General features: G+C 43.6%; 1 protein-coding gene across 1 annotated transcript; it reads right to left on the bottom strand.

Moving 5' to 3' along the window:
* Positions 1 to 396: 396 nt before the first annotated feature.
* Positions 397 to 111,267, bottom strand: LOC149468491 (uncharacterized). Its single transcript, XM_089670121.1, has 5 exons — positions 111,099 to 111,267; positions 9,735 to 9,910; positions 9,038 to 9,371; positions 8,571 to 8,833; positions 397 to 606 (listed from the first exon to the last, which is right to left on the bottom strand). The coding sequence occupies exons 1-5, from the start codon at positions 111,265 to 111,267 to the stop codon at positions 397 to 399; spliced, it is 1,152 nt and encodes a 383-aa protein (XP_089526247.1).
* Between the last annotated feature and the right edge of the window lie 32,912 nt (positions 111,268 to 144,179).

Raw genomic sequence — 144,179 nt, forward strand, 5'->3', positions numbered from 1 at the left:
GAGGCAGGTCCTGGAGAATATCAGTTAGCACCTGAAAGGACACTTTGAGAAAGAATCCAGACCCACTGTTACAAGGTGGAGAATCTGGAAAAAAGGTGAGAACTCTTTCAAGTGTGCGCACTTGGTTCTGGTCAGTCTTAACTAGGAAAAGGTCTTTGTCCATGTCTCCCAAAGGTTCATATGCAGAGCCCTGTATAGGTTTGTTCTTGGGCAATTGTTTTGTTCAAATGTTACCTGATGTACCATGACATTTGCAGTACAGAAGGTCAATCAAGTGCTCACTCTACATGAATGACGTGACAGTGTTCTTGCGCTGACCAGCATTCCATCAGTTTGCTTGTCCAGACCCACAATGACTTCATCCAAGCTTTGGGGGTAAAAATCAACTGCAGGAAGTCAGAGTCTACGTCCATTTCCTTTAACATCAGAGTGGCTTACATCAAAATCCTTGGAATCTGGTTTGTTGCTGAGAGCGCAGCTTTGAAACCAAAAATTTAGCCTCTGGAATATCCAAGGTCTCACCATTAAAGGAAAGACCATTTCTTTGTAGCGAGTTCTCCCTGTGTTGCAGTACTTTGCCCAGGCCTGGTGCCCCAAGGTCAACACCTGTAAGACCATCACCAGGACAGTGTTTTATATCATCTCATCATATCATCAAGGGGCTCAAAGATGGACAGAGTAAAGTGGGTACTCGTGATCAAGGAGCCCTTCAAAGGTTGTAAGAGCGTTCCCAACATCGCTAATCAATTAAGGGTGTTCTTTGCTTGCAAGTGCATCCACAGGTCTTTGATTAAATTATGGACTCTGGTGGCAACTTCTGGTTCCTTTTTTTTCTCCTGCCCCTTTGGAGGTTCCTTGGATGAGACAGCACCAGCCCCTGTAACTGGACACTCCTTGGTTTCACTTAGTTTTAACTTAAAAATAAAACATGTTTTGGGGGTCAGACCCCCCCCCCCTTTTTTTTTCAGGGATTCACTTAAAACAAGAAACTTGAATGGTCTCAAAATAGAGCTTTTCTGTGTGAACCTGTGTAGGGAATTTAATTGCTAGATTAGGAGAGTTACTGGCCAACAGGTGCATAAGCAGGTGTTGATTGCTCTGACAGTTACTACTGACCGGTAACTCTCCTAATCCAATGTAGCGCTACCCCTGCAGGAGCCACTTGGTAATTTGGGTTCTTTGTTCTGTGCCTTCATTCCAAGAACAGCCTCAGCCCCTCTGACAAACCTGGTTTAATAAAGTTTACTGGAAACAGCTATAAGAACTTGAGTACAGATACCTTTAACTTTGCTTTGAAGTAGTACCAGGAAATAAATACAAGACTGTTTAGTGGTAAATTAACTTTGTATTGGTATAATAAATGAGCACACCGAAGGTAGGTTGAGACTCAGTTCAGTAGATGGCATAATCACTATGCCAAGGTAACTTAGAATAGAGTTCTATACTACTAGACTGGAATTAACTCATGAATCAGCAAAATCAGCAAGAAACAGTGCATACAAGCCTTAACTGCAATGTAAGATAATAGTACTATAACTAGTTTAGCGTGCACTCTAGAAATATGGCTAGAATACAGTGCAATGCTCCCTGAGAGGTACCTCTTAGCATAAGCAATAGGTAAAGGTCTCTGTGTAGCAGCTGTAAAGGGGCAGTCTTCAGTCAAAATCTCCAGCTAGCTAGTGTTGAGGCCCAGTTGTACAGTTGGTGCACATGAGTACAGTCCTAGTCACATCTGAAGGTAACAAATTTGGCTACTAGATGGCTGTATGGTAAGTTCCTAAAGGGCTTAGTCACTCTATAGCAGTGGGTAGTAAATCCCCACAGCAGCAACTCACCATCTGATCACACACCGCAATTAGTCCACTTTGTGCTCTGCACCCTGGTAACTCTATCGGCACCCCTGAACTCAGAACTCTGGATTATGCTCAGGCCACCAATATGCAGCAGTGATAGTGCACTCTCTGGTCCCCCTCATGGCAAGAGGACATTATGTCCTGTACAACTCAGCAAACTGCATTTATTTCCCCTCCCAGAAATCTCTCTGGGGAATGTAGTTCAAAAGCTTTCAATCACCACAGCATATTCTCTCCTCCAGACTTCCCACAGTGCATTGCTGCCTGATTCAGTCTAGTGAACTCTTCCTGCTCAGCATCTCCCTCCTTTTGCTGAAACAGCTGTTAACCAATTAGGCACCACAAGGCAGCAGCTGCAGCCAGTGTTTCTCTCACTTTCCATTCTTAGAAAAGCACCTGGCTGCACCAGTAATAGCTTCCCTATGTATATTAATACAAGAAAGCCATATTTTGAGTCCATTTAGGGGTCCTTTTTTTTAAATGAAGCCCTGATGAAGGGTTTTATTTTTCTGACCCCAAAACACATTGATTTTTGCTAGCGTAAACCAGTAAATGAATTTGGACTCCATTTTCCTTTGGTTTGATCTGGTGCTCTTTCCATTGGTGCATTTTTTTTTTTTGAGGGGGGGGGACCTGCTGGGTACGAACTGAAGGGTAGCTCTGTCTGTTGTGAGCAGCCTAACCTCAGAATGTTTTTGTCCTCTCATTAACTCACACCAAAGTCCCACTGCCTCTTGGATGTTTTTTTCTTTATTAGAGCAAAATATGTCTGGCATAGATATGGTTTCATGCCGTGTCATGCATGAGAGAAACCTGTGCAAATACAGGCCTGCCGCTTCTACATCATCCACGAAGAAACCGCTTTGCACATCTTCTGGCAGTGCTCCTTTGCATAAGACCAGTTACGGCCCTGGAACATGAATGCAAAGACTTTGTACTGCAAGCAGCCATCATACACCTTAGGGAATTGCATGGACTATTTTGTGGTCCATTTAGACAAAAGGACATAGATGGTGCCTGACGGGTGATGTGTTCCTTAATGATGCACAGGACAGTACCTCATCTACCACAGCAAGAGGATATTGATTGAGGACTATCGCAGACTGGTCCACAGTCTCAGAGTCTATAACCTTCCATTTTTGTTGTTTAAATAGCAGAAAAAATGCATGAAAAATGTATCCCTTAAAATCATATGGAACTCTTCACAATGCAGGTACATTTTGGCACATTGCAATGTTTTGCTGGCTGGAAAATAAAAAGAGTTGGAGATTTGAGTAGAAAGTGAAAAACAGTTTTGCTTTTGACTGCTGGTGCTTGTAGTGGTTTTATTTTCTTCTTTGGGGTCTTGCTAGCAGCTTTTACTTTTTTAAAATCACTTTTTTGTCACTTTTTAAATAGCATTTTTCCCCTTTCTTTCCTTTAGTCTGCTAATTAAGGGGATGGTTTAATTGGTCACAGGTGCTATAGGTATTACATAACTTTCTGTAGAGCTCACTCTGAGCTTGCTCGTTCTTGAGCTTGCCTGTATTTTGTTTAATGGACCTTTGATCAAGTGGACATTTGATCAAGTGGAGTTAAAAAAAAAAACAAAGTTGAAAACAGGAGTCTTTTAACCTGTAAGTGACAACTGATATTTCCTGTTAGTAATAATGATATTGTAACTTGGATAATGAGTGCTAGCAGGGTTGAAGGTTTTGTGCAGTGCACAGTGTGTCACATACATGCAACAATGAAGCAACAGCTCCGGGACTGATACCGCTGCAACAGATGTGCGCGGGTTGCCTTTCTGGAAGCTCGTGTTAGAAATCTGGAGGAGCAAGTTGCAACACTGGGCAGAACCGACAACCTTGAAAGGGGTCTTCTGCTCCCTGAGCAGGTAGCTAATGGGATTGATGTGAAGGGTGAAGGGGCTAGTCAGGATTATCAGTAGGAAGATGGTTTACTGTAGTGAGACGGAGTGGTAGGGGCACACAGAAAAGGAAGGCTGGCCCTGGGTTTGAGCACCCAAACAGATTTGCCAAGTTGGGAGAAGATGTGGGGATGGCAAGCTCAGGGGTAGCAGCCCAGGATGTCACTACTATCCTAACAGCCAGGAGAGCAGACCATCTGGGAGAGGTGGCAAGGGTAGTGTAAGAAGGCCTAGACAGTTGGTAGTAGGGGATTCTAGAATCAGAAAGACTGATAGAATAATTTGCCACCAGGATCGCCTCAACCGAATGGTTTGCTGTCTCCCTGGTGCCAGGGTTCGGCATGTGGTGGACCGGGTTGATAAATTACTGGGAGGGGCTGGGCATGACCCAGCTGTCTTGGTCCATGTTGGAACCACTTAAAGAATACATGGAAGGTGGAGGCTCCTTAAGAATCAATTTAAAGAACTAGGCTGCAAGTTGAAGGGACAGACCTCCAAGGTGATATTCTCTGAAATATTACCTGTGCCATACGCAACACAGGACAGACTGAGATTAGAGCACTGAATGCATGGCTAAAGACCTGGTGTAAGAGAGAAGGATTTGGGTTTGGGTCTAGAGCACTGAGCTGACTTTTCATTGGGGTACAATCTATATGCTAGAGATGGTTTGCACCTAAATGGAATGCTGTGCTGGGGGAGGGGTTTATGGGATAGCTGGAGGAGTATTTAAACTAGGATCGAGGGGGAAGGGAGAATTAGATTATAATGGGGCAGACATGGTAGAATAGGGAAAGATGGAGGAAGGGCTATGGCAGGTGAAAAGAAGGTTCCCATGTTACAAACAACCATTGGAATTCTTTCCATTTGTATGAAAATAAAAAATGTGCAAAATACGTGTGCAAAAGGTGTCAATGGATTAAAGTGTTTGTTCACCAATGCCAGAAGTCTGCCAAGAAAAATAGCCAAGTTGGAAGCTTTGGTGCATGAACAGAACTATGATTTACTTGGTATTGCTGAATCTTGACTTCATTCTTCACGTGACTGAGCCATTAATATTCCTGGCTATACTTTCTTTAGGAAAGACAGGGTAAAATGGTGGTGGTGTCTTTCTCAATGTGAGAAGTGATATCAAAGCTAGTTTGAAAGAGGACCTAGTTGATGGAGAGTGTAATGAGGCTGAAGCATTATAGGTGGAACTGCACATGGGCGTGCATACTACAAAGGTAATCGTTGGGAGTTTGTTATAAGCCACCCAGTGTTAATGAGGAGGTGGCGACTGAGCGCCTTGCACAGATCGAAAGGGCTGGGAGAGTGATAATAATGGAGGCATGCTATCCTCGTTTAAACATTACAAAGAATATAACAGAATATGTGAAAAGAAAATCAAGGCCGCAAAAATTGAAAAGGAACGACAGAATGCAAAAGATAGCAGGACAAACCCAAAAAAATTCTTCAAATATATTAATAGTACAAAGGTCTGGTCCGAGCATTTAGGCCCTTTACAAAATAATCTAGAGTGGTTGACTGGGGACAAAGAGAAGGCAAATGAAATACCTTCTTCAGCTCTGTGTATACAAAAGGAGCATGGGGGAGCTCTTGTCCATAATGGGCATGGTATTGACACAGCTCCAGAGGATCCACATTGGCTCACAATTGATATGATCCAGAAATATTTAGACAGAATAAAAGGTAAATAAAGCACCTGGACCGGTTAAAGTGGTTGTAAACCTAAAAAACACAAATCTAATCCTACAATCAAAGAGATTTTACCTTTACTAAGCATTTGAGCTTAGCTTGGTATCTTGAAGCAATCTCTCTTTCTCCAGAAATCCTCCCTGTTCTTCTGAACAAAATAAATCCGACACGAGCAGAAAAATGGTGTCCCCACTCCTTCTCCTGTAAGTGACAGACTGTGCTGAAGATGACAGCAGCATGAGCCTCCATGTAATACACTGCAAAGGGATGGGGGAACGGGTGTCCTCTCCCTGCTGGTCTCTGTCTTCACAAGATCGAGAACTTAGCACTAGTGATTTATGACATAGATCGGCATCACTTCAGTAATGCTGTAATTATCTAGGCAAGTCTGCTGACAGCTGATTATTGTCCTGCAATTTTTCTTATAAAATTTTGCAAATAAATATTTCATCATAAATTTTGGCTAAAATTTATTCAGTTATCTTTTTAGTAAAAAAAAAAAAAAAAATTAGTTTATAACCAAAAATTATAATTTAAATTTTTTTTTACATTTTTATATTATTTATGGGGTTTTTTTTACTTACTGTTACCCTAGCAGTACAGTGTCATCATGGTGACACTTTACTACTTGTGGGGGGGTGATGAAGATTTTTTTTTTTTTTATAGACTGATTGCTTTTACGCCCATAAAGGCTGTAAAAAACAATAATTTCTCCTTCTCTCTGGCTGCATTCTTTCAGCCATTGAGAAATACTGTGTGAGCTGTGATTGGTCACAGCTTGTCGCATGGTACAAGGCTGTTGTGAACAGAAGTGACATCTTGCTTACTACTTTGCATGTGATCACTTATTGGCCCATCAGTGATCACATGATTGGCACCTCGGACAGAGGTTCCGTATGATGATCGGTGTTCCACTGTGTCCAGAGGACACAGGGGGCACCGGATTGCGGTGCTGCGCGCTCCCAGGGAGCGAGCACAAGCAGGGGGCAGGGAGGCCATTTATAAACAGCCACCCGACCCTGCACTACCACCATCCGTCCGTTTATATACAATGGCCGGACGGGAGGTGGTTAAAGAATTGAGCTCTGTCATTTCAAAGCCATTGTTTCTAATTTTTAGGGACTCTTTAATGACTGGCATAGCACCTTCAGATTGGCGCAAGGCCAATGTGGTGTCTATATTTAAAAAAGGATCAAAATCTTCACCAAATAATTATAGACCTGTTAGTTTAACTTCTATAGCTGGGAAGATATTGGAGAGTTTAATAAAAGACCACATAGATGAGTTCTTGCTGGGAAAAAAATATTTTAAGCAACAGACAGCATGGATTCATGAAAGACAGATGTTGTCAAACAAATCTGATTTCTTTTTATGAGGAGGTGAGCAAAACCTTGGACAGTGGGGTGGCGGTGGTATACTTGGATTTTGCAAAAGCGTTTTACACAGTTCCCCACACACGGCTAATGTGTAAGGTAAAGTCTACGGGCTTGGAAAAATCCGTATGTAAAATGGATAGAAAACTGGCTAAAAGATCGTATTCAGAGCGTAGTGGTTAATGATTTGTACTTTGAATGGTCTAGGGTTGTCAGTGGTGTACCCCAAGGTTCAGTGTTGGGACCCTTAGTTTTTAATATATTTATAAACGATATAGGGTCTGGGATTAAAAATACCATGTCAGTCTTTGCAGATGACACCAAGCTTTGCAGTGGAATGTCTTTACAGGATGTCTTCAACTTACAAGCCAACCTCAATGCACTGTTTAATTGGGCAACTATGTGGCAAATGAGGTTTAAAGTTGATAAATTGAAGGTTATGCAATTGGGGGCTAAGATTATGCATGCAACATACATACTAGGGGGAAATCAATGGAGGAGAAGGATCTGGGGGTTCTGGTAGATCACAAGCTTAATAATGGCATGCAATGCCAAGCTGTGGTTTCTAAAGTGAGCAAAATCCTCTTTTATTAAAAGAGGCATAGACTCCAGAGAGAGATATCATATTACCCATGTAGATTGCTTTAAAAAGGCCTGGATTCTTTCCTAGATACACATTATAACTGGATACTAACATTTATAGGTAAAGTTGATCCAGGGAATATCCTGTTGCCTCAGGGGATTAGGAAGGAATTTTTTCCCCTACAGGAGCAAATTGAATCATACTTTGCCCCTTTTTTTGCCTTCCTCTGGATCAATTGTGGGTATAGTTTTATAACTTTTTTTTTTTTTTAATGGCTGAACTAGATGGACTTTTGTCTCCTTTCAGCCAGATTAACTATGTAACTATGCAGGTGCTCTGCACTTTGAAAAGTCTCGCCTGCTGCATCTTTGGTGGAGTTTTTGAAAAGCACCTTCCATTTTAAGTCAAAGGGAACGCATAAAAAGTGCATCAATGTGAAAAGGGTCCTTAAAGCAGAACTACACCCCCATCCTTGTTCAAAATTGGCACATTTAATTTGTGCGGGGGGTGGTGAGAGCAGGTCCTAAGACTGCGGGACCATGCACAAGGCGCAGAGAGGCTTGCACAGTGGGCAGCTGGCTGTACAGCCGCAAGCAGTCACAGTGTCACGGTGTGAGGTCAGGTTTAGAGATGAATTGCTACAGCAGTGTAAGGCTTACCTGAAACCAGCAGGATAGGTACACCAGCGGGTCACCCTGGGAATGACGCAGGCTCACCTGAGGTGCGGGGTCTAAGTATCCACCAGTCTTCACCAGAGCTCCTAATGGCTGCGTGTGAATACCAGGTCGCAGTCTCAGGATCACCCCACCAGGGAAAGGGCACGCTGGAAACCAATAGCGGATCGAACAGTTCAGGGATAAGACAAAAGCGGAGTCAGTCACAAGCCAAAGGTCGGTCAACCGATATAGACGGCAGCAGTAAGGATGAGCGGGATATTGGCTGGAAGGCACAATAATCTGGCAAGGAGGAAGTGTATGGACATGGCTTTTATGAGGAAGTTCATGGGAGGAGCAAGGAGTTCAAGGTTCATCAGAAAACAAGGCACAAGGCAGGATAGATCAGGCAGAGTGTTTTCCAGCATCCCAGGTAGCTCAGTGAGAAGAGTTACTGCCTAACACAGTAGAAGTCCCAGGTTCAAGTCCAGGCCCTAACATTACTCCCCTCCTCCCAGGACGTCCTCTGGACATCTTAGGGCCAGGTTTGTGAGAAATCCTCTGGTGGAATTCTTTTGTTAATCTATAGGCGTGAACATTCTCCTCAGGCTCCCAAGAATTTTCTTCTGGTCCATATCCTTCCCATTGAACCAGATATTGTAATTTGTTCCTAAAGATCCTGGAATCAAGAATTTTCTCCACCACAAATTCTTCTTCACCTTGTACCTCAACAGGTGGAGGAGGTGGAAAAATTCTTCCAGGGAAAGGATTTTCATGAAACGGTTTGAGTAGTGATATGTGAAAAACAGGGTGAATCCTCATACTGTCAGGAAGTTTTAAGCGAAAGGTGACCGGGTTGATTTGCGCAGAAATCTGAAAGGGACCCACAAACTTTTTACCCAACTTAGCAGATGGCACATGCACCTTCAAATTCTTCGTTGATAACCAAACTTTGTCACCCACATGAAACGTAGGAAGTGCTCTCCGGTGTCTGTCAGCAGCCTTTTTGTAATATTCCTGAGCTTCCCTCAAAGTCTCAATCAATTTCTCCTGAATCTCCTGCAATGTAGTTTGTCTGTTGGTAACAGCAGGAATTGGAGTTGTGATAGGGAGATCAGGAATAAAAACTGGATGATAACCGGTGTTTAAGTAAAAGGGACTTTGAGAAGTGGAACTATGTTTAGAATTGTTGTATGCAAACTCTGCAGTGGGAAGACAGTCCACCCAGTCATCCTGAAGATAAGTGACAAAGCATCGAAGATACTGTTCCATTGTTTGATTAGTTCTCTCAGTCTGACCATTAGACTGGGGATGAAAAGCAGAAGACAGATTGATTGTAACACCTAAGGCTGAGCAAAAGCTTTTCCAGAATTTTGAAGTAAACTGCACACCTCTGTCAGACACCACATCATCAGGGATTCCATGCAGTTTTAAAGACTTCTCGAACCATCAGTTCAGCAGTCTGTTCAGTAGTGGGCACCACCTTAACTGGAACAAAATGGGCCATTTTTTGTGAGACGGTCAACAACTACCAAAATGGTGGACATTCCCTTTGAGGGAGGTAAATTCACCACACAGTCCATAGAAATAGACCCCCATGGTCTTGATGGAACAGGGAGTGGCTGAAGCAACCCCAAAAGGAGAGGCTTGGGGATTTTTATTGCGTGCACAGGTCAAGCATGAGGCCACATAGCGTTTGACATCTTTCTTGTACCCCAACCACCAAAAGGAACGTGATAACAGTTCTTCAGTCTTAGAAACTCCAAAATGCCCAGCAAGTTTGGAATCATGAACCAACTTGAGAGCTTCCACCCAAACAAATTCAGGTACATAAAGATGATGTCCTTGAATCCAAAAGCCATTCTGTAAGTCAGGTTAATGTCCTTAGGTGGATGATTGAGAAGTGGGTCATTCTCATACCCCTCTTTAAGAAGATTCAAGAATGCCTTAGGACTTGTGGCCCCTAGAAAGTTCTTTTGAGGCAGTATTGTGCATTCAGAGTGATTCTCCTGGAGAGGCCCAGACGACATCTGTGATAAGGCATCAGCCTTACCGTTTCTTGACCCAGGTCAATATGAGATAATAAAATTGAACCTGGAAAAGAACAGTGACCAACGTGCCTGTCTACAAGACAATCTCTTGGCAGAGCGGATGAATTCTAGATTTTTATGATCAGTGAAGACAGTCACAGGATGCTTAGCCCCTTCCAACAGATGCCTCCATTCGGAAAAAGCTTCCTTAAGTGCCAGCAACTTCCCAATGTCATAATTCTTTTCAGCTGATGACATCAAAAGGAGAAAAATATGCACAGGGATGAAGCTGCATTTTTTTCTCCTCATCGCTGAGAAATGATAGCTCCCACGGCAGAGTCTGAGGCATCCACTTCCACAATAAAAGGTAGCTCAGGATCTGGATGTACCAATATTGGTGCAGAAGTGAAAAGAGTCTTTAGCTTACTAAAAGCAGTTTGCGCCTCAGTTGACCATGCAAAGGGCACTCCTTTCTTTGTCAGCTGTGTAATTGGTGCTATTACATTAGAAAAGTTCCTTAAGAATTTCCTATAAAAGTTGGAAAATCCAATAAATCATTGTATTTCCTTAACATTTCCAGGGGCAGTCCAATCCACCACTGCCTTGATCTTTTCGGGATCCATGCTCACTCCTTCTGAAGAAACTATATATCCCAAGAACTGGATCTGGGTCTGTTCAAACTCACACTTCTCCAGTTTGATGTAAAGTCGGTTCATCCTTAACCTTTTGAATACAGTTCAGACATGCTTGCGATGCTCCTCCAGGTTGTCCGAAAAGATGAGAATATCGTCCAGATAGGCAATAACAAACTGGTCCAACAGATCTCAAAAAACATCATTGATGAAGTGCTGAAAAGTCGCAGGAGCATTGCATAGGCCAAAAGGCATAACTAGGGACTCGAAGTGTCCATATCTGGTTCTAAAGGCAGTCTTCCATTCATATCCTTGACGCATGTGTACCAGGTTATATGCCCCCCGTAAGTCAAGTTTTGTGAAGACTTTGGCAGAGCAGAGTCTTTCCAGCATTTCCGCGATTAAAGGGAGTGGGTAACGGTTTTTAACAGTGATTTTATTCAAGCCCCTAAAATCAATGCATGGACGCAAAGTGGAGTCCTTTTTCTCAACAAAGAACAGGGCTGCCCCTGCAGGAGATGTTGAGGGTCTGATAAAGCCCTTCTCCAAATTCTCATCAAGCCACTCCCTTAGCACCTTTAATTCAGGTTCTGATAAATTGATAATGCGGCTGATTGGTATTTCTGCTCCTGGAAGCAGTTCAATAGGACAATTGTATGGACGATGAGGAGGTAATTGATCCGCATTATTTTTATCACAGACGTCTTGAAACTCATGGTATTGTGGAGGCAGGTTGTTATATGACTGTGTAGTTACCATATCAGCCTGTGATTCCCTGATTGGTAGAGAACTTGTGCCACATGGTTTCCAACAATGTTCCTCGCAATGGGTGGGGGGGGGGGGGGGAGATAGAATGTAAAATTTACAGTCCGCGCTCCCCAGTTGATGGAGGGATTATGGGTAGAAAACCAAGGGATGCCCAGGATGACAGGAAATTTAGGTGATGTAATTAGAGATGAGCGAATCGAACCAGGCGAACCGGAATTCGAGTCGAATTTCAGGAAATATTCGAACATTTCCCGATCAGCCGGCAAAAGTGTCCCTGCAGTGAGCTCCGCTATTTCTGACAGTTCTCTGACAGAAGGAACACATGTTTAGCGGTTGAAACATTGTATCTATTAGTTTACATTTAGGATACAGATGTTTCAACCACTGTTCATGTGAAGAAGCTGTGAGAGAACTGTCAGAAATAGAGGAACTCTGCACATACACTTTTTGCCGGCTTGGAATTATTCTTCTTTTCATCCTACTTCTTCTTCTTCTTCTTCTTCATCCTCATCCTCATCCTCTTCTTCTGAGGATGAGGATGAGGATGAAGAAGAAGAAGAAGCAGTAGGATGAAAATAAGAATAATTCCAAGCCGGCAAAAAGTGTATGTGCAGAGTTCCTCTATTCTGCAGATACACTTAGAGGAGCTCTGCACATACACTTTTTGCCTGTTTGGAATTAATCTTATTTTCATCCTACTTCTTCTTCTTCTTCTTCTTCTTTATCCTCATCCTCAGAAGAAGAAGAAGAGGATGAAGAAGAAGAAGAAGAAGTAGGATGAAAATAAGAATAATTGCAAGCCGGCAAAAAGTGTATGTGCAGAGTTCCTCTATTCTGCAGATACACTTAGAGGAGCTCTGCACATACACTTTTTGCCGGCTTGGAATTAATTTTATTTTCATCCTACTTCTTCTTCTTCTTCTTCTTCTTCATCCTCATCCTCATCCTCAGAAGAAGAAGAAGAGGATGAGGATGAGGATGAAGAAGAAGAAGAAGAAGAAGAAGAAGTAGGATGAAAATAAGAATAATTCCAAGCCGGCAAAAAGTGTATGTGCAGAGCTCCTCTAAGTGTATCTGCAGAGCTCCTCTAAGTGTATCTGCAGAATAGAGGAACTCTGCACATACACTTTTTGCCGGAAACCGCTGTATGGAGGGAATGTCATGGAACTGTCAGAAATAGACTATTAATGACAGTTCTGGGACTGTCCTTCCATACAGCGGTTGAAACATTGTATGTATTTGTTTCCATAAATGGATCCATTTATGGAAACAAATACATACAATGTTTCAACCGCTGTATGGAAGGACAGTCCCAGAACTGTCATAAATAGTCTATTTCTGACAGTTCTATGACATTCCCTCCATACAGCGGTTGAAACAGCTGTATGGAGTGAATGTCCCAGAACTGTCAGAAATAGACTATTTCTGACAGTTCTGGGACATTCACTCCATACAGCGGTTGAAACATTGTATCTATTTTTTTCCATAAATGACATTCTGCAGATACACTTAGAGGAGCGCTGCAGATACACTTTTTGCCGGCTTGGAATTATTCTTATTTTCATCCTACTTCTTCTTTTTCTTCTTATGAGGATGAGGATGAAGAAGAAGAAGTAGGATGAAAATAAGATTAATTCCAAGCCGGCAAAAAGTGTATCTGCAGCGCTCCTCTAAGTGTATTTGCAGAATGTCATTTATGGAAAAAAATAGATACAATGTTTCAACCGCTGTATGGAAGGACAGTCCCAGAACTGTCATAAATAGTCTATTTCCGACAGTTCTGGGACATTCACTCCATACAGCTGTTTCAACCGCTGTATGGAGGGAATGTCATAGAACTGTCAGAAATAGACTATTAATGACAGTTCTGGGACTGTCCTTCCATACAGCGGTTGAAACATTGTATCTATTTGTTTCCATAAATGGATCCATTTATGGAAACAAATACATACAATGTTTCAACCGCTGCATGGAAGGACAGTCCCAGAACTGTCATTAATAGTCTATTTCTGACAGTTCCATGACATTCCCTCCATACAGCGGTTGAAACAGCTGTATGGAGTGAATGTCCCAGAACTGTCAGAAATAGACAGAAACTGTCACAGAACTGTCCTTCTTCTCATCCTTCTTCTTCTCATCCTTCTTCTCATCCTTCTCCTTCTTCTCATCCTTCTCCTTCTTCTCATCCTTCTCCTTCTTCTCATCCTTCTCCTTCTTCTCATCCTTCTCCTTCTCCTTCTTCTCATCCTTCTCCTTCTTCTCATCCTTCTCCTTCTCCTTCTTCTCATCCTTCTCCTTCTTCTCATCCTTCTCCTTCTTCTCATCCTTCTCCTTCTCCTTCTTCTCATCCTTCTCCTTCTCCTTCTTCTCATCCTTCTCCTTCTCCTTCTTCTCATCCTTCTCCTTCTCCTCATCCTTCTCCTTCTCCTTCTTCTCATCCTTCTCCTTCTCCTTCTTCTCATCCTTCTCCTTCTCCTCATCCTTCTCCTTCTCCTTCTTCTCATCCTTCTCCTTCTTCTCATCCTTCTCCTTCTCCATCTTCTCATCCTTCTCCTTTTCCTTCTTCTCATCCTTCTCCTTTTCCTTCTTCTCATCCTTCTCCTTCTGCTTCTCCTTCTCCTTCTCCTTCTTCTCATCCTTCTCCTTCTTCTCATCCTTCTCCTTCTTCTCATCCTTCTCCTTCTCCTTCTTCTCATCCTTCTCCTTCTTCTCATCCTTCTCCTTCTTCTCATCCTTCTCCTTCTCCTCATCCTTCTCCTTCTCCTTCTTCTCATCCTTCTCCTTCTCCTTCTTCTCATCCTTCTCCTTCTCCTTCTTCTCATCCTTCTCCTTCTCCATCTTCTCATCCTTCTCCTTCTCCTTCTTCTCATCCTTCTCCTTCTTCTCATCCTTCTCCTTCTCCTTCTTCTCATCCTTCTCCTTCTTCTCATCCTTCTCCTTCTCCTTCTTCTCATCCTTCTCCTTCTCCTTCTTCTCATCCTTCTCCTTCTCCTTCTTCTCATCCTTCTCCTTCTTCTCATCCTTCTCCTTCTCCTTCTCTTTCCTCATCTCCAAGGGCATTTAAATTAAAGGTACAGTGTTCTGCACTAATTTAAAGGCTCTCTGAAGCCTAGAAACCCTTTTTATAAGTCATCTTCGTAGCGAAGAAATTCGCATCGAATCGAATTTCACACTGGAATTCGCCGAATCAGCCGAATCGAATTTTTGAGAAATTCGCTCATCTCTAGATGTAATCAGCTGAAAGTTGATGGTCTCAAAATTGTCAGCCTGAAATTGGAGTACCAGAGGAACGGTTTCATGAGTATCTGGTCCTGATGATAAAGGTGAACCATCAACCATCTCCATATCAATAGGAGCATATTTGTTTCTTCTGAGAATATTATTGTTGTGGGCAAACTCTATGTCCATAAAAGTTTCCCCCAGCCCCAGAGTCCAGCATAGAAGAACAAGGAATTTCATAGCCCTCAGTAAAAAGTTTGATAGGGACAACAAAATGAGACTGTTTAGGACCAACTTTATTTTCTTCATGGATCAATGGGGAAATAGACTGGGTAATTGGATTTATGCATTCAGGCAGGATAACACCAGTCGCAGCAATTGTTCTTTTGACTTTATTGGGGCAATTAACTGCGTAATGCCCAGAGTCCCCACAATATAAACATAACGTCTCCAAATGTCTTCTCTCTTTCTCTTGAGTAGAAATGGATCTTTTAATAGCATCTACCTGCATAGGGGTTCAGGTGTGTTAGGATCTGAAGAAATGTTTAGATCCTTCTGACTGAACTGATTAGCAGAGAAATGCATGCCACCATTACTTCCAAACATTCCCAATCTCTCCTTTCTGTAAGTCTCTGGTCAATCCGAATGCATAATTGGATGAACTGCTCAAGATCGTTAGGAGTCTCTACTCTGGCGAGCTCATCCTTCACCTGTTCAGAGAGCCCTTGCCGGTATAGCGTCAAGATGAGTACCCCCATGAAGATGTGTATCCCTGACGCATCTGCGCATGTCACGGTTTTCGGCAGACGTAGACGATCGCCGATCACCATCCATAGCACAGAACTGACATAGTTAAGCAATTCATTATTATTAATTATTATGATAATTATTAATTAGTTAAGAAAATTAAGAAATTGTAACGAAGGGGTTATTTCAAGAAGGTCAGATGCAGCAGTTCAGTAACCGATTGATCGTGACTGAAACTGTGACATGCGCAGATGTGTCAGGGATACACATCTTCATGGGGGTACTCATCTTGCCGCTACACCGGAACTGACTCTTTTGCGCTGCTGGGTTCCAGGTGGTATCTGAGATCCATCGTCGAAATTCAGTTGTATACTCTGCAACAGGGCGTCTACCCTGAAATACAGACAAGAGTCCTCCTGCGTTGAAAGGAAGTCTACCTACTGAAAGCTGCCAGCACTTAAACTGATACCCAAACAGTGTGTACAATAATCATAAATAGTGCAGCGCTTGAAGCAATACTACGAGCAATACAAAAACTGTGCTCACATACAAATGTGTCAATATTAAATAATATAAATAATATGTTAAATTATTGAATAAAATATATCTTAAATATATAGTGCCACTCAAAAATAATCTCTTGACAATAGTGCCCACACTGTAAAAAAAAAAAAAATATGAGGATAATTTAAACAGTGCTTTAAGTGTAATAAAGTGACCACACTTCAAATACCACTCAAATAATCAAACAAAATGTCCATGAAATAATCCACAGGTGATATAAAATTCATGCAATGTGCAAAATAGTGCTTGTATTCCGTGAGCGTGTCCACACTCTTCACCTACTAAGGCTAAATTGCCTCCTCACCTCCTCCAAGTGACCCCTAAGGGCCAGACAGCTTTCAGGATCACCCTGGATCCCTATTTCCTGACAGCAAGTACCTCTCCTCACAATGTGGATCTCTTAGGGGACTCCCATTACCCCAGACCGGAAGCTTCTGAAGAATAATTGCTCACCAACCAAGTGAGCCAAAAAAGGAGTCCTCTAAGTGTAGTATTTTAGCCAAGATTCTTTATTATTAGTAAACAGAAAAGAAGAACCCACTCACATGTTCCCGCAGTCCTCCTTCCTCACCAATATGTGGGTGTACTGCATGTAAAGGAACTTCCTGGGTATACGAAGATGGCGGCTGGCGCCAGAAGTGCGTCACCGCGTACCGGAAGCTGCGTAATAGCGTAATTTTGGTTATTTTGATTATTTGAGTGGTATTTGAAGTGTGGTCACTTTATTACACTTAAAGCACTGTTTAAATTATCCTCCTTTGTAGGGGGCTGCTATTATTTTATTTATTTTTTTACTGTGTGGGCACTATTGTCAAGAGATTATTTTTGAGTGGCACTATATATTTAAGATATATTTTATTCAATGATTTAACATATTATTTATATTATTTAATATTGACACATTTGTATGTGAGCACAGTTTTTGTATTGCACGTAGTATTGCTTCAAGCGCTGCACTATTTAGGGCGTCTACCCTCCCACAAAGTATGCAGCTTTGCTTCAGCGGTAGCGCAGCGGTTGGGATCATCCAAGACCTGGTTCATTGTAGTCACAAAAGTCTCAAAGCTGTTTAACATTGCGTTGTCTTGCTCTATATAAAGGAGAGGCCCAAGCTAGGGCTTCCTCAGTCAAGAGGTTTATAACAAATAATACCTTCTGTCTCTCAGAATTTAATGCAGCAGGTTGCATCTGGAAATAAATGTGGCATTGGTTAAGGAAACCCCTGTAGTGGCAGCGGTCTCCATTGAACTTGAGTGTATTAGCAACATCGCGGGAACATAAGTCCAGCAATCGTCTCTGCAGAGCATGGATCTCATCCTGTTGCCCCTCTACTACACTTTGCAGTTCAGAAAATTTCTTTTGGTAGGTAACATCAAACTCTTGCAGCTCTGAAATTTGCTGCCTAACAGGAGTCATGGCATTTGCTATAGCGGCCTCCATGTTTGGGCCAGATTATTCTGTCACGGTGTGAGGTCAGGTTCAGAGACCAATTGCTACAGTAGTGTAGGGCTTACCTGAAACCAGCAGGATAGGTACACCAGCGGGTCACCCTGGGAATGACGCAGGCTCACCTGAGGTGCAGGGTCTAAGTATCCACCGGTCTTCACCAGCGCTCCTAATGGTGGAGATGGATTTGGCTGCGTGTGAATACCAGGTCGCAGTCTCAGGATCACCCCACCAGGGAAAGGGCAAGCTGGAAACCAACAGCGGATTGAACAGTTCAGGGATAAGACAAAAGCGGAGTCAGTCACAAGCCAAAGGTCGGTCATAAACAATATAGACGGCAGCAGTAAGGATGAGCGGGATATTGGCTGGAAGGCACAATAATCTGCCAAGGAGGAAGTGTATGGACATGGCTTTTATGAGGAAGTTCATGGGAGGAGCAAGGAGTTCAAGGTTCATCAGAAAACAAAGCACAACACAGGATTGTCCAATAGATCAGGCAGAGTGGTGTTCAGCATCCCAGGTAGCTCAGCGAGAAGAGTTACTGCCTGACACAGTAGAAGTCCCAGGTTCAAGTCCAGGCCCTGACACACAGTCAGCTGCCAACAAAAAATAGATGCCAGGGACTGAAGAATGGTGAAGAAACTGACTCGAGTGAGCACGGTGCTGGATCCCTGGACGGATGAGAGACTGTTTTTTAAAAGTCAGCAGCTACAGTTTTTGTTGTCACAAATGGGAATGAAGAACCGCTTCAAGCTAAACAAAAGCTCATCAAAAACTGATCAGTGTGAAAGGGCTCTTATGCTCCATTGGCCAACTGCACATCCAGAACTGTTGGATTTCAGCACAGATAAAGCCATTGATTTCAAATTTCATCCAACTGTTTCAGGCTTTCTTGCCATTATCTGTGTTCTGTGTGGAATTTATAAAGGGAGGGCTTGACGACCTATAAAATAGTATAACTTTCTAGGTTATGGTGAGATGGACTGAAAGCAACCAAAGGGCTCTCCTCTAGGGCCCCTTTCACATGAGCATCATCTGTTCAGTCACGTTGTTTTCAAAGAAGAAACAGATTCAGTTTAGATCAATTTTCAGTTCGGTTTATGCCAGTTTACTTCAGTTTTCACTTCCATTTATTTCAGTTCAGTTTACATCAGTTTTTGCATGTGTTTTACTTAGTTGTTGCAGAGACCAATCAGAGGTGACAAAAGTATAAACAATACATTTTCTTGCCTAAAATAGGCATAAATGGAATGGATGGCATCTATTTACATCCATTCTATTCCATTTCAACGAATCTGTATGTTCCTTTGTCCATTTAAAAAAACAAACCGGAATGGACACGGATGTAAACGTATGGTAAACCGATGATGATCCATTCACATTTGTTGGTCCATAGAAATACATTGCTCTCCATTTTTCAACCATCACGGATGGATGAAAACCAGACGGTCCGACCATGTGAAAGGCCCCAAATGGCCTAAATGGCAAAGAGAAACCTTCCCTCTGCAGAAAGTAAGGATGCTACTGGAACTCTAGACTTTGAGTGCAGGCTCAGCAGGCAATGTCTGTTAGGAATTATTAAACACTGTCTAATATCCGATTTCTGTGGTGAATTGTGAGTACTACACAGTGTAGAGTCTCTGAAAGGGGAAACTGTATGCTGAGAGAAGGATAAGAGAAGACCTGTGTGTGATGAAAATGGCCACCCCCTGCTGAAAGATCAATATGTGCTGGGGTTGGATTTCACTGGGTAGGACCAATCTGTGCAAATCTCAGCAAAATTCACAGCTGGAGGGAGAACCACCCAATGCCACATGGCAAAGTAAAAGTAAAACTTAAGCAATATATTATTATGTTTATAGAAACAATAACTATAACAAAGCTAAGGCATGCCATATACAACTTTTTTTTGGCTACTTCAGGTGCTGCACAAAGCCAATCCACTATGGAGTTGAAAAGCATTCACATTGGGTTTAGAAAATATTTTGTTTAATCTTTTGGGCACATGTTTAGAAAATAAATGAAATTATACTGTACCAGTTCTGGTGGTCTTTGCCGTGACATTTGCAGTGACCACCAGCCTTTATTTCACTGTCGCTGCATCACCCCAGTGGTCCAACATAGGTAGGTCAGCTGCACCATTTGAGGAGGATCTGTTCATGTAGCTTTTTTCTAGGGTGTGGTAAACAACTTTGACAACCAGGATAATTTATTTGTGAAAAGCACAGAGCTCTACTTTTTCTCCAAAAGGAAAGAAAGTTGATAAAGTTCCCAGAATTTGCACACTACATATTATGAACAAGCAGTACAAATAATTTCAAACAAACATTACCTCCTATTGATATAAGTATTGTGAAAACACAACAATCTCACTGCCCACATATAAGAAAAATATATTTGAAATATATTTTAAAGATATTCTTCCCAAATATATTGACATATATTTGAAATACTACAATTTTGTCCATATTCTATATATATATATATATATATATATATATATATATATATATATATATATATATAAATAAATACATACACTATGTTCAAATGCATTTTTATTACAATATACATATGAAAAATATTTTTAAAAATACATTTTCAAATATACCGTTAGTCTTTCTAAGCGGTCAAAAAACCTGTTACCCCACTTTGAAGTCTTTATTGTCATATTTGAGAATTAGTTACTTGAGAGTACAAGCAGCTAGAGAAGCAGACATGGCTTGTGGTAAATCTCTTTCTTAGCCTTTTAGTAATATGTAAATTGTTTAATCTCCTTTCCTACCCTCCACTGTAAGTTATTGTCCTCCTGCCAAATACCCCAAGACCTACAGTACTTTCTACTATCTCTCTCTCTCTCTCTCTCTAGTTTAGGGTAATGGCAATTTGATGTAAATTGATCTGGTGCAATTGCACTGTCTCTTCCCCCTGAGTGGTACAATACTGCATGTGTACCCCATGCTCTAAGCATGCGCAGAGGGTTACTGTGCTTATGCATACTGCCTCTTCCTCTTTGGATTCAAGATGCTGGCTGAGCAACAGCTACTGGTTTCCTGTCTGAGGGCATATTGATAGCGGTTCACATTTGCAAATCCTGGCACAGTGGCCTTCAGCTGCTTGCAGTGAGGCATCCCTCTCCTGCCTTACTGCTATGGAAGTTGTGAGTATCCTTCTGGCTACAATTTATTCACAAGTATGGCGGCCCATGCACAGAGATAAGGGGTCATTTGGGTTCAATAGGTCAAACTCAGGCTTTAGTTCCCTTTGGGGTTGTAATACATCTGTGCAGGGCTCTAATAACTTCTGCTCTGATGGTTGCCCCATTCTGACTCTCTCCCTTCTGGCTATTTGGCCAGCCATTGGCCACACAAGCCTCATCCTTTTCTTTTAGAGAGGAACTTTCTGCTATAATGTTAGGGTTCACTGGAAGGTTTCCTGGCCTTTTTAGGCTCTGGACAACAGGGTCATGGCAATGCCCTTTCAACCTCCTCTTCTGCAAAGTCTTTGACTTTGTCCTTGAGCCAGACACAGCACAAAAAGGAGGAAGTGTCAGCTGAGGTGGACTCTATGCCTTCAGGATGATAAACCTGCTAAAGATATTTCCCCTGAACTCAAGCAGACTGTTGCTACACTTATTGAAGCTGTACACTCTTGTTTAGCATTGAAGCTGTTTGAATATGCTCCCTCAACGGTTTGCAGCATAGGGTGCTATATGCCCAGTTTCACTCCTGATCCAACTCAACATTCTGAGCATGTGGGACAAACAGACTTGGTCCTTGAATCACCCTATGCTTCTGAATCCCAAGGCCAGAATCTTCCTGACATGGTGGATTTTCAACTTGGTGCTGGAGTTAAGCCTTTTCTTCCACAGCTAGAAGTTCTCATGACAGATGCCAGTCTGCTGGGCTGGGGAGCAGACCTGAACACCTTTTCGGTGCAGAGGACTTTGTTGGAAAAAGCTCAACTTTCAATCAGCATTCTTGAGCTCCAAGTGGTTTGGTTATCCCTTCAATGTTGGACTGCTCTATTGTGAGGACATCCAACAAGGATCCAGTCTTGCAATGCCAAAACCATGGCCTACATCAATCACCAAGGAGGCACCAGAAGTCGTGCTGCTCTAAGGACATAGGGCTAAATCTTCTTGTGGGCAGAACTTCATGTTACGGCCATGTCTGCCATCCACATCTCAAGTAAAGATAAGTGACAGGTCAACTTCCTTAATGATCAATGTCTGCTTCAGGGGAATTAGCGCTCTATTCAGAGGTCTTTCAAGCCGTTTGCCACAGGTGGAAAATGTCAGCTTTGGATCTCCTGTTGTCCAGATTTAAAAAAAAATGGGATAGGTTTGTTGCTAGGTCCGGGGATCCTCGGGCCTTTACAGTACATGATCTGGTGATGTCGTGGAATCAGTTTAACCTGTTCTTTGCTTTTCTGCATATTCAGATTCTTCCTTGTCTACTTTAAAAGATTGAGATCCGCATTGCACTGAATTTGCTCAGGCAAACATGGTACTCAGTCACATTCAAGCTCATGACAGAGGGTCCTTCAAGATCATCTGGACCTCCTGTCCCAAGGGCCAGTGTTCCATCCTGCTTCTTGGTCACTGGTGTCACTTGTAGTTTACATAGCTGTGATGAGCCCAGTAAGGCTTTCCACTAGCTGAGTGATTGTCAGAGCTTAATTAGGATTGAGTGAATGTGATGGAAAAAAATGAAAACCTAAAAATGAGGCTGAAGATATATAAATCAATCAAACGTACAATATACATCTAATCTCAATTATTATTAAAAATATGCAGACAGTGAAAAAGCAATACGGATTGTAATGTGGGGTTGTTAATTCTCATGGTAGATACCTTGTTTAGTGAAGTCCACGTCAGATGGAACTGTTTAAGGGCCTGGCAGCCCACTATTATTAAAAGGAAAATGGTAAGTCCATAAAACATAAGGTATCCCTCACAGGGTTTTTTTACAGCTAAAGATACAAATAAAAAATGCTAGCCTACCTGGTTCTTAAGCTTTCACTCACCTTTAATCACAGTACGTCTGCCCTTTACGCTGTAGTCACCCAGACTACAGGTTCTTCAATGCAGATTGTAGCAATTGTGCATACAGAGATGGACGCGGTCACCCATCTTGCTAAGGATCCTCCATCTTGTATCATTTCTACTCCCAAACCAGCCTCCCTCCAATGTCTCCTCTCCATCAGGAATGTGGTCTGGATGATGCCAGAGATCACAGGCTCAGCGGGAGAGCTTAAAGGTTATAAATCCCACTAGCTGGTGCCCGGGTGTCTGTTAGCTTCTCAATCTGCGATATCGTAAAGCCATAAACCAAGTCCTTCACTGAGCTTCAAAGACATTCCAGATAAGCTGTAAAACAGACATCACATTCAAAATCCGCTTTTCCCTATGATTTCATATCTTGGAATATGAAAGACTTACAAGGAGACCAGGCATATATTCAGATAGGTCGCTTTAATACAAGTCGCCTGATATATTACACTCCCTAGCTGAAATCTACAAGAGAGCAGAAAATGATATCTCCTTAACTTTCTCAAGCAGGTATGTCATATTTCATATCTTGATGTTCAGCAGATGCTTCTGCATATTAATCTACTAGTGGCTAGGCTGCTACATGTACCGAGGGTAAGTTATGGGTTATGATAGAAACTTGGAGGGATTTTGGTTCTAGCTGGGGTCTCTGCCTCCAAAACCCTCCCCAAATGAGGCGATTGGTTTTCTGCTTCAAGGAGACACCCTGCTGAGTTCCTAGAAAGGCTGTTATGCTTGGAGCAGAAAGTTAAGTTAAGTGGAGAAGGTTGTGCTGAAGTTGAAGAATCCTCCCTTTTAACATCGGAACTAACTTTGGGAGATAAGGCTCCCTTTTGGCTCCGCAAACTTGATCTGCTTAACCCAGAACTTTTGGCAAGTACGCTATCTCTCCAAATTTCTTTCTGTTATCTTTTGCTGTGTTATTGCTCTCTGTATATATATATATATATATATATATATATATATATATATGTATAGGCTACACCCTTTTGACCGTTTAGTAATAAATCTTAATTTCTGATAGTGTTGAACTGTTTCTAAAGCTCTTTAATGCAAACTAAGAACCCCTGTCCCTGAAGAGCGCTACTGTGTGTTTTAAACATCTGCATACATCTATCTGCGGTGACATTGTGTATACAAACAATTATTCAGACATCATAGTGTTATTGCTCATATTGCCGAGTTTCCTCTTTCTCTGTATAAAAAGGAGGTGGTGGCAGTGTGAAGGGTTAATTGCGTAATTAACCTGGCCCAGTAACAATCGCTCGCAGGCTGCAGGTACACAGATTGTGGTCCATTAGCTGGAAAATCTTTGTGCAGGGTGCAGCTGGGCGTGGTATTGTTACGCACGTAACAGCGCAGTTTTAGATTGGCTAGTCCTTCGGTCACGAGTTTGGTGAGAAGGGCTGGGGTCTGACGCTGCGATCGTCACACAGATGGCTTCACTCTAGCATACACAGCTCCTCTGCCTTAGTCCTCAGGCCTTTATCTGTGTCTCACTCTAATGCACACATCTCTTCTCTGGCTCCAGGAAAGGGTTTGGAGTCCTCTTGACTCCTGGATGAGAGACACTCCTGTCTCTCTTGGGTGGAGCTCTGAGGTATTTCCAAACCTCTATTATAAGGCCTGTGTGCACCTGAACACACACCCTGCTGGTCCTCCACAAAACCCGGACTTTAGGTTGGAGATACCGTCCAAGACACTGTAATCTTTAAACTATGGAGCTTCATCCAGGAATACCAAAACGTGGAGAAAGCTGCAAAAGTTGTTTTCTCCACAGAGGAAATGGAAAAAAAGGTTAAGGGGACATGGATTACTGGTTTTACACTTGTCTTGGTTTCTTTGTACCATTATTTGTGCAAAAAATGGTATTGGGCTGTATATAAAAACTGAAATGGTAAAAGTTATGACTTATGACATAAAAGTCTATAACAAAAATAATCAGTTGGAGACATAGAATCTGTTGTGTTTGTTAAAATTTCTTCAACTATACTGTGGAATAAGCTTTAAACAAAACCCAAAATGAAGACAGAGAAAAAGGGGTATATAAAGTAAGCTATAGATAAGAAATGGTATGATTAGCGGTTAATGAGACATACACATGACAGAAAAACATGATGGGCAGAGGGAAACAAGCAAATAAGCACAAAACTGACAAGACATGCAAAACGGGCGATAAGTGAACATTCTTAGAGTTAACAGTTGAATAAACTAATATCCTGAAAACAATTTTCGGGGGGAATGGGAACTAAAAAGTGTTAACTAATAATATTTTTGTTGAAGATGAAAACATAATAGGTGTCTTCCATTCCCAGGCTTGGATTGCAACTATGTGTTGCATTAAAGCAGTGTTTCTCAACTCCAGTCCTCATGGACCCCCAACAGGTCATGTCTTCAGGATTTCCCTCAGATGAAACAGCTGTGGTAATTACTAAGGCAGTGAAACTGATCAAATCACCTGTGCAAAATAATGGAAATCCTGAAAACATGACCTGTTGGGGGTCCATGAGGACTGGAATTGAGAAACACTGCATTAAAGTGACACTAAACTCTAGTTTAAAAAAAAATAAAAATTCGATTCAAGTATACATTTCAAAAAGTACATTCTATTGCTCTCAGTCTACTCCAAATCTAAGGTTTTTTTTTTTTTTGCTGCTGCGATTCAACTCCCGAAGTGGAAAGTGGATTATGAACTATGGGATGTATAGTGTGCATAGAGCAGGGCACATGACTGCAACTTAGGTACACTACTTCTTCCAAATAGTAGTGAGAGGGAAAGAGGAGGTTTGAGAGGTCATTGAGGATATTACAAGGAGGCAGAAAAAGACAGTAAGAAACTATTTCATGGCAAACAGATTACAGGGCCACTAAGCAGTATATGTGTAAGGATTATTTTTGGGGGAATCATTTAGTGCCACTTTAAAGAATTCTGGGCAAAATGATTATCTTCCCATGCAGTGGGGCTGGGCCCACACTGAATGGGTTAACTGCTCATTTTGTCTAGGGGTTTAGAAAGCAAAGATATACTTACCTAATCCGCCGATCTACAGAGCGCAAGACTGGTCCCTGTCGCTTCTGCCCCGACACACGCTGGCAGTCTTGTGAATGGGCTGTTCCTGATGTCATCATGCCCATAGACCAGCTCTGGACATGAGGATGGCAGGAACAGTCAACCGCTTGACATGGGGGAGCTGGAGGATCAGAGGATTGGGTAAGTACAGCTTTTCCCTGAGCCCCTGGACCAAACGAGTACTTAACCCATGCAGTGTGAGTACAGCCCCACTGCATGGGAAAATAAGAGTTTTGACCAGAGTTCTGCTTTAAGATTGTTAATCGATAAGCTTACATTTGCAATAATTTCTAGTACCATTTCCTATGTAAATTCCCCAGTGGTTCTCATCTGTGCAGATTGGAGTTCTCACTTTTTTTTCAAAGAGTAATTTACTATATAGTCATAAAACAGCAAAAACCTCTACTACATTTCTTGCACATCAAATATAAGCGTTCTTTTATGAGTTAACCACGTGATTAGTTTTTAGGAGAGAACTAGATCCTCCAGAACGCCAATGGGACACATCATTTGCAGAGGTGGGATAAAGTGTCAGCTGCGATGCATGCCTATTATCTGGTATCCTATGATCTGGTATCCAAATACCACCCAAAACGTACTCTCCACTCCTCACAAGACCTCCTACTCTCTAGTTCCCTGGTCTCCTCCTCCCATGCCCGTCTCCAGGACTTCTCCAGGGCTTCCCCCATCCTCTGGAACTCCCTACCCCAATCCATCAGACTTTCACCAACTCGCCTCACCTTTAGGCGCACTCTGAAAACCCATCTCTTCAGGGAAGCCTACCCCGCCCTCAGCTAATTACTGAACTCCTCCACTCTTCCTACCACTCCATCCCCCACAGCTATTTCCTCCTGTACCACTATCCCCTCCCTCCTAGATTGTAAGCTCCAAGGAGCAGGGCCCTCGAACCCCTCGTGTATTGAATCGTATTGTTACTGTACTGTCTTGTGTACTGTCTCCCATTATAATGTACAGCGCTGAGCAAACTGTTGGCGCTATATAAATCTTGTATAATAATAATATTATAAAAGGTAGCATTAAGGGAAAGGAAGAAAGCTGGGAAGAGGAGTGGAGAACAGCAAAGTGGAAAGGAGGGGTTGGAGGAAAAAGTAGAGAACAGCCAGCAGTTTCAGGAGTAGTCACAAGGGAATGTTAAATTTGTGGCTGTATGCAGGGACAGAAAGTAGCTCCGTGCAGATGCTACAAAGTCCCTATATAGATTTTGATATGCCATTTTTAAAATTGCAACAAAGATGCTAAAAAGTCCTTATATAGATTTTGATATGCCATTTTTAAAATTGAAAAAAACGAATTCTGTATGGATACTGAGCTTGAGATGGTAGAAGACCAGATAAAGGTAAATTAACATACTGTACTTACAAAATCTTTGAAATTCCTGTACTGTAGATGTTTTATGTAGACAATGTAAAAGTGTGTTTATCTTTTTAATACCACAGGACTAGAAGGTTCTAATTCCAGTTAGACAACATATCAGAAAGGGTGCATGAAGATTGAGGTATGGCAATATACTGGAGACAGTGTGGTGAAAAGAATTTATAAGGGGTAAGAGACCATACTGTATGTGTGTGTGTATGTACTTACATGTGTACTGGTGGTGTGGGTTAGAGATGAGCACAACAGGAACACAGTGGTAAAAAAAAGGAAGCAAACCAACAGTAAAGAAAAAACAAAGCATTATAATGGGAGGTGAGTTGTGCAAGAATAAATTGGATGACTCTGTTGTTACCATGATGTAACATGCTAACTACAACACTGAATACACAGAGAAGATTTAACCATGCTCTACTGTTTTTTTGTAGCAATGCATTAAATTAGTTAACCACTTGCCCCCCTTCCTGACCAGGCCATTTTTTGCGCTACGTTGCTGTGTTACTTTAACTAACAATTGCGCAGTCATGCATCGCTGCACCCAAGTAAAATTTACGTCCTTTTTTTCCCACGAATTGAGCTTTCTTTCGGGGGTATTTGATCGCCTGTGCATTTTTTATTTTGTGCGCTATAAAAAAAAAGACAGACAATTTTGAGAAAAAAACAATATTTTTAACTTTTTGCTATTAAACATGTCCAGTAAAAAAATGGAAAAAAATCAAATTTCATCATAAATTTAGGTCAAAATGTATGCTGCTACATGTCTTTACTAAAAAAAATCCCAATATGTGTAATTAATTGGTTTACGTGAAAGTTTTAGCATTTACATGGTGGTATAGATACTGGAATTTTTTTTTTTACTAGTAATGGTGGTGATCAGTGATTTATAGCGGGACTGAGGCGAGCATTCTGACAGTGGGGGGAACTAACTTGGTGTCACTGACATCCCCAGTGACACCAATACAGTGATCAGTGCTAAAAAAAAAAAAAAAAAAGCACTGACACTGTACTAATGGCACTGGGCAGGAAGGGGTTAACATGAGGGGTGATCAAAGGTTTAACTGTGTGCTGTTTCACTGTAAGCTGTGTGTGTGCTTCACTGGAATCACACTGCTTTGGATGGCTGTGCTCTGCAGTGTGCACAAGCTGACAGGGAGAACTATATTGTTTACATACAGTTCTCCTCCCCATCAGAGATGCTCGGTAATCACTGGGCGCCGGTGAGTAATCACCAACCAGGACCTGGTGATTGACAGCCGCGAATGGTGGCGCGGGTAGGGAGCACGCGCGCCCCCTACCCGGAATTGCAAAATCACGTATATATACGTGATTTTGCGGCGCACCTGTGCAGTATATCTGCTATAAGGCAGTCGGGATGCGGTTAAAGGACTGATATTGCATAAACACTTTACAGGGGTAGGAAGCATGAACTGTCAGAAACACATGCATAAACAGAAGAAAGAAATACTCCATGTCAAAGTAAAGTGAACTTGTAATAAGGAAGCATGGAGGATGCCATTGCTGACCTCTCCCCTTCTAGCTGTCCTACTAATCCTGTAGTTTTATAACATTATTTTCTAGGTAACTGTCCCAGAATGCAGAGTAAGGCTGGCCATACATTACACAATTTATTAAAACCATATAATATGAGGTCAAACCTAAACACTTTCAATGTGTATGCAATCAGGCAGGCCCTTGTACTACAGACTGTAGTTGAAGGTAAAGCTAAAGGAAATTGAATAAGAAAATTGTATCATGTTTGACCAGCCTTAGGCTGTACATAGACGACTTGTTCAGCTGATTGAAAAAAATAAACAACACTTTCATCTATCCACACAAGAGAAGTGGATAGAGGAAATCTCACCCCCTGGGACATCAAACTGTCAAAGTGACTCCTCCGCTTTCAGAATACACTGATCAGTGGCTGAAGCTGCTGTTCGACAAAAGTTTTTCAGCATTCCAGATTACCAACGTCAATCTAATGATCGATTTCTGAGGAAGAGGGACGACCATACATGGTTGGAATATCAGCCAGTCCCTTCCAGGGGCGGACTGACAACTCATGGGGCCCCCGGGCAATAGGGAATCATGGGACCCCTGTGTCCTTGCCCAAACTCAAAAAAGCCTATGAAAAAGGTACCAAGGGCATCTCATGTGGCCCCCTACTGACCCCGGACCCTCGAGTTTCCAAATGGTCAGTCCACCCCTGGTCCTTTCTGAACTGGTTGAATCCATCTTTAGCAAGGTTAAGTATGCAGATTCAGTGTTGTGGCTTCATTCTTATCTTCATGTTTGTTGCAGGTCAGTGTCTAAAAGTACTAAAACCAGGCTACATTTTCAAAAAAGATAAACAATGGCAGCCTCCATATTTCTCCCAGTACAGCCTCCATTTAAACAAACTGGTGCAGAATTGCAAATTAGAACATTTGAGGGGAAAAATACACACACACACAGACACGCACGCTTCATGAACCTTCACCAGCTGTCTGCAGGTGATTAATCGGGCAGATTTGCCATTTAATGCGAGGCCTCTGTAAGCAGGGTAGTTGGTAAAGGAGACATGTACAGTTGCAAGAAAAAGTATGTGAACCCCTTGGGATTACGTGGAGTTTTGCATGAATTGGGCATAAAATGTGCTCTGAACGTCATCTAAGTCACAACAATAGAAGAACACAGTCTGCTGAACATAATACTACACAAACATTAGATGTTGCCATGGTTTAATTGCACATAACATGTAAACATTCACAGTGCAGGGAGGAAAAAGTATGTGAACCCCTAGCTTAATGACTTCTCCCAGAGCTATTTAGAGCCAGGAGTGAGCCAACCTTGACTCCAATCAGTGTGATGATATTGGATGTGTTGCTGACAGCTGTCCTGCCCTTAAAAAACACACACCTGCTTTGGGTTTACTGGTTTCAAGAAGTACTGTCTGATGTGAGCCATGCCTCGCAGAAAAGAGCTCTCAGAAGACCTACGATCAATAATTGTTGACTTGCATGAAGCTGGAAAGGGTTACAAAAGTATCTCCAAAAGCCTTGATGTTCATGTGTCCACAGTAAGACAGACTGTCTACAAATGGAGAAAGTTTAGCACTGTTGCTACTCTCCCTAGGTGTGGTCGTCCTGTAAAAATGACTGCAAGAGCACAGCGCAGAATGCTGCATGAGGTAAAGAAGAATCCCAGAGTGTCAGCTAAAGACCTACAGAAATCTCTGGCACATGCTAACATTTTTGTTGACACATCTACAATAAGGAAAACATTAAACAAGAATGGAGTACATGGGAGGACACCACGGAGGAAGCCATTGCTGTCCAAAAGGAATATTATAGCATTATTATATATTATATGTTATAATATTATTATATTATAACAGCACAGAATACGCCTTCTGGAGTGGCCCAGTCAGAGTCCTGACCTCAACCCGATTGAAATGCTGTGGCATGACCTTAAGAGAGCGATTCACACCAGACATCCCAAGAATATTGCCACACTGAAACAGTTTTGTGAAGAGGAGTGGTCCAAAATTACTCCAGATCGTTGTGCAGGTCTGATCTGCAACTACAGGAAACGTTTGGTTGAGGTTATTGCTGCCAAAGGAGGGTCAAACTGTTATTAAGTCCAAAGGTTCACATACTTTTTCCTCCCTGCACTGTGAATGTTTACATATTATGTGCAATTAAACCATGGCAACATCTAATGTTTGTGTAGTATTATGTTCAGCAGACTGTGTTCTTCTATGGTTGTGACTTAGATGACGTTCAGAGCACATTTTATGCCCAATTCATGCAAAACTCCACGTAATCCCAAGGGGTTCACATACTTTTTCTTGCAACTGTATATATGGTAGGCACATTCTTCTAAAAGTTTCAATCCAAAAACAGAAAAATGTATTATTATTCTCATAATTTTCCTTTCAGGGTGCCTAAACATGCTAGCATACATATGATAATAGCCCTGCCCTTCAACCACCCACAGGACTAGTGCTACTTATAAATGTTTCCTTCAAGCCTAGCACCGTCATTCTCTTGAACAGGGGTCTCCAAACTATGGCTCTCCAGCTGTTGAAGTACTACAAGTCCCATCATGCCTCTGCCTCTAGGAGTCTTGCCTGTGGCTGTCAGAGTCTTGCAAGGCCTCATTGGACTTGCAGTTCCTCAACACATGGAGGGACATAGTTTGGAGACCCCTGCTCTTGAATAACAAACAACAAAGGTGGAACATTGTATGCTGCCATGTTTAGACACCAGAAAAAGAAAATTAAATCATCTATTGATACAGTTTCCCTTTTTTCAAGAGCCAACATCGCAGCAAACATATGGTCAATAACTAGTCAGTAGGGAATAATGCTGACATATTTAATGAACAGTAGAACTGAAAGAAAAAGGAACAGATTTGCTACTGAATTTTATGGAAGCCAAGGCTGCAGGGTCCACATTGTAATAAAACACAAAAGATATGATGACCAACTGGCCGCTTGACAAATTCTTTCAGGAGGTATGCTGGCAAATGCTGTCCACCACGCTATCTTTACTCTGAATGTGCAGTGAGCACTTGCAGATTTCTTAGTGGGGATTTATGCCTGTAGAAATCTTGCCACATCCAAATTATGAAGACTATAGGTGTCAGGCAGATGTTTTAAGAATTGTGGTACCCAGTTTTGGTTTATGATAACTAGAAGCCACTTTGAAGATGAATTAAAGTGATATTAAAGGCTTAAATTTAAAAAAAGAAAAACACATCGTACTTAACTGCTGTGTGCAGTGGCTTTGCATAGAGCAGCCCTGATCCTCCTCTTCTCGGGTCCCTCGCTGGCGCTCCTGGCCCCTCCCTCCAAGCAGCTTGCTATAGGCGCACCCGATGCTCCATGTGGCCGCACTCCCTCTCTCTTCTCATTGGCTCACTGTCTGTGATTGACAGCAGCCAATGGCTCTTGGGATTGCTGAGACTCCAGTGCACATCACTGGAAAGAGAGGGAGCTTAGGTGAGTATTAGGGGGGCTGGGGGAGCTGCTGCACAGAGAAGGTTTTTTACCTTCATGCATAGAATGCATGAAGGTAAGAAACCTTGAGCCTTTACAACCACTTTAATTACTTAGTTAAAGAGTTACTTTGTCAGAAATAAAACATGATCTAGGGCTTTTTGCAACCAAAAGAGTAGATTTAAGAGATTCTGCAGACTGCAGTGATTACCACCAAAATTAATGTTTTAAATGAAAAGTTGCACGGGAAACCTGACCACACCAGACTAAAAAAAGGGTTGGCCAGAAGATTCAAGACAAGAGGCAAATGCTGTTGCGTGAAGTAATTTATTCTGGGAGGCCTCTGTTTCAGGGCACACAATAAGGTATCTTCTGCTCATCTGAAGTTTTTCATCAATGAAATGGCTGACACTTGGACCTCTAAAGTGCAGAGCTAGACCAGCTTGCAGGAAGTTTAGAAATCGGGTCTTCTGAGGATCAAGTGCATCAAAATTCTTTGCCACAGCCAAACCTGGTCCATACTCTGTGGCAAACAACTCACATTGCCCCTGAGCAAAGTGCCAGAGCACCCTAAGGCAGATAGACACCTTCTCTCGAACCTCCAGGCCCTAAAAAGCAGTTAATACAAATGCAGGAGGAAAACTTGGTCTTAAGATAACGTTTAAGAAATTGTAAGAGTGATTGGAGAACAGAAACTAAACTGACTCCTATAGTGATGGTGAAAAAACAGTCCTAGTGACTGATAATAGAGCGTGTTTTACCAAATATATATAGACATATAAGGTGCACTTAATACATGTACATATATATATATATATATATATATATACACACCTACACAAATCTCATAAAGTGAATAAAAACAAACTCGTGTGCAAAAGTGAACTCAAATTAGTGCAATAATATACACACAATATAAATTTCCATGCGTTTTTAAAGTCCAACTTTCAATAATCACACTCCAGTGAACAAAATAACTGATATCCATGTGAAAAAACGTGAATTGATAGCTGTATAGAAAATCATCCGATCACCGGCTGAATGAGCCTCTCACCTTACAGACTCGACCCTTGCGAGTCAAAGCGTTTATACAGGATCCCTCTCACAGATCCTCCAGGTTAGTATCACTCCAAATGACAGCTCCCAATATATGCGGATCTCCCTATTAGTATAAATCAAGGCTCCTACCACATGCTTTTGGATGTTATCTGCATGGATGTACAGGGTAAGAAAAGGTGTACCAAGATGGCCGCCACGCTGGAAATACGTCACTACGTCGGGCCTACGCGTTGCGTCACAGTACCATGTGACTTCCTCAGAGCCCTTGGCTCTGCAGACAGTTGGCGACTTCTGTGCATGCGCTGACCCCACTCTGTCATTTTACATGGCCTACCACTTTGTGGCTGAGTTGCTGTTGTTCCCAGTTGTTTCCACTTTGTTATAATATCACTAACAGTTGACCATGGAATATTTAGTAGCAAGGAAATTTCACGGATGGACTTATTGCACAGGTGGCAACCTATCATGGTACCACAGCTGAATTCACTGAGCTCCTGAGAGTGACCCATTCTTTCACAAATGTTTGTAGAAGTCTGCATGCCTAGGTGCTTGAATGTATATACCTGTGGCCATGGAGGTGATTGGAACACATGAATCCAATGATGTGGAGGAGTGTCCCAGTACTTTTGGCAATATAATGTATGTTTTTATGTTTGCTGTGTTTCCTGTTTGCTGGTGTTTGGATGGATTTTGGTTTCACTGTAAATAAATCTTACTCTAAATATATCTGGTCTGGTCTCAGTTTCCTAAGTGTAGCCACACAAATCTGGCCATCCCTGCTGCTGATTCCTGACAACATCCAAGAGAGGCTAATCTGGGTTGGACACTACCTGACTGGTGGTAGATAAAGCAGCCCGTAGTTGATTCTTTTTTTTATTCGACCAGCAGGTTGAGTGAAAAAAAATTATTTGATTCCCCAATCCACACACTCGTGTATAGAGGAGGCTATAGCCTGCAGCAAAAATCCGACAGATTGGTTGTACAGAAGTTAATCGGTAGATCAACTTCTGTACAACCACCCTGCCCATACATGGACCTAAATTCATCTGGCTCCTGCTGAACAGGTCGAATTTCAGCAAGATACTAGTCTGTGCAAATTGAAGACAAAAAAGAGGAGGAGGATACCATGTCTGAATTTAGGGGCTTAGCTACTGTACTACCACATGTATGTAGACATGTTGACTCCAGGAGAATGTTCTTTTAGTTTTGGATACAGTGGGGACTGGTTAAAACTCCATCATGTGGTTCTTTTTTTTTTTCTTGCTGCCTGCGAGAGGAATTCCCCTTGTAGACAGTAGTCCCTGGAAAGGGTGTACCCTCACCTCTTGCTCAAGAGACAAGTGTAAAATGTTGGCTTCCCCATTACTTCATGTCTAATACCCTGTGAATACCTTGTAAAACAACCCATTCAGTTTAAAATAGAAATGCAAGGCAAAACATTTGTGTAACACATTTTGTGCTAGAAACTGAACACGCTGGGATGGATGTGCTCTCATGCCTAGCATGATCAAATTGAAATAGGAAAGCAGGGCGACTGGCAGAATCACCAGGTATTTCACATAAAAGAAGCAATACAAAAAGAACAGGAAAGTATTTAACATGAATACATGGTACAACAGGCATATATCAGAAATATGAAATGTTGGGATAAAATTTTCTTTAAGCAAACTGGTTCCCAAAGTTATATTAACTGCTTGCCATCTGCCCACAGTGCATATACTGTGGGCGAGCAGCACAGTCAGGCTGACTCATGTACATGATACAGCTTGTTCTGGGTTTGGGGCATGTGCATGTGCAATACCTGCTGTCACTACTGTAGCTGCAGAGAAATTTTGTCAGCATGTCCCAGCCAATGATTTATGCTGTAGCGAATCACAGCACAGTTTACAATCACACCAAGTTCTATACACAGATCAGTAATCTGGCTGTTTTCTCCCTACAAAGCAGTGGGAAAAAACAGCTAGATCTCTTACACACAATACACTTGTTAAGCACACAGTTAACCCCTTGATTGGCCCTCAATGTTAACCCCTTCCCAGCCAGTGTTATTAGTATAGTGTCAGTGTACATTATCATCACTTATTACTGTATTAGTGTCACTATTGATGTCAGTTAGTGTACCTCTCAGCGGAGGTCTGTTAACGTCTGATTGCCCTCCACACTATATGTCGCTGATTACCACCATTACCAGTAAAGCATCATAGCTGCGTAAATTCCATTATATATATATACCATTGTTTGTAGACGCTGTAACTTTCACACAAACCAATTAATATACATGTATTGGTCTTTTCTGTTATCAAAGACGTAGCACAATAGCACAATACAATTTATGAAGAAATCAGATTTTTTTTAATTGGATATGTTTTGTAGCACAGTACTGAATAGCAAAAAAAATGCCTTGGTTATGAAGGTGGGTAAAACTTTCCGGAGGTCAAGTGGTTAAAGAAAAAATCTAGGAATAGTTGCTTCAACAATTGTTGCTCCAACCTCACTCTCACTTTATAGGGTTTTTCTTTATAATTATGTTAGGGTATTATTTAAAGGCAGCAGGACTTGGACCTATGACCTCAGCTACTTGGCAACCAAGAGTCACAATTTTGCATGTAGGGGATATGTGCAGTGTTCTGTCAAAAGCATATACAGTATTGTGAAAAAGTCTTAGGCAGGTGTGAAAAAAACTTAAGAATGCTTTCAGAAATACAAATGTTAATGGTTTATTTTTATCAGTTAAAAAAATGGAAAGTAAATGAACAGAAAAGAAATCCAAATCAAATCAATATTTGGTGTTACCACCCTTTGCCTTCAAATCAGCATTAATTCTTCTAGGTACACATGCACACAGTTTTTGAAGGAATTCAGCAGGTAGGTCTGTGGATGTAGGCTGCCTCAAATCCTTCTGTCTCTTCATGTAAACCCAGACAGACTCGATGATACAGAGATCAGGGCTCTTTAGGGGCCAAATCATTACTTCCAGGACTCCTTGTTCCTCTTTACACTGAAGATAGCTCTTAGAACTGGTTCACACCGAATGTGACTTTGAAATTGCGCTACTTCAGCTGAAGTGGCATAATTTCAAAGCAGCTGGTCAGTGCAATTTCATATGCGGCTTGCTGACATCTTAAGAGACATAGTCATGCGCTGGAGTGACTGTGGTGTAAAACCAAATCCCAGCAAGCATTCACCCTATATAAATCTGCTTTCTTAAAATACAATTCCTCCCTCCATGCTGTCAAACAAGCTTACTTTGTCACTTTTATTAATACCTTGTCAACCAGTCCTCGTCATCTCTTCTCTACTTTTACCTCTCTACTTTCTCCACCTCCACCTCCACCCAGTAACTCACTCGCTGCTCACGAGATTGTCAATCATTTAAAAAACAAGATTGGTGCAATTCGTAGGGGCATCTCTACTAACAGACATCTATCCCACTTAGCATATCTTATACTAAACCAACCGCAACACTTTCCTCTTTTAACCTTGCTACTACTGAAGAGGTCATTAAAGTTTTCTCAGAAGCCCATCTCACCACCTGCCCCCTGGATCCTATCCCCTCACAAATACTACAGTCACCCTCTTCTTCTATCCTATGCTCCCTCACTCACATCTTCAATCTCTTCCTCTCTAATGGTGCCTTCCCCACCCCTCTAAAGTATGAACAGATAACTTCCATACTTAATTAGCTCTCACTGGACCCCACCAATCTGAACAACGTAAGACCCATCTCTCTGCTCCTGTTTACCTCTAAACTCTTAGAACGCTTAGTCTACAATCTCCTAAGCTCCTGCCTCACTGACAACAATCTTCTTGACCCTTTACAGTCTGGTTTTCACTCACTACACTCCACTGAAACTGCCCTTGTAAAACTCACTAATGATTTACTAACTGCTAAAACCAATGCCCACTACTCCATACTCTTACTACTTGACCTCTCCATGGTTTTTGATACTGTTGACCATCCCCTCCTCCTCAAAAAACTCAACTCTCTTGGCCTTCAAGACTCTGCTCTCTCCTGGTTCTCCTACCTATCGCAGACCTCCTTAAGCATTACCTATAACTCTGTCTCCTCCACTCCTCTTTCTGTAGGGGTCCCTCAAGGTTCAGTCTTTGGACTTCTTCTCATCTCCATCTACACCTCCTCCCTTGCTCACTTGATAAACTCCCATGGCTTTAAGTACCATCTCTATGCTGATAACACACAAATCTATCTTTCTGCCCCTCACCTCACCCCTTCAGTCTCCTCTCCCATTACTAACCTACTAAGTGACATATCAGCATGGATGTCACTTCACTTCCTCAAACTAAATGTTTCTAAAACTGAGTTCATACTATTCCCTCCAGCTGTGACCCCTCCCCTGACTTCTTCATTAAGATCAATAATTCAGTCATCAGTCCCTCCCCTCATGCCAGGGTACTAGGTGTAATCCTAGACTCCCATCTGTCCTTTCAGCCCTGAATCCAATCACTGTCCAAATCTTGTAGATTTCACCTCCACAACATCTCCAAGATACACCCATTTTTAACCACTGAAACCACTAAGCAACTTATTCACTCCCTTGTTATCTCTCGCCTTGACTATTGTAACTCCCCCCTCATTGGCCTACCTAATCGTAGGCTATCCCCTCTTCAGTCTATCATGAATGCTGCTGCCAGACTCATCCACCTTACTAAACCATTCCATATCTGCCATCCCTCTCTGCCAATCCCTCCACTGGCTTCCCATTGCCCAACAAATAAAAGTCAAAACATTAACAATAACATATAAAGTCATTTACAACTCTGCCCCAAATTACATCACCGATCTTGTCTCCAAATATCACCCAAACCGTCCTCTCCGCTCCTCACACGACCTCCCGCTCTCTAGCTCCCTTGTCTCCTCTTCCCATGCTCATCTCCAAGACTTCTCCAGAGCCTCCCCAATTCTCTGGAACTCTCTACCCCAATCTATCCATCGCCTACTCTGCCCACTTTTAGGCGATCTCTGAATATCTATCTCTTCAGGGAAGCCTATCCTGCCTTCAGCTAATAACCAAATATTCTATCTCTCCTATCAGTTCATCCCCCACAGTTATTACCATTTGTACCGCCAGCCCCTCCCCCTTTTTAGATTTTAAGCGCCAAGGAGCAGGGCCCTCCTGAACCTCTTGTATTGAACGGTATCATTGCTGTATTGTCTCTCTTTATATTGTAAAGTGCTGAGCAAACTGTTGGCTCTATATAAATCCTGTATTATAATAAATCCTAATAATAATCCTAAATAATCCTAAATAATAATCTGTGCAACTTCATGCACAGATGTCAATGCAAGTTGCACATAAAATCACCATAAATAGTGTAGGAACTTTATTCAGAATTGGTGCAAGTTGGATTTGCACCGATTTGAACAGTTCCATAAGCACAAATAGTGTGTGACTTGTCATGCGATTTTGAACTGTCAAATGAACTGATTTTGTTTGTCAAATTGCATAATAAATTGCATTGGTGTGAATGGGGGCTTCATAACATTTGCTGTATGTTTGGGGTCGTTTGTCTGCTGCAGAATAAATTTGGGGCCAATCACACGCCTCCCTGATGGTATGGCATGATGAATAAGTGTTTGCCTGTATTTCTTAGCATTGAGGACACAATTGATACTGACCAAATCTCCAACTTCATGTGCATAAATGCAGCCCCAAACTTACAAGGCCAGTTTTCCTTTGATAATATAGAAAAAATAGGAGATGTTCAAATTTAGCACCAAATGAAGGCCCATTACATACAGTTTCACATGATGATTAGCGCTGCAATTCTTTATAAATGCACCCCTCAGTAGTCGCAAAGATATGTACAGTTTTACTAACGCATGCCAAAGTTGCAAAACTGGGTTCTGGCCAGGGGCGGACTGACAACTCATGGGGCCCCTGTGGGCTTGCCCAAACTCAAAAAATCCTATGAAAAAGGTACCAGGGGCATTTCATGGGGCCCCCTACTGACCCCGTGCCCTCAGGCAGTGCCTGAGTTTTACAAATGGTCAGTCCGCCCCTGGTTCAGGCAATAAAGCAGACCTTCACCCCCCAGAGTCACTGAGGTTGATTTACACCCCGGTCACACCGATCCAACTTTGAAATCATGTGACTTCCAGTGGAATCACATGATTTCAAAGTCGTATGGTATTTCGACTTGCAAGACATCTGCGGCTTGCAAGACACAGATGTCTATGCAAGTGGCACCTGAAGTAGTGCATGCACTACTTTAGAAATCGGTGCGGCTCCGACCAAGTCACAATTGTACCGTGTCACGAAACCGACCCAGACTGCGCTTGAGTACTACCATTAGAATACCGTTTCCCCATCCGAACACCGACAACAGACACCACAGCTGACCATACAAGACTAGAGGACACCAGTCTTGATGTAAACTAGGAGGTAGACTAGTTTATTTGAACACGGGTACAAGATATATACACTCCGGGAACAATCCTCCTCCCTGCATAATGACACAGGGCGGGGCAATCTACATTAAGTAACAAGAGACACACAGGTATTGAAACTTCACACAGGCAGACAGTCCCATCAGAAGGGAGGGCTGCTGGAGACACCACCCCACACACTAAGCTAATACACAAACACATACATCCCATAATAGTTTGCTCCCAAGTCAAACAATAGAACAATGGGATGCAGCCACATAACATTAAACAATCAACAACCCCCACACAATATTAGGACAGATCACCCTGTACCCCTAACAGGCACAGGGTGATTTACACATAACAGGGATATGGGGAGCTGAGACAGGGGTCTCCCCACCTCTCCAAAGTGAGCTGGGTTCCATGGGCCCCCCACCCAAAGTGACTCCTGTCACACACCAATATGACTGCTTTAATTATGGACAATAGGGTGTGACTTGCCTTGCGATTTGCAAGTCGCATGGCGTGGCAAATTGCATGCACGTTGCACCCAGTGTGACCAGGGTCTTACTGGAGAGTGGACAATCTGGAGCAGCAGTGCATGGTAGCCAATCAGCTTCTAACTTCAGCTTGTTGAATTAGGCTTACTGTTCCTCCCTGCTCTCCTCCCCTTCACCTCTTTTTTAACTTAACTTTTTTTTCGGCTGACTCTGCCCTTCCCCCACGGTTCACACCTAGGCAAAGAGTAAGACACAGAGCGATCCGTGATGGGCAGAGCTGATGCAAGTTATCCTGGGCCAGAGGCAGCCAGCCAAGGAGGATAAAGATGGCAGATGACCAGTGCTGTCACACCTGAGCAGTGGATTGCAGCAAGACAAAGCTGGATCCCCTGGGCAGGTGAGTATGATTTGAGTGCTGCATAACAAGGATGAAGGGGGATACAAATTTCAGAGAGATGATGTTCCTTTTTAAGGTTTATTTTACTTTCATCATTAGTGGTTATAATTAAAGTGTTACTAAACCCAGAACCCTACATTCACTATATCTGGCCTCCCACAATACACAGAACATGGAAATGCAATTATTTTAGTAAAGATAAACTGCTAAGTACCTTTTCTCATCAGAAGTTAGAGCAGTCTTGTAACTTCTATCAGTGTCCAGCCGAGCACTGGTTAAAGCTTGTAGGACGAGTTTTCATTCTGTTCTAGGAGGATGCATGACCCCTGACCTCTGTCTGGACAGTGCTGATTGGCCCTGTGCTGATCACATGCACTCTCCTAAGAAAAAAAACCTCTCTAGCAATTCACACCAAACTGAGCATGTGCAGAGTGACTCCACACAATATGTATTATCAGGAGATAAGAGTGGGACACTGGAAGAAGGGGAGGATCAGAGAAGTCAGGATCAAACAGCGGTTTTACACAATGCAGAGGATTAACCGCTTAGGTTCCACAGTGAGTATAACAAGCATGCTTTACTGCATATACAGACTGATTTTACTGTTGTGTGTTTAGTAACACTTTAAGGCTGTGCTATGCCTATTTATCAATTGATAATGAGTATAAACAGGGTTGACATCAAGTGATGCCCTGTCAAAAAATCCCTTTTATTCCAAAGCAAATGCAAATTTTTTTCTGTGCCCAGTGCATCTGCATTCTATTATATATTTACACCATTGCTGCTATATACAGTACATCAAGAGTCCATGTAGCAAAACATATAGCACCGTTGGCAGCTACATTAAATATGAAAATACCACAATGTATACAGTGGCAAACATTGCTCTGTGCTGCATGAAAATGTTTTGTGGTACAACGCATGGCTGCAAAAGATGCCTTATACAGCTGTGTTCAAAATAATAGCAGTGTGTTGAAAAAAGTGAATAAAGCTCAAAATCCTTGTAATAGCTTTTATTTCCATACACACAAATGCATTGGGAACACTACACATTCTATTCCAAATCAAAACATGAAGATAAATATATCAAATTTGTGTTGTTCCTCTAAAAAAATGAAGAAAAGTGAATATTAGACTGTTCAAAAAAAAATCAGTGTTTGTATTCTTCTTTACAAACTCAAACATTCACTATATAAACTGAAAAATGTTTGAAGATTTTGCTTTCCTTTGAATCACTTAATTAATATTTAGTTGTATAAGCACTGTTTCTGAGAACTGCTGTACATCTGTGTTGCATGGAGTCAACCAACTTCTGGCACCTGTGAACAGGTATTTCAGCCCAGGATGATTGGACTACATTCCACAGTTCTTCTCTATTTCTTGGTTTTGCCTCAGAAACTGCATTTTTGATGTCACCCCACAAGTTTTCTATTGGATTAAGATCCGGGTTTGGGCTGGCCACTCCATAACGTCAATCTTGTTGGTCTGGAACCAAGATGTTGCACGTTTACTGGTGTGTTTGGGGTCGTTGTCTTGTTGGAACACCCATTTCAAGGGCATTTCCTCTTCAGCATAAGGCAGCATGACCTCTTCGTATTCTGATGTATTCAAACTGATCCATGATCCCTGGTATGCGATAAATAGGCCCAACATCGTAGTATGAGAAACATCCCCATATCATGATGCTTGCGCAACCATGCTTCACTGTCTTCACAGTGTACTGTGGCTTGAATTCAGTGTTTGGGGGTCGTCTGACAAACTGTCTCCGGCCACTAGACCCAAAAAGAACAATCTTAGTTTCATCAGTCCACAAACTGTTGCGCCATTTCTCTTTAAGCCAGTCAATGTGCTCTTTGGCAAATTGTCACCTCTTCAGCACGTCTTTTTTTCAACAGTGGGACTTTGCGGGGGCTTCTTGCAGATAGCTTGGCTTCATATAGGCGTCTTCTAATTGTAACAGTACTCACAGGTAACTTTAGACCTTCTTTGATCTTCCTGGAGCTGATTGTTGGCTGAGTCCTTGCCATTTTGGCTATTCTTCTATCCATTTGAATGGTAGTTTTTTGCTTTCTTCAGCATCTTTCAGGTTTTGGTTGCCATTTTAAAGCATTTGCAATCATTTTAGCTGAGCAGCCTATCATGTTCTGCACTTCTTTATATGTTTTCCCCTCTCCAATCAACTTTTTAATCAAGGTACGCTGTTCTTCTGAACAATGTCTGGAACGACCCATTTTCCGCCGAATTTCAGAGAGAAATGCACTGTAACCAGCATGTACTACATTTGCTGCCTTCCTTCCTTAAATAAGGGCGATAATTGCCACCTGTTTTGCAAAGAATGAATGACCTCACTAATAGAACTCAACACTGCTATTATTTTGGACATGCCCCTTTCAATTAGTGATTCAATTACACAGAATCAGCAGCATGCATGTCATGACTGTTGGGTCTGTTGGATTTCTATTACTCTACTACACCTGCTAGTAAATTATTTGCCATATAGAAATATCATTTCTACCAAAAACAGTGATTGATCAGGTTAGTGATGTCTGACTGCTATTATTTTGAACACAACTGTATATGCAGGAAAAGAATATGCTATGCTCTTGCTCAAGAAGATAAAGCACTGCAAAATCATTGTACAGTGCCAGAAGCCACCCAGCATGAAAGGTTGCATCTCCAAAATGCAACTGCATGAGTCTGTGAGAAGGAAGATGTAAGAACCAACCACGCAGAAAGATCACTTTGTGGAGTTCCTTTTACAAAAACATGCACATTCATTTCAGCCGAGCATGCCTGTTCATGCAGTGAATGAAGATGAAACACATGGCAAAACGGTCCTGCAGAGGGTCAGATGAATAAAAAGAATAGAGAAAAGTCACTAAGCTAAGATTTGTTGCTTTAGAGATGTGCAGGGTATTGATGTTGCATCTAAATGTTGAACAACCCCCTTAGGAGTCACTGAGTTTTGGGTCCCCCTACAGCTCTGCACAACCAGGAAACATGCATTTTCTGCCACACCTGCACACTGGAGACAGTAAACAGTCCTCGAGCTTGGCTTTGTGATTTTATTAGAGGGGTTTAGAACTTAAATGAGGTTGACAGGTGTATGGGATGCCCAAGGAAACTGAACTGTGAGGACAAACTCCTTAGCAACTAAGTCCATGGACAAAAAGTCTCTCCTTTAACCACTTGCCTACTGGGCACTTATACTTTCATGCCCAGGCCTATTTTCAGCTTTCAGCACTGTCGCACTTTGAATGACAATTGCGCGGTCATGCAACACTGTACCTATATGAAGTTTTTATCATTTTTTTTAACACAAATAGAGCTTTCTTTTGGTGGTATTTACTCACTGCTGGGTGTTTTATTTTTTGCGCTATAAACAAAAAAAGAGCAAACAATTTGAAGATAAAAAAGTTTTTCTTTGTTTTTATTATAACACTTTGCAAACAGGTAATTTTTCTACCTCACTGATGTGCATTGATGAGGCTGCACTGATAGGCAGCATTGATGGGCACTGATGAGCTGGCACTGATGATGCTGCACTGATATGCAACATGATGAGCACTGATGGGTGGTACTGACTGGCATCACTGCTGGGCACTGATGGGTGGCAATGCTGGGCACAGGTGGGTGGCACTACTAGGCACTGATGGGCACAGGTGGGTGGCACTTCTTTGCACAGTTGGGTGGCACTGGTGGGTGGCACTGCTGGGCACTGATCATCAAGGCACTGATTATCGCTGCCGATCCGTCCTCTGACAATTGCCGGTTGTCACAGAGTGAGAAAAGTGCAGCCAATAACCGGCATCTGCATTTACCCGGTGATCTGCTGTGTCATTGGACACAGCTGATCACATGGTAAAAGGCTGCTGTAATTGGTCTTTTACCACATCACGTCATTCAGCTATAGTGCAGTTGGCAAGTGGTCAAAGAACTCTTCAGCTATCTGGTGTACCTCCTCAGACCCCAGATGAATCCTCCTCTTCACCCAACTGACTGAGGGTATCCCTGGGCAAGGGGACCCAGAAACTGCCAACTTAAGAAACAGTCCAAGATGAGCAGATAGCTGGGTTCTCCACCTGACTGCCCTTTCCCCTTATCCAGCCCAGGGGGTGTAAGTTTACACTGTCCTTTCTGATAGCTCAATGGGTAGGAGGCTGCCTTCAGGCCTTTTTCTGGGCTGGCTCCTATTCCTGCAGTTCAGGCTGTCCTTCCCAGAAGGCAGTGGTACAGTGGAGACTCCCTTGCCCGGCACAAGCCTGCAGGTAGGCTCCATCCCTGAACCCCTCCCAGGCTCAACATTCTAGCCTTCACTCTATCTTCCACCCTACTGATCAGGCTCTCTCATACCAAAGCTTTTTTGGCTGTATTTCGTTGTGTAGTTCATTCTGCACTCCTGTGGCCCGTTTTCAGCTGACAGCAGACTGAAGTCCGCTGTTGGCTGACATCACTCAGCTAGTCCAGTCTGGTGAAAGATCCCGACTTCAAAGTCGGGATCCACCCCAGAATCCGGAGCAGCACCTGGCTCAGACTCTCAGTGAAGCGCTGAGATCCTGAAACAGCCACTCCCACCCCCACCACAGCACAGCACTCCAGTAAGCATGGGGGGGGACAGAGCAGACAGAGGTGTCTGACAATCCCGTTCTCTGCTCAGAGCAGCTGTGAGAACTCAGCGATCATGTGATTGCTGAGTTTTTACCCTTAGGGCGGGGGGGGGGGTACATGCAGCATCGAGCTGATGCTGCATCCACCTAGGTAAGTATAACTGGGTTAAAAAAGCCCTACTTTTTTAAGGGCTGTCCTAGCCTCATGCCAAGTCTCCTGCTTGTGCATTGGCCACGATTCCTTAAATTATGCAGATCAGCCCCTCCTCACCCCCACCCACTGACTTCTAGAAACTTCACCAGCACCTAGAGCAGGGGGAGGTATCAGGAAACTGACCTGCACAGCCCTCAGTCCTGACCTAAAATAACCTGGCTGACTCATCCCAGGCTTCTACTCATCCTCTACCTAAAAAAACTAACTAGCACCCCCTAGCTAAACTTAAGGGGCGCAGTAAATCTTCATGCACGGGGCCATATACAGGGGCTGTACAGCGTGCAGAGAGATGCTGAAATGCATTAGAGAGTGATCTGAACATGGTTATGCACCAAGGTCGTACACCATGCAGAGTCTGCGTAATGATATTCATGGGGAAATCTACCATTGCGTACAGCCACCTATTGAGATTAATTAGAAGAGGTGGCTGTATGCAGTTGTGCGTGGAGGGTCGCATAAAGCATCTGCATGTGCAATGATGTATGCTCTGAATGCAGATAGTGTGTGTTCAGAGCATATATCAGTGTGTATGCGGGTGCTTTATGCAAGCCCAGGCACACAACCATATACTACGGCCTCTTCTAATGCATCTCAGTGGGTGGCACCTTGTCCCAGAAATTTCATTACGCAGGCTCTGCATGCTGTACAGTCCCTGTAAGGCTGAGTGCATGAAGCCCTAAAGAGATCACCTTAACCAAGTTTTCGCAGAAACCGTTGTCAAGAAAAAAAGTAAATCAAGTTCAAGCCTGTGTGACATCATTGCCCTAACAAGGAAGAAAGTATGCTTCGAAGTCTCTTGAGTGAATGGGGTTTGCTGGTAAAATGAATCATGGCTTTCAGACAAACCCTGACTCAGAGTAAACCAATTCGATTTCCCTTGAATTATCTCATCCCTGCATTCTGAGTATGATATGCAAACGTGTTAACAGGATAGAAAAATGGATGTGATTGTGAGAGCTAATTTCCTACACTGTTAGAACATAAATTAAACTGTAAAGCCACAATAAACCAAATCAATAGATCAAAGGCATACACTGGAACACATAACTAGCAACTTCAGTTTTCTAGATGCCCGGTCAAGTGTCTGGCAAATACATAGAGAACTCCATTCTCGCAATATTTACCATATTGTAAAAAAGGTATCACCTTATCGGTGTAGCCGGCAATGTGAATGATCTATTAGCATATTTTAGTTTTGGATTTTAAAAAGGTTTGTGAAAGCCTATGATACGCAGCATATACAAACTGTGCTTACTGATCACTGTCCAGCAGGCAAAATATGGGAGCTATTAAATCTCTCAAAGGACAACCTTGCTTTTAATAAAGATGGCCTTTAAGTAAACCCCCAAGCCCAAAGTTTAGTTAAAATTTAATTGCTGCTCTCAAGTTCCTCACTTTGGTGCCCTGCCTGGCCGTCCACATCCCTGGCTAGGGTCCACCATGTGACCATGCATACGGACCATTAATCAGACTAATAAGGTGGCAGTCTGCACATGTACTACACTCAGGATAGAATGACTTGGATGTAAAGACTTCACAGCACCCAGCAAGACCACACAGTGAAGAACTCAGAAGCAGAGGTGAAAATAAGTATTTGATTATGCTACCTACCTTTAAGGATGTGGGTGGAATTTTATTTAAAAGAGAAGTATGGGATGGCTTTTTTGCCCCAGATATACTTACCTAGGTGGATGCAGCATCGGTCCAATGCTGCATCTGTCCCCTGCCGGCTCCAAGGAAGGACCCCCATGTTTGACAGGTAAGAAGAGATATAATTTGTGACCTGGAATGCTACATAACAATGGATTAAGGTAAGTATTTAAGCCTGCATTTTCTTGAAAAGGCAAGACAAAGTAAAGGAGATCTATGCATTGCTGTGCTGGAGTAGAGAAATGGCATTGCATCAACAGGTCAGCTGCTTGTGCTCTCAACTGCCTCCACTGCCTATGGGAAAAAAACAGCTGCAATGATGGGCCATCCGGCATGCCTTAGTCATACAAAAATTTAGAAGTACCGGTATGTAACATATGCAAGCTCAAAAGCACAACAGGACTATAGGGCCAGTAACTGCCTTGCATGAGAGATTTCTGAAAGGTTCCAGCTTCCAGGTCATGTAATGTCGATTATCCCAAATACTTAAACAGCCATGTCTACAGCCCATCAAGTTTACTACTGTATGTCCTCACTTCAGAAGGACATATACTAAGTTTACTACAGTATATAAACTTCAAGGATTTTAGCAAACTTTGCAGATCCAAACACTGAACCGTCATTATTCTTTTAGTTGTATGGCACTTTGTAGAAAGAAATCACCACATTTGAATCTCCCAGTGCAGTAAGTCTACAGCTGACCATACACTCCTTGTCTGAATGACAGATTCTTCCATCTACACAAAAGAGGCAAAAGAGGTGAATGGAGGAATCCCCCCACCAGGACATTGTATTCTGAGAGCAATACCCACAGCTGTCAGAAAACACTGATCAGCAGCTGCAGTTGATGACTAGCTTAAAGCAAAACTAAAGGGAGGATACTCACCCTGCCAATACTCCCTCAGTAGTGCCAGCATCTTCTCCTGTGTCCTGGGTTTTGGCCATCTTCATTGGCCAGCATGGAATGACGTCTCTCTGCATGAGCAGGAGCTAGTAATCCCAGCACACAAAATTGTCCCGACAGCTGTAAACTGAGCTGCGCATGCGCAGCTCAGCTTACAGCTTATAGATCACTGTGAGCTGGCAGGTAGGTATGTTTTATTGCAGAAGAGACATTGCGTTTTCCTTCTGCAATAAAATACTTGCCTGGTCACAGTGTATCATAGCAGAACTTTAGTTTTGTTCCACTTTAAGGACATACTGGAATGTTAAATGTGCAGGCTTATAGGCAATTAAAGAACTAGACAGAAACTACATATAGTTGTCTATGCTTGCAATGAAGAGACATTATTTTGTTTAGTAGTTATAGAAAAATGTAGCAGATTAGTTACACCTTGTATGAAATGTTAACATTGGCCCCAAGGAGCTCTTGCACAGCATATTTGCACAATATGAAACATTATAGCATACATTACATATCGCCCTCCTCCAGAAATGTGATGTCTGCAAGCCCCTTTGTCATTCTGTTGCTGCCAACACCATTAATATTTACTTTATTTATTTCAGGTGCAGATATAGAGCTGTCAATTTACATAGTGGTTTACATATATATTTTACATTCACATCAGTCCTTAACCCTCAAGGGGTGTACAATCTAAGGTCCCTAACTCACATTCATACATACATGTACTAGGGACAATTTAGACAGGAGCCAATTAACCTACCAGCATGTCTTTGGAGTATGGGAGGAAACCGGAGTACCCGGAGGAAACCCATGCAGGCACAGGGAGAACATGCAAACGCCAGACAAGTGGTGCCGTGGCTGGAATTTGAACCAATGGCCTTAGTAATGCCAGGCAGCAGTGCTATCTATTTAGCCACTGTGCTGCCCCAAATATTTAAAGTTACCTGTTATCACAAAATATAGGGATGCCTTTTCTGATTTCTTTCTAAAATACATATCTTTCTGTTGTGCTGACCGTTAGGATTTAAACATTTATATTTACAGACTCAGAAACAGGGGCGGACTGACCAATTGGAAACTCGGGCACTGCTCGAGGGCCCGGGGTCAGTAGGGGGCCCCATGAGATGCCCCTGGTACCTTTTTCATAGGCTTTTTTGAGTTTGGGCAAGGACATGGGCCCCATGATCCCCTATTGCCTGGGGGCCCCAGGAGTTGTCAGTCCGCCCCTGCTCAGAAATAGTTACCAGGACAGGAAAGTCAAAAGTACTTACCTGCATACATGTTCTGGTTCACTGGCTCAGCCAGGCTAGAATAACTTTATGAGGACTTAATGTTAGTTGTACAGTATGTTTATATCAGGACAGTTGTCCTTCATAGTAGAACTAAAGAGAAAACTTTTTTTTTTTTCATTTTGGATAGGGTAAGTGGGAGGCTCTAGCCCAGGGGTGGGCAAACTTTTTGACTTGAGGGCCGCAATGGGTTCATATATTGGACCCGGGGGCCGGACCAAGAGTAGATGAATGATGTGTATGTGTCATCCATAGTAAGTATAGTAATATTCCCCCATAGTAAGCATAGTAATTAATCCCCCATATAGTAATTCATCCCCCATAGTAATTCATCCCCCATATAGTAATTCATCCCCCATAGTAATTCATCCCCCATAGTAATTCATCCCCCATATAGTAATTCATCTCCCCTATAGTAATTCATTCCCCATATTAATTCATCCCTCATATAGTATTTCATCCCCCATAGTACTATTCCCACCCAAGTAGTAAGCCAAGTCCCCCCTGTGTCAATTCACTTACCTTTGCTCCGCGCGTTCCTCTCGCCGTGTTCCCGCGCCGTTCCGGTCTTCAGGGCGGACTGTGAGAGGAGCCTAGCTCCCCTCACGTTCGTCACGCTGCCCCGCCTACACACATCCTGACAGCCACCCTGACAGTATCACGCTCCACGGGCCGGATTAAAAGGTCCACCGGGCCGTATACGGCCCGCGGGCCGTAGTTTGCCCATTGCTGCTCTAGCCCCTCTCAGGTTTTTTTTTGTCCATCTCTGTCCCATTGCGGCCATTTCCATTCAATTCCTGTCCCATACCCAAAACAGAAAGTGAGAGAAAAAAACCCTAAAGTGAGGGAATCCCAGGGTGTTCACCAGGGTCACCAGAACTAGTGTCTCCATTGGAAGATTTCCTCTCTATTACTTTTCTGGGGACAACCCAAAATTTGGGATTTTCTTTTACTTTCTCTTTTGATGAGAACAATAAATAAGACATATAAAGAGAGTAAATCTCCCTAACGAGAGCCCAGACCACAATAAAAACCTGGTAGATGTTCTAATCCCTCTGTACTCTATCCAAAACTAAAAAAAAAAAAACACTTAGTTTTGATTCTTCTCAAGTTTTTGTGGCTTGTTCAAGAGTGACATCATGTGGTTGCATAAAACTACAACAGCCGATAGCTAAACCAGGTGTAGTGGTGTAAAAATGCAATGAAATACATACATATATACTGTATACAATATATATATTTGTGTAAAATGTTGAAAGTGTGTCAGAATACAATGTGGGGCATTCCTCCATCAACCTGATATGTGTGGATAGAGTAATCTGCATTTTTTTCCAGCCTGCTGGTTTAATGAAAAAAAAAAAAGTGATATCTATGGCCAGCTTTGCTACATTCAGCTGTATCAACAATATGGTTCTTTGGATAGTTATGAACGTTCGCAGCTTTGGGATTGGGAAGGGAAGTAAAGGTATAGGGAAAGGAAAGAAAGGGCAAAGAGTGATAAAAGAGAAAAATGGCAACATCTAATAGTGTCATTAAATCCGAGTACTATTGACATGAAATTCCTGTTCACCAATAGTGTCCTAAATAGGGCTATGACCCGGCATGGTTTTGGCAAGAAAGAAGTTCAACTAGCAGACATAGTAGGTCCCCTGGAATACATCTAACCAGAGTGCCTGAATATATATGTAGCACTACACCCTAAAGAGTATTTTTGGGTTTCCTGTCTGTTCTGAGCCTGATTTGGAAACACAGCCCTACTGACACCACCGTTAGACCCTGACCAGGGGAAGCCCCTGGCCCTGAAACACAAAGTAATCACACAGTTTAAGGTGAACAAACCAGTACTCTGATCATATTGAGATCAAAGTAAAAATAGTAGAAACGCAAAAGAAATAACAGTAAACGTAAAAAAGTTAGAAAAAAAAACATGCCAAATGATCAAGCACAGTGCCACTTTAGAACAAACCCAAAATTGTCCTGCAGGACCAGAGTTTAAACTCCAATGCCTGCACTGAAATATCTTTCCCAAAATGAGCTAAATTAGGCTAAGAATAATTTGGGCTAACTCACTTTAGCGTTCTCAATGATTGGGAACAGGGTTTAACTCTAAAAGTGGATATGTAAATAATAATGTCCGCTATCACTCCAGGATATATTTAAAAAAACAAAAACCTCGTCTGCACACTTGTTGGGGCCCTAGTTGGTGCAGATTAAGGTTGAGATCCTTTTTATTTGAGTGCAAATTTCCTGAAGAAGAAAAGGCACAGTAGTAGGAAAACTTCCCCTGACTGATGGTAGGGAAACTAGAAAGGTTCCCTTTGTGGAAGTAAGAGAAGGCAAATATTGATATAGATGAGGAAGGGGCAGAAGTAGATTCCAGAAGGATTTGTATTCCAATAAGTAGAAAATTGGCTTGATGAAGCTAGTACCTTTACAGCTATAATGTATTGGAGTTGAGGAATTAACAGCGTTACTGTCCACAAAGACATCTGTGCTGCAGGAGGAGTCCTGCGTTCAGAGCAATGGAGGAGGCAAGGACACTAAAGTTATAGGCCACAGTACTGAATTGGGCTAAGAAGTCTGTGTTTCAAGTGGTAGACTGTAATGCAAAGTGTACTGAACTGAAGTAACTGAAAAAACAGCAGGACATCTGGTAACTGAAGACGATTTGGGTTGTGGAACCCTCTCACCAAGTCTGTAGTCTTAGCAGAGTGAAGAACAGCCTCTTGGTTGGGGGCCCCCTTGTCCTCTTGGTCCTTTTGAGAACAAAAAGACACTGGTCACAATTCCATGATCTGTCACAATCTGTCTACTTGCAGGGCCGACTCTCCTGCTTGTCAGCAACACCAATGATCTGTAATCCTTCATTCCAGCTCTCCGATGCGAGCCGATCCAGCCACGGCCCTCTGCAGCAGCTTCCAGCACACTTTCTCCTCCCTTCCTAGGATGTTCCCAGGCTTTTGATTATAAAGGCTCCCGCCACTTCACCAGCTCTTTTGGGAAATGTAGTCTACTTTCAGCCTTTCCAGGCACAACAGTTCTGCCTTCAGCATACAAGCTCAACAATGCTTTGCTATACTCAAGTCTTTTTTTAGCTAAACTGTGAAAACACCACCATCTTGTGGTCAATCAACATCCAGAAAACAGTAACAGTGCAGTGTGCTACATATAAGACCTTGATATCTAGATTTCACAAACTAAATAGAACATTAAATGCTTTAATTGTAACAAACTAAACAAAACATTACCAAAGTAACAAAGTATTGATAGATTTGTTGTGAATACTCTGCAGTCCTGCACTCTAGTGGTTAGACCAGTATTGCTATATATTAAAAATATTCAGGGCACAGACTGGAGTCCTTGAGAGATACATAAATGGCATCGTTATAATAAGATAGATCCAGAGAATGTATTAATTATTATTTGTGTTAGAGATCCTATTTACTTTTTTGGGTGGGAAAGCATCAGGCCTACCTATAGGATAATTACTGCAGTTACATAGTTTGCTTTTGTGTGAAAAAACTGATTGTATAGAAATATAAATGAATTGCAATACCCATCTTGTTAATGATCTTTTTTAATAAAATACATTTTGATTAACTTTCTTCTGTCCACTTGAAGAAACAAAGTTGCACTTCTATGTTATTGGACTTCTAGGGTGCACTCACATTTGGCACAGTTAAACTGAACTTTGATTGTCCCCCCTACCCCACTGGTCTGAACTCACACTGGGCTATAAGCATGTGACCATACTTACATCGTCACCTCTGCTAACCAGACCACAGTAATCTCTGCTCCTGTGCTTAGGGATATAAAGAGAGTTCTGTTCTCAGGCACTGTCTGCACTCACATTGAAGAAAACTGTATTAGATTACAAGTGAACTGTGCCCAGGACCACCTCTTTGAAGTGGTCCTGAGCATGGTACCCTTAACTGTTCCCAGCACGGTTCAGTGCACTTACACTATATACAGTCAGGTCCATAAATATTGGGACATCGACACAATTCTAACATTTTTGGCTCTATACACCACCACAATGGATTTGAAATGAAACGAACAAGATGTGCTTTAACTGCAGACTGTCATCTTTAATTTGAGGGTATTTACATCCAAATCAGGTGAACGGTGTAGGAATTACAACAGTTTGCATATGTGCCTCCCACTCGTTAAGGGACCAAAAGTAATGGAACAATTGGCTTCTCAGCTGTTCCATGGCCAGGTGTGTGTTATTCCCTCATTATCCCAATTACAATGAGCAGATAAAAGGTCCAGAGTTCATTTCAAGTGTGCTATTTGCATTTGGAATCTGTTGCTGTCAACTCTCAAGATGAGATCCAAAGAGCTGTCACTATCAGTTAAGCAAGCCATCATTAGGCTGAAAAAACAAAACAAACCCATCAGAGAGATAGCAAAAACATTAGACATGGCCAAAACAACTGTTTGGAACATTCTTAAAAAGAAGGAACGCACCGGTGAGCTCAGCAACGCCAAAAGACCCGGAAGACCACGGAAAACAACTGTGGTGGATGACCGAAGAATTCTTTCCCTGATGAAGAAAACACCCTTCACAACAGTTGGCCAGATCAAGAACACTCTCCAGTAGGTAGGTGTATGTGTGTCAAAGTCAACAATCAAGAGAAGACTTCACCAGAGTGAATACAGAGGGTTCACCACAAGATGTAAACCATTGGTGAGCCTCAAAAACAGGAAGGCCAGATTAGAGTTTGTCAAACGACATCTAAAAAAGCCTTCACAGTTCTGGAACAACATCCTATGGACAGATGAGACCAAGATCAACTTGTACCAAAGTGATGGGAAGAGAAGAGTATGGAGAAGGAAAGGAACTGCTCATGATCCTAAGCATACCACCTCATCAGTGAAGCATGGTGGTGGTAGTGTCATGGCGTGGGCATGTATGGCTGCCAATGGAACTAGTTCTCTTGTATTTATTGATGATGTGACTGCTGACAAAAGCAGCAGGATGAATTCTGAAGTGTTTCGGGCAATATTATCTGCTCATATTCAGACAAATGCTTCATAACTCATTGGACGCCGCTTCTCATTGCAGATGGACAATGACCCAGAGCATACTGCAAAAGCAACCAAAGAGTTTTTTAAGGGAAAGAAGTGGAATGTTATGCAATGGCCAAGTCAATCACCTGACCTGAGTCCGATTGAGTATGCATTTCACTTGCTGAAGACAAAACTGAAGGGAAAATGCCCCAAGAACAAGCAGGAACTGAAGACAGTTGCAATAGAGGCCTGGCAGAGCATCACCAGGGATGAAACCCAGCGTCTGGTGATGTCTATGCATTCCAGACTTCAGGCTGTAATTGACTGCAAAGGATTTGCAACCAAGTATTAAAAAGGGAAAGTTTGATTTATGATTATTATTTTGTCCCATTACTTTTGGTCCCTTAACAAGTGGGAGGCACATATGCAAACTGTTGTAATTCCTACCCCGTTCACCTGATTTGGATGTAAATATCCTCAATTTAAAGCTGACAGTCTGCAGTTAAAGCACATCTTGTTCGTTTCATTTCAAATCCATTGTGGTGGTGTATAGAGCCAAAAATGTTAGACTTGTGTCCATGTCCCAATATTTATGGACCTGACTGTATATATATATATATATATATATATATATATATATATATATATATATATACTGGACTTCCAATGTAAGAGCACCTATAGTTTCTGAGATAATTAAGATGTTAAACTGCTATGGTGGTAAAAGTGATATGGTAAAGGGAAGGCACTGTATGATGCTTCTGTATATACATTACATCATAGACACAAACTATGACACCAAGCTATATTCCCACTCTGTCCTCAAAGGAGTTTGACAGCAGCATAGAAACATTTGAGGCTGCTAAAACTACCTTAAAATGGCCTCATCTTAGGTTAGATTGGGTTGCTGCTGCTGCTGCTGCTGTACATAAGCCAGACTCAATGTACAAGGAAAAAACAATACAGCAACCAAATGTGTCCTGCTTCTGCCAGTATGGTCTCTCTATGGTCTGTAAAAAGTGTGCTGTTCTATAACACTATTTACAATTGTAAGGCATCCCTTAAAACTGGTAGTTTAATTTTGTGCATTTTAAATGTTCGCCTCAAAGCTGAAACAAAAGGACCTCTCCAAGCTCTCTGTTTTTGGCAGTGTTTCCCAAGGGTTTTAATTGACAATAGTTGGGTTATTGGCCCCATAAAAGGAACAAATAGAGTTTCAAGATTTACCTCCCCATAGACTTCAGTGGTTTTTGGAAAAAGGTTTGGATTTTCCAAAATTTGATTTAGCTGGCTGCAGATCAAAATCAGGAAGATTTGATTACCACCAGTTTCAACATTCAAAACCAACACCACTACACAAGCCTACTACCACCAGACACGAACATATGCAACACCAACATTAGCAGATGCAGAAGACATAACAGGATGCAAGGTGCAGTTTTAGGTGTTTTCTGTTTTCCCTTTATAGCATCTATAACCTTGTTTCTGTACAGCAGTAAACCTACTGTATATCCTTTATACATACCAAAGAATTGCTAATGAAATCCACAGCCACACACTTTGGCTGCATACACCAAACTGGTCAGGATCTACCCACAGAACCAATTCTTACTGTTGAAATAATATTTACTGATATTTCCAAATGGGAAAGAGAAAAAATGTATCAGGAAACAATCTCTGGTCGACCTTCTTCCACAAAAGGAAACCAACTTGTAATAAGAAATTGTGACCAAGTGGACCAAGTGTGACCAAGTGACCACGTGTGCAGTAACTGATAATAGACATCTTTAAGCTTAGCTCCACATCTCAAGCTGAGCTTTCTGTCTACTGTACCAGTAAACACTTCTGAGGTTTTCACAGAAGTCTCCACCATTCCCATGCAAGATGGCACAGATCGGCACACAGGGAAAGCAAAAAATAAAGCTTAAATCCATCACTAAGACCCTTGCAAGGTCTTCAGCAGCATTGTGCACTTCTACAGCAGTGGAAACATTTTAAATACATATAGTAACCATGATGATTAACCTGGACCCTAAGAAACCCACCTTTGGAGATCTAACAGAGAAAGCTTGACACCGGTACTGACCATTTACCTTGTAATCTGGCCAACCAAATCTGATCAACGTGACCTACCCACCCTACCTGAGACAAAATAGGGCTTTAATTAACCTATTGTCCAGGAGGTATCTACAGTACAGCCATTAAAATATAACTAAAAGCAAAAATCTTTTAGAGAGTGTTTAGAACACCTGTTAGATTTTATTGCTGTCTGTGCCTGTGTCTATTCATCCTTTCTATTAGTCCTGTTTACCACTAACATTGAAAGTGAAAGAAAATCCCAGGTTCTGGGTTGACATCAGGACAGTAATAGAGAGGAAATCTAAAGGGAACACTAGTGTTGGTGACCCCGATGACACCCAAGGTTCCTTCACTTGGAGGGATTTCTTCTCATCTCCTGTTTTGGCTATGGGACAGAAAGTGAAGGGAAATCTCCCCAATAGGACACAGATGGTAAAAAAGGGGTTAACCACTTGCCGACCGCAGATAGCCGAATGACGGCTTTACCGTGGCTGCCCATTTGCACCATGTTGCCAGGCCCTGTGCCCCACTTTTAAAACTCAGGAGGCCAGGCCATTTTTGCAATTTTTCCATTGTTTTTTTAATTTTTCATTTACAGCTTTCAAAGTTTGTTAACCACTTGCCAACCACAGATAGCCGAATGACGGCTTCACCGTGACTGTTCTGAGAGGGCCAGTTCCTATGGACACAGCTGATCACGTGATGTGGTAAAAGGCCAATCATAGCGGCCTTTTACCACGTGATTAGCCGTGTCCAATGATACAGCAGATCACCGGTAAATGCAGTTGCCGGTTATCGTCTGCACTTTCCTCACACTGTCACAGCGTGAGGAAAGTACTGCCGACAAACTTCAATTGTCACAAGATAGATTGGCACCGATCATCAGCGCACTGCTGATCAGTGCCCTGATGATCAGTGCCCAACAGTGCCACCCACCAGTGCCGCCCATCTGTGCCCAGCAGTGCCACCCACCTGTGCCCAGCAGTGCCTTGTAATGTCACCCACCTGTGCCCAGCAGTACCACCCACCAGAGCCCAGCAGTGCCACCCATCAGTTTTGCCCATCAGTACTGCCCAGCAGTGCCACCCATCAGTGCCCAGCAGTGCTGCTAGTCAGTGCCGCTAGTCAGTGCCGCCTATCAGTGCCCATCATTGTTGCCTATCAGTGCCAGCTCATCAGTGCCACCTATCAGTGCCACCTCATCAGTGCCCAGCAGTGCCGCCAGTCAGTGCCGCCTATCAGTGCCCATTATTATTGCATATCAGTGCCAGCTCATCAGTGCCGCCTATCAATGCCACCTATCAGTACCTGTCAGTGCTGCCTATCAGTGCCCATCAGTGCAGCCTCATCAATGCACATTAGTGAAAGAGAAAAATTACCTGTTTGCAAAATGTTATAATAGAAACAAAGAAAAACTTTTTTATTTTCTTGTATTTTTGCTCTTTTTTTTGTTGTTTATAGTGCAAAAAATAAAACACCCAGCGGTGAGTACATACCACCAAAAGAAATCTCTAATTGTGTGAACAAAATTATAAAAATTTCATATGGGTGCAGTGTTGCATGACCACGCAATTGTCATTCAAAATGCGACAGTGCTGAAAGCTGAAAATTGGCCTGGGCAGGAAGTGTCTGGTATGCAAGTGGTTAAAGACCCCCCAAACCATTTATTTTCTGAAAGCATAGGACCAATAGGTGCAGCTGATTTTTTAGGCTCCGTGAAATTTACTAAAATCTTTATCAAAATAATATTTTGTCTAAAAATACACTAAAATCATAACAAATATTTATAAAATTTAAATTGCGCTTTTTTGCGAAGCTGTGAAATTCAAAGACATGCAAAACTGTAAATAATGAAATTTATTTACAAAATTTGGAGCTGATCATTTTTCATTGAGTTTGTAAAAGACCCCCCAAACCATACATTTTCTAAAAGAACATGACCTGTAGGAAAAAAAATATGGGGAGAGTGGTCTGAACAACTGGGGGGATCTATATGCAGAGTTAAATTCCCCTGTGGCTCCCCTGCAGCACCCAAATCCAAAGGAAGGGGAGAGGAGAAGAAGACGGCAGCTGGTCAGCTGAAAGTAGTTTTTTAGGTCAGTACGCCGAACTTACCGCATTCAAATCTGATAGGAAACTGAATCCAGACAGATTTTCCACCTTAAAAATTTAAGGAGCTCTTGTAGATGCCTGGTATCAGACAGGGTGCAATCTCCTTTCTCAACATGGTTCTTGTATCAAACTTCATAAGGAGAGCAAGAAGAGGAAAATTACCAACATGGTGGCCATTCTTACATACAATAAACTATGTCTAGGACTCCGGAGGTGCCTCCCATTTATATACAATCAGACGCAAGAGATGAGGAAGGAAAGAGGCCCTCTGGGTGGGGCAACTGTTTGATAGCTGTGGATATGTTACAGAATGTTGTGCTGTTCCATAGAGTTACTGTCTAGACATGTGCTTTTTGTATCATTCCAAATTGAAGTTCGAATTTACAAATACAACAGTAACAAGTTTCAATGAATCTGAATCAAACATTAACATAATTAATTTGTTTCATGAATGAAATTAATGATTCAAATTCATTCAATAGTAGCTGGTTGCTAAGGAACAGCATTGCAGTGTCCTTAACAACTATGACTCATCTGCTGTCAGCGGGATTCCCACTGACAGCACAATATAAACAAACCAGTCCCGACATTAAAACATTAAAAAAAAAATAGGTGGGGGTTGTCGGGTCTGGTATGGATTTTAAGGGGAATCCCATGCCAAAAAAAAAAAGAGAAAAAAAAAGGCGAAGGGTACCCCCCAAAAGCCTTACCAGATCCTTATCCAAGCATGCAGCTCGGCAGGTCAGGTAAAATAAAAAAAAAAAAATTGTGTGGGGATCCCTCTAAAATCCGTATCAGGCCCTTTGGTCTTGTATGGATTTTAAGGGGAACCCCATTAAAAAAAAAAAAAAAACAACAAAACTTAGTATGGGGTCCCCACCTAAATCCATACCAGACCCTTATCGGAGCATGCAGCCCGGCAGGCCAGGAAAGGCGGGTAACGAGCGAGTACCCCCCCCCCCTCCTGAACTATATCAGGCCACATGCCCTCAACATGGGGGTGTGCTTTGGGAAAGGGGGGATTCCCTCCCAAAGCACATGTTGATGGGGACAAGGGCCTCTTCCCCACAACCCTGGGTGGTGGTTGTGGGGGTGTGTGGGTGGGGGGGCTTAACAGAATCTGGAAGCCTTCATTAACAAATGGGCCCCCAGATCCCACCCCCCATGTGAATGAATGTGGGGTACACTGTACCCCTACACATTCACCAAAAAAGTGTAAAAAATAAATAAAAACAAAGAGACAGTTTTTGACAAGTCTTTTATTTAAAAAAAACCCAATGTCACCTGAAGTAAACCACTATGAAGAAAAAAAAAACAAGTCCACACTTTTCACTTGCCTCCTGGCGTCTGACATCTCCAATTCCCATCGATGGTAAATAAGCAGAGGGGCGTGGTCACAGATGACAGCAGTCACCGCCGACTGACAGTTCCAGTACCCAGTGACAATGGTAAATAAACAAAGGGGCAGGGTCATCTGTCATCAGACCCCCACAAACACCTAGGGTTGTAGGGAAGAGACCCTTGTCCCTATCAAAATGGGGACAAGGTGCTTTGAGGGGGAAACCCCCCTACTCCAAAGCACCCCCCATGTTGAGGGCATGTGGCCTGGTATGGTTCAGGAGGGGGGAGCTCACTTGTTATGCCCCTTTCTTGACCTACTGGGCTGCATGCTTAGATAAGGGTTTGGTATGGATTTTGGGGGGGGATCCAAAGTTTTTTTTTTTTTTAATTTTGGCGTGTTTTAAAAAAAAAACTGCTGATGAGTCGTGGTTGTTAAGGATGTCATTTTTTAATCAAAAACGAATAAATTAAACTAAATGAATTTAGTTACAAAAGCAACTAAACTAAATTAGTAATTTAAGAAAACAGAACAATTTTTTTTTTGTTCTGGAAATGTCTATTAATGTCTTTAAATGGATAGATATCATGTGCAACTTTCTTGAGGGGAATGCGATACTGTATATAGCAAGTATAAAAAACTTAAAGGATGTTCAGTAGGGTTGAAGATACACTCCAAATGCAGCATTCACTCAGGTATCCCAGAGGGCCTCTTTTCTTCCTCCTCTATTGCGTGTGAGGTTGAAAATGGATGGGAGGCAGCTCCTGAGTCCTGCAAGCAGTTGATTGTATGAAAGAACGGCCAACAAGTTGATAATTTCCCTCTCCCTGCTCCTCTGATATACTGTAACTTGATATGTGAAGAACGTTGAGAATGGAGACTTCTGTGAATTTTTAAGAAAAATGACCCTTGGATTAATCGATACATGTTTTCTATAGAATAAGGGGCTGCCTGTTTAGAGGGTAGTCTCCCCAAGGAGAAAGAGCATTTCTTAAATAATTTTATTTTCCATGTTCTGATGAAAAATGTGCCATATATTTTTGTATAAATAAGTATGGTAATATTTTATTTCTTGAAGTCTTGAGTAAATGTAAGCACCTAAACGTCCTGCTGAGCCAATTTGGCACTTGTATTTGGATAGTATACCTAAGGGGTGGCGTTGTTTTTTTAATTGTTTTGGCAGCAATACATAACTTTGTCTTCTATTTTAAATAAATAGGACCTTTAAGCTCCTTAGTCCTAATTTCTTACCATCAATCCTCTTTATTTACACCCTTCCTTAACCCCTTTGTGAAGTTTTTTGATGCTGTATCTATGCCCCGATGGCTCTACACAGAGAACTGAGCAATCAAACACCGCAATAGCTCAGTTCTCCCCCACCCTGCTCTGAGCAGGGAGCTGTAACTGTCAGTCATCGGCTCTCTTCTTTGCCCCCCCAGCACTCACTGGAGCTCTAGGCTGCAGAGGGGTCGGAAGCAGCTGGCTCAGGCTCTTGGGAGATCGCTGAGAGGCTGATCCAGGTACCGGTCCAGGCTTCTGGGCAGATCCCGACCATTTGGTTGGGAACTTTTTAGAGCCTGGACCAGCTCTGTGACGTCAGCCAACAGCGGGCTGAAAACGGGTCACAGGAGTGCAGAATGAACTGCAGTACTGTGAACCATAAGAGAAGTATAGCCAAAATAGCTTTGGCTATACATCTACTTTCATTAACATTCTCACTGCGAGGAGCATTTTACATACAGTATGGATTTAAAGAATAATTCCAGGCATGGCTATATTCAGGGGTGTATTTACCACAAGGCAAACAAGGCATTTGCCTAGGGTGGCATTTTTCAGGGGAGGCAGCACTGCCCTTCAGAAGAAGGGATGGAAGAAGGGACACATGCAGCATGGGGACCTGGTGGGTTCCGAGAGAGGCTGCAGGTTTCATGACGGTGTAGGCACAACCCGACTTTCATTCCTGGTGATGTCCGGTGCTGTGAAGGTGAGTGCCTTTCTCTCTCCTGCCATGGGGGATGGTGGTTGGAGTATGGGGGCAGTGGTAGTGGAATGCTCTCTTGGGTGGGAGGCAGGGATGTTGTTGGTCAATGTCAGGCTCTTTGCGGTGGGCAACGATTTTTGTGTTGCCTAGGGCAGCACAAAACCCAAATACTCCACTTGCTATATTATACAAAGTTACATTGGTTCAGCTTGGAACAGCTTGGCAGCCTAGTGGGGAAAGACGAGGTGGGTTTTATCTTCACATGCCAAGCCAATGAAAATATCAGAACAATCATTTTACTGACACATACTACACCCTGTTCCAAATTATTATGCAAATTCTATTTAAGTGTCACAAAGATGCAATGTTTTGTTTTTCAGTTTAACTCATGGATGGCATTGTGTGTCAGGGCTCTTTTGATCACTGAAAACAATCTCGGACACCTGTGATAATTAGATTGGCAGGTGAGCCCAATTTAAGGAAAAACTACTAAAGGAGGGTGTTCCACAATATTAAGCAGAGCACCATTTTCAAGCAATGTGGGGAAGAAAAAGGATCTCTCTGCTGCCGAAAAGAGTGAAATAGTTCAATGCCTTGGACGAGGTATGAAAACATTAGATATTTCACGAAAACCTAAGCGTGATCATCGCACTATTAAGAGATTTGTGGCTGATTCAGAGCACAGACGGGTTCATGCAGATAAAGGCACATTGAGGAAGATTTCTGCCAGATCCATGCATCGGATCAAGAGAGCAGCTGCTAAAATACCATTACATAGCAGCAAACAGATATTTGAAGCTGCTGGTGCCTCTGTAGTCCCACGGACATCAAGGTGTAGAGTCCTCCAGAGTCTTGCAACTGTGCATAAACCTTCTATTCGGCCACCACTAACCAATGTTCACAAGCAGAAACGGCTGCATTGGGCAAAAAAATACATGAAGACTAATTTTCACACAGTCCTGTTCACTGATGAGTGCCGTGCAACCCTGGATGGTCCAGACGGATGGAGTAGTGGATGGTTGGTGGACGGCCAGGCTAAAATACCATTACATAGCAGCAAACAGATATTTGAAGCTGCTGGTGCCTCTGTAGTCCCACGGACATCAAGGTGTGGAGTCCTCCAGAGTCTTGCAACTGTGCATAAACCTTCTATTCGGCCACCACTAACCAATGTTCACAAGCAGAAACGGCTGCATTGGGCAAAAAAATACATGAAGACTAATTTTCACACAGTCCTGTTCACTGATGAGTGCCGTGCAACCCTGGATGGTCCAGACGGATGGAGTAGTGGATGGTTGGTGGACGGCCACCCTGTTCCAATAAGGCTGCGACGTCAGCAAGGATGTGGTGGAGTCATGTTTTGGGCAGGAATCATGAGAACAGAGCTGGTTGGCCCCGTTAGGGTCCCCAAAGGTGTAAAGATGACCTCTGCAAAGTATATGGAGTTTGTGACTGACCACTTTCTTCCCTGGTACAGAAGGAAGAACTATGCTTTCCGTAATAAACTCATCTTCATGCATGACAATGCACCATCTCATGCTGCAAAGAATACCTCTGCATCAATGGCTGTTATGGGGATAAAAGGAGAGAAAGTCATGGTGTGGCCTCCATCCTCCCCTGACCTCAATCCTATTGAGAACCTTCGGAGCATCCTCAAGCAAAAGATCTGTGAGGGTGGAAGGCAGTTTACATCCAAACAGCAGCTCTGGGAGGCTATTCTGACAAACAAATTCAAGCAGAAACTGTCCAAAAACTCACAAGTTCAATGGATGCAAGACTTGTGAAGCTGCTATCAAATAAGGGGTCCTATGTTACAATGTAACGTGAACTGTTAATATGTTTAAAAGTTAAAATGTTGTTAAAAGTTTGATTGAAATAGCTTTTGATTTCAGTAAATATGCTGCAAACACAACAAATGACAATTTTCAGTTCTTTACAACCTATAAAGTGTTTTGAAACTTACTGTGCTTAATAATTTGGAACAGTGCATTGTAAGTTTTTTATGTTTAAAAAAAATACTGTTTTCATTAGGAGGTTTGTTCAATAAAATTTGAATTGTACTCTTAATAGTTGATAACATGAGAATTATGCTGACTGTTATTTACATCAATTATTTAGGTAAATGAGAAAAATATAATTTGCATAATAATTTGGAACAGGGTATATATAGCCAGAAAAAGGGATATCCTCTTCATGCTGCATTCAATAGACATAAGAAAATCATTAGACTCCTTCTCCAACTAATATCGAAAGTCTTTTGTGAGGTAGTCAGGTTTTAAATCTGCACCCTTTAACATTATTGCTTCTTTTCCTTTGAATACGAAAAAAAAGCCTAAAATTATTGGCCTTGAGCTAGCTCAGTTGCATCAATTGTAACTATTTACAGATGATATCCTGCTTTTAGTCATGAATCTAACCACATTGCTCTCTAATTTCCTAGACACCCTGCACAACTTTGCAAATATTTCCCCTTTGCAAATAAAGCCCTGATCTCTCCAAAAGGAGTACCTGTCACTGCCCAAGTTATCACAAGGGATGTGGTTCATCCCATGTGATAGTAATAAAGTTGAATGGAGAAAAAAAAGTTTATCAATAAATCTAAAAAATGTAAAGCACCCCTGTTCCCCTGACCACACAAGCAAGTGCAAATGCACAAGTAGGTTACACAGGCATATATATATATGGGGATTGCACCACACATTTGCTATATCACCACGAATGGCAGAGCGACTGCAATAATTCTAGCAATGGAGCCAATGTTTACCTCCAGACTAGTAACCTGTAAAGGCTTTTAAAGCTTCACCAATGGAGATTTTTGTTACCATAGTTTGTCATCATTTCACTGGCATACAAAATTTTAAATCTTGACATGTTTGTTATCTATTTACTCAGTGCAGCAGCATCCAGGGCCATGGATAAGGGGGTACCACCAGTCTTCCTGTACAGGGCCCAGGTCAGAAGGGGGGACCAGGCTAATCGGATGAGGGCAGGAAGGGTGATCGGCATGGAGCGGTAGGGGGGCAATTACTGTAACCGATCCCCTGTGTGGATCTCTCTGCAGCAGCTGAATGCTGGCTTCTTCTCCTCCCCCTCTCACTGGTTTTCAGCTGCTGCAGAAGGAGCCATACAGGGGATGGGTTCCAGTAATTGCCCCCCGCCACACCCATCACCCTCCTTGTGCACCATAGGTTTCCTCCTTCAGGATGGAGAGTGGGGGAAGGTTCCACTAAATATGTCACATTTACCAGCCCCCTCCTTTCCTGAATGGCCACAATGAGTGATTGGTACTTATCACTCACTGTGTTCATTTATAACTAAAGCATAGTAAACTGTTGGGGGGGTTTGGAGAGGGGGGGGGGTCAGGTTGGCTGTATGGGGCCCCGTGATTTCTAACAGCAGCCCCGGCAGCATCTTTTATATTTTCCCAAAAACTGGGTATTATATTTTGCTTGTGTGCACTAAATTTATTTAGGTGCATTTTTTCAGAAAATTTGCATTTGATCAATGGCTGTGCAAATAATGTGTGACATAAAAAAACTGCAATGAACACCATTTAATTCTCCAGTGGCTATGCCCATGTTTGGGGTTCTAAGTAATTTTCTAGCAAAATAATGCTAACTTTAACATGAATGTAAAAAATGTCAAAATTGGCCAGGACAGCAAGTGGTTAAAGGATAAGTTCACCTTTGGGAACATGTTACATGTTCCACCTGTTTTTAGGGGGGAACATGTAATATGTTCCCAATGCTGCAGCCACTGAAAACACCCACCCATGACAGAAGTACGGCAAGAAGTTCTTTGTGCAAGCTGTCACTTTTTAAAAACAGCAACCCTGTTTTTTGTCCTTGTTCCCCTAATGAAGCTTGATATGTGAAGAACACTGAGAAAGGAGACTGCAAGGTAATGCCGCTGGACTAATAGATACATGTTTTGTATAGAGTAAGGGGCTGCCCGCTTAGGGGGTAGTCTCCCCAAGGAGGAAAAGTGCTTGATGTTCTGATGAAACATGTATATTTTAAAACTTCCTTACAGGGCTATAGCCGAAAGATGGCTACAGCGTGGCTGTTTTGTTCCGGGAGGACGTTCAAGGACGTCTGCCGCGAAACCACACTCCCTTTCAGTCATAGCTGATTCCCATATTGCGGTAAAGGGCCAATCACAACAGCCCTTTACCATGTGATCAGCTGTGTCTAATCACAGCTGGCCACAATGTAAACAGACTTGCAGGTTTTGTCACTCGCTGTCACAGTGTCAGGAATCTAGGAATGACCAGAAAGGTGTGGACTGACACAGGGAAACGCAGGTTTCAGGTATAGTATAATAATACAGTTTATTATTAGCCACCCACATATATATATATATATATATATATATATATATATATATATATATATATATATAAACGCACAGTGAACAAACCAACCTTCCACTAATCTTAGTAGGTGCAGGAACACAGGCGTAGTCAGGGCTGGAGAGGTGGAAAGGTCAAGCCGGCCGTAGGGTTCTGTAATGACCGTTTGGTGGTACCTCTAGTGGTCCCCAGGACAGGATTCCCCAGGGCGCGGAGTCTAAGTCCCAGTCTGCTTATTCACCAGGGCCCCTGATGGTGGGGATGGACTTGGAGCAGACAGGAACCAGGTCGCGGCCCCTGAGTACACCTGCTAGTGGTAGAGGGATCCGCCAGAGGTATGTGCAGGTACGGCTGGATCCGTGCAGGATGGATGGATGGCAGAGTAGTTAGCGTGGTCAGACGGGCCAAGTCAGCAACGTGCGGGCAGCAAGGTACCAAAGGAGCTGGCAGAGAATGGTCAAGGTCACAAGACGGGTTCAGTAACTCACGGGCAGCACGGTACAGGGGGATCAGACAAAAGGATGGTCAGGCAAGCCAGGGGTTCAACAGGAGACGGTCAGCAGAGGTCAGGATCAAGCCGGGTCAGCAACGAAGCAGGAACACAGGATACCAGGTACAGAGGCTCATGGGAAAACATACACCAAGGCCCAGAGCACAGGCCTGGTCATGCCTTAAATACAGCTTTCTGCAATCAGCCCCAATTTGGCTGATTGCACGTGTGAGCTTCTGGCTGCTGAGAGCACCCGCTGGTCAGCTCTGGTACTGCAGCCCACACGGCAGATGAGTCCCACCACCAGTGCTGAGTCCATTCCTGACACACAGCGTGAGGAGAAGAGAGGTGGTAACCAGCAAGTGTTACAGGGGCATCTACACAGATAATCAGGGCCCTATCAGTGATGCCTATCAGTCCCGCTTCATCAGTGCCCATCAGTGCAGCTTATCAGCACACATCAGTGAAAGAGAAAAACTACTTATTTGCAAAACTGTATAACAGAAACAAAGAAAAGGGGATATTTTTTCTAAATTTTTGGTCTTTTTTCATTTGTTTGGGAAAAAATAAAAAACCCAGTGGTGATTAACCGCCTCCCACCTGCCATATAAGGAAATGATGGGCGGGCATTGGTTCTTTCATTCTGGGAGGAAGTCAAAAGATGTCCTCCCACTCTAGCTGCACAAGCGCACCCCCGGGGTAGCGCAGCATCGTGATCAGTGGTGCGCTGTGTTCCTGGGACACAGTAAAGAGCTGATGATACAGGCTCTACCATGTGATCAGCTGTGTCCAATCACAGCTGTACACATGTAAATAAGAAATGCTGGTTATCGGTTCTCCTTTCCTCATGCTGACAGCACAGAGAGGAAAGCTGGTAAGCAGCATTTCTCAGATGGGATATCTACACTAAAAATCAGGGCACTGATCATCAGTGCCTTGATTATCAGTGCAGCCCCATCAGTACTGCCTTTCAGTGCCCATAATTGCAGCCTGTCGGTGCCCATCAATGCCGCATACCAGTGCACATCAATGCCACATAGTGCACATCAGTGCTGCCTGTCATAGCCATATATGAGTATTGCCTTTCAGTGCCCATTAGTGATGCCTGTCAGTACCCATCAGTTCCGCCTATCAGTGCCATCTATCAGTGCTGCCCATCAGTTCCGCCTATCAGTACCGCTTATCGGTGCCCATCAGTGCAGCGTCATTAGCGCACATCAGTGAAGGAGAAAAATTACTTATTTACAAAATTTTGTAACAGAAACAAAGAACTTTTTTTTTCAAACTTTTCAGTCTTTTTTAGTTTGCTTAGCAAAAAATAAACCCCCCCCAGTGGTGAGTAAATACCACCAAAAGAAAGCTCTATCTGTCTCAAAAAAAAGGATAAATTTTTTGATTGGGTACAGTGTTCCATGAACACACAATTGTCATTTAACCACTTGCCATCCTGAGAATTTTCTCCCCTCATGACCAGGCCTCTTTTTGCTATACAGCGCTGGACTATTTCAACTGATAATTTCGCAGTCATGCAATGCTGCACCCAAACAAAATGTATGTCCTTTTTTTCAGACAAATAGAGCTTTCTTTTGGTGGTATTTTATCACCTGTGCGCATTTTAGTTTTCGCGCTATAAACAAAAAAATACCGAAAATTTTGAAGAAAAATTATATTTTTACTTTCGACTATAAAAAATATATGGTAAACTCAAAGTTAGTCATAAATTTAGGCCAACATATTTTCTGCTACATGTTTTTGGTAAAAAAAATCCAAAGTGTATATTGATTGCTTTGTGTGAAAGTTATAGCGTCTACAAACTATGGCATAGATACTGCAATTTACACCATTTTTTGCTATACAGCGCTGTACTAGTTTAAGTGACAATTGCGCGGTCATGCAATATGTTACATAAATGAAATTTATGTCCTTTTAATTCACACAAATAGAGCTTTCTTTTGGTGGTATTTGATCACCTGTGAGCTTTTTATTTTTGGCATTATAAACAAAAAAATACGAAAATTTTGAAAAACAAAACAATATTTTCCCATTTATGTCATAAAAAATATCCAAAAAACTAAAATTTTGTCATAAATTTAGGGCAAAATGTATTCTGCTACATGTTTTTGGTTAAAAAAATCCCAATAAGTGTATATTGATTGCTTTGTGTGAAAGTTATAGCATCTACCAACTATGGTATAGATAATGGGATTTACACAGCTTTTACTTTCTTACACCCCCAAATGACCCCTTTTTGGAAAATAGATACCCTAAGCTATCTGCTGAGCGGCATATTGAGTCCATGAAAGATTTTTTGTCCACAAATTTTTGGAAAATAGTAAAAACATTTTTTCTTATTTTTTTCCACAAGTGTTTGTAAAATGATAAAAAAGTATTTTCTTTTTTTTTACACAAGTTGTCATTTAAATTATATATTTCTCGCACAAGCCATGGGTATATGTGGAATTACACACCAAAATACATTTTGCTACTTCTACCGAGTATGGGGATACCACATGTGTGAGACTTTTTGGGAGCCTAGCCACATACAGGAGCCTGAAATCCAATGACCACTTTGAAAGCCTGAAGGTGCGTAACTTCCTAATTTCACTTCCTCACTACCTATCACAGTTTCGGAGGCCCTGAAATGCCAGGATAGCACCAAAGCCCCAAAAATTACCCCTTTTTTGAAAGTAGACACCCCAAGGAATTTAAAAAGAGGCATGGTGAGTATTTTGCAGATCTAATTTTTTCTCACAAGGTTTTGAAATATTAAAAAAAAAAGAAAAAATATGTTTTTGTTTTCTTTCTTCATTTTCCAAAAACTTGTGGCAACAAACAAGATCTGCAAAATACTCACTATGCTTCTTATCAAATTCCTTGGGGTGTCTACTTTCCAAAAAGGGGTCATTTGGGGGGTTTTGTGGTATTCTGGCATTTCAGGGCCTCCTGTGATAGGTAGTCAGGAAGTATAATGAGGAAATAAAGCCCTTTAAAAGCCTGAAGGTGCTTATTGGATTTTGGGGTCCTGTACTTGGCTAGACTGCCAAAAAGTCTCTCGCATGTAGTACCTCCATACTTGGGAGAAGTAGCAGAATGTATTTTGGGGAGTAATTCCACATATACCCATGGCATGTGTGAGCAATAAATCATTTAAGTGACAATTTTGTGTAAAAAAAAATTTTTTTTTTACATTTTTCAAAAATTTGTGGTAAAAAAATAAATTCTTCTATTGACTCAACATGCCTCTCAGCAAATAGTTTGGGGTGTCTACTTTCCAAAAATGGGCCATTTTGGGGGGGGTGGGGGCATTTTATGCCCAGCATTAGAAGTTTATGCCACACATCATTCACTCTTCTAATCACCTGAAGACCAAGCCTTTTCTGACACTTTTTTGTTCACATGAAAAAAGCGAGGGTTATTTTGATTGTTTTATTATTTTTACACTGTCCCTTTAATTTTTTATGTTAATCACTTTTAATGCTATCACAGGGAATGCAAATATCCCCTATAACTTCAATGGGCATTGTCAAATATTCTTTTTTAAGAAATCTGGGGTCTATTAGACTCTAGATATCTCCTCTGCCCTTACATTATCTAATCAAACCAAGATCGGTGTGATCAGATGCTTTCCCAATTTACAAATGGCGCTGTTTATATCCTGTGAAACTGAAGTGATGAAATGCTTGTAGCTTCTGATTTCTTAGACTATAGAGATGATTGGCATCATTCTGGTCTCCAATCAGCTATATGGTCAGCTGGCAGAAACACCGGCTGCATTCTCAGGTTCCCCCGATGGCACAGGACTGGCCGAGAAGGCCGTGGAAGGCAGCAGGGGAGTGGGGTCATCATATCCCGATGCTTGTAAAACCAATCCAGCAGATAATTAGCCACTAGGATTGCTTTTACATGAAAGCTGATTGCTGGCTGAAAAAAACAATACCAGGATTATGCCTGCAGCTGTAGGCATCATCCTGGTATAACCATTCAAAGTCCAGTGATATACCAGTATGTCGCTGGTCCTTGGGTGTATATGCTATGTTCTTTTTTTTTATGCAGCTTCTGGGCTGATTGAAAAAAAGAGAAGAAATCTCTGCCAGAAAAAGTGTGTGGTATGCCCATTAGAGATGAGCGAATCGAACATGGCGAAGTGGAATTTGTTTCGAAGATCAGGAAAAATTCGATTCGCGCCGAATCCGAAAATTAGCAAACTTCGGATGCACGAATCGAATTTTCCCAAAAATGGCGGCGACATGTGTGGCGACGGAGCGGGGATCTCTGGGAAGGCGCGCAGACAAGGCGCGCTGACCCATAATGCATTCATTCATGACATGTGATCGCATTAGCCAATCAGCAGCCAGCCAGCCAGCCAGCACTGTGTAATGGTGGAGCTATAAATTGCGGCCATCTTACAATTCTCCATTAGCCTCCGGTCATTCAAGAGAGACAGACCTGTCTGTATTAGGGACAGAGTTAGGGCCAGAGAGACTTTAGGGTCACAGAATCGTTACTTAGGGACACAGAATCGTTACTTAGGGACACAGAATCGTTACTCAGGGACACAGAATTGTTACTCAGGGACACAGAATTGTTACTCAGGGACACAGATTCGTTACTCAGGGACAGACACAGAATTGTTACTCAGGGACACAGAATTGTTACTGAGGGACACAGAATCGTTACTCAGGGACACAGAATTGTTACTCAGGGACACAGAATCGTTACTCAGGGACACAGAATTGTTACTCAGGGACACAGAATTGTTACTCAGGGACAGACACAGAATTGTTACTCAGGGACACAGAATTGTTACTCAGGGACACAGAATTGTTACTGAGGGACACAGAATCGTTACTCAGGGACACAGAATTGTTACTCAGGGACACAAAATTGTTACTCAGGGACAGACACAGAATTGTTACTCAGGGACACAGAATTGTTACTCAGGGACACAGAATTGTTACTGAGGGACACAGAATCGTTACTCAGGGACACAGAATTGTTACTCAGGGACACAGAATCGTTACTCAGGGACACAGAATCGTTATTCAGGGACACAGAATTGTTACTCAGGGACACAGAATCGTTACTCAGGGACACAGAATCGTTACTCAGGGACACAGAATCGTTACTCAGGGACACAGAATTGTTACTCAGGGACACAGAATTGTTACTCAGGGACAGACACAGAATTGTTACTCAGGGACACAGAATTGTTACTGAGGGACACAGAATCGTTACTCAGGGACACAGAATTGTTACTCAGGGACACAGAATTGTTACTCAGGGACAGACACAGAATTGTTACTCAGGGACACAGAATTGTTACTCAGGGACACAGAATCGTTACTGAGGGACACAGAATCGTTACTGAGGGACACAGAATTGTTACTCAGGGACACAGAATTGTTACTCAGGGACACAGAATCATTACTGAGGGACACAGAATCGTTACTGAGGGACACAGAATTGTTACTTAGGGACACAGAATTGTTACTCAGGGACACAGAATTGTTACTCAGGGACAGACACAGAATTGTTACTCAGGGACACAGAATTGTTACTCAGGGACACAGAATCGTTACTGAGGGACACAGAATCGTTACTCAGGGACACAGAATTGTTACTCAGGGACACAGAATTGTTACTCAGGGACACAGAATCATTACTGAGGGACACAGAATCGTTACTCAGGGACACAGAATTGTTACTCAGGGACACAGAATTGTTACTCAGGGACACAGAATCATTACTGAGGGACACAGAATCGTTACTCAGGGACACAGAATCGTTACTCAGGGACACAGAATTGTTACTGAGGGACACAGAATCATTACTGAGGGACACAGAATCGTTACTGAGGGACACAGAATCGTTACTCAGGGACACAGAATCGTTACTCAGGGACACAGAATTGTTACTCAGGGACACAGAATTGTTACTGAGGGACACATAATTGTTACTCAGGGACACATAATTGTTACTCAGGGACACAGAATTGTTACTCAGGGACACAGAATTGTTACTGAGGGACACAGAATCGTTACTGAGGGACACATAATCGTTACTCAGGGACACATAATTGTTACTCAGGGACACAGAATTGTTACTCAGGGACACAGAATTGTTACTGAGGGACACAGAATCGTTACTGAGGGACACAGAATCGTTACTCAGGGACACAGAATCGTTACTCAGGGACACAGAATCGTTACTCAGGGACACAGAATTGTTACTGAGCGACACAGAATCGTTACTGAGGGACACAGAATTGTTACTCAGGGACACAGAATTGTTACTCAGGGACACAGAATCGTTACTCAGGGACACAGAATTGTTACTCAGGGACACAGAATCGTTACTCAGGGACACAGAATCGTTGAATTAAAGAGTATGTCAGACAACACGCAGAGGAGTGGCAGAGGAGGCTATGTTTCAGGAGCGAGCAGACGTGGCAGCAGAGGAAGGGGTCGAGGCAGCACTAGTCGCAGCCAGAGGCCAGGGCTCCCGGTGTCATCCAGCGGTCGTGTCTCCACCGACAACCCTGCCGTCATCGATTGGTTGGCTCGGTCGTCTTCCTCTTCCCAGGTCACCTCTGACACCTACAGCCAACGGTCGGTGGGTACGTCAGACACAACCGTTAGTTGGCATGGCCCGGGAGCAAGCCCACTGAAATCACGTGTCCTCTACCTGCCCCTGTCCTTTGGTGTTCCCTCACCAAGCGAAGTATCGCATGCTGTGGGCTCAGCCCCTCTGTACAGTGAGGAAGAGCTAACAGAGGGCGGTCAGGAACGAAGGGAGACATCCGCCTCTTCAGCAGCCAGGCGAAGAAGTACTGGCGAGGAGAGTGGCTCGGTAGCCGGTCTAGAGACAGGTCTGTCTCCTGACCCACACGCAGCCGAGGGGGCTAGTAGTGAGGCGGAGACCCTAATTGATGATGATGAGGCTGATTGCACTTGGCAGCCTCGTCGTCATCAGGCTATTGCTTCCGCATCATCAGGAGAAGAGGGTGCCAGCTTGGCAGCGAGCAAAACAGTCGGTGGGTTGCCCAGGAGGCAGCAGGGTCGCAGCAGTGTCAGTGGAGGCAAACGGCCACGGAGTAGAGCACCAGCTCCACTGCAGCCTACCACCACGGCCAGTGGTGCCCGTGTGCACGGAGGAAGTAGCAGTCAGCCAGTGAGGAGTAGCGGGGGCAAAGTTTCCTACTCGGCGGTGTGGCAATTTTTCGTCAAGCCGCCCGAGGAAGTAAACGTAGCCGTATGTCGACTATGTGGCCAGAAAGTCAAGCGTGGCCAGGGGGCCCATGTTGGGACTACAGCGTTGCGTCAGCATATGCAGCGTCGCCATTCGGTGGCCTGGGAAAACCGTGATAAAGATACGGCGGTTCTGCCTGCCCCAGCCCCCGCTCCATCACCCGCTCCGTTACTTGCTCCGTCACCCGACGTCAATCGCCCTCTATCAGCCAGTCAAGGCTCCAACACCTCTGCTGAGGGGAGTTGTCGCTCGTTGGCATCTTCCGCTCGTTCAGATGCTCCTTCTCCTGCTACTCCTCTTCACGGATTCCGTCAGCAGTCTTTCTTGGAATCCGTTTCCAAGAGACAACAGTTTGCGAGCACGCACCCGACGGTGCAGAAGCTGAACGTCCTCCTGTCCAAGTTGCTGGTGCTGCAGTCCCTCCCTTTCCAAGTGGTGGACTCAGCACCTTTCCGAGAAATGATGGCTTGTGCCGCGCCGTGGTGGAGAGTGCCAAGCCGGCATTTCTTCGCCAAAAAGGCAGTGCCAGCCCTGCATTCACATGTAGAAGAGATGGTGGGCCAATCTTTGAGCATGTCGGTCTCTGCCAAAGTGCACGGCAGCGCCGACGTGTGGAGCTGTAACTACGGTCAGGGACAGTACATGTCATTTACGGCCCACTGGGTGAACGTGGTGCCGGCACAGCCGCACCAGCAACTTGGACAGGTCACGCCACTTTTGCCTCCACGTTTGCACGTCCTTGGTCCAGCAAAGATGTCCGCCTCTACCACCTCTTCTTCCGCCGTGTCCTCAGCCGCCACCCCCGTGCCAAGTCCCATTACCCGATGTGCAGGGCGCAACGGTGTCACGCTGTGCTGCACCTGGTATGCCTTGGCGAACGTAGTCACACAGGGGAGGAACTTCTGAGTGTAATGAACAGAGAAATCGACAGATGGCTGTCTCCACGCAAACTGAAAATCGGAGCCATGTTGACCGACAATGGAAAGAACGTGGTGTCTGCTCTGCGTCAAGGAAGGTTGTGCCATGCGCCATGCATGGCTCACGTGTTCAATCTGGTTGTCAAGTGGTTCCTAAAATCCACCATCCCACTGCAAGACATCCTTAAAATGTCACGTAAACTTTGCATGCATTTCAGCCATTCCTACACCGCAAAGCACACCCTCCTTGAGCTGCAGCGGCAGAACGGAATTCCACAGCATCGCCTGATCTGCGACGTTGCAACAAGGTGGAATTCAACCCTACATATGTTAGACCGCCTTTACGAACAGCGAAAGGCCATCACCGATTTCCTGATGTTACAAGCGGATAAAGGTACTCCCCTGTGTTACTTAGATGTCAGCCATTGGCAGCTCATGCGTGACACCTGCCGCTTGCTCAGGCCCTTTGAGGAGGCCACGCTATTCGTGAGTCGGCAGGACTATGGGATGAACGACGTCATTCCTCTGTTGCACGTCCTGGAACAAATGCTGTTAACAATGGCTGGTCAGGGTGCGGTAGACGTGGCGCACAGATCTCAACGCCACATGACCCCTGTGGGGGCAGGACAGGAAGAAGAGGAGGAGGTAGAGGAGGACATTGGTGCTCAGGAATTATTGAGTGAAATGGGTGGTTTTTCCACTCAGCAGACAGGAGTGGAGGAGCAGGAGCATCTGGTAGAGGAGGAGGAGGAGACAGAGGACCCAGACGCACCGTGGCAGTATGCTGTGGAGATGGAGGCAGGGAGTCCCTCGCATTCCTTGGCACAAATGGCCCATAGCATGCTCGGTTGCTTGCGTAGCGACAGCCGAATAATAACCATCAGACAGAGGGATGACTTTTGGCTGTCCACCTTGTTGGACCCTCACTACCGTTCAAAAATGGTGGCCTTTTTCACACCTGCTGAGAGGGAGGCCAAAATAACGTACTATAAAAACCACCTATGTAGTCAGTTGGTCTCTGCCTTTCTGCGCCAATGTCCATCCTCAGACACTGTGGGCCCTGTGCGCTCGCGTTCCGCTGCCATGGCAGCAGGGGAGGGGTGGGGTGGTAGGAGCAGTGGCAGCTCCACCAGCAGCGGCTGCCTCAGTCTGCAGTCGATGATGAGTAGCTTTCTTCACCAGCGTAGTGAGGAAACTACTAACCAGCCGCAGCAGCAGCAGCATCAGGTGGACCTGGAGCAGGACCTCAAACAACAGGCTTGGGCCTACTTGGACAGCACCCTGCCAACCGAGGTAGACAATCCCCTTGACTACTGGGCAACGAAACTTGACCTTTTGCCCCAACTAGCTGAATTTGCCCTTGAAAGGCTGTCATGCCCGGCCAGTAGCGTGGCATCGGAGCGCGTGTTTAGTGCGGCAGGAGGTATTGTAACTCCGCGGAGGACACGACTGTCCACCCAAAGTGTGGAGAGACTCACGTTTGTGAAAATGAATCAGGCGTGGATTAGTCTGGATTTCAAACCACCAGTTCCTGACACAACTGACTAAATCCGCCATGAATCATGCCCCAAACATGTTATTATTTTTAACATAGGCCTCTGTATGGCCTTCAATTTAAGCTGCTTACGCTTCGCCACTCTGCCATGGGCCCCTGTACCGCCTCCTCTTGCTGCTGCCAGGTCCAGAGTGTGTCATGGGTCCCTGTACGGCCTCCCATTGCTGCTGTCTCCATCGCCACACTCTGCCATGTGCCACTTTCAGGTCTCCTCACACTGCTGGTGGGTTCCATTTTGTCATAGGGTGCTGGCAGATTACGGGCCTCCCATTGCTGCTGCCAGGCCCCTAATCTGCCATGGGCCCCCGTACCGACTCCTCATGCTGCTACCAGGCCCGTAATCTGTCATGGGCCCCTGTACCGCCTCCTCATGCTGCTGCCAGGTCCAGAGTGTGTCATGGGTCCCTGTACGGCCTCCCATTGCTGCTGTCTCCATCGCCACACTCTGCCATGTGCCACTTTCAGGTCTCCTCACACTGCTGGTGGGTTCCATTTTGTCATAGGGTGCTGTATGGCCTCCCATTGCTGCTGCCAGGCCCGTAATCTGCCATGGGCCCCCGTACCGACTCCTCATGCTGCTGCCAGGCCCGTAATCTGTCATGGGCCCCTGTACCGCCTCCTCATGCTGCTGCCAGGTCCAGAGTGTGTCATGGGTCCCTGTACGGCCTCCCATTGCTGCTGTCTCCATCGCCACACTCTGCCATGTGCCACTTTCAGGTCTCCTCACACTGCTGGTGGGTTCCATTTTTTCATAGGGTGCTGTATGGCCTCCCATTGCTGCTGCCTCCACCGCCACACTGTGGCTCCACACTCTGGTTTTGGCCCCGTGACTGCCCAAATGAGTGAAGTGTGCGGTGATTCTAAGATCGACGGCACTCATCTGCATGTCATACTGACTGACAGTATTATTTCTCTTCCCCAGCAGACTCCAAGGGCATTTAAATTAAAGGTACAGTGTTCTGCACTAATATAAAGGCTCTCTGAAGCCTAGAAACACCCTTTTTATAAGTTAAATTCGCAGCGAATATATTCGACTCGAATCGAATTTATTCCGCGAATTCGCCGAATCAGCCGAATCGAATTTTTGAATAATTCGCTCATCTCTAATGCCCATCATTAGAATATGATGAAGTCACGTGTTAGCGTGATGTAACGCGTGGGACGTGGTGAAGTAATTTCTGGTCGTGCTGATGTAATTTCCAGCGTGGACGCCATCTTGGGACTCCAATAGACATCAATGTAAAGTACACCCACAGCATGTAGCTACGCACAGAGCCGATGTAAAGCCAGTTACATGTGAGTGGGACTTGTATTACCTTAGTATTTAATAATAAAACATTATTACATTATGGGAGCATCTTCCTTTCTTTCTCTGGCTGTATGAGGATTGGCTATTTCCCGGATATCTCTGCGGAGGCTGCTTGTGGTGCCTTTTTCCACCAGTGAGGGGGATTGACTCTGCATTGGACCTTGTGCTTGTGGGAAGGGGTCCAGGTTCCAGAACGGTGCGGTACTATTTGAAAAAGTGCTTTGACCCTGTGGGGTCGCTTCATGGAGGTGAGGGGGCATTTCATTCAGTGCAGGATTTCCTATGTGTAACAGTTCATATACGTATATCCACTAAGGACTACAAAACACCTCCACCATTTAGGTGGTTTTGGACTTTAAGTTTATTTTGGATGAGATTCACTTTACAAATTGGATATCATTTTATATGATTTTTGTTTTTTTGTGTCACGGAATCACGTATATATCACTTATTTCCAATTTTTATCCCCGCATTTGGGGTCACGTTAAGCAGTTTATTTGTCGATCCTTTTTTTTATAATTATAGGCTGTGTGGCTTATAAACGCTTCACTACATACAAAGATTCTATTAGTGTCACTTAGCCACTAAGTTTCACTTTATCCCCACTGCAGAATTTGGATGTTGCATTTTCGATTATGTTGTGTTATACTAGCTTTGTGTTTTTTTTCATGATTAACCACTTTTTCAAATTTTTTTCTTCACTTATGAGCACTACAAGTGTTTTTTCGAGTAGTTTTCTTGGCAATTACCAGTTTGGCATGGAATATACCTGTAGGTATATTTTCTACATCACTAGTCATTTGTGCAATTTAGCACAGAAGTGGTGGGATTTTATTTTATCACTCATTTGGCACTTATTAAGGATTGTCACTTATAAATCACCGATTTAGGGTGTACTTAGGTTACACCTTAGATATATTTTGGGGGTTTCATATATGATTTTGCACATTCACGGTCAAATTCAGGGCCACCTCGAGGACGACAGAGTGTATTATCGTTGAAATATATAAAACACATTATACTCTCATATCTATGCCTGGCCATGACAGCAGAGAACACGGGCATATGATGAATTGGGTCTGTGGACCAATACAAAAGTAATTATTTTTTTTAGTAATGCCCATGTTGAGGGTTAGGCCCCCCAAAAATGTAAATTTCGAAAACCGTAATGGGTTCCCATGCAAATGGTGTGGCAAGGTTTGAATTTGGGTTGACGGCGATAAATTGTTGTGCATTTAAATTGCTTTGATCCACAATCAATGCATACAGATCTTCCGTGAAAAACAGCTCCAAGAAAATCAAGGTGAGTAGTTAAATTTTCTGTTTCCACCTGAATTCCGGGTTGGGCAGTGAATGGGGGAAGTACAGGTGCTGCAGAATATGTGGGCTGCCAATCAGGATTTGCAAGCACATCCGGAAAGATACTAGGGGCTCTACGGGCCTGTGTGCGAATTCTAGGTGGTTGCAGGACAATACTTGTGCTCGCCACCACACCAGCTTGTACTGCACTTATGGGACTCGCCACGTCACCAAGTGATATTACAGTGCTGGTGTGTAAAAGACCAGGATGTACTAAGCCGCTGGTGCTCGCCAGTTCACCAAAAAGTAGAGCGGCACTAGGATTGGCACGCTGCTGCATATGAGAGTCATAAAAATTTACCGGCAAGTGCTAGCAGAGATCAGGTCTGATTCTGTGAACACTGTAGTTTTGTGTGCAATGCATCAAGTGACAGTGACCTACTGACACTGCAATTGTTGGCAGAGAAGGGGGGGAGTAAGCGTAGGGGCTACACGCAGGTGCTGGCAGGTGCTGGGTCTGATCCTGCTAACGCTGTGTTTTTGGGGACACTATACTAATGTGAACGCTGGTATAGTGCTGATCTGATCAAAGATATTGATCCGTTCAGACACTATACTATGGAGGTTTATTGTGTATGAGCGTGTTCCTGGCAATCAAAGGGTTAAATGTGATTACTGGTGTACTGATGGGCAATCTGATGCTGTCTGGGAGGGGAGTGAAAACCACGGGTGCACGAATCACGTATAATTACGTGATTTTGCGCACCTGTGCCTCCTTCTGCTATAGGGTGGTCAGGAAGCGGTTAAAGAAGCGGTTTGTGCTACGGCACTGCGTCACTTTAACTGACAATTGCGCGGTCATGCAACAATGCATTCAAATGAAATGTACGTCCTTTTTTTCCCACGAATTGAGCTTTCTTTCTGTGGTATTTGATCGCCTGTGCGTTTTAAATTTTTTGTGCTATAAAAAAATAGACCGACAATTTTGAGAAAAAAACAATATTTTGGACTTTTTGCTATTAAACATGTCCAGTAAAAAAAATTAAAAATTAAATTTCATCATAAAGTTAGTCCAAAATGTATTCTGCAACATGTCTTTGCAAAAAAAAAATCCCAATACGTGTAAATTAATTGGTTTAAGTGAGAGTTATAGCATTTACAAATGGTGGTATAGATACTGGAATTTTTATTTTTATACCAATAATGGCAGCGATCAGCGACTTATGGCTGCGATCAGTGGCTTATAGCAGGACTGCAGGACTGCGGCGGACATTCTGACACTGGGGGGGAACTGACTTGGTGTCGCTGACATCCCCAGGGACAACAATACAGTGATCAGTGCTAAAAAAAAGCACTGACACTGTACTAATGGCACTGGGCAAGAATGGGTTAACATGAGGGACAATCAAAGGGTTAACTGTGTGATGGAAATGTTTTACTAGGGGGCGGGGGGCTGTGCTTCACTGTAAACACACTGATCTGGATGGTTGTGCACAGCCATCCAGAGCAGTGTGCCCAAACTAACAGGGAGGAGGACTGTTGGTAAACAAAGCAGCCCTCCTCCCTGTCGGTCATCGGTGGTAATCACCAGGCACCGGCGGGTAATCACCAGCCGGGAACTGGTGATTAACACCCGCAGTGCCCCCTACCTGGACATGCAAAATAACGTTTGTATACATGATTTTGCGCACAGGGGCCGCCCTGTAGCAGTATATCTGCTATAGGACGGTCCTTAAGCTGTTAAAGTGCGACAGCACTGAAAGCTAAAATTGGCTTGGGCAGGAAGGTGGTAAAAGTGCCCAGTAGTAAAGTGGTTAAATACAACCAAAAGAAAGCGCTGTCTCAAAAAAATGCAAAAGATTTCACATGGGTACAGTGTTGCATGACCGCACAATTGTTATTCAAAGTACGACAGCGCTGAAAGCTAAAAATTGGCCGGGGCAGGAAGGCAAGTGGTTAAACAAAATGTATAAATAAATATGGTAAGATTTTATTTTTTTGGAGTCTTGAGCAAATGTAAGCAGCTTAAGGTCCTACTGAGCCAATTTGGCACTTGTATTTGGTGAGTATACCTAAGGGGTAGTGGTGCATTTGGCAGCACTACAAAACTTTGTCTTCTACTAAACTGTTTACTAAAGTAAACAGGATCTTTGTATCTGCTTGAAGCACAGGTTGTGCTCCTTAGTCCCAATTTCTTACCATCAGTTCTTTATTTACACCCTTCCTTAACCTATTTGTGACCAAAGTCTTTTGAAGCTTAAATGCCCAGATCAGGTTTATCAGTGTTGGAATACTTAGTTCACATGATAATACTTCTATGACTAATTTCTCTGATTGCCATTAAAGCGGAGTTCCACTCAACCTATCAAAAAATAAAAGTCAGCAGCTACAAAAACTGTAGCTGCTGACTTTTAAAAAACAGCCACTAACCTGTCCCTCGGTCCCGTGGTGTGTCCCCCGCAGCTTGTTTCACCGGCCGTCCTGTATTCCAGGAGGCCGGCATCTTCAGTGTGGGCACCTGGCTGTGGTAGCTTGCGGCTTCACAGCTGGGTACCTACTGCTCATGCGTGAGTAGCGCTGTGCTTTGTGAGTGGTCCTGTAGTCTTCTAGGACCTGTCACGTGTCCCAAAAAGACTACAGGGAGGGAGGGAGGACACCTTCCGCTTCCGATCGCCTCGGCAATCGGACCGGAAGTGGGAGCGGGTACCTGTCAAATTCGTGTACCAGCTCCCCCCCCCCCCACTCCCCAAAGGTGCCAATCCTTAATGGGGACCGGGGGAGCAGTCCTTAAAGCAGAACTTCCCCTTTTGGGTGGAGCGCCGCTTAAAGCCCACGGTCACATCAAAGCCGATTTTGAAATCGTGCGACTTACAGTGAAGTCGCAGGATTTAAAAATCGGGTGACCTGCCCTGCAAATCGCAACAAAAGTAGTGCACGCACTACTTTAGAAATTGGTGCTGCTCTGACCAAGTCAGAACCGCACCAATATGAAAGCTCTAATAACGGGCAATAAGGTGCGACTTGGCATACGATTTGCAAATTGCATGCCAAGTCGCACCGGATGTGACCAGGGTGTAAGTCTGAGAACTAGGAACACCAACAGTTGCACATTCCCAGTTCTCTGCTGAGAATTTGATTAAAGGATATGTTCACCTTTTGCACAAAAATAATAAATGCACATATTTTTTAAAGGAAAAAAATTTTGCATTTATTATTTTTGTCCAAAGCAGCCTGGAAAGCATTGCACCAGCGATCAGTAGATTGTTGATGCATTCAAGTCTCCTGCAGAGCTGTCAGAATATCTGCTTGCTGTACGGGATGTACGAGTGAGCAGATATACTGACAGGAAGCTTCAATAAACTATCACGGCGCTCCACAGTGCCATGGAAGTTCATTGAAAACTATAAGCTGATAGCTGCTAAGACTGTTGGGACTCTGAATGAATGATGTGGCGGTGTCCCCGCACAGACGCTGTTTTCAAATCTGACAGATAGCATGGGGAAACGTCTCCCTGTATTATCTGTCAGAGGGCGGGGAGAGCAGCGGGCGGCAGCTGCAGCATTGAGAACATGTAACATGTTCCAGCCTAAATATAGGTGGAACATGTAACATGTTCCCAAAGGTGAACTTATCCTTGAGTCCTCAAGCACATGGGATGTTTTGATAACGCTGGTAACGTTAGCTGTGTAAAGTCACGGTAAAAACGTGAGTTTTTCAGCTTTCTTGCATTAGCGTTTAGTGGCGTTTTGCCGCGTCTACCGTGTTTTTCTGTGTTTGCGGTTTTTAGCGGTTTTTAGTGTTTACTTTATTAAAAAGAATTTTTGGTAAATAAAAACACCCAAAAACGTCGGGTTTTACCGCGTTTTGCCACTTTTTTCAACGTTAGAGTGTTTTTACAGCTAAAAAAACTCCTCTAAAAAACCCGACTAAAAAACGTCCCTGTCAAAAAACTTTGATTACAGTCATTGTGTGCATGGACACATAGGATAACATGGTGGGGATTTACTGGCTGTAGAAAAAAACGTCAAAAGCCAAAAACAGCAGCTGTAAAAATGTCCAGTGTACATGAGGACTTAATGCTCTCGCTGCATTTTACATTCGTATTTAACCACCTCCCGCCCGCCATATAGTACAATGACGGGTGCAAGGCGGTGCTCTCATACTCGGAGGACATCATATGACGTTGTCCCATTCTAACCGCGCATGCACCGCATTCCTGTGCAAATCACATGCAAATTCTGTGCAGTGCGATTTGAGCCATACATTTGGATACATTTTGTATGGCTCAAACCGCACCAAAAAGGTGCAGGGCCCTTTTTTTTGGTCCACACTAGAATCGGATCGCATGGGTATTCACACTCATGCGATCCGATTCTGCACAACGCACCACATTTTGCGAACCAATTTCAGGGTGTTGTTAACTTAACATACAGTCCCGCAGCGCTTCACATGAATGGGGTGCGATTATGATGCGGTGCAGAATTCGCACAGAAACCGGTGCAAACTCTGCACCGCATCAGTGTGAACCCAGGCAGCTCGCAGAGAGGTCAATCAAGCCGCATGTAGGATTAAGGGCTTCCTGCCCACTTTTATTAAACAGGCAAAAATAAAGCAAAAGTTCAACATAAGACCGATTGCACACACAGGGGTAAAGATCACAGTCCAAAATAATGATTCAGCACAAACAGCTGTTAAGTTTCCTGGCTTGCAAATAGACCGCACAGGTCTGTTTCAGTCCTGCAGACATGTTGCCTCACAGCCTGCTTGTCTCCTTTCTCGGCACCCACACTGATTAACCCAGGGAGAACAAATTATTACCCCAGGTGGGGAGCAAGCTGTGGCCAGTGCTTAACCCCTTGCGTCCTGCCACAGACCTCCCACTGCCACCCATTTACCTTATGAACCTCCAAATCCATGGTGACAGATACACTCCATCCACAATTGACAGGGGCTGTTTGTCACAATAGTCATGCCTGGAATTATTCTTTATAAGTTGTATCATGGTCATGAAGGGGTTAAGGAAAAACTCCACTTTGGTTAAATAAAGTTCATCTAGGATATACAGTATAATTGTTAGACAAGCTATTTTGTAATTTCATGTTATTGATCTTTACATCTTAATTTGTAGCAACTGCCAAAAAATGTTGCTTCCTATCTTTGATAGCATTTCTTCCTTAACCTCTTTACGCCGACGCCTCCCAGCCCTTTAAGGGGTTTCAGATGCCAGGAGGCGGGGCAAGGTTATAGGGTCATGTGACCACCGTGATTCACTGTCATGGCGGTCACGTGATCGGAAAAGGTCCGCAAGGGGAGATCAGGACCTTTCCGTGAGACACCGACATATTGTGGCAGCACCCAAATATTCCCCTTTAAACTTTAACATTTCTAACAGCCTGTTTGCAAGGCCATCAGCTCACTTCCCCCCTCCCTTATTTCCTGTGTAACAATGTGTTCCAGTCTGCACCTGGTACCCTTATGTTCAGCTGAAGAGAGTTTATCTATCTGTGAAACCACAAGGTCATATTCTGCACAGAATGTCTTTTGAATGTACAGAAAGTGAAAGAGGAACTATATGCATTGTGACATAATTGCTGATATGTATACCCTGCGAGATTCTTTTTAAGGGAATTAGCTTGCAAACACGAGTCCTTGCTAAGTCTCAACCAGCGCTGGTTAATAAAAGGTTTGTTTTCCTCAAGTTCATGTCCGGAGTTTTATCTGGTATTCCCAAAGTTGCTACTACAATATGTGCTGGGAGTGCGCACTCTCAGTACATATGTGTTTTCAAATGATATGCAAATATGCGGCCGCTTGGCGTCAAGGCCCAGCCGCCGAGAGGCCACATATTTGCGTACGGTCGGTGTCAAGGGGTTAAAGCAGAGTTCCACCCAAAAGCTTTTCTACCTCCTCACTCCCTCTCCTGCCACATTTGGCACCTTTTTGGGAGGGAGGGGCGAGGTACCCACTCCCACTTCTGACTGAGTTCATTGTGGCAAACTGAGTCAAAAGTTCAGCACCCCACCCCCGTAGCCCTCTGAGACAGCCAGTTTCCCTTAGTCAAGATGGCGACACCAGCACCTGACAGCCGATTAAAGAATTGGTGTGGGGACACAGCTTGATGCCTGGACAGGTAAGTGCCCTACTAGTAACACAGTATTTGTAGCTGCTGACTTTTAATTTTTTTTTTGGGAGGTGGCAAGGACCAGAACTCCGCTTTAGGTGATTGCCTCACTGTTTATTTCCAGAATTCTGCACATGGCTAAAGGTGAAAGCTTAGAAATCTTCCACATTTCCAGAACTGTCTGTTCATTTACTAAAGTGAACTTTTCATCTTTGATAATTATTTGGTCATGCATCTACAGACATGGTGGGACACAATGTTCTCATACTAAAGCACTGGGACTGTGTGCATCCCTTCCACTCCTGGACTTCTAATGCACAGCACTTCATGGAGGGGCCTGTAGCAGATCTCTGTAAACACACCTGACAGCACTGTGATCGCCTGACCTGCCAGTTCGAAGGCCTGGGCAAAACTATTACAGCTCTGTCCTGTCTCTTTATGCAGCACTGGATCATTGTTAGAGTGATCTATTACTGGCTGATCGCAGCCAGCAATAGATCACTATTAGAAGTGATCTGTTGCTACGCAGCTGCTTGGGGAAGAGGTTGTGGGTGGAGCTTAGGCACCCTAGTGGGGGACACTAAGAACTGCACTCTCTAATTGCCTGGGTTCTTGAAGTCATGAAAAATCAGCATTAAGGCATAACTCCAGACTTAAGCAGGTCATACATGGGTAGAAAATCGAAAACATTGTTTGTTCTGTAATCCGATACCATTGATTTAGAAAATCGGTCGATTTTCACAAATTTTCAGCATTCCCGATAAACAAAATGGGGAGGAACCACGAAAATCGGCCGATGCCATTGCTCCACTAAAAGAGCGAAAATCGGCTGATTATTCTTAGGTCTGATTTTCTAACGAAAAATCGTTCTAAAATCGACCCATGTATGGCCAGCCTTAGAAGCGAACCACAATGAAAACAGTTAACCCTCTAGCAACCCATAGCTAACTTGCAGTACTGTTAACACTAAGCATTCTAGACACTATTACAGTTAGAGAACACCACTTCCCCATGTGTGCAGCATGTAAGAACCAGTACAGCAGGCCTTTACCGAAGTCCACCAACCAAGCAATTCCTGTCGCCTCACTCCCAGTGACATGTCCACAGTTACTAGCAGATACAGGAAAAGAACTTTACTCTGTAACTACTATGTGCTAGTAAGTAATCAAATGCAGTACAGTACACTCAGAAACAGGAAATTAGGAAACAGCAAGAGTGTGTGTAAAATGTAGCACTCTCTATATTGTATTATGGATTACGTTTTTGATAAAGATAAATGAAGCAGCCCATAGATGATTAAATTTTTTTTCGTTCAACATGCTGACCTGATTCCCCCATCAACACATTCAAGGTGGATGGGGGAATTCTCCCCAGCAGTGCTGATCATTGTATTCTGACAGTGGGAAGACTTCCATGCTGTCAGAATACAATAATCAGCACTGCTGGCTATAGCATATAATCGCTGAACAAGCAACCACAATTCAACAAAGCAATCATACAAAGCTCAACCGGCCGAATTTTAATCCATGTATGGCAGGCTTAAGTGTAGGAATGCAGTATTGGACCCACTATTCCATACCCTATAAGCAATTTAGATATTTTCTTTACAACAAATCAGGTACCGGAAAATATATTAATATTTTGGACGCTGATAAGGTATATAAATGTGTCTAAGGTCTGTCTACTTTACTAATAAAGTGCTTATCACTCAGAGGTATGCAGCTTACTGATAAGCCGCATCTGTCCTTACAATAAAGATTTCCTGATAAGTGATAAGATTCCAAAGTTTTCCTGGGAGGTGTCCACAGGGATCACTGACACCAAAGCTCATTCATTTGTAAACAAGTATTATTTATGCTTCAAACTTCGACCAAAATTGAACTCATCCCAGAGGATCATAGCACAAGTCTGTCAGTTCTAACAATGCAGGTACATGTTAAAATGAATGCAAAGGCAAAATTAAAAAATATGCACTACATCTCCGCAGTCATGCACATTTTCCCATGTTTTCCTATAACCGGCCTGTAAAACCCCTTCATTACCAGATTTTTCAGTTTTTAGTGCAGTAACAGTTTGATTAACAACTACACTGTTACAGTGAGGAACAGAAGTATTTGAACACCCTGCGATTTTGCAAGTTCTCCCACTTAGAAATCATGGAGGGGTCTGAAATTCACATTGTAGGTGCATTCCCACTCTGAGAGACAGAATTAAAAAAAAATTCAGGAAATCACATTGTATGATTTTTAAAGAATTTATTTGTCTTGCACTGCTGAACATAAGTATTTGAACACCTGAGAAAATCAGTGTTAATATTTGGTACAGAAGCCTTTGTTTGCAATTGCAGAGGTCAAACATTTCCTGTAGTTCTTGACCAGGTTTGCACACACTGCAACAGGGATTTTGGCCCTCTCCTCCACACAGATCTCCTCTAGATCTGTCAGGTTTTGGGGCTGTCGCTGATCAATACGGAGTTTCAGCTCCAAAGATGTTCTATTGGATTTAGGTCTGGAGACTGGCTAGGCCACTCCAGAACCTTGATATCTTCTTACGGAGCCACTCCTTGGTTATCCTGGCTGTGTGCTTCAGGTCGTTGTCATGTTGGAAGACCCAGCCACGACCCATCTTCAATGCTCTGACTGAGGGAAGGAGGTTGTTGCTCAAAATCTCACAATAAATGGCCCCATTCATCCTCTCCTTAATACAGTGCAGTCGTCATGTCCCCTTAGCAGAAAAGCACCCCCAAAGCATGATGTTGCAACCCCCATGATTCACAGTAGGGATGGTGTTCTTGGGATGCAACTCATCCTTCTTTTTCCTCCAAACACGACGAGTGAAGATTAGACCAAAAAGTTCTACTTTGGTCTCATCTGACCACATGACTTTCTCCCATGCCTCCTCTGGATCATCCAGGTGGTCAATGGCAAACTTCAGACGGGCCTGGACATGTGATGACTTGAGCAGGGGAACCTTCCGTGCAATGCATGTTTGGAAACCATGACGGCGTAGTGTTCTACCGATAGTGACCTTGGAAACTGTGGTCCCAGCTCTCTTCATGTCATTGACCAGCTCCCCCCTTGTAGTTCTGGGCTGATTCCTCACCTTTCTTATCATCAGTGATACCCCACGAGGTGAGATCTTGCATGGAGTCCCAGTCCGAGGGAGACTGACAGTCGTCTTTAGCCTCTTCCATTTTCTAACAATTGCTCCAACAGTTGATCTATTTTCATGAAGCTGCTTGGCAATTGCCCCGTAGCCCTTTCCAGCCTTGTGGAGGTCCAAAATTTTGTCTCTGGTGTCTTTTGACAGCTCTTTGGTCTTGCCCATGGTAGTAGTTGGTGTCTGACTGACTGAGGGGTGGACAGGTGTCTTTAAAGAGCTCAGACAGGTGCTACTAAGTTAGATTAATGAGTGGAGTAGAGGTGGACTTTTTAAAGGCACACTAACAGGTCTTTGAGAGCCAGAATTCTTGCTGTTTCTTAGGTGTTCAAATACTTATGTTCAGCAGTGCAAGACAAATAAATTCTTTAAAAATCATACAATGTGATTTCCTGAATTTTTTTTTTAATTCTGTCTCTCAGAGTGGGAATGCACCTACAATGTGAATTTCAGACCCCTCCATGATTTCTAAGTGGGAGAACTTGCAAAATCGCAGGGTGTTCAAATACTTCTGTTCCTCACTGTATGTATCACTGTACCCAAGTGAAATTTAGATCATTTTTTAGACCGTTAGAGCTTTCTTCAGGTGGTTTGTAATAATCACTGCGTTTTTTTATTGTTTACAGTAAAAAAGAAAAAAATACTAAAAAAAATAATAATAATAATAATAAAAAAACAGTTTCACTTACTTTCCGTACTGTTATAAAACAGCAAGTAAAAATGGCAGGATAGTACAAACACCAAAAAAAAAAAGAAAAAAGAAATGAACCCCTGCAGGATAATGTCATAATGTGCTAGCATGTACCGCATACTAGCACATTATGACAGACTTACCTTCAAGCATAGCCTTCCAGCCCTGTCACCGCTGCTGGGGCTTCCATCTTCACCTGGTCTTTCTTCCAGATTCGCGGGCTTCAACCGTTTAATTAGCTGACCTGCAAGGATGTCACTCCCTCGCATGCACACGGGAGTCACGGCCATAGCACAGAGCTCTGAATGGACAGCACTGTCCATTCAGAAAGCAGTGCGCATGCGCCAGTGATGTCACCAGCTAAAGTAAATATCTCTTAAATGGTGCAAGTTTAGGAGATATTTACTGTACCCAGGGCAGAAACCATGGTAAACTGTGTTATTTTGTGGGAATTGGGGGGGGGGGGTTGCCAGGTTGGCTGTATGGGGCCCATGGTTTGGAGGGCCTTGTCAGGTTGGCAATATGGGGCCCCATACAGCCAACCTGACAACCCCCCCCCCCAATTCCCACAAAATAACACAGGTTACTATGCTTCAATTATGAATGAACACGGTGTTTGATTGGTACCAATTGCTCATTGTGTTCATTCAGGAAGGGAAGGGGCTGGTAAATGTGACATATTTACCAGATCCTTCCCCCACTCTCCATTCTGAAGGATCCTATTGTATGCTTGCAGCTGCCGATGGGAAAGGGAGGAGGAAACATTACAGGGATGGGGCAGCAGTGGGAAATGTATGTATTGGGTGGGTGATGGATGCATCGGGGATGGGGCAATTATTGTAACTGTTTCCCTGTATTGCTCTCTCTGCAGCAGCTGGAAGCCAGGGAAGGAAAGGAGAAGAAGCCAGCATTCAGCTGCTGCAGAGAAAGTCATACAGGGGATCAGTTCCAGTAAATGCCCCCCCCCCCACCATGCCGATCAATCTCCTTGCCCACATCCAATTCCCCCAGCTGCCTGGGCCCCCTTGCTGGCCTGGGACCCATACAGGACTGCTGGTAGCCCCTTATCCACAGCCCTGACTGTACCTATTGGTAAACCTTATTATAGGCTTACTTGTAGGTGTGAATCAAAAGGTGGACTTTACTACAGCTTTAAATATGACCCCTTTTTTGGAAAATAAACAACCCAAGGTGATCTATTTTTTCCCACAAACTGGAAAAGAGGAAAATGATAGTATTGTGGAGGTTAAAACATACAGCTTGGTGATGGTGAACTAGATACAATAAATGTACAGGTCAATTATCAGATGTGCAGGATATGGGAAGTAAAGGGGTTAATTTACAAGACACTGCTGGTGTGGTACAGAGCTGCTCAGATTGGCTCTGAATGCAGGGTCTATAAACAGAGCCCTCTGAAGATGGGCAATTAATAGGCACACTTGCCACCTGAGGGCATTTTAAATGACCTTCCGACATAGATGTCCACCATTCCACCTTTTTTACAATATGGCTGTAGTACAGTGGTTAAATACCCTGGAAATGCATAAAAATACCTGTTCAACTGCCAGAAATACACTCAGTCCTATTGTAGGCTTAGCATAGCATTTATGTGGACTACATGGTGTCAGCTCTTCCAAGTTTTCTTTTGCTAAACAGACCATCCTCTATCATATTCTCCACAATATGATGACTAATTATTCTGTGGTCCCAAGATAACAACTAGAAGGACTACATAAACTGCTTGGGACAACAAAGGAAGTATGCACAAGACAGAGGAAATATCTGAATTTCTGACATGATCATCAGGTAGGTAGTGAGATTTTGCATCATGGATACTCACCTAATAAAACAACACATTCAGATTCATTCACATTCATATAGAAAATAAAGGCAAAACATTTGCGTGTAGATAAAAAAAAAAAATTTGCGAATACCTTTTTTCCACTTTTTTCAGATTTCAGTATTTTGCAGATCTCATTTTTTCTCACAAGGTTTTGAAATATAAAAAAAGAATAGAGAAAATATGTTTTTGGTTTCTTTCTTCATTTTCCAAAAAAATGTGCCAACAAATGAGATCTGCAAAATACTTACCATGCTTCTTATCAAATTTCTTGGGGTGTCTACTTTCCAAAAAGGGGTCATTTGGAGGGGGGGGGGGGGTTTGGTGCTATTCTGGCCTCCGAAACTGTGATAGGTAATCTGGAAGTGTAATGAGGAAATAAAGTCCTTTAAAAGCCTGAAGGTGCTTATTGGATTTTGGGGTCCTGTACTTGGCTAGACTGCCAAAACGTCTCTCACGTGTGGTACCCCCATACTTAGGAGAAGTAGCAGAATGTATTTTGGGGAGTAATTCCACATATACCCATGGCATGTGTGAGCAGTAAATCATTTAAGTGACAATTTTGTGTGAAAAGGAAAAAAAATTTCCAAAAAATTGTGGTAAAAAAATAAATTCTATTGATTCAACATGCCTCTCAGCAAATAGTTTGGGGTGTCTACTTTCCAAAAAGGGGTCGTTTTGGGGGTGGGGGCATTTTATGCCCAGCATTAGAAGTTTATGTCACACATCACTCACTCTTCTAACCACCTGAAGATCAAGCCTTTTCTGACACTTTTTGTTCACATGAAAAAAATCTGTATTTTTTTCTAGGAAATTACTTTAAACCCCCAAACATTATATATTTTTTTAAAGCAAACACCCTAGTGAATAAAATGGTGGGTACTACAGTTTTTTTATGGCACATAGTACTCGCGCCGCAATTTTTCAAAAGCAATTTAAAAAAAAATATATATACTTTTTTTACTTTTAATGCACACAAACACAATATATTGGCCAGTTAAGATATAAAAGATGATGGTATGCCGAGTAAATAGATGCCAAACATGACATGCTTTAAAAGTGCGCATGCACCATGCAATGGCGACATACATACATTTTTAATCCATAGGCAACACTTTAAAAGCTACCATTTTAGATTTACAGAGGAGGTCTAGTGTTAGAATTACTGCACTTGATCTGACGTTCACGGCGATACCTCACATGTATGGTATGGTATAACCGCTGTTTACATACCGGCACAGGGTAAACGCTTGTGCACACAGGTGTGCGTGCATGGGAGGGGTGAGTTTTTTTGTTTTTTTAAGTTATTTTGATTTTTTTTTTTTTTTCCACTGTACCTTTCATTTTTTTTTTGATCACTTTTAATGCTATCACAGGGAATGCAAATATCCCCTATAACTTCAATGGGCATTGTCATATATTCTTTTTTGAGAAATCTGGGGTCTGTCAGACTCTGGATATCTCCACTGCCCTTACATTATCTAATCAAACCAAGATCGGTGTGATCAGATGCTTTCCCAATTTACAAATGGCGCTGTTTATATCCTGCGAAACTGAAGTGATGAAATGCTTGTAGCTTTCGAATTCTTAGGCTATAGGCACCACTCTGGTCTTCAATCAGTTCTATGGTCAGCTGGCAGAAACACCGGCTGCATTCTCAGGTTCCCCCGATGGCATGGGACTGCCCCAGAAGGCCGTTGAAGGCAGCGGGGGAGGGGGGGGCATCATATCCCGCTGCTTCTAAAAGCAATCCTACAGCTAATTAGCCACTAGGATTGCTTTTACATGAAAGCCGATCGCCGGCTGAAAAAAACAATACCAGGATGATGTCTGCAGCTGTAGACATCATCCTGGTGTTACCATTCAAAGTCCAGTGATGTACCAGTACGTCGTTGGTCCTTGTTGGGTGTATATGCGAAGTTCTTTTTTTTTGTATGCAGCTTGTGTGCTGAATGAAAAAAAAGAGAAAAATCTCAGCCAGAAAAAGTGTGTGGTATGCCCACCATTAGAATATTCCTCCCTGCATCCACCCACTTCTAATGGTGGGCACACATTAGGTCACACTTTGCCACATGCGCCAGTTCCAAGATTGTACAAATGTCTAAATAGTGGCACGGTTGAATAAAAATTGTCCACGTATAAGTGGTACCCCATATGGAAAAAGGATGACACCAAGTCCCAAACTATCTTGCCACTACTCCCCATGTAGTCTTGGCATCCGGGGGGCTCCACATGACTATCTTTTCCCTCGTAAATCCGAAACTTATCAGTATAGCCTGTTGTCTTCCCACAGGTCTTCTACATCTTGACCCCATATCTGGCACGCTTGCAGGGGAGAAATTGTTTGAACGCAAGGCGGCCAGAAAAATTAATCAGGGACTCATCAACGCAGATGTTTTGCTGGGGAGTATAGACATCTGCAAATTTTAGGTTAAGGTGATTTGTGAGGGACTGAATTTTGTGGAGCCAATCAAATTCAGGGTCACCCTGAGGATGACAGAGTGTATTGTCGTTGAAATGCATAAAACACATTATACTCTCATATCTATGCCTGGCCATGGCAGCAGAGAACACGGGATATGATGAATCAGGTCGGTGGACCAATACAACCGCAATTCATTTCTTTTAGTAATGCCCATGTTGAGGGTTAGGCCCCAAAAAATGTAAATTCAGAAACCGTAATGAGCTTCCATGCGACTGGTCTGGCAAGGTTTTGAATTTGGGTTGGCGGCGATAAATTGTTGTGCATATAAATTGCTTTGATCCACAATCAACGCATACAGATATTCCGTGAAAAACAGCTCCAAAAATCAAGGGGAGTAGTTAAATTTGTTATTTTCACCTGAATTTAGGGTTGGGCAGTGAATGGGGGAAGTACGGGTGCTGCAGAATTTGTGGGCTGTCAATTGGGATTTGCAAGCACATCCAGAAGGATACTAGGAGCTCTATGGGCCTGTGTGCGAATTCTTGGTGGCTGCGGGACAATACTTGTGCTGGCCACCGCACCGGCTTGTACTGGACTTATGGGACTCGCCACGTCACCAAGTCATGCTGCAGTGCTGGAGACAATACAGCAACAATACAGTTCAATACAAGAGGGTTAGGAAGGCCCTGATCCTGGGAGCTTACAATCTAAGAGATATGTGAAAGACCAAGATGTACTAGACCGCTGGTGCTCGCCAGTTCACCAAAAGGTAGCGCGGCACTAGTACTGGCACTCTGCTGCATATGAGAGTCATCAAAATTTACTGACAAGTGCTAACAGAGATCAGGCCTGATTCTGCGAACACTGCGGTTTTGTGTGCAATGTATCAAGTGACAGTGACCTACTGACACTGCACTTGCTGAGGGAGAAGGGGTGGTAAGCGTAGGGGCTAAACGCAGGTGTTGGCAGGTGCCGGGGCTGATCCCGCTAACGCTGCATTTTTGGGGATGCTAAACTAATGTGAACGCTGGTATAGTGCTGATCTGATCAAAGATATTGATCCGTTCAGATACTATAGTAGCAATGGAGGTTTATTGTGCATGAACGTTCTCCTGGCAGTCAAGCGGTTAAATGTGATGACTGGTGTACTGGCGGGCAATCTGACGCTATCTGGGAGGGGAGAGAAAACCACGGGAGCACAAATCATGTATATATATATATATGTAATTTTGCGCACCCATGCTGTCCTGTAGCAGTATTTCTGCTGTAGGGTGGTCAGGAAGCGGTTACAGAAGCGGTTTGTGTTACGTCGCTGCGTTAATTTAACTGACAAATGAGCGGTCATGCAACACTGCACCCAAATTAAATTTACGTCCTTTTTTTACCACGAATTGAACTTTCTTTTGGTGGTATTTGATCACCTGTGCGTTTTTTATTTTTTGCGCTATAAAAAAAAAGGCTGACAATTTTGAGAAAAAAAACAATATTTTGGACTTTTTGCTATAAAACATGTCCAGTAAAAAAAATGTAAAAATCAAATTTCATCATAAATTTCGGCCAAAATGTATTCTGCGACGTCTTTGCTAAAAAAAAATCCCAATACGTGTAAATTAATTGGTTTACATGAACGTTATAGCGTCTACAAATGGCGGGAAAGATACTGGGATTTTTTTTTATACTAATAATGGCAGCGATCAGCGACTTATGGAGGGGACAAGCGATTTATGACAGTGATCAGCGACTTATGGCGGGACTGCGGCAGACATTTTGACACTGGGGGGGAACTGATTTGGGGTCACTGACAGTGACACCAATACAGTGATGAGTGCAAAAAAAACACTGACACTATACTAATGGCACTGGGGAGGAAGGGGTTAACTTATTTTAGGCAATCAAAGGGTTAACTGTGTGAGGGGAGTGTTTTGCTAGTCGGCAGGGGTGTATACTTCACAGGAACACACTGATCCCGAGAGCTAAACTCTGCTCTCGGGAACAGTGTGTTAGGAACTGACAGGGAGCAGAGCTGCATTGTAAACAATGCAGCTGTGCTCCGTGTCACTGTTTGCCGGCAATCGCTGAGACCCGGCGGGTAATGACTGGCCAGCACCCAGTGATTGATAACTGCGGCTGCGATCAGCGGCACAGGTAGGGTGGTCGTGCGCCTCGCGCGTGCCGCTACCTGTTTTGCAAAATCACATTTTAAACGTGATTTTGCGCAGAGGTGCCGCCCTGCAGCCGGTTTTATACAGTGGCTGGTCGGCGAGCAGTTAAAGAATGTTTTCACTACTAAAATACCGCATGACTTAACTGCTTCCCTACCGCCCTATAGCAGATATACTGCTACAAGGCAGCACGGGTGCGCAAAATCACGTATATATACATGATTTTGCATTTCTGCGGTCACAGCTGTCTATCATCGGGTCCTGTCCGGTGATTACTCACCGGCACCCGGTGATTGCCAAGCATCTCTGACAGGGAGGAGAACTGTCTGTAAACAAAACAGTTCTCCTCCCTGTCAGCTTGTGCATACTGCCATACAAAACAGTGTGCTTACAGTGAAGCCCACGGTCACAGACACAAGTAAAACACACACAGCACACAGTTAACCCTTTGATCGCCCCTCATGTTAACCCTTTCCTGCCCAGTGCCATTAGCACAGTGGCAGTGCTTTTTTTAGCACTGATCACTGTATTGGTTTCACTGGGGAGGTCAGTGACACCAAGTCAGTCCCCCCCAGTGTCAGAATGCCCGCTGCAGTCCCGCTATAAGTCGCTGATCACTGCCATTACTAGTAAAAATTAACAAAAAAAATCCCAGTATATACCATTTGTAAACACTATAACTTTCACATAAACCAATTTATTTAATGGGATTTTTTTTAGCAAAGACATTTTGATTTTTTTTAATAGCAAAAAGTCAAATATATTGTTTTTTTCTCAAAATTGTCGGTCTTTTTTTTTTATAGTGCAAAAAATAAAAACTACACAGGAGATCAAATACCACCAAAAGAAAGCTCAATTTGTGGGAAAAAAAGGGACGTAAATTTCATTTAGGCATGACCGTGCAATTGTCAGTTAAAGTAACGCAAAAAATGGCCTGGTCAGGAAGGGGGGTAAATCCTCTGGACGGCAAGTGGTTAATAATATAACTCATGTTGTATTTTAGTAGCTAAGTGGTATCTTACCACATAATCAGATACGGTAAGATACAGCTCAGTAGGTTGTCCCTTTCGGTAGATTCGAATGTTCGACTGTGCTCACCAATCTTTTTGTTTTTGGCAGACTGCACAAGCCCCCCAAAATAATAGCAGCAGTGATTAATTTGTATTTATTAGAATATTAATAGAGTATAAACATTGGATTAATTATAATGTGCATAGATGGATCATTATATGCAACTGAGTTTTGTTTGTTTTTTTGTTTTTTTTTACCAATAGCAGATGAATTATAATGTGCATAGATGGATCATTATATGCAACTGATTTTTGTTTGTTTTTTTGGTTTTTTTTTTACCAATAGCAGATAAATTATAATGTGCATAGATGGATCATTATATGCAACTGATTTTTGTTTGTTTTTTTTTGCTTTTTTTTTTTTACCAATACCAGATGAATTATAATGTGCATAGATGGATCATTATATGGAACTGATTTTTTTTTTTTTTTTCCAATACCAGTCTCACTACATATAAAATTGTATACTGTGTGTTCAGCATACGTGATAGGAACTGCAGCTTATCAGACAATACCAGAAAAAAACATCTCTTTGTGACACATAGGAATCCAGCTGTCTATGAAGACTATAAAAAAAAAATATATATATACACATGTTCACACTTTTTTATTATTATTATACAGGATTTATATAGCACCAACAGTTTGCTCAGCGCTTTACAATATAATGGAAGACAATACAGCAACAATACAGTTCAATACAAGAAGGTTAGGAGGGCCCTGCTCCTTGGAGCTTACAATCTAAGAATCCTAATTTACAGCAAAAAAATAGTTGCTAAAAATGTTGCCAGAAACTCCATATACAGCAGAATATTACATAAGAATATAAAATAGTAATAATAATGACAATTTATATAACAAAAACATAAGACGTAAGACAGATAAAGCTATCTTATAATGATTAGATAGTCTTGTTTAATAATTACACAGATAAGTGCAAAGTGTCAAAGCCAATAGATATCAGGACAACACAGGGTAAATGATCAGGCTACCTGTGTGTTATATACCTTCTGCCTTTCAAATCCATTTGGGAAATGACTACTATGGCTTTGTTTTTAAATCATTTCCAGTTTAATTAATCCCTGTGAAACTCTGTACTGTATTTGATGTGGATGTGACTAGGTTTTAACTCCCAATTCCATTGATCCTACTTAATTTTTTTCTTAATGTTGGACATAGTGGAGTAAGGTAATGACCTCTGTTGGATTTTACTGCAGTCTGTTTTCCGGCTAGGGAGATTTTCCCACTAGGGAGATTTACTTACATTCTATGTGCACAGTAAGCGAAGCAGGATCTTTTAAAAATGGCAGAGACAGCAATCAACACACTTTTTTTCAGGAGAGTGAGCCTGGGTTCACACTGATGCGGTCCAGAATTAGCATCATTTTCTGTGCGAATTCCGCACAGAATCGCACCCCGTTCGTGCAAACTGCTGCCGGTGTGTATGTTAACAACACCCCAAAATTGGTCCGCAAAACGCTGTGAAATGTGCAGAATCGGATCGCATAGGTGTGAATACCCATGCGATCCGATTCTAGTGTGGACCATTTTTTGGTGTGGGTGCGGTGCGATTAGAGCCATACAAAATATATGGCTCCAATCTCACCACACACAAACAACATGTGATTTGCACAGGAATGCTGAGCGGTTCCTGTGCGAATCACATGCGATGTACCGCACCGCATATATGTGAACCCAGGCTGAGGGTTTAGAAACCCTATCAGGTTCTTTATTGTCCTCCGTGTACCCATTAGTGAGAGCCTTCTTACATCCTGTGTGATCAATGAGACAATAAGTGCCCAGTCATACCGTGTGCGGGCGGCTTGCCATGCGATCTGGCATGCGATTTGCCATGCCATGCGAGTTTTAAATCTATTGTCTGCAATTAAACCAGTCATATCAGTGAGATTCCGACTTGGTTGGAGTCACACCGATTTCTAAAGTAGTGCATGTACTACTTCAGGTGCTACTTGCATAGACAACTGTGTCTTGCAAGCCGCAGATGTCTTCCAAGTCGCTCCTCAAGTTGGAATGACATCCTACTTTGAAAGCTTGTGACTTCACTGGAAGTCGCATGCTTTCAGAGTGGGATTGGTGTGACCGGGGACTAAGTGAGAGAAAATATTGCCAGGAACTGAGATTTGTATTTATAATTAAAGCATTTTGGCTTTAATTTGTTGTATTATTATTGAAGCTAGCAGTACATTATACAATTTTCTTGTTCAATTTCCTTTAGATTTACCTTCAACGATGTAATGCAAGGGCCTGATTGAGTACAACTTGAAAGTGTTTCGATTTGACCTCATATTATATAGTTTTGTTAAATCTAAAGAAAAATTGAACAAGAAATTTGTATAGTGTATGGCCAGCCATCACAATAATGGAATTTGGATGAAAAACAGTCCATTCAGCTCTATCCTTGTCTAATTAAAATATACCTGTTAAGCATCAACCCACCCATGTGAGCTAGTTATTTATCACTAGTATGCTGCCATGGAGGCACCAGATGGAAAACTGTTTCATACTTGGCAGCTAATAATAATATAATCCATGGCAGCATACGCTCCTACCCTTGGCATTCTATTTTACAATGAATGCTGGCGTGGGGGGGGGGGGGGCAGTGTTTCTTTCTTTTACGCTTCTCACAGGTCCTAAAGAGGAATTGAGGTGGAACTGCCATAGAAGTGCCAGGAAAGCCCACTGTCAAATGACGTCACAAAGCCAGTCCAGGCTCTGCAGGGATCCTGACAATAATGTCAGGATCTGCCCAGATTAATGACTGGCAGCTGGCTCAGCTTCTCAGCACACTGCTGAGAGCCTGAACCAGCCACTCCCACCCCTCCACAGCCTAGTGTTCCAGGGAGTTTTGGAGGAGCAGAGCAGAGAGTGAAGACTGACAGTCACCACTCTGTGCTCAGAGCGGTCCCAAAAACTGAGCAATGAGCGGTCTTTGATCACTTATGTTGCAGGGTAGAGCCGGCAGGGGACCACTGAAGCTCGGAGCATTGCTGCAGCCATCTAGGTATGTACAGTATATCTATTTTATTTGGATTCTGCATTTCTGTTTTAAGACCACAATATTTGCCGGTAAATACCCAAATCCGCAACATCACTCCAAACCAGGGGCGGACTGACAACTCATGGGGCCCCTGTGTCCTTGCCCAAGCTCAAAAAAGCCTATGAAAAAGGTACCAGGGGCATCTCATGGGGCCCCCTACTGACCCCGGGCCCTCGGGCAGTGCCCGAGTTTCCAAATGGTCAGTCCGCCCCTGCTCCAAACCACCGCTGCTCATCAATTAAGATCTGTTAGGGTGCTGGATCCTTTAGCCCCTCTCTGCCTTCACAGAAATGTAGAGAAAGTTGACAGTGGCATTCCATCTTAATGTGTTACTAAACCCACAACAGTAAAATCAGTCTGTATATGCAGTAAAGCATGCTTATTATACTCACTGTGGAACCTAAGGGGTTAATCCTCTGCATTGTGTGAAAAGGCTGTTTGATCTTTTCTTCTCTGCCCCTCCTTTAGTTCAAATGCCCAGGCTGAAAAGACAGAGTGAACCATACCCTTCTGCACATGCTCAGTTTAGTGTGTATTGCTAGAGAGGTTTTTTTTTTTTCTTGGGAGAGTGCATGTGATCAGTACAGCGCCAACCAGCACTGTCCAGACAGAGGTCAGAGGATTTCCATCCTCCTAGAGAAAACTCCTCCAACAAGCTTTAACCAGAGCTCAGCTGAAGTCACAAGACTGCTCTAACTGCTGATGAGAACAGATATTTAGCAGTTTATATTTACTAAAATAATTGCATTTCCATGTTCTGTGTACTGTGGGAGACCAGATATAGTGAATGCAGGGGCAGGGGTTTAGTAACACTTTAAATTCTTTATATTGCTTTCTTCTATGGAAGCCATACTTTCTCCACCCAACATACCAGATGCATTTCATCCCTAAGCCTAGGTTCACTCCTATGCAGTTTGCGTTTGATCCGGTTCTGCGGTGCTTTTTGCATTTTTGCACATGCATTTTAACGCATTTTTTAATGTGTTTTTGATGCGTCTTGCATTTTTTTCCCCCAACTTGTTGCTGGGTAGATTATGTGTCAAAAACGCACTACATGCATTTCTGCAGCATCTCCATGGGAGTCTATTCAACCCAAAATGCAACGTTTTGCATCTAAAAAAGTCCCTGACCCTTTCCAAAAAAACGCAACAGGTGAAAACGCGGAGATGTGAACCTGTCCTATAGGAAATCATGTTAAATGGACTGTAGTGCATTTCTGCAAAACACAACAGAAAATGCTTATTATTATTATTATACAGGATTTATATAGCGCCAACAGTTTTCTCAGCGCTTTACAATATAAAGGGAGACAATACAGCAACAATACAGTTCAATACAAGAGGGTTAGGAGGGCCTGATCCTGGGAGCTTACAATCTAGGAGTTTCGGTGTGAATTTATACTAAGGGCTTGCTCACAGGGATTAAAGCAGTTACCTGATATACCTAATGTAAATAAATGTGTTCACTTTGGATTTTAGAAATAACCCAATATGAAGAATTTAAAATGAAGTGCAAATTTCAGTACTTTTTTTTATAATATTTGATGGCCATTTTTTCTTATTCTATTTATCAGGTTTTACAGAGTAAGAGAATTGATAACAAAGGTCCGCAGGACTGTCAACAGTGGTAGAGAAGGTAAATGATTCTCTCATTTCTTAGCCCTTTCCTGAATCTCCTTAGCAAAAACAGTTTGACCACTTGACCAGTGGAAGGATTTATCCCCTTCCTGACCAAGCCATATTTTGCTATGCCGCAATGCACTACTTTAACGGACAATTGCGCAGTCCTGCAAAGCTGTACCCAAACAAAATTGATCATTTTTTTCCACACAAATAGAGCTTTCTTTTGGTTGTATTTGATCACCACTGTTTTTTTTTTAATTGTGGTCAATATAAACAAAAAAGTGTGAGAATTCTGAAAAAAAAAATATTTTTTTTTAATTTCTGTTACAAAACATGTCCCATAAAAAAATTTTTAAAAATCAAATCTCTTCATAAATTTGACGTGGACGTGAGTAGCAGCAGGGAAATTGGTCTGAGGTTGTTGAGGTCAGTGGGGTCCAGGGAGGGCTTTTTGAGTATGGGGGTGATGTGCGCATGTTTTAGGGGGGAGGGGAAGACGCTAGTAGAGAGGGAGAGATTGAAGATGTGGGTAAGGGAGCGGATGAGGGAAGAGGGGGGTGACCGGAGGAGTTGAGAGGGGATAGGGTCCAGGGGGCAGGTAGTGAGGCGGGCTTCTGAGAAGACTCTGGTGACTTCCTCAGTGGTAGTAGGGCTGAAGGAGTGCAGTGATGGGGGGGTTACGGTAGGCAGGGCCTTGGGTGTGGTGGGGGGCAGTGCCGTTGCGAGGTCAGAGGAGGGGAGAGATGAGGGGGTGATGGAAGGGGGGAGGCTAGATGGGGAGGTAGATTGCAAGTTGACTATGTCCTTGCGGATTGCGTCAATCTTGTTGTGGAGATGAGTGGCAATCTCGTGGGCGGCAAGTGAGGTACTGAGTGGAGGAGGGGGGGGGGAGAGCAGGGAGTTGAAGATGGAGAAGAGTCGGCGAGGGCAGGTGGAGAGGGTGTTGATCAGGTCAACGAAGTAGGCCTGCTTGGCGGCGTGGAGGGAGGAGGTGTAGGTGAGGAAGGCAGATTTGTAGAGGGAGAATGCATGAGGGGACCTGGTTTTGCGCCATAGTCTCTCCAGCGCATGACTGCGACGTTTGAGGCATTTAGTATGGTCGTTCTGCCATGGTTGGAGCGGTCTGGGTTTGATGTTGCGTGTGGTTGGGGGTGCCAGAGAGTCTAGGGTAGCTGATAGTGAGTCGCTGTACGCGGTGGTGGCTAGGTCAGGACATGACAGTGGAAGGATGCTGTCGTGTAGGCGGTCGGCAGCCGAGTGGAGGGGGGCCGGGTGCAGGTTGCGGAGGTTGCGGCTGGTGATGGTTTGGCGCACTGGGGGGGGGGGAGTTAGGGGAAGGGGAGATGGAGAACGTGAGGAGGTGGTGGTCGGAGAGAGGGAAGGGGGTGTTAGTGAAGTGGTTAAGGGTACAGAGGTGGGAGAAGACGAGGTCCAGGGTGTTCCCATTGATGTGGGTGGAGGATTGAGTGTATTGTGTGAGCGCGAAGGAGGTGGTTAGGTGGAGGAGTTGGGAGGTAGCTGGGGTGTTGTCGTTGATGGGGATGTTGAAGTCCCCGAGGATGATGGTCGGAATAATGACTGTGATCAGTGATTTATAACGGGACTGCAATAGTGCACTGAGCAGACTGACACTAACTGATTCTGGGGGGAACTGAATAAGTCCCTGGTCACAACTGGATGTGAATTGGCATGCGGTTTTGCATGCCATGCGACTTACAAATCGCATGCCAAATCACAGCCTATTGTCCGTAATTAGAGTGGTCATATTTTGAAAGTAGCACATGCACTACTTTTGATGCGATTTGCATAGACATCTGTATCAGATGTCTTGCAAATTGCAACTGAAATCGGCATGTCATCCGACTTTGAAATCTTGCAACTTCACTGTAAGTCGTATAATTTCAAAGTAGGGTTTGATGTGACCAGAGTGTAACTGCCACTGACATCACCAGTGACATTAATACCCCAGTCACATCAAAGCCGATTTTAAAATCGTGTGAGTCGCACGATTTCAAAATTGAGTGACCTGCCGATTTCATTGCGATTTGCAAGACATCTGACACAGATGTCTATGCAAATCGTAACAAAAGTAGTGCATGAACCGTACCGATATGACCACTGTTATAGTGGACAATAGGTTGTGACTTGGAATACGATTTGCAAGTCGCAGTGCATGCAAATTGCATGCCAAGTCGCACCCGATGTGACTGGGGTGTTAGAGCAGTCATGTACTACTTTAAAAATCGGTTTGGCTCCGACCAAGTCGGAACCGCACCGATATGACTGCTCTAACACCCCGGTCACATCGGGTGCAACTTGGCATGTGATTTGCATACCCTGCGACTTGCAAATCATATGCCAAGTCGCACCCTATTGTCCGCTATTAGAAGGGTCATATTGGTGTGGTTCCGACTTGGTCGGATCTGCACTGATTTCTAAAGTAGTGCATGCACTACTTTTGTTACGATGTGCATAGACATCTGTGTCAGATGTCTTGCAAATCGCAATGAAATTGGCAGGTCACCCAATTTTGAAATTGTGCGACTTCACTGTAAGTTGTACAATTTCAAAATCGGCTTTGATGTGACCGGGATGTAATAGCGGACAATAGGGTGTGACTTGGCATATGATTTGCAAGTCGCAGGGCATGCAGATCGCATACCAAGTCACACCCGATGTGACCGGGGTGTAATACAGTGATCAATGCTAATAAAATGCACTGTACTAATGACACTGGGTAGGAATGGGTTAACATCTAGGGCATTCAAGGGGTTAACTGTGTGCCTAACTATGTGTAATATGTGCTGCTTTTACTAAGGATCTTGTTGTTTTTATTCCCTGCCTAGCAGGGAATGTAAGAAACAGCAAAAAGTAACCTGCTGTGTGCTGTTTTACATAGTGCTGTGTCTGTGTGCTTCACTGTAAGCACACTGCTTTGGATGGCTGTGCTGTGCACAGCCATCCAAAGCAGTATGCACAAGTTGACAGGGAGGAGAACCTTTTTGTTTACAAACAGTTCTCCCCGTCAGAGATGCTCAGCAATCACCGAGTGCCGGCGAGTAATCACTGACCAGGGCCCGGTGGTTGACAGCCACGACTGCGAATGGTGGCGTGGGTAGGGCACACACACCCCCCTACCTTGAATGCAAAATCACATATATATGCGCGATTGTGCGCACGTGTGCCGCCCTGGCCATTGTGGTAATGAATAAGCACGGTCTTTAGCGTGAAATGCATTTACCTGCCAGTCCCCCACTGTATTTCCACTCTCTGTATTGGTTTTATCTTGGTTCAATAAAGTGGATTGTTTGGAGTGCAGCCAATCGAACGTCCTTTGTTCTCATTTATGTAGCACACGAGCTGGGCTAGCACCTACAGGAGGAGTTGTGCTTGGAGATTGGGAGTCTCTCTACCTTGAGCAGCAGTAAACATACTGTGTGAGTTTAATAATGGGTAATGAGAGTTTAAAGTGGTAGTAAAGTCAGTCTTTAGAAAAATCGCTGACAGGCAGGGTTTTTATAGTGCAGGCCATAGATGGGTCGAAAAGTGTCTGTTTTTTTAACAAAAAAATGAAAAATTGGTCGTTCAATAGGCCGACGTTACCACCAATGGTAAAAAAAAAATCGGCCAATTTTCGTCCCATCTACGGCCGGCATTTAATTACTTCTGTCCCTGCAGAGAGCTCCGCTATTATATTTGACATGAAAAAGTATAGCGGTTACAACATTATATCTATTTGTATCCATTTTGGATACAGATGATTTTATTTGGATACAAATAGATACATTGTTGCAACCGCAATACTTTTTCATGTCAAATATAATAGCAGACTGGAATTCTTCTTCTTTTTCTTCTTCTGTTTCTTCTTCTTCTTTTTCTTGCAGGTCACAGCTCATGCGCAGATTTTTTATCGGTAAAAAGATCGGCCGATTTGCCCATCATTGCCGTGAAAATCGGCCAATCGGCAAAATCGGACGATTTTTTTCCAACTTTACCGATTAGAAAAATGTGCCAAAATCCAGAAAAATGGCCAATCAATTAACCCATTAACGGTGCAAAAAGCAGCCGATTTCTTTTTCGGATGAAAAATCAGCTGATTTTTGACCCGTCTATGGCCTGCATAACAGAAGAGCTTAGAGCTCTCTTCTGTCATAAATCTTCCCACTGCCTGTCAGCGAGTAATGTGATCTGAGTGGCACATGTACAGCTCAGACCACGGTTATGGCACGCTCTATGTGCCATTGTGATGTGACTCCCGTGCGTATGCGTGGGAGTGACGTCACCACAGCACAGACATTCAGGTGGCTGAAGATCCAGGCAAAGATGGAAGCTGCTGGGGACAAGAATGAGAGGTGACAGCTCTGTCGGTAGGTAAGCCTGTCATAATGTGCTAATATGCAGTGCATACTGTTATTTATTATTTATTTCAGGTACTTATATAGCGCCGTCAATTTACGCAGTGCTTTACATATATATTGTACATTCACATCAGTCCCTAACCCTCAAGGGGCATACAATCTAAAGTCCCTAACTTACGTTCATACATACTACGGCCAATTTAGACAGGATCCAATTAACTTACCAGCATGTCTTTGGAGGGTGGGAGGAAACCGGAGTACCTGGAGGAAACCCACGCAGGCACAGGGAGAACTTGCAAACTCCAGGTAGGAGGTGCCGTGGTTGGGTTTCGAACCAACAACCCTAATACTGCCAGGCGGAAGTGCGAACAATTTAGCCAACATGCTGCCCACTAGTACATTATATCTTAAAGCTGTTGGGGAACCCACTTTTTAACAGAATAAGAATGGCTTTATTACTGCTTTAATGCTTTAATTAAAGTCATTTTTAAAAAAATAAAACAGATAATAATATGACTTACATGTATTTGTATTAATAGGATCAGAGAAGACAGGATCAAACAGTCTTTTTATACAATGCAGAGGATTAACCCCTTAGGTTCCACAGTGAGTATAACAAGCATCAGGGTCAGGACAAGGGGTGGGCAGGACTACCCTGGGCACTGTGGTATCATGTGACATGGAGGGGCACCACAACGAGATTGGAGGGGGGGATTTGTGTTGGGAGGGGTAATTTGGGGGGGGGGGTGAGTGGGTAAGGATTGTTTTAGGGCCAGTTCACACTACAAAAATGCACTCTGGATGCATTCTGGATACGTTTCTGCTTAAAGTTCACACCACACACAGTTCCGGTACAGATTTGATGCAGTTTGCCATGTTCCAGTATGGTTCTGTGCAGAAGAAATGCAGCATATTCTACTTTTTTTTCTGCACTAGTGTGAACTAGGGCCAATAGAATACATGGAAAACACTGTGCATGCATTTTTGATGCAGAAAAAAAGCACTGGACTGCATCTAGTGTGAACTAGTCCTTAGGGCCAGTTCACACTACAAAAACGCACTCCAGATACATTTCGGATACGTTTTTGTCTACAGTTCACATAGACATCCCTGCAAAGTATGCTTGCACCAATACCTGTATCGGTGCTGATGCTAAGCATTTGCACAAATACATTACTCGTGCAAAAGCACCAATACCTAAAACCGATACCAGAAGTAATGTCGTGGAGGAGGAGCCGGCTTATTTCTGTGTCATGGCGGCTTCCAATGCTCAGAACTAATTCCATTGAAGCTGGTTTTAGTGTCCCCCTTCACAGAGTCTACTCTGTGATATTTCCGCTCATTGGTTACTGGAGGAAGGAGAGCAGAGGAGACAGTAAGTCTTCTTTGTCTGCTGACATCTCTCAGCCTTCCATGCGCATCATATATGTATCTGTATGAGCATCTGCTTACTAAGTGTATGTGGGCATCTGCTATCTGTGTGTACGGTGTGTATGGGCATCTGCTATCTGGGTATACGGTGTGTATGGGCATCTGCTATCTGTGTGTACGGTGTGTATGGGCATCTGCTATCTGGGTGTACGGTGTGTATGGGCATCTATTATCTGGGTGTACGGTGTGTATGGGCATCTGCTATCTGGGTGTACGGTGTGTATGGGCATCTGCTATCTGGGTGTACGGTGTGTATGGGCATCTATTATCTGTGTGTACGGTGTGTATGGGCATCTGCTATCTGGGTGTACGGTGTGTATGGGCATCTGCTATCTGGGTGTACGGTGTGTATGGGCATCTGCTATCTGGGTGTACGGTGTGTATGGGCATCTGCTATCTGGGTGTACGGTGTGTATGGGCATCTGTTATCTGGGTGTACGGTGTGTATGGGCATCTGCTATCTGGGTGTACGGTGTGTATGGGCATCTGCTATCTGGCTGTACGGTGTGTATGGGCATCTGCTATCTGGGTGTACGGTGTGTATGGGCATCTGCTATCTGGGTGTACGGTGTGTATGGGCATCTGCTATCTGGGTGTACGGTGTGTATGGGCATCTGCTATCTGGGTGTACGGTGTGTATGGGCATCTGCTATCTGGCTGTACGGTGTGTATGGGCATCTGCTATCTGGGTGTACGGTGTGTATGGGCATCTGCTATCTGGGTGTACGGTGTGTATGGGCATCTGCTATCTGGGTGTACGGTGTGTATGGGCATCTGTTATCTGTGTGTACGGTGTGTATGGGCATCTGCTATCTGGGTGTACGGTGTGTATGGGCATCTGCGATCTGGGTGTACGGTGTGTATGGGCATCTGCGATCTGGGTGTACGGTGTGTATGGGCATCTGCTATCTGGGTGTATGGTGTGTATCGGCATCTGCTATCTGGGTGTATGGTCATCTGCTATCTGGGTCTATGGTGTGTATCGGCATCAGCTATCTGGGTGTACGGTGTGTATGGGCATCTGCTATCTGGGTGTATGGTGTGTATGGGCATCTGCTATCTGGGTGTATGGTGTGTATGGGCATCTGCTATCTGGGTGTATGGTCATCTGCTATCTGGGTGTATGGTGTGTATCGGCATCAGCTATCTGGGTGTATGGTGTGTATGGGCATCTGCTATCTGGGTGTATGGTGTGTATGGGCATCTGCTATCTGGGTGTATGGTGTGTATGGGCATCTGCTATCTGGGTGTATGGGCATCTGCTATCTGGGTGTATGGTGTGTATGGTGTGTATGGGCATCTGCTATCTGGGTGTATGGGCATCTGCTATCTGGGTGTATGGGCATCTGCTATCTGGGTGTATGGTGTGTATGGACATCTGCTATCTGGGTGTATGGTGTGTATGGGCATCTGCTATCTGGGTGTATGGTGTGTATGGGCATCTGCTATCTGGGTGTACAGTATGCATTAGGGTTGCATCAATTCCGCTGTGAGCTGAAAAGTAAACAAAAGAATGCTGGCTAGTCAAAAAATAGGTATCGGTAATTGGTATCGGTGAGTATTTGATAAAAAGTATCGGTACTCGTACTCGTTCTTAAAAAATTGGTACCGGAGCATCCCTACTGCAAAGTCATCCTACCTTTTTAGGTCTTTTCAAATGACCCTACTAGAGTACCTAATGGTTAAAACCCATGTCAGTTTTTTTATTATTGCTTTTGTTGTCCTCCAGTGACATAACAAGAAGTGAAAGTAATCCATCCAAATGGAGGGGAAGTCCACTTCAATGCAAGACCAGGTTACCAGGAACAGGACGTACTGAAAACAACTGATTTTTCCCTTGCTCATTGATTTAGCCGCTTTAAAAAAGGAGGCAACATGCATCACAATTTGAATGTGGAGAAAGCAAGATGCAGCTTTGGTTTAGACATATTCAACTACACATGATACAGAGGATAAGCTACACTTGTGTGATTATGCTGCTGGTCTATCCAAACTCTGCATTGTCCTTCTGACAGCTGAGAAGTCAGAAAAAGCCTTGGCTGTGTCAAGAGAACAAGTGATCATTGATGCTGCTGTCCCATTTCTTGACACTAGGAATTCATTTAGTGAAATGTTTAGCAGCTGACAGGAGGAGTGTGTATACAGTACCTCAAGCCAGTGGCGTCCTGAGGCAGGTGCGGGGGGTGCACGCCGCACCGGGTGACACCTACCGCACGGGGTGACACCGGACCCATTCCACGAAAAGGTAAGTTGTAAAGCAAGCCGATGATTCCCGCAGGATGGATCAGATCCATCCTGTGGGGATCATCAGCTTTCTTTACAATTTACCTTTTCGTGGCATGTGTCCGGTGTCACCCCATATAGGTTGCATGCCGACGATCCCCGCAGGATGGATCAGATCTGCGGACTGGGGAGCATAATGGATCGGATTCCGATCCATTATGCTCAATCCGCAGATCCGATCCATTCTGCAGAGATCGTCGGAGGGGGTGTCAAGTGTTATTGCACCAGGTGACACCAGCCCTAGGGACGCCCCTGCCTCAAGCATTTACATTTCTATGATTAAGACATGGATGGCCTAATCCCACCCCTTGCCAAACCATTGCCTGGGTCATCACACACACACCAGATTTAAAAAAAGAAGCACATCTACAAAATAGAAAATTTGGTTTGGCAAAAAGTATTTTAGCTGCTTTTCAATGCAAGAAACACAAAAATAATGAGTGTAGGCAGCATACCAAGAACATTGCATCAGTTTCAAAAATACAGAACATAGCAAAACCCTGGAAAAGTCAACAGAATTACAGAATTAGGACATCTTTCTTGTTTAGAAAGACTTGTGGTGAATAATTGTTGAGGTATTTAGCAAGAAAGTTTGCAAATCAATAAATTCATGAAGCAAGACAGTTTGCAAAAGTTAAAGTATAACAAAAGGGAAAACCTTTTTTTTAGTCTTGGATGGAGTGGAGAATTAGAACACCTATTCTTTTTTTTGCAGTTTGTGCCCCCCCTTAGGGAGCTTCACCCTATTTGTCCTATTTACCATTATCATCGAAAGGGAAAGTAAAGGAAAACCCCAAATTTTGTGTTGTCCCCAGAAAGGTATTCTTGGGGAAATTTTCCAATAGGGATACTAGTTCTGGTGACCTGGGCGTCCTCAAAAAATTTCCTTAATTTGCAGGGATTTCCTCGTATTTCCTGTTGTAGCTATGGGACAGGAAGCGAAGGGAAATCTCCCCAATGGGATGCAGATGGCAAAAAATAAACTGACAGGGGTTATAACTCTTGCCTAAAATTCTACTTTAACTGTCAGAGTACTATATGAAGCATTATACTTTCAAATTTGTAGTTCACACAAAGTTAGGGAAACTGACGATGCTTGGATCTCTAAAGCCTCTCATACTTCAGACATTCTCAGTTTTCTCTGGTTTTCATAGGACCTTTAGTGCTGCCCTTGACACCTCCAGAGGGCCGTACAACAGAAGCTCTTTTTTTATATGCTGAAGTACATTGCGGCATATTTGGCAGCCCATTCATAATTAATTGGCTGTACTGCAACACAATGACTTGTCCTGTTGTAGTTTTTAAGCATACTGAAATGGAGGTGGTAGTAAAATAAACCCCATCATTAGTGTCAGTGGTAGTATTAGTAACTCCCAGCATAGGTGTGAGCGGATGCAATAATAATAACCTTGTGCACTGGTGTCAGTGACTGCAATAATAACCCCCAGAATTGGTACCAGTGACCACAATAGTAACCCCCAGCATTGGTACCCGTGACCACAATAATAACCCCCAGCATTGGTGTCAGTGACTGCAGTAAAAACACCCAGTATTGATGCTCATTATAATAACCGCCAACAATGGTGTCAGTGAGCATAATAATAACCTCTAGCATTGGTGCCAGTGACCACAGTAATAGCCTCTAGCATTGGAGCCAGAGACTGCATTAATAACCTCTAGCGCTGGTGTCTTCACATTGATAGTCAGTGGCAGGGCTATATCAAACCCTCTTCATTAGTTACTTTATGCGCCAATGCCAGTTACCTAACAGTCGTGCCCGGCATGCGCACCTGCCACCAGACTGGCGCCAGGCGGACTATTTAAACCGCTACTGCACTATGAGTCCTTGCCTTCTGGTCTACCACGTTCCGTTATCTGCTGTCTGTTGTATCCTGATCCTGTTGCCTACCTGACCTGTCTTGACTTCACTTGAACTCTACCTGCACCGACCCAGCTTATCCTTTGACTACGCCTTTGCATGTTCCCCTGCTATCTACCTATGGTTGTTGACTTCTGGCCTGAACTTCGACTATCCACTTACCTGCTCCCTGTACCTGATTGATTCCGACTCGGCTTGTCTGACGCTGCTACTTCTCCTGCCAGTAACTACCACTTGCTACCTACTGTCTGCAGTTACCTTGTTCCTGCTAGAACCTACCAGCCGCTGCTCTTGCTGACCTTCATCTTCTGCTCTTCTGCATCCGCAACTAACCTGCATCCTGTTCGTCCGTACTACCCACCTGTCGACTGACATAGCAGACTTGCCAGGCACTCATGCCACTCCTGGCTCTCGTGCCTTCTGTTTGCTCTATCAGGGGTACCGAGCAGGAGGTGTAAGAGGACGCCCTGATCTCCACATCAGGCTGACCCACCAGGTACATGACAATACCAGAAGGCCATGTCGGAGCCTGAAAGAGGGCCTCTCCTCTAGACAAGATCTGCCATGATATTGCGGCACTGACGCAAGCCGTCAAGGATCTGAAAGAAGGGTATACTCGACTCGAGAATTGCCTTCAGACCCTAACTGTGCCTGAACCCTCACCCAATGCCGCGGTGGCACCTGCTTCAACTGCTGCTCCAGGAACCATGGTGACTCCTGCTGTGATGCTGCTGCCCCCTAAACCAAGAGTGCCCACACCCAAGAGATTTTATGGTGATCGAAGTAAGTTCTGGGCGTTTCGTAATGCATGTGAACTATATTTTGCATTAGAACCTTTTCACTGGAGGCAACCAAAGTGGGGTTCGTGTTATCTCTACTTCAAGGTGAATCACAGGCATGGGCTCATCATCTGCTGGAGAAAGAAGATGCCAAGTTATCCTCAGTTTCATGGCCCAGCTCTATGATGATCCCCAGCAATCTGCATCAGCGGAAGCAGCTCTTCATTCTCTTCAGCAGGGTCGCAGGGCAGTGGAGGACTATGTAACTGAGTTTAGGCGCTGGAGCACCGATACCAGTTGGAATTACGCTGCCCTACGTTATCAATTCCGCTTGGGCCCTGCTGAACCCCTTAAAGATGAGCTAGCCCATGTAGGGGTACCAAGCACACTGGAAGGACTCATTAATTTAGCTATTCAGATTGACCGTCGTCTTAGGGAGCAAAGACGAGAAAGGTCTGCTGGTCAAGTCCTCCCAATTTGAATGCTACCGAGGGCACCACCACCGGAAAGCATGGCAACAACCATTTCAGCCACATCCTCAGTCAAAGAACCCAAACCAATGCAACTGGGATCACTGCAAGCCTCTCTAACACCTGAAGAGCGCCAACGTCGCCAACAGAATAACTTGTGCCTCTATTGCAGGGAACTTGGTCACTATGTACGGAATTGTCCTGCAAAGCTGCATAAGTTTCTGACCATCGTGCCTGCTAATTTACCATCTGCACCCGTCAACCCTGCTCATGTTGCTATCTCCGTCTCGTTTCAGCTTCCGGGAAGAACCCTTCCAGTCTCCGCTATCATTGACTCCGGACCCTGCAGCTGCTTTATCAATTCAACTTTTGCCCTTCAACACCAGATACCCCTACGAGCCAAAACGCAGAGACTTTCAGTATATTGGCTGATTGATCCAGAATAAAATCTGGGGCGGTTACCCAGGAAACTACTCTTCTCCCAGTTTTAACATCTCCCTCTGGCCACAAAGAGCTGCTATGTCTGGATGCCATTGCTTCACCTCTATTTCTGGTCATTTTGGGTATCCCCTGGTTACAAGCACACAATCCCAGCATCGACTGGGTATCTGGTAAAGTGGACTTTCAGTCAGGAATATATTGATAACAGCCTGAACAAGGGGTTAATCCGCCCCTCTACTTCCCCAGCAAGAGCAGGTATCTTCTGCGTTGAAAAGAAAGATCACTCCCTCCGTCCATGTGTGGATTACCGTGAGCTGAACAGAATTACAGTTAACAACAGATATCCCCTGCCATTAGTTCCAGAACTATTTCAGAGACTCAGCTCTGCAACTGTATTCACCAAGCTAGACTTACGAGAGGCATACAACCTTGTATGAATCCGGGAGGGAGATGAATGAAAGACTGCCTTCCATACCAGGTTTGGGCACTTTGAGTATTTAGTAATGCCCTGCAACCTTCCAGCATTTTGTTAATAATATTTTCAAGGACTTCTTGGACATTTTTGTTATAGTTTATCTCGATGATATTTTGATCTTTTCTGCATCAATTGAACTTCACCAAGGGCATGATCAGAAGGTCCTCGGTCGCCTTAGATTACATGGACTATATGCAAAACCTGAAAAATGCTAATTTGAACGCCAGAGCATCCAATTCCTGGGATTAATTATCTCCACTGAAGGCTTTAGGATGGATTCCCAGAAGGTCTCTGCCATCCTGGACAGGAAGGGAATCTAGCGCTTTGTGGGTTTTGAAAATCAAATTTCGTCATAAATTTAGGTCAAAATGTATTCTGCGACATGTCTTTACTAAAACAAATCCCAATACATGTAAATGAATTGGTTTATGTGAAAGTTATAGCATTTACAGTTGTGACCAAAATTATTCAACCCCCAATGCTGTAAAGGGGTTTAGGGACTATAGTGTACATTTGGAATTGTATTCAGAATCAAATCCTACAAGGACGTTGTAACTACCCAAATGCAACTAAAATGACATCAATTGTTTATGTAATACAGTAGTAAATGGTTCTTATGTGGTTTCTTCATTGCCACAATTATTCAACCCCTTAAAGACTACCACTCTGAAGAACAGAGGTTCATACAGGTGCTTTCCATCAGGTATTGAAAACACCTGTGGATGTCACCGAGCAGCAATCAAGCATAATAAGCACCAATTAGGCAGCTTTAAAATGACTGTGATACTCAGCTCCTTCTAGACATTTACTGGTGTGGTTACAAACATGGTGAAGGCAAGAGAATGGTCCAGGAAGACAAGAGAAGAGGTGATTTCTCTTCACAGGAAGGGCAATGGCTATAAGAAGATTGCAAAGATGTTAAACATACCAAGAGACACCTTAGGAAGCATCATTCGCAAATTCAAGGCAAAGGGCACTGTTGAAACGCTACCTGGTCGTGGCAGAAAGAAGATGCTGACTTCGACTGCTGTGCGCTACCTGAAGCGTAGAGTGGAGAGAAGTCCCCGTGTGACTGCTGAGGAACTGAGAAAAGATTTGTCAGATGTGGGTACAGAAGTTTCAGCCCAGACAATAAGACGCACACTGCGTAATGAAGGCCTCCGTGCCAGAACTCCCAGGCGTACCCCCTTGCTGTCTCCAAAGAATAAGAAGAGTCGACTGCAGTATGCCAAAAGCCATGTGGACAAACCACAAAAGTTGTGGGATAGTGTTCTGTGGACTGATGAAACAAAATTAGAACTGTTTGGGCCCATGGATCAACGCTATGTTTGGAGGAGGAAGAACAAGGCCTATGATGAAAAGAACACCTTGCCTACTGTGAAGCATGGTGGAGGGTCAATCATGCTTTGGGGCTGTTTTGCTTCTGCAGGTACAGGGAAGCTTCAGCGTGTGCAAGGTACCATGAATTCTCTTCAGTACCAGGAGATATTGGATGGAAACGTGATGCAGTCCGTCACACACCTGAGGCTTGGGAGACGTTGGACCTTTCAACAGGACAATGATCCCAAGCATACCTCCAAGTCCACTAGAGCATGGTTGCAGAGGAAAGGCTGGAACATTTTGGAGTGGCCATCGCAGTCACCAGACTTAAATCCGATTGAGAACCTCTGGTGGGACTTAAAGAAAGCAGTTGCAGTGCGCAAGCCTAAGAATGTGACTGAACTGGAGGCCTTTGCCCATGAAGAATGGGCGAAGATACCCGTAGATCGCTGCAAGACACTTGTGTCAAGCTATGCTTCACGTTTAAAAGCTGTTATAACTGTAAAAGGATGCTGTACTAAGTACTAAGATTGAATGTCACTTGGGGGTTGAATAAAACTGATAATGCTGTGAGCACAGAAAAGACATTTGTGGTTATTTCATTATAACTGTTATGTTATATTTGTCTGACCTACAAGTGCCTCTTTAATGTAAATGTAAGCAAGATGACTGAATGATCAAAAGCAATGTCAAACTGGCCAAAACACTCAATTTCAGTGGGGGTTGAATAATTTTGGTCACAACTGTACAGATACTGGAATTTTTTATACTAATAATGGTGATGATCAGCGACTTATAGCGGTACTGCGGGACTGCGGCGGGCTTTCTGACACTGGAGGGAACTGACTTGGTGTCACTGACATCCCCAGTGACACCAATACAGTGATCAGTGCAAACAAAAAGCACTGACACTGTACTAATGGCACTGGGGAGGAAGGAGTTAACACGAGGGCTGATCAAAGGCTTAACTGTGTATAGGGAGTGTTTTACTAGGGGGCGGGGAGGGGGAATGTGTGCTTCACTGTAAAGCACACTGATCGGGATGGCTGTGCTCAGCCATCTCAAGCTGTGTGCACAAACTGACAGCGAGGAGGGTTGTTGGTAAACAATGCAGCCCTCCTCCCTATCAGTGTTTGCCGGTAATCACCAGGCGCCGGCGGGTAAGAAAAAACTTTTTTTGGCTCAAAAAATGTCCAAAAACGCAGGTTTACCCCGTTTTTCAGTGTTAGAACGTTTTTACAGCTAAAAAAACTCCTCTAGAAACCCACTAGTTCTGGGATTTTTTCCAGCCAAAAAACGCCCCTGCCAAAAAAAGTTGATTACAGTCTATGTGTGCATGGACACATAGGATAACATGCTGGGGAGTTTACTAGCTGTAAAAAATAACGTCAAACGCCAAAAACAGCAGCTGTAAAAACGTCAAGTGTGCATGAGGACTAACAATCAGGAACTGGGTCTCCGAGATAACAATCAACTGTTCAATATGATAGCCTCTGGTTGGCTGTCACAGTGTTTAGTCAAAAGAGATACATTGTATCATTTTCTCCTTGCTAGAGGAGAATAATGTAAATAAAGCAATGTGTGTAAAATAAAAAAAAAATAGCAAGATCAAGGTTTGATCTATGTCAGTGTCACATTTACAGTTAGGGTGAAACGTCATGGTTCAGAGTCAAATATCAGGGTCAGTGTATTTTATGTAGAATTAAAACCTGGTTCACATTTATGCAAATTGGATGCATCCAATTTGCATGACAGGTGAAATTGCAGTGGTTTCTTTTGTGTCTGTTCACATATTTGCAGTGCAAACGGAGTGCAGATTCAGTGCAAATTGAAAAAAGAGTCCTGTCAGTTTTCTGAGCATTGCGCTTCAGCTCAGGTGTGAATTCAGGCTCATTGACTTCTATGAGAACACTTCTGAATCGCACGTCATCAGATGTGAACATGATAAAATCCTGACCTGATCTAAACCTGTCCTGAACCTGATCTAAACCTGACCTGAACCACTGAACAACTACTTTGTCAATCAGCTGTGAAAACGGAGCTTTAATTTGCGCCGCAAATGTGTGAATCCACACTAACAATCAACACTAAATCAACACTAAATTAATTTAATATCATTGTCAGTGTGTTTTAGGTAGGATAAAAAAGCAAAATGCACACTATTGTTTCTGGGCCCTACTGCCCTACTACAGGTACAAACAAAAATGACATATACATATACAGTATTTGTCACTGCGATCCTCAAAAAAATGAACATTTATTTTGGGTTGTTATTTTGTGGTAGGTTATGATAATAGCAAGAAAAATACAGCTAAATAAGGAAAAAAAATTTTTTTTTACTATTTTGTGGAAGTTTCCTTTGATAATAAAAAAAAACAAGAGATATCCATTACCATTTACCACCAAATGAAAGCTGAACTTGTCCTAAAAAAAAGATATACTGCACCTGGATATACTAACTAGTTGTGATGATAGGTACAGTTTTACACAACTGTGTTCAGGCTTTAAGATTTGTTTTACCCTTCATCACGAAGAGGTAAAAATGGAATGAGCAAACCATTTACTTTGGTTTCATATACAGTAGGGAAGGGCTAAGGGTTCTTTGTGGTTTTTATTGCTGTTAGAGATGAGCGAATTATTCAAAAATTTGGTTCGGCTGATTCGCCGAATTCGCCGCATAAATTCGCTTCGAGCCGAACATATTCTCTGCGAATTTAACTTATAAAAAGGGTGTTTCTAGGCTTCAGAGAGCCTTTATATTAGTGCAGAACACTGTACCTTTAATTTAAATGCCCTTGGAGTCTGCTGGGGAAGAGAAATAATACTGTCAGTCAGTATGACATGCAGATGAGTGCCGTCGATCTTAGAATCACCGCACACTTCACTCATTTGGGCAGTCACGGGGCCAAAACCAGAGTGTGGAGCCACAGTGTGGCGGTGGAGGCAGCAGCAATGGGAGGCCATACAGCACCCTATGACAAAATGGAACCCACCAGCAGTGTGAGGAGACCTGAAAGTGGCACATGGCAGAGTGTGGCGATGGAGACAGCAGCAATGGGAGGCCGTACAGGGACCCATGACACACTCTGGACCTGGCAGCAGCATGAGGAGGCGGTACAGGGGCCCATGACAGATTACGGGCCTGGCAGCAGCATGAGAAGTCGGTACGGGGGCCCATGGCAGATTACGGGCCTGGCAGCAGCATGAGGAGGCGGTACAGGGGCCCATGGCAGAGTGGCGGAGCGTAAGCAGCTAAAATTGAAGGCCATACAGAGGCCTATGTTAAAAAGTCCCCCCAGCAGCAGCGTGGGGAGACGACTATCAAGAGTCCAATGGCAGAGTGGCGGAGCAGAAGCAGCTTCAATTGAAGGCCATACACAGGCCTAGGTTTAAAAGTCCCTCACAGTTAATTCCAATAACGAACTCTACTCCTCCGTGCAATCTACTTACGAGACCCTGGGCAGGTCTGGGTCCAATTTGTGGTAGAGACTGGTTTTGTTCAGCCATGCTTGAGCGAGTAATAACAGGTCTGTGCTGCCCTTTGGTGTCTGGCTTAATGCGCACAACACTGAACGTCCCAGCGTTTGTCAACGATTTGCCGTTAAGTGATGCAAACCCGCTGAACCACGTTCATGAGGAGCCGGTACAGGGGGCCATGAATCAGTATGGACCTGGCAGCAGCGTGAGCAGACGACAGAGGCACATGGCGCAGGGTGGCGGTGTAGGCAGCATTATTCTGAAGCCATACACAGGCCTAGGTTAAAAAGCGGAAGCCGTCAGCAGCGTGAGCAGACGACAGAGACACATGGCGCAGGGTGGCGGTGGATGCAGCAGTATTCGGAAGCCAAACACAGGCCTCGGTTAAAAAGCGGAAGCCGTCAGCAGCGTGAGCAGACGACAGAGGCACATGGCGCAGGGTGGCGGTGGAGGCAGCAGCAATGGAAGGCCATACAGCACCCTATCACAAAATGGAACCCACCAACAGTGTAAGGAGACCTGAAAGTGGCACATGGCAGAGTCTGGCGATGAAGTCAGCAGCAATGGGAGGCCGTACAGGGACCCATGACACACTCTGGACCTGGCAGCAGCAAGAGGAGGCGGTACAGGGGCCCATGGCAGAGTGGCGAAGCGTAAGCAGCTTAAATTGAAGGCCATACAGAGGCCTATGTTAAAAAGTCCCCCCAGCAGCAGTGTGGGGAGACGACTATCAAGAGTCCAATGGCAGAGTGGCGGAGCAGAAGCAGCTTCAATTGAAGGCCATACACAGGCCTAGGTTAAAAAGTCCCCCCAGCAGCAGCGTGGGGAGACGACTATCAAGAGTCCAATGGCAGAGTGGCGGAGCGGAAGCAGCTTCAATTGAAGGCCATACACAGGCCTAGGTTAAAAAGTCCCCCCAGCAGCAGTGTGGGGAGACGACTATCAAGAGTCCAATGGCTGAGTGGCGATCCGGGAAGTCAGCGTTGTGATTGCAGATGCAATGCAGAGATTCTATGAGGTGAAGATCATATACCGTCGTACTTCCATCCATAAGACGGAACAACCTAGGAACCGGGAGCTTTATTGCCCTGACCCGCTGAGCAGCTTCTGGGATACCCAAGAGTTTGGCTTCTGTGGGGAATATGGTTGAAAACTGAAACTTAAAGGCATGTTGACGGAAGGGCACCAGTGTCAGTGCTCCGGAGGGAATATAGCTTCAAAGCTGACACTTAAAGGTATATCGACGGTCAGAGACCACAGGAAGTGGAGCTTGCGTCTTAAATCGACTGAATGTGGCAGACGTGAAACGTCTACAGGCCGTATATGAAACGGGTTGTTCCTCTTTCTGGAATACAGTTGTGTCCAAAATTATTCAACCCCCACTGAAATTGAGTGTTTTGGCCAGTTTGACATTGCTTTTGATCATTCAGTCATCTTGCTTACATTTACATTAAAGAGGCACTTGTAGGTCAGACAAATATAACATAACAGTTATAATGAAATAACCACAAATGTCTTTTCTGTGCTCACAGCATTATCAGTTTTATTCAACCCCCAAGTGACATTCAATCTTAGTACTTAGTACAGCATCCTTTTACAGTTATAACAGCTTTTAAACGTGAAGCATAGCTTGACACAAGTGTCTTGCAGCGATCTACGGGTATCTTCGCCCATTCTTCATGGGCAAAGGCCTCCAGTTCAGTCACATTCTTAGGCTTGCGCACTGCAACTGCTTTCTTTAAGTCCCACCAGAGGTTCTCAATCGGATTTAAGTCTGGTGACTGCGATGGCCACTCCAAAATGTTCCAGCCTTTCCTCTGCAACCATGCTCTAGTGGACTTGGAGGTATGCTTGGGATCATTGTCCTGTTGAAAGGTCCAACGTCTCCCAAGCCTCAGGTGTGTGACGGACTGCATCACGTTTCCATCCAATATCTCCTGGTACTGAAGAGAATTCATGGTACCTTGCACACGCTGAAGCTTCCCTGTACCTGCAGAAGCAAAACAGCCCCAAAGCATGATTGACCCTCCACCATGCTTCACAGTAGGCAAGGTGTTCTTTTCATCATAGGCCTTGTTCTTCCTCCTCCAAACATAGCGTTGATCCATGGGCCCAAACAGTTCTAATTTTGTTTCATCAGTCCACAGAACACTATCCCACAACTTTTGTGGTTTGTCCACATGGCTTTTGGCATACTGCAGTCGACTCTTCTTATTCTTTGGAGACAGCAAGGGGGTACGCCTGGGAGTTCTGGCACGGAGGCCTTCATTACGCAGTGTGCGTCTTATTGTCTGGGCTGAAACTTCTGTACCCACATCTGACAAATCTTTTCTCAGTTCCTCAGCAGTCACACGGGGACTTCTCTCCACTCTACGCTTCAGGTAGCGCACAGCAGTCGAAGTCAGCATCTTCTTTCTGCCACGACCAGGTAGCGTTTCAACAGTGCCCTTTGCCTTGAATTTGCGAATGATGCTTCCTAAGGTGTCTCTTGGTATGTTTAACATCTTTGCAATCTTCTTATAGCCATTGCCCTTCCTGTGAAGAGAAATCACCTCTTCTCTTGTCTTCCTGGACCATTCTCTTGCCTTCACCATGTTTGTAACCACACCAGTAAATGTCTAGAAGGAGCTGAGTATCACAGTCATTTTAAAGCTGCCTAATTGGTGCTTATTATGCTTGATTGCTGCTCGGTGACATCCACAGGTGTTTTCAATACCTGATGGAAAGCACCTGTATGAACCTCTGTTCTTCAGAGTGGTAGTCTTTAAGGGGTTGAATAATTGTGGCAATGAAGAAACCACATAAGAACCATTTACTACTGTATTACATAAACAATTGATGTCATTTTAGTTGCATTTGGGTAGTTACAACGTCCTTGTAGGATTTGATTCTGAATACAATTCCAAATGTACACTATAGTCCCTAAACCCCTTTACAGCATTGGGGGTTGAATAATTTTGGACACAACTGTAAGTGTTGGAAATGGCCACTCTTTTTGGTGTGGCGTTTTGTCTATTTAATTCCGATAACGGACTCTACTCCTCCGTGCAATCTACTTACGAGACCCTGGGCAGGTCTGGGTCCAATTTGTGGTAGAGACTGGTTTTGTTCAGCCATGCTTGAGCGAGTAATAACAGGTCTGTGCTGCCCTTTGGTGTCTGGCTTAATGCGCACAACACTGAACGTCCCAGCATTTGTCAACGATTTGCCGTTAAGTGATGCAAACCCGCTGAACCACGTTCATGAGGAGCCGGTACAGGGGGCCATGAATCAGTATGGACCTGGCAGCAGTGTGAGGAGACCCGAAAGTGGCACATGGCGCAGGGTGGCGGTGGAGGCAGCAGTATTCGGAAGACATACACAGGACTAGTTTAAAAAGCGGAAGCCGTCAGCAGCGTGAGCAGACGACAGAGGCACATGGCGCAGGGTGGCGGTGGAGGCAGCAGTATTCGGAAGCCATACACAGGCCTAGGTTAAAAAGCGGAAGCCGTCAGCAGCGTGAGCAGACGACAGAGGCACATGGCGCAGGGTGGCGGTGGAGGCAGCAGTATTCGGAAGCCATACACAGGCCTAGGTTTAAAACTGGAACCCAGCAGCGTGAGCAGACGACAAAGACGCACATGGCAGAGGATGGATCTGGCAGCAGTATGAGAAGGCGGTACAGGGGCCCGTGGCACAGTGTGGTGATGGGGGCTACAGCAACTGGATGCCAGAAAGTGTCCGATAGGGCTATATACTGCATGGAATTATAAAGTTGTAAAGACAGCGGCCTATAAGGCTATACACACTATAACAATCATGACTTGATTGACCATTGGCCTATAAGGCTATACACAGCATGAATATCATGACTTATTCTGAGAGTGGTTTGGAAGGCTATATACAAAAAGTAATTCATGAGCTGTCCGGACAGCGGACAATAAGTACATATATACAAATCAATTCATCAGCTGTCCAGCCAGCGGCCTCAAAGGCGACACATATAGAAAGCAATTCATGAGCTGTTCAGACAGCGGCCTCTAAGGCGACAGATATACAAAGCAATTCCCGAGGTGTTCAGGGAGTGGCCTGAACGGCTAGGTTATTACTAAATATATTTTTGTGGCCAAACATCGGCCTATAAATAGATGTCTACACAGTGACAAAAAATTATGTCGCCAGACAGCGGCCCCTAAGGCGACAGATATACAAAGCAATTCCCGCGAGCGCACAGGGCCCACAGTGTCTGAGGATGGACGTTGGCGCAGAAAGGCAGAGACCAACTGACTACATAGGTGGTTTTTATAGTACTTTATTTTGGCCTCCCTCTCAGCAGGTGTGAAAAAGGCCACCATTTTTGAACGGTAGAGAGGGTCCAACAAGGTGGACAGCCAAAAGTCATCCCTCTGTCTGATGGTTATTATTCGGCTGTCGCTACGCAAGCAACCGAGCATGCTATGGGCCATTTGTGCCAAGGAATGCGAGGGACTCCCTGCCTCCATCTCCACAGCATACTGCCACGGTGCGTCTGGGTCCTCTGTCTCCTCCTCCTCCTCTACCAGATGCTCCTGCTCCTCCACTCCTGTCCGCTGAGTGGAAAAACCACCCATTTCACTCAATAATTCCTGAGCACCAATGTCCTCCTCTACCTCCTCCTCTTCTTCCTGTCCTGCCCCCACAGGGGTCATGTGGCGTTGAGATCTGTGCGCCACGTCTACCGCACCCTGACCAGCCATTGTTAACAGCATTTGTTCCAGGACGTGCAACAGAGGAATGACGTCGTTCATCCCATAGTCCTGCCAACTCACGAATAGCGTGGCCTCCTCAAAGGGCCTGAGCAAGCGGCAGGTGTCACGCATGAGCTGCCAATGGCTGACATCTAAGTTACACAGGGGAGTACCTCTATCCGCTTGTAACATCAGGAAATCGGTGATGGCCTTTCGCTGTTCGTAAAGGCGGTCTAACATATGTAGGGTTGAATTCCACCTTGTTGCAACGTCGCAGATCAGGCGATGCTGTGGAATTCCGTTCTGCCGCTGCAGCTCAAGGAGGTTGTGCTTTGCGGTGTAGGAATGGCTGAAATGCATGCAAAGTTTACGTGACATTTTAAGGATGTCTTGCAGTGTGATGGTGGATTTTAGGAACCGCTTGACAACCAGATTGAACACGTGAGCCATGCATGGCGCATGGCACAACCTTCCTTGACGCAGAGCAGACACCACGTTCTTTCCGTTGTCGGTCAACATGGTTCCGATTTTCAGTTTGCGTGGAGACAGCCATCTGTCGATTTCTCTGTTCATTACACTCAGAAGTTCCTCCCCTGTGTGACTACGTTCGCCAAGGCATACCAGGTGCAGCACAGCGTGACACCGTTGCGCCCTGCACATGTGATATGCCGGTCGGGTAATGGGACTTGGCACGGGGGTGGCGGCTGAGGACACGGCGGAAGAAGAGGTGGTAGAGGCGGACATCTTTGCTGGACCAAGGACGTGCAAACGTGAAGGCAAAAGCGGCGTGACCTGTCCAAGTTGCTGGTGCGGCTGTGCCGGCACCACGTTCACCCAGTGGGCCGTAAATGACATGTACTGTCCCTGACCGTAGTTACAGCTCCACACGTCGGCGCTGCCGTGCACTTTGGCAGAGACCAACATGCTCAAAGACTGGCCCACCATCTCTTCTACATGTGAATGCAGGGCTGGCACTGCCTTTTTGGCGAAGAAATGCCGGCTTGGCACTCTCCACCGCGGCTTGGCACAAGCCATCATTTCTCGGAAAGGTGCTGAGTCCACCACTTGGAAAGGGAGGGACTGCAGCACCAGCAACTTGGACAGGAGGACGTTCAGTTTCTGCACCGTCGGGTGCGTGCTCGCAAACTGTTGTCTCTTGGAAACGGATTCCAAGAAAGACTGCTGACGGAATCCGTGAAGAGGAGTAGCAGGAGAAGGAGCATCTGAACGAGCGGAAGATGCCAACGAGCGACAACTCCCCTCAGCAGAGGTGTTGGAGCCTTGACTGGCTGATAGAGGGCGATTGACATCGGGTGACGGAGCAAGTAACGGAGCGGGTGATGGAGCGGGGGCTGGGGCAGGCAGAACCGCCGTATCTTTATCACGGTTTTCCCAGGCCACCGAATGGCGACGCTGCATATGCTGACGCAACGCTGTAGTCCCAACATTGGCCCCCTGGCCACGCTTGACTTTCTGGCCACATAGTCGACATACGGCTACGTTTACTTCCTCGGGCGGCTTGACGAAAAATTGCCACACCGCCGAGTAGGAAACTTTGCCCCCGCTACTCCTCACTGGCTGACTGCTACTTCCTCCGTGCACACCGGCACCACTACTGGCCGTGGTGGTAGGCTGCAGTGGAGCTGGTGCTCTACTCCGTGGCCGTTTGCCTCCACTGACACTGCTGCGACCCTGCTGCCTCCTGGGCAACCCACCGACTGTTTTGCTCGCTGGCAATCTGGCACCCTCTTCTCCTGATGATGCGGAAGCAATAGCCTGATGACGACGAGGCTGCCAAGTGCGATCAGCCTCATCATCATCAATTAGGGTCTCCGCATCACTACTAGCCCCCTCGGCTGCATGTGGGTCAGGAGACAGACCTGTCTCTAGACCGGCTACCGAGCCACTCTCCTCGCCAGTACTTCTTCGCCTGGCTGCTGAAGAGGCGGATGTCTCCCCCTGTTCCTGACCGCCCTCTGTTAGCTCTTCCTCACTGTACAGTGGGGCTGAGCCCACAGCATGCGATACTACGCTTGGTGAGGGAACACCAAAGGACAGGGGCAGGTCGAGGACACGTGATTTCAGTGGGCTTGCTCCCGGGCCATGCCAACTAACGGTTGTGTCTGACGTACCCACCGACCGTTGGCTGTAGGTGTCAGAGGTGACCTGGGAAGAGGAAGACGACCGAGTCAACCAATCGATGACGGCAGGGTTGTCGGTGGAGACACGACCGCTGGATGACACCAGGAGCACTGGCCTCTGGCTGCGACTAGTGCTGCCTCGACCCCTTCCTCTGCTGCCACGTCTGCTCGCTCCTGAAACATTGCCTCCTCTGCCACTCCTCTGCGTGTTGTCTGACATACTCTTTAATTCAATAAGCACCCCAAAAATAAAAACGGATTTAACTCTTTGAACGTACAATAGTGGTTGTGAAGCAGAAAGTCAGTTTATTTAGCACAATCGGTCAATTGCAGCTTGCCGTTGGCTGTAAACTGTACGTTTATGTCACTGGAATGCACTAATCACCCAAAAAATATTACCGCCACCCGGCGTGTAAATGGATCTAACTCTTTGAACGTACAATAGTGGTTGTGAAGCAGAAAGTTAGTTTATTTAGCACAATCGGTCAATTGCAGCTTGCCGTTGGCTGGAAACTGTATGTTTATGTCACTGGAATGCACTAATCACCCAAAAAATATTACCGCCACCCGGCGTGTATATGGATTTAACTCTTTGAACGTACAATAGTGGTTGTGAAGCAGAAAGTCAGTTTATTTAGCACAATCGGTCAATTGCAGCTTGCCGTTGGCTGGAAACTGTACGTTTATGTCACTGGAATGCACTAATCACCCAAAAAATATTACCGCCACCCGGCGTGTAAATGGATCTAACTCTTTGAACGTTCAATAGTGGATGTGAAGCAGAAAGTCAGTTTATTTAGCACAATCGGTCAATTGCAGCTTGCCGTTGGCTGGAAACTGTACGTTTATGTCACTGGAATGCACTAATCATCCCAAAAATATTACCGCCACCCGGCGTGTATATGGATTTAATTCTTTGAACGTACAATAGTGGTTGTGAAGCAGAAAGTCAGTTTATTTAGCACAATCGGTCAATTGCAGCTTGCCGTTGGCTGGAAACTGTACGTTTAGGTCACTGGAATGCACTAATCAATCAAAAAATATTACCGCCAGCCGGCGTGTAAATGGATTTAACTCTTTGAACGTACAATAGTGGTTGTGAAGCAGAAAGTCAGTTTATTTAGCACAATCGGTCAATTGCAGCTTGCCGTTGGCTGGAAACTGTACGTTTATGTCACTGGAATGCACTAATCACCCAAAAAATATTACCGCCACCCGGCGTGTAAATGGATCTAACTCTTTGAACGTACAATAGTGGTTGTGAAGCAGAAAGTCAGTTTATTTAGCACAATCGGTCAATTGCAGCTTGCCGTTGGCTGGAAACTGTACGTTTATGTCACTGGAATGCACTAATCATCCAAAAAATATTACCGCCACCCGGCGTGTATATGGATTTTACTCTTTGAACGTACAATAGTGGTTGTGAAGCAGAAAGTCAGTTTATTTAGCACAATCGGTCAATTGCAGCTTGCCGTTGGCTGGAAACTGTACGTTTAGGTCACTGGAATGCACTAATCAATCAAAAAATATTACCACCAGCCGGCGTGTAAATGGATTTAACTCTTTGAACGTACAATAGTGGTTGTGAAGCAGAAAGTCAGTTTATTGTACACAATCGGTCAATTGCAGCTTGCCGTTGGCTGTAAACTGTACGTTTATGTCACTGGAATGCACTAATCACCCAAAAAATATTACCGGCACCCGGCGTGTAAATGGATTTAACTCTTTGAACGTACAATAGTGGTTGTGAAGCAGAAAGTCAGTTTATTGTACACAATCGGTCAATTGCAGCTTGCCGTTGGCTGGAAACTGTACGTTTATGTCACTGGAATGCACTAATCACCCAAAAAATATTACCGCCACCCGGCGTGTAAATGGATCTAACTCTTTGAACGTACAATAGTGGTTGTGAAGCAGAAAGTCAGTTTATTTAGCACAATCGGTCAATTGCAGCTTGCCGTTGGCTGTAAACTGTACGTTTATGTCACTGGAATGCACTAATCACCCAAAAAATATTACCGCCACCCGGCGTGTATATGGATTTAACTCTTTGAACGTACAATAGTGGTTGTGAAGCAGAAAGTCAGTTTATTTAGCACAATCGGTCAATTGCAGCTTGCCGTTGGCTGGAAACTGTACGTTTATGTCACTGGAATGCACTAATCACCCAAAAAATATTACCGCCACCCGGCGTGTAAATGGATCTAACTCTTTGAACGTACAATAGTGGTTGTGAAGCAGAAAGTCAGTTTATTGTACACAATCGGTCAATTGCAGCTTGCCGTTGGCTGTAAACTGTACGTTTATGTCACTGGAATGCACTAATCACCCAAAAAATATTACCGCCAGCCGGCGTGTAAATGGATTTAACTCTTTGAACGTACAATAGTGGTTGTGAAGCAGAAAGTCAGTTTATTGTACACAATCGGTCAATTGCAGCTTGCCGTTGGCTGGAAACTGTACGTTTCTGTCACTGGAATGCACTAATCACCCAAAAAATATTACCGCCAGCCGGCGTGTAAATGGATTTAACTCTTTGAACGTACAATAGTGGTTGTGAAGCAGAAAGTCAGTTTATTTAGCACAATCGGTCAATTGCAGCTTGCCGTTGGCTGGAAACTGTACGTTTATGTCACTGGAATGCACTAATCACCCAAAAAATATTACCGCCACCCGGCGTGTAAATGGATCTAACTCTTTGAACGTAGAATAGTGGTTGTGAAGCAGAAAGTCAGTTTATTTAGCACAATCGGTCAATTGCAGCTTGCCGTTGGCTGGAAACTGTACGTTTATGTCACTGGAATGCACTAATCACCCAAAAAATATTACCGCCACCTGGCGTGTATATGGATTTAACTCTTTGAACGTACAATAGTGGTTGTGAAGCAGAAAGTCAGTTTATTTAGCACAATCGGTCAATTGCAGCTTGCCGTTGGCTGGAAACTGTACGTTTATGTCACTGGAATGCCCTAATCACCCAAAAAATATTACCGCCACCCGGCGTGTAAATGGATCTAACTCTTTGAACGTACAATAGTGGTTGTGAAGCAGCAAGTCAGTTTATTTAGCACAATCGGTCAATTGCAGCTTGCCGTTGGCTGGAAACTGTACGTTTCTGTCACTGGAATGCACTAATCACCCAAAAAATATTACCGCCAGCCGGCGTGTAAATGGATTTAACTCTTTGAACGTACAATAGTGGTTGTGAAGCAGAAAGTCAGTTTATTTAGCACAATCGGTCAATTGCAGCTTGCCGTTGGCTGGAAACTGTACGTTTATGTCACTGGAATGCACTAATCGCCCAAAAAATATTACCGCCACCCGGCGTGTAAATGGATCTAACTCTTTGAACGTACAATAGTGGTTGTGAAGCAGAAAGTCAGTTTATTTAGCACAATCGGTCAATTGCAGCTTGCCGTTGGCTGGAAACTGTACGTTTATGTCACTGGAATGCACTAATCACCCAAAAAATATTACCGCCACCCGGCGTGTATATGGATTTAACTCTTTGAACGTACAATAGTGGTTGTGAAGCAGAAAGTCAGTTTATTTAGCACAATCGGTCAATTGCAGCTTGCCAATGGCTGGAAACTGTACGTTTATGTCACTGGAATGCACTAATCACCCAAAAAATATTACCGCCACCCGGCGTGTAAATGGATCTAACTCTTTGAACGTACAATAGTGGTTGTGAAGCAGCAAGTCAGTTTATTTAGCACAATCGGTCAATTGCAGCTTGCCGTTGGCTGGAAACTGTACGTTTCTGTCACTGGAATGCACTAATCACCCAAAAAATATTACCGCCAGCCGGCGTGTAAATGGATTTAACTCTTTGAACGTACAATAGTGGTTGTGAAGCAGAAAGTCAGTTTATTTAGCACAATCGGTCAATTGCAGCTTGCCGTTGGCTGGAAACTGTACGTTTGTGTCATTGGAATGCACTAATCACCCAAAAAATATTACCGCCAGCCGGCGTGTAAATGGATTTAACTCTTTGAACGTACAATAGTGGTTGTGAAGCAGAAAGTCAGTTTATTTTGCACAATCGGCAAACTGCAGCACCAACTGTGCACGACAGCCACCAAAAAAAAAAAGAGTGTATGTCACTTTAAATTTTCGATTCTTTGATAGCTGTGGCCCTAAGTAACGATTCTGTGTCCCTGAGTAACGATTCTGTGTCCCTGAGTAACGATTCTGTGTCCCTGAGTAACGATTCTGTGGCCCTAAAGTCTCTGTGGCCCTAACTCTGTCCCTTAATACAGACAGGTCTGTCTCTCTTGAATGACCGGAGGCTAATGGAGAATTCTAAGATGGCCGCGATTTATAGTGCTGGCTGGCTGCTGATTGGCTAATGCGATCACGTCATGAATGCATTATGGGTCAGCGCGCCTTGTCTGCGCGCCTTCCCAGAGATCCCCGCCCCATCTTCTCTGTCCATTTTCTCCGTGGCCACACATGTCGCCGCCATTTTTGGGAAAATTCGATTCGTGCATCCGAAGTTTGCTAATCTTCGGATTCGTCGCGAATAGAATTTTTCCAAATCTTCGGAACGAATTCCACTTCGTCATGTTCGATTCGCTCATCTCTAATTGCTGTCTTCATGTTGGGGAGATATTTCTTCACTTACTGTGTTGTACAATGTCCACATAAAAGAACATCTGGGTAGCAGTGACCATAACATGATTTCTAGAGATGAGCGAAGTATTGAAAAATTTGATTCGGCTGATTCGGCGAATTCCAGTATGAAATTCGATTCGATGCGAATTTCTTCGCTACGAAGATGGCTTATAAAAAGGGTTTCTAGGCTTCAGAGAGCCTTTAAATTAGTGCAGAACACTGTACCTTTAATTTAAATGCCCTTGGAGATCAGGAAGGAGAAGGAGAAGGATGAGAAGAAGGAGAAGGAGAAGGATGAGAAGAAGGAGAAGGAGAAGGATGAGAAGAAGGAGAAGGAGAAGGATGAGAAGAAGGAGAAGGAGAAGGATGAGAAGAAGGAGAAGGAGAAGGATGAGAAGAAGGAGAAGGATGAGAAGATGGAGAAGGAGAAGGATGAGAAGAAGGAGAAGGAGAAGGATGAGAAGATGGAGAAGGAGAAGGATGAGAAGAAGGAGAAGGATGAGAAGAAGGAGAAGGAGAAGGATGAGGAGAAGGAGAAGGATGAGAAGAAGGAGAAGGATGAGAAGAAGGAGAAGGAGAAGGATGAGAAGATGGAGAAGGAGAAGGATGAGAAGAAGGAGAAGGATGAGGAGAAGGAGAAGGATGAGAAGAAGGAGAAGGATGAGAAGAAGGAGAAGGAGAAGGATGAGAAGAAGGAGAAGGATGAGAAGAAGGAGAAGGAGAAGGATGAGGAGAAGGAGAAGGATGAGAAGAAGGAGAAGGAGAAGGATGAGAAGAAGGAGAAGGATGAGAAGAAGGAGAAGGATGAGAAGAAGGAGAAGGATGAGAAGAAGGAGAAGGATGAGAAGAAGGAGAAGGATGAGAAGAAGGAGAAGGAGAAGCAGAAGCAGAAGGATGAGAAGAAGGAGAAGGAGAAGGATGAGAAGATGGAGAAGGAGAAGGATGAGAAGAAGGAGAAGGATGAGAAGAAGGAGAAGGATGAGAAGAAGGAGAAGGATGAGGAGAAGGAGAAGGATGAGAAGAAGGAGAAGGATGAGAAGAAGGAGAAGGATGAGAAGAAGGAGAAGGATGAGAAGAAGGAGAAGGATGAGAATAAAGAGAAGGAGAAGGATGAGAAGATTGAGAAGGATGAGAAGAAGGAGAAGGATGAGAAGAAGGAGAAGGATGAGAAGAAGGAGAAGGAGAAGCAGAAGGAGAAGGATGAGAAGAAGGAAAAGGAGAAGGATGAGAAGATGGAGAAGGAGAAGGATGAGAAGAAGGAAAAGGAGAAGGATGAGAAGAAGGAGAAGGATGAGAAGAAGGATGAGAAGAAGGAGAAGGATGAGAAGAAGGATGAGAAGAAGGATGAGAAGAAGGAGAAGGATGAGAAGAAGGAGAAGGATGAGAAGAAGGAGAAGGATGAGAAGAAGGACAGTTCTGTGACAGTTTCTGTCTATTTCTGACAGTTCTGGGACATTCACTCCATACAGCGGTTTCAACCGCTGTATGGAGGGAATGTCCCATAACTGTCAGAAATAGACTATTTCTGACAGTTCTGGGACATTCACTCCATACAGCGGTTTCAACCGCTGCATGGAAGGAATGTCCCAGAACTGTCATAAATAGTCTATTTCTGACAGTTCTATGACATTCCCTCCATACAGCGGTTTCAACCGCTGTATGGAGTGAATGTCCCATAACTGTCAGAAATAGACTATTTCTGACAGTTCTGGGACATTCACTCCATACAGCGGTTTCAACCGCTGTATGGAGTGAATGTCCCAGAACTGTCAGAAATAGACTATTTATGACAGTTCTGGGACATTCCTTCCATACAGCGGTTGAAACATTGTATCTATTTGTTTCCATAAATGGATCCATTTATGGAAACAAATAGATACAATGTTTCAACCGCTGTATGGAAGGACAGTCCCAGAACTGTCATTAATAGTCTATTTCTGACAGTTCTATGACATTCCCTCCATACAGCGGTTAAAACCGCTGTATGGAGTGAATGTCCCAGAACTGTCATAAATAGTCTATTTCTAACAGTTCTGGGACATTCACTCCATACAGCGGTTGAAACATTGTATCTATTTTTTTCCATAAATGACATTCTGCATATACACTTAGAGGAGCGCTGCAGATACACTTTTTGCCGGCTTGGAATTATTCTTATTTTCATCCTACTTCTTCTTCTTATGAGGATGAGGATGAAGAAGAAGAAGTAGGATGAAAATAAGATTAATTCCAAGCCGGCAAAAAGTGTATCTGCAGAGCTCCTCTAAGTGTATTTGCAGAATGTCATTTATGGAAAAAAATAGATACAATGTTTCAACCGCTGTATGGAGTGAATGTCCCAGAACTGTCATAAATAGTCTATTTCTGACAGTTCTATGACATTCCCTCCATACAGCGGTTGAAACCGCTGTATGGAGTGAATGTCCCAGAACTGTCAGAAATAGTCTATTTCTGACAGTTATGGGACATTCCTTCCATACAGCGGTTGAAACATTGTATCTATTTGTTTCCATAAATGGATCCATTTATGGAAACAAATAGATACAATGTTTCAACCGCTGTATGGAAGGAATGTCACAGAACTGTTAGAAATAGTCTATTTCTGACAGTTCTATGACATTCCCTCCATACAGCGGTTTCAACCGCTGTATGGAGTGAATGTCCCAGAACTGTCAGAAATAGTCTATTTCTGACAGTTATGGGACATTCACTCCATACAGCGGTTGAAACATTGTATCTATTTTTTTCCATAAATGACATTCTGCAAATACACTTAGAGGAGCGCTGCAGATACACATTTTGCCGGCTTGGAATTAATCTTATTTTCATCCTACTTCTTCTTCTTCATCCTCATCCTTATAAGAAGAAGAAGAGGATGAGGATGAAGAAGAAGAAGAAGAAGTAGGCAAAAAGTGTATCTGCAGCGCTCCTCTAAGTGTATCTGCAGAATGTCATTTATGGAAAAAAATAGATACAATGTTTCAACCGCTGTATGGAGTGAATGTCCCATAACTGTCAGAAATACACTATTTCTGACAGTTCTGAGACATTCACTCCATACAGCGGTTGAAACCGCTGTATGGAGGGAATGTCATAGAACTGTCAGAAATAGACTATTTATGAAAGTTCTGGGACATTCCTTCCATACAGCGGTTGAAACATTGTATCTATTTGTTTCCATAAATGGATCCATTTATGGAAACAAATAGATACAATGTTTCAACCGCTGTATGGAAGGAATGTCCCAGAACTGTTAGAAATAGTCTATTTCTGACAGTTCTATGACATTCCTTCCATACAGCGGTTGAAACATTGTATCTATTTTTTTCCATAAATGACATTCTGCAAATACACTTAGAGGAGCGCTGCAGATACACATTTTGCCGGCTTGGAATTAATCTTATTTTCATCCTACTTCTTCTTCTTCTTCTTCATCCTCATCCTTATAAGAAGAAGAAGAGGATGAGGATGAAGAAGAAGAAGAAGTAGGCAAAAAGTGTATCTGCAGCGCTCCTCTAAGTGTATCTGCAGAATGTCATTTATGGAAACAAATAGATACAATGTTTCAACCGCTGTATGGAAGGACAGTCCCAGAACTGTCATTATTAGTCTATTTCTGACAGTTCTATGACATTCCCTCCATACAGCGGTTGAAACCGCTGTATGGAGTGAATGTCCCAGAACTGTCATAAATAGTCTATTTCTGACAGTTCTGGGACATTCACTCCATACAGCGGTTGAAACATTGTATCTATTCTTTTCCATAAATGACATTCTGCAGATACACTTAGAGGAGCGCTGCAGATACACTTTTTGCCGGCTTGGTATTATTCTTATTTTCATCCTACTTCTTCTTCTTCTTCTTATGAGGATGAGGATGAAGAAGAAGTAGGATGAAAATAAGATTAATTCCAAGCCGGCAAAAAGTGTATCTGCAGCGCTCCTCTAAGTGTATTTGCAGAATGTCATTTATGGAAAAAAAAAAAAAAATGTTTCAACCGCTGTATGGAGTGAATGTCCCAGAACTGTCATAAATAGTCTATTTCTGACAGTTATGGGACATTCCCTCCATACAGCGGTTTCCGGCAAAAAGTGTATGTGCAGAGTTCCTCTATTCTGCAGATACACTTAGAGGAGCTCTGCAGATACACTTAGAGGAGCTCTGCACATACACTTTTTGCCGGCTTGGAATTATTCTTATTTTCATCCTACTTCTTCTTCTTCTTCTTCATCCTCATCCTCTTCTTCTTCTGAGGATGAGGATGAAGAAGAAGAAGTAGGATGAAAATAAGATTAATTCCAAGCCGGCAAAAAGTGTATGTGCAGAGCTCCTCTAAGTGTATGTGCAGAGCTCCTCTAAGTGTATCTGCAGAATAGAGGAACTCTGCACATACACTTTTTGCCGGCTTGGAATTATTCTTATTTTCATCCTACTTCTTCTTCTTCTTCTTCATCCTCATCCTCTTCTTCTGAGGATGAGGATGAAGAAGAAGTAGGATGAAAATAAGATTAATTCCAAGCCGGCAAAAAGTGTATGTGCAGAGCTCCTCTAAGTGTATCTGCAGAGCTCCTCTAAGTGTATCTGCAGAATAGAGGAACTCTGCACATACACTTTTTGCCGGCTTGGAATTATTCTTCTTTTCATCCTACTTCTTCTTCTTCTTCTTCTTCATCCTCATCCTCAGAAGAAGAGGATGAGGATGAGGATGAAGAAGAAGAAGAAGAAGAAGAAGAAGAAGTAGGATGAAAAGAAGAATAATTCCAAGCCGGCAAAAAGTGTATGTGCAGAGTTCCTCTATTTCTGACAGTTCTCTGACAGCTTCTTCACATGTACAGCGGTTGAAACATCTGTATCCTAAATGGAAACTAATAGATACAATGTTTCAACCGCTAAACATGTGTTCCTTCTGTCAGAGAACGGTCAGAAATAGCGGAGCTCACTGCAGGGACACTTTTGCCGGCTGATCGGGAAATGTTCGATTCGCGCACCCGAAGTAGGCAAAATTTCGGATTCGACGTGGATCGAATATTTCCTGAAATTCGACTCGAATTCCGGTTCGCCTGGTTCGATTCGCTCATCTCTAATGATTTCATTTATTGTCAGCTGTAAACAACAAGCACATATGGGAAAAATAAAATGTTCAACTTTAAGAGAGCAAACAAATCTGATTTCTTTTTATGAGGTGAGCAAAACCTTGGACAGAGGGGTGGCGGTGGACATGGTATACTTAGATTTTGCAAAAGCGTTTGACACAGTTCCCCACAAAAGGCTAATGTATAAGGTAAAGTCTGCCGGCTTCACAGAGGACAAGGGGGCATTCTTTACATCTGGAGGAAAAGACATTTAATTTTCAAATATGGAAAGGTTTCTTCACAGTGATAGCTGTGAAAATGTGGAATAGACTCCCTCAAGAGTTGGTTCTGGCCAGCTCAATGGATTGCTTTAAAAAAACTGCCTTGGATACACAGAATATAACTGGATACTAACATTTAAAGGTAAAGTTGATCCAGGGAATATCTGATTGCCTCTTGGGGGATCAGGAATGATTTTTTTCCCCTGCAGGAGCAAATTGGATCATGCTTTGCTGGGGTTTTTTTTTGTCTTCCTCTGGATCAACTGTGGGTACAGGATTACAACTTTTTTTTTTTGGTTGAACTGGATGGACTTTTGTCTTTTTTTCAGCCAGACTAAATATGTAACAAAATCTACTCAGTGGGGAAAAAAATAGATAACATGTCAAATGTTCTGACTCTTCCTTACTCTATCTAAAGCAAAGAAAGTTCTGTCTGGAGTTCTACTTTGAACCATTTGATATTTTCTATTCTATGCTGATGCAACACCCAAAATCTATGGAGAAATTATGCATAACATTTAAAGTGGACCTACAAATAAATGTTAACACATAGCTATTGTGACAGTGTGGTGCCCTGCCATTGGGTTGAAATAGGAGCTCCAGAGTTTCTGTTTTGAACAGAGAAAGTTGCTTTTTCCATTTTCTTTGGGTTTTGTAACTCCTGAATCAGGGTCAGGAGTCCAGAGGCTTCAAAGAGCTTTGGAAGGGAAACAGCCTCTTCCGGTGTTCAAGTTTTACTAGGGACCAGCAGGCTGTGTTCGCAGGTGTGCACAGACATTTAATCTAGGACCTGTCCTTAGTTTAAAGCTCCATCCAGGACACGGGAGGTCCCCCTACCTAGGTCAGGGTGTGGGCCCTGTGCAACTGTGAGTGATATGCATAGGATGCATGAGAAAGGTGTATAGATTGCATGTGAACACGGTGGTACTGTGACCTGGTCTGAGGGACCAGCCAAAATGTCTCAGTTTGAGGCCTAAGTGGTGCTGCGAAAGTGAGCCAGGAGGCTGAAGGAAGCACCTATGTGTTACACAGCATTGGAGGAGGAATGCTGAACACCCCGTGTGGATACCCTTTCCGTTGTGTTTAGAAGTGGTGTTGGAAACCCCTGCAATGGCACGCATTTCTTTTGACGATTTTTTTACCTTTGTTTTTATAATAAAAGTGGGCCATCAAGCCCCGAAACATAGTTCCTGGCTTGCATGAACTCACTGGAAAGCACTACTGCCAACATTGCTCTTGTATGAAAAAAAGAGGCATAGACTCCAGAGAGTACCCCTGTACAAATCATTAGTAATACCTCATCTGGAATATGCCGTTTAGTTTTGTGCACCAGCTCACAAAAGAACATTGAGGAACTGGAGAAAGTACAGAGAAGGGCAACTAAACTGATAAGAGGTCTTTATGTCTGGAGGATAAGAGATTTAATCTCCAAATACAGAAAGGTTTCTTCACAGTAAGAACTGTGAAAATATGGAATAGACTCCCTCAAGAGTTGGTTGTAGCCAGCTCAGTGTATTGCTTTAAGAAAAGCCTGGATTCTTTCCTACACAGAATATAACTGAATACTATCATTTATAGGTAACGTTGATCCAGGGAATATCCGATTGTCTCTCGGGGATCAGGAAGGAATTTTTTCCCCTGCAGGGGTAAGTTGGACAATGCTTTGCTGTTTTTTTTTGTCTTCCTCTGGATCATCTGTGGGTATAGGATTATAACTTTTTTTTTTTTGTTGAACTGGATGTACGTTGTCTTTTTTCAGCCAGACTAATTATGTAGGTAATAAGGAATTACCCAAACATCACACTGTCCTGTTAATTGGTTGGATGCTGGGATAAGTTAATGAAGAGCAATAGAAGAATATTAGAACATTGTCTTCAATGTTTTAATCCCATAGAAAGGTAAAAGCAGTCCATGAGTCACTACTATCAGACGCTGGCAACCAAATCAAAAATAGCCGTGAGAGATCTGGCAAGTTTATAACTATGCATATATAATTGAAGGATAATTTTAGGGAAAAGAAAACAAGGTATTGACACCCTTACCAGCGCAACTTTCTATCTCAGCAATCAAGTTTTTATTTTAAATATAAGCTGAAAAAAAATTCAGCTAAAAAACAAAAGAAAAAAACTTTCTGGTTGTGAATACTTGTTATAATTTATAGGAACAATAATGAATGTGCAGTAGCTTGCCATGACACATAGTATAAACCAGCGGTTTCCAAACTGTGGCCTTGGGGCCAGATGCAGCCCTTCACTTGCCTTTATCTGGCCCTTAACCTCCCTAGCGGTCTGATTATGTCCATATTTCTGTGCTCAAAGCGGTACATTTTTTTGCATGGAAATATGTTGTTTTTTTATTGTAGGCCTGTAATTTTTAGGAATAACTCACTGAAATCTGTCCAAACAAGAGTCTAGTAAACATCCCAGGTATGATAAAATTTGAAACACGAAATCATAAATTATAATATAATAAATAATCGTAAAAAATAATAATATAATAATACATTTATTTCAATAATATAATCAAACCAAAAACACTGAAATTTGAAATATATAGCGCCAAGTTCCCACATCACTGAGCTTAGTCGTAAAATCGTTTTCAGTGTCTGATGACAAATTTCCCCACAAATCATTATCACTCAATTCTGCAAGTGGTTCTGATTTACTATTGCTGTATTCTAGCTGCTCTAAAACCGCTTTTGACATAAAGGGACGCTTTTTGGACACCATGGACTTTTCTCAGTTTCCAGGCAGAAAGAACAGTAAAAATGCAGGCAGGGCACAGGACAAAGCACTAGGGACAAAATGTATGTGAAATGCTTTGATACAGTAATGTTTTACTATGTGATTTTAGTGTATTAGTGAATGTCACTTTTTAACATTTTTTCATTTCCCGCCGGTTCCGGCCCCTGTACGTCTCGAACGTCCCGACTCTCGCAGGGACCAGAACGCGGATACCGGTATCGGCCAGAGGAGATGACCAGGGATGCTGCAGGGGACACATCGTGAGAGCACAAGACAAGGTAAGTGATCTAGGGAATCTGTCATGTACCTAATAGGAGACTAAATTGACGAGGTCGGCCTCACTTGTGTCACTAGCCCTGACCCCGCTGAGGTTGGAACAGAGGGAGTCTAGGGACCAGGGGGACAAGAGCGCCAGTGATTGATGCTTGCGGCTTTTGCAGATGATGACCTTGGTAGGTAGAGTATCCTCTGATTTGGGTACCGTAGTAGCAGACAGAGCAGGTTCTGGCATTACGCCTGATGTGCAGACCAGGACTGACCAGTTGGAAACTCGGGCACTGCCCGAAGGTCCGGGATCAGTAAGGGGCCCCGTGAGATGCCCCTGGTACCTTTTTCATAGGCTTTTTTGAGTTTGGGCAAGGACACAGGGGCCCCATGATCCCCTATTGCCCGGGGGCCCCATGAGTTTTCAGTTTGCCCCTGAGCCAGGACACAGGACAAGAACAGGGTCATAGGATAGCCAGGGTCATCAACAGTCGGGCAGTGTGGTACAGAATCAGTAGGAATAGCCAAAGTCAGGAACAGAGCCGAAGTCAGGAACCAGGAGCAGGAAAGTAATCGGAGTCGGGTCAGGAACAAGCCGGGTCAGCAACAAAGGAATTGTACAGGAGCAAGCGGGACACAGGGGGGAGCTGAAGACCAGTCAGCACTGAACCAGAGCAGAGGCCCTCTTTAAATAGCCCATCTGGCGCCAATCTTCGCCGTGCGTGTGCACGTGTGTGTGCATGTGCGCAATCACGCATTCCTGCGCGCCTGCGCACAACCAGCAGCTCTTCTGCAGAATCTCATTTGAGCATGCGCGTTCCCAATCGCGATTCTTTTTGCCGGAAATCCCTTACAGAATCCCAGAGCAATGCTGCAGGGTAATCCCGAGTGTAGCTCGGGGTTACCGCTTTTGGCACTGATAATTAACCCCGAGCTACACTCGGGAATACCGTCAGGGAGGTTAAAGCATTATTCCTGCCACTGACACCAACAGTGGGGCATAATTCCTGCCACTGACATCAACAATGGGGCACTATTCTTTCCACCGACACCAATGATGGGGCAATAGTCCTTCAACTGACACCAACTTTTCTTCCCCCCTCAGACATTGTTTACACCCACTGGGCACAGTTCAGCCCCCCAAAAGTGTGAAGGACACTAAATTGGCCCTTTCTTTTGAAAGTTTGGAGACCACTGGTGTAAACTATCTATATTACTATGGTTGCATGTGACGCATTTGCAAAAAATGATTTTAAAGTGTTACTAAACCCACAACAGTAAATTCAGTCTGCATATCATGCTTATTATACTCACTGTGGAACCTAAGGGGTTAATCCTCCGCATTGTGTAAAAAGGCTGTTTGACCCTGTCTTCTCTGATCCCCTCCTTCTTCTACTGACCCCAATCCATCTACTGACAGTACAGAGCTTTAGGAGTCACTCTGCACATGCTCAGCTTGGCATGTATAGCTAGAGAGGTTTTTTTCTTTGGAAGGGTGCATGTGATCAGCACAGGGCCAATCAGCACTGTCCAGATGGTCAGGGGTAATGCAGTCTCATAGGACAGTCAGAGGAAAATGAAAACTCTTCCCACAAGATTACCCAGTGCTCAGCTGGACACGGATAGAAGTCACAAGACTGCTCTAACTGCTGATGAGCAAAGATATTTATCAGTTTATATTTACTAAAATAATTGCACTTCCATGTTCTGTGTACTGTGGGAGACCAGATATTGTGAATGCAGGGTTCTGGGTTTGGTAACACTTTAAGCATTCTTTCAACACTATCTGAACATGGTATGTGGCACGCCAACAGTAGATAACGCACATACTTAGAAATGTTGACATTTGCTCCAGGAGACAACATTATTATCTGTACTGTCTCAAGATTGTCTCAGTGTTAGCATTATTGTGCGGTAGATGTAAAATTTGTTTCACAACTCACTAATACAGTGGAAAGCATAGAGATCCTGTAACACTAAATTTCATTTTTTAAATGTGGAACCACATGGTATCAATATTAATAACCACTTATCTTTCATTGCCTTGCAATGTTTTGAGGTCTGAAATTCCTCTATTATTGTAATAACGTTTTCCGAAAAAAATAAATAAGGATGAGCTTGGGTTCGGCTCCAGGTCTAGTGCCTGGCTAATGAACTGCAGTTGATGGCCTCCCCACCCTGCATGTACATAAAAGGGATGGAGATGATTGTGACATCAATGACCTAATATGGCCATTTTAGATCAATAATGTCACAAGCATCTCTGCCCTTTTTTTAACCACCTGCCCTCCAGAGGATTTATCCCCCTTCCTGACCAGGCCATTTTTTGCGATACAGTACTGCTTTACTTTAACTGATGTTTGCGCGGTCATGCAATGGTGCACCCAAATGAAATTTACATCCTTTTTTCCCACAGATAGAGATTTCTTTTGGTGGTATTTGATCGCCTGTGCATTTTTTATTTTTTACACTATAAACAAAAAAAGACCGACAATTTTGAAAAAAACAATATTTTTTACTTTTTGCTATTAAACATGTCCAGTAAAAAATTTTTAAAAAATCAAATTTTGTCATAATGTTAGGCCAAAATGTATTCTGCTCCATGTCTTTGCTGGAAAAAAAAAAAAAATCACAATATGTGTAAATTAATTGGTTTACATGAAAGTTATAGCGTTTACAAATGGTGGTATATATACTGGAATTTAAAAAAAATATTTTTTTACTAGTAATGGCAATGATCAGCGACTTATAGTGGGACTGCGGCAGGCATTCTGACACTGGGGGGAACTGACTTGGTGTCACTGACATCCCCAGTGACACTAATACAGTGATCAGTGCTAATAAAAAGCACTGACACTGTACTAATGGCACTCGGCAGGAAGGGGTTAACATCTGTAACATCCTTCTATATCTATCTCTCTCCAATTTATCTCTCAATCTCCTTTCTCTCTCCCTCCTTCTCTCTCTATGTTTCTCTCTCCCCTTCTATTTCTCTCTCATATCTCTCTCCTTTTTCAGCCTCTCTGGGATCTCTATTTCTCTCTGTAGTAGATCTCTCTCTCTCTCTCTCTCCTCAATCTACTGTGTTCGATCTGTGCACTGCTCCAGGGATCAGGGTTGGATCGGCTTGGGGGGGAGGTGTCAGTGCAGATCTCCAGCTCTTCCTGCAGCAGAAAAGGAGAGGAGACACATGCATGGCCAATTCGCAGGAGGGGAGTGGTGACCGTGCTGTGTTAGCCCTGTATGTGTCATCACATACCTCCCACTGTGCGGCATGGATATCAACAGGCCACAGACCGGTACCAACGTGGGGGTTGGGCACGCCGGTCCAGTCCAGGTCTGGGTGGCTCTGAGGAGACACAAGTGTGTGGCGGAGGCTCTGATGAGAACACAATTGTGTGGGAAGAATCTGATGGGGACATAGATGTATGGGGAGATTCTGATGGGGATACAAATGGGCAGGGGGAATCTGATGGAGACATAGATGTATGGGGAGATTCTGATAGGGATACAAATGGGCAGGAAGAATCTGATGGGGACGTAGATGTATGGGGAGATTCTGATGGGGACACAAATGGACAGGGAGAATCTGATGGGGACGTAGATGTATGAGGAGATTCTGATGGGGACACAAATGGGCAGGGAGAATCTGATGGGGACGTAGATGTATGGGGAGATTCTGCTGGGGACACAATTGGGCAGGGAGAATCTGATGGGGACGTAGATGTATGGGGAGATTCTGCTGGGGACACAAATGGGCAGGGAGAATCTGATGGGGAGATTCTGATGGGGACACAAATGGGCACGGAGAATCTGATGGGGACGTAGATGTATGGGGAGATTCTGAGGGGACACAAATGGGCAGGGAGAATCTGATGGGGACGTAGATGTATGGGGAGATTCTGCTAGGGACACAAATGGGCAGGGGGAATCTGATGGGGACGTAGATGTATGGGGAGATTCTGATGAGGACACAAATGGGCAGGGAGAATCTGATGGGGACATAAATGTATGGGGAGATTCTGATGGGGACGTAGATATAAAGCCTCATGCACACTAAATGTTTAGCCCTGGTACACGAGGCTCCAGTATTTAGGTGTGGGTAAAGAATATAGATGCGCCATCCAGCCCCTCTGATGGCAGCCTTTCAAATTCTATTCTATTCCGTGGCTGCATTTTCATTTAAAAATATCTTTTTTTTTGGCCCACAAACATCTGTGAAATATATGATGTTGCCCTCAAAGTAAAAAGTTTGGAGACCTCTGATCTAGTGCATGCCTTGCCATTCCTCTCTGTTGCATCACAAACGTGGGAGTGCAAACATAACACAGAAACATCATCCAGCTGCATAGTGAGCTTTCTGAGTGTCTGTAAGTGTTCTGCCTGTTTGTGCCTGTGTAAGATGTAAGTACTTTATAGCTCTTACCTGCATAGTACTAAACAGAGAGACCCAGGGATTGTGGGATATGTAGTTTCTTCACGGGAAATGTTAGTCCTAATACTACAGACAGAGGTTATGTATTAACCTATGAAGTGCTGCACACGAGGAGAGACATTAGGGGTCTCACAGATCAATGATTTCTCCATAAAGAGAATCTGTCACTGAACAATACTATCATATAGAGGGCTCAATAGCTCCCCTGTGATAGCAATAAACTGAAAAAATATAAAAGTGTAAGTAAAAAATTATACCATTAAATAAAATCAATAAAACAAATTTAAAAAAAGCCCCTTCCCCTACCCAGTACACATATGCACACCTACGATGCATACAATACGTAAAAATCAATTGTGTAGCATACTGGGTATCGCAACACATATAGAAGTGAGAGAAAACATTTGAGGGTCATTATTTTTGGATAACTGTAAACTGATAAGCTGTAAAGATTTGAAATCGACAATGGACAATATTAGGTATCATAGTTTGTCGTGTTTTTGCTGGCACACACAATTTTTAGACTTGGAGTGGTTGTAAAGGGGGAAGGTTTTTTACCTTAAAGTAGAACTAAAGGCAAAACTCTTTTTTTTGCAGTTTTGGATAGAGTGCAGAGGGATTAGAATACCTGTCAGTTTTTATTGTTGTCTGTGCCCCATTAAGGAGATTCATCCTCTCTATTTGTCCTGTTTACCATTATCATTGAAAGTGAAAGTAAAAGAAACCCCAAATTTTGAGTTGTCCCCGGAAAAGTAATAGAGGGAAAATTTTCCAATGGGGACACTAGTTCTGGTGACTTGGGCATCCCTGAGGAATTCCCTTAATTTTCAGGGATTTTTTCACACGTCCTGTTTTGGCTATGGAAAATGAAGGCAAAGCAAAAAATAAATAAATAAATAAACTGAAAGGGGTTATAACCCTCCCTTACTCTATGCAAAAAAAAAATAGTTGTGCCTCTAGTTCTACTTTAATGCATTCTCTGCATGAAGTTAAAAAAAACCCTTCTGCTTGGAGCTCCCTCCCAGCCCCCCTTGAGCTCTATCTCGATCCAATGATGTGTACAAGAGCAGCAGCTCTTTTGGCTCTCTCCCTCCTCACTGGTTCAGAGATAGCCAATAGCCAATGGCTCCCGCTGCTGTGAATCACAGCCAATGAGGAGGGAACAGGGAACAGAGCCAATTTGAGCTCTCTTTCTATGGACACACAGAGCCGGCTTGAGAGCGAGCATGCACGAGTTACCTCATAGGTGGGAGGAACCAGCAGCAATTGCAGGGGACCTGAGAAGAGGAGGGTTGGGGCTGCTCTGTGCAAAACCACTGCACAGAGCAGGTAGGTATAACATGTGTCTTATTTTAAAATAATAAAAAGTCATCCTTTACAATCATTTCAACTTTTTTGGTATCCATATACCTGGCATAATCTCATCTACTATATTTAAAAAAAACATGATTTTTGGGTGGTGGGTGACTCTGGGTGATCCTAAAGGATAGATATACCTTTAGAACATGTTACACTCGTATGTATGAATGTGAATTAGGGACCTTAGATTGTACCCCTCTTGAGGGTTAGGGACTGATGTGAATGTACAATATATACAGTTGCGTTCAAAATAATAGCAGTGTGTTGAAAAAAGTGAATACAGCTCAAAATCCTTCTAATAGCTTTTATTTCCATACACACAAATGCATTGGGAACACTACACATTCTATTCCAAATCAAAACATGAAGACAAATATATCAAATTTGTGTTGTTCATCTAAAAAAAATGGAAGAAAAGTGAATATTAGACTGTTCAAAAAAAAATAGCAGTGTTTGTATTCTTCTTTACAAACTCAAACATTCACTATATAAACTGAAAAATGTTTGAAGATTTTGCTTTCCTTTGAATCAATTAATATTTAGTTGTATAAGCACTGTTTCTGAGAACTGCTGTACATCTGTGTTGCATGGAGTCAACCAACTTCTGGCACCTGTGAACAGGTATTCCAGCCCAGGATGATTGGACTACATTCCACAGTTCTTCTCTATTTCTTGGTTTTTACCTCAGAAACTGCATTTTTGATGTCACCCCACAAGTTTTCTATTGGATTAAGATCAGGGGATTGGGCTGGCCACTCCATAATGTCAATCTTGTTGGTCTGGAACCAAGATGTTGCACATTTACTGGTGTGTTTGGGGTCGTTGTCTTGTT

Source organism: Staurois parvus, unplaced genomic scaffold (genome assembly GCF_062004578.1).
Source record: "Staurois parvus isolate SC_StPar_1 unplaced genomic scaffold, SC_StPar_1.0 ptg000086l, whole genome shotgun sequence".
In the NCBI taxonomy this organism is placed as follows: domain Eukaryota; kingdom Metazoa; phylum Chordata; class Amphibia; order Anura; family Ranidae; genus Staurois; species Staurois parvus.

What these genes read in the sequence shown, in the direction of transcription:
- LOC149468491 (XM_089670121.1), bottom strand. Translation starts at nt 111,267, where the DNA reads ATGTACCTGGTGGGTCAGCCTGATGTGGAGATCAGGGCGTCCTCTTAC. An exon ending in TACGGACGAACAGGATGCAG is followed by an intron (nt 9,911 to 111,098) that starts GTTAGTTGCGGA and finishes TTTGGATTCAAG; the next exon opens with GACATCATCTTTATGTACCT. An exon ending in GACGTCCTGGGAGGAGGGGA is followed by an intron (nt 607 to 8,570) that starts GTAATGTTAGGG and finishes ATGGTCTTACAG; the next exon opens with GTGTTGACCTTGGGGCACCA.